This window comes from Gymnoscopelus microlampas (assembly GCF_963454915.1).
Source record: "Gymnoscopelus microlampas genome assembly, chromosome: 9".
Taxonomy (NCBI): Eukaryota; Metazoa; Chordata; class Actinopteri; order Myctophiformes; family Myctophidae; genus Gymnoscopelus; species Gymnoscopelus microlampas.
The window spans coordinates 8,893,043-9,015,305 of NC_139946.1; the positions used below are offsets into that span (position 1 = coordinate 8,893,043).

The 122,263-nt window shown below is 41.1% G+C and overlaps 7 protein-coding genes across 15 annotated transcripts in view; 5 read left to right on the forward strand and 2 right to left on the reverse strand.

Moving 5' to 3' along the window:
* cep350 (centrosomal protein 350) overlaps positions 1–11,786 on the reverse strand; it is a 46,306-nt gene extending 34,520 nt beyond the window's left edge. For 4 of the 6 annotated variants that reach the window (XM_084065663.1, XM_084065664.1, XM_084065666.1 and 1 more), the window contains exons 1-9: positions 11,430–11,786; positions 8,048–8,136; positions 7,812–7,855; positions 7,513–7,624; positions 7,176–7,344; positions 4,962–5,578; positions 4,671–4,784; positions 2,926–3,057; positions 130–246 (exon numbers count right to left, since the gene is read on the reverse strand). In XM_084065663.1, coding sequence (XP_083921789.1) covers positions 130–246; positions 2,926–3,057; positions 4,671–4,784; positions 4,962–5,578; positions 7,176–7,344; positions 7,513–7,624; positions 7,812–7,855; positions 8,048–8,123 — 1,381 coding nt within the window. In that variant the 5' untranslated portion in view covers positions 8,124–8,136; positions 11,430–11,786. The remainder of the gene's footprint in view (positions 1–129; positions 247–2,925; positions 3,058–4,670; positions 4,785–4,961; positions 5,579–7,175; positions 7,345–7,512; positions 7,625–7,811; positions 7,856–8,047; positions 8,137–11,429) is intronic. The other 2 variants (XM_084065662.1, XM_084065665.1) reach the window with 2 other exon arrangements.
* A 1,622-nt stretch (positions 11,787–13,408) lies between these two features.
* LOC311051382 (uncharacterized protein) lies at positions 13,409–20,189 on the forward strand (the record flags this gene model as incomplete). Its single annotated transcript, XM_084065946.1, has 10 exons — positions 13,409–13,456; positions 14,734–14,859; positions 15,043–15,384; positions 16,524–16,724; positions 17,264–17,422; positions 17,525–17,770; positions 18,318–18,458; positions 18,613–18,723; positions 19,153–19,219; positions 19,258–20,189. The coding sequence occupies 10 exons, from the start codon at positions 13,409–13,411 to the stop codon at positions 20,187–20,189; spliced, it is 2,373 nt and encodes a 790-aa protein (XP_083922072.1).
* A 20,530-nt stretch (positions 20,190–40,719) lies between these two features.
* Positions 40,720–46,772, forward strand: LOC311051383 (uncharacterized protein; the record flags this gene model as incomplete). The annotated part of the gene is made up of 10 exons (XM_084065947.1): positions 40,720–40,896; positions 41,954–42,079; positions 42,263–42,604; positions 43,112–43,312; positions 43,852–44,010; positions 44,113–44,358; positions 44,906–45,046; positions 45,196–45,306; positions 45,736–45,802; positions 45,841–46,772. 10 exons carry the CDS (start codon positions 40,720–40,722, stop codon positions 46,770–46,772), a joined length of 2,502 nt encoding a protein of 833 aa, XP_083922073.1.
* An 8,695-nt stretch (positions 46,773–55,467) lies between these two features.
* Positions 55,468–64,191, forward strand: LOC311051786 (fizzy-related protein homolog). 2 transcript variants are annotated; one of them, XM_084066429.1, is made up of 14 exons: positions 55,468–55,612; positions 57,328–57,438; positions 57,601–57,732; positions 57,936–57,999; positions 58,152–58,282; positions 59,026–59,108; positions 59,260–59,443; positions 59,632–59,697; positions 59,790–59,892; positions 60,556–60,740; positions 61,343–61,576; positions 62,634–62,738; positions 63,261–63,353; positions 63,462–64,191. In XM_084066429.1, exons 2-14 carry the CDS (start codon positions 57,370–57,372, stop codon positions 63,501–63,503), a joined length of 1,491 nt encoding a protein of 496 aa, XP_083922555.1. In that variant the 5' UTR covers positions 55,468–55,612; positions 57,328–57,369; the 3' UTR covers positions 63,504–64,191. The 2 variants fall into 2 exon arrangements, with proteins under 2 accessions (XP_083922555.1, XP_083922556.1); XM_084066430.1 differs by having other exon boundaries at positions 55,601–55,612; positions 57,363–57,438.
* A 1,039-nt stretch (positions 64,192–65,230) lies between these two features.
* Positions 65,231–74,022, forward strand: haus5 (HAUS augmin-like complex, subunit 5). The gene is made up of 20 exons (XM_084065868.1): positions 65,231–65,338; positions 65,971–66,069; positions 66,467–66,529; positions 66,625–66,657; positions 66,946–66,970; positions 67,266–67,398; positions 67,916–68,075; positions 68,663–68,759; positions 69,428–69,519; positions 70,078–70,132; positions 70,229–70,356; positions 70,701–70,782; positions 71,029–71,183; positions 71,403–71,565; positions 71,911–71,991; positions 72,102–72,247; positions 72,387–72,483; positions 72,793–72,931; positions 73,134–73,266; positions 73,553–74,022. Exons 2-20 carry the CDS (start codon positions 65,972–65,974, stop codon positions 73,653–73,655), a joined length of 1,983 nt encoding a protein of 660 aa, XP_083921994.1. The 5' UTR covers positions 65,231–65,338; position 65,971; the 3' UTR covers positions 73,656–74,022.
* Positions 74,023–75,541: 1,519 nt separating this feature from the next.
* On the forward strand, positions 75,542–97,997 carry sin3b (SIN3 transcription regulator family member B). Of its 3 annotated transcripts, none has more exons than XM_084065673.1 (19): positions 75,542–76,085; positions 77,435–77,541; positions 77,937–78,090; positions 78,388–78,753; positions 82,356–82,511; positions 82,885–83,013; positions 83,205–83,294; positions 83,424–83,542; positions 84,026–84,239; positions 84,420–84,536; positions 84,688–84,926; positions 86,942–87,125; positions 88,683–89,559; positions 90,819–90,988; positions 91,642–91,815; positions 94,147–94,239; positions 94,681–94,775; positions 95,175–95,373; positions 96,713–97,997. In XM_084065673.1, exons 1-19 carry the CDS (start codon positions 75,972–75,974, stop codon positions 96,947–96,949), a joined length of 3,834 nt encoding a protein of 1,277 aa, XP_083921799.1. In that variant the 5' UTR covers positions 75,542–75,971; the 3' UTR covers positions 96,950–97,997. The 3 variants fall into 3 exon arrangements, with proteins under 3 accessions (XP_083921799.1, XP_083921800.1, XP_083921801.1); XM_084065675.1 differs by lacking the exon at positions 75,542–76,085 and adding an exon at positions 76,226–76,330; XM_084065674.1 differs by lacking the exon at positions 83,205–83,294.
* Positions 97,998–109,985: 11,988 nt separating this feature from the next.
* Positions 109,986–115,363, reverse strand: rx1 (retinal homeobox gene 1; the record flags this gene model as incomplete). The annotated part of the gene is made up of 3 exons (XM_084067551.1): positions 109,986–110,486; positions 111,950–112,203; positions 115,048–115,363. The coding sequence occupies 3 exons, from the start codon at positions 115,361–115,363 to the stop codon at positions 109,986–109,988; spliced, it is 1,071 nt and encodes a 356-aa protein (XP_083923677.1).
* Positions 115,364–122,263: the final 6,900 nt, after the last annotated feature.

The following is a 122,263-nucleotide window of genomic DNA, read 5'->3' on the forward strand; positions in this document are numbered from 1 at the left end:
CCTAGACGAATAACGTATGTACAGTATAAGTACTGGAGCTGCCATCAGTGAAAAAGATAAACGTGGTAACATAAGACAGGGGTGTAGTAGCGTGTATAGAGATGTGAGCGTGTAGGTCTCCAGGCCCACCTGTCTTACTCAGTCTGTCAGCTGGCTGAGGCTGATCCTTACTGGGCAGCCTGGGAGCTGGACCCAGCACCATCTTCACCAACTTCTGGCCCTCCCGCCACGACGAAGGGCCAATCACTGTGGGAACACAGAGAGTACATACCGTCATGGTAATTAACACCCCTATAGTTTAATAACGCACTGGTGTTTCAAAGGCCATATACTGTACAGTACGTGCGTGCGTGCGTGCGTCAACTGAGAGGACATATAGCCCTGTGTCAGCAAATATGGTTACACTTAAATAACACGCATGCACATGCAAAAACACACACCTCAAACATGCATAATGAATACAGGCAAGAAATACAGGGAAATAATACAACAGATAAAAGAAAATGGGGAACGCAGACTACGCACACTGGTGAAAATAAGCTCCGCTGTTTTATTGCGTTCCAATGTTTTTGCATGAAATAAAACAGTGGACCTTATTGTCTTTTATGTACTGTTGTTTGTCCTGCACCTGGCCATCTGGATGTGCATACACTATCCTTTTTATGCAAATAATACAATAGGCCTCTTTGGATTCAATAAACCTAATAGAGCCGTTTAACTGCAGGAAATCTGTACTGTCCTTGAAAAGACAAGCAGACCAACATTATAATTGAGTTTAATAAATCACTCAAACGAGGATCAACTTTGGTAGCTGAAGGAAACGGTAAGAAGGGGGAAAAAAAGACAGCAACGCACTGACATCTGCAATGAACACATACGATAGGACAGCGATATCTTTGAATGCAAATTCATCTAATTCTGCCTTTCAAATTCATTTGACCTTCCAATCACCACCGCTGCAACTTGTGTGCACTGCAGCACCATGCACACCAGAGTAAAGCAGTAGCCGGTAATGAAGCTGCACAGCTACAACCCAAGCAGCTGTTTGTGTCGGGAGGAAGAGCCAACACGGGGCTGAACTTGATCACAGATTTTGGAGGGCTATTTATACTTCTTGCTAGGAGCATAGACTAGACCAGGCCGAGAGAGGGAGGGAGTAAAACGTGTTTGTTGGCTAGAAAACAGGATATAGCACTGAAACATGGAACAAATGGAAGCAAAAAAAAAAAAAAAGTAGATGCAGGACAGAGAAGGAATGATTATATAAGTATTTGAGCGACTGATTTTATATTTTGTAGGTTTTTGTAATGGCACTTTTATTTCTGTAATGCTCACAACTTAGGCTTGGTAACAGGCCCCGTCCGACATGTCCATTGCGTTATGGCATATAGTGATGAATGTTTACGGTGCTGTGTTTGTCCTGACAACACAAGAGATGTCTCTCTTGCATTGTTTGAGATAAAGCTCTGAATCTCGACTAAGTGAGAGCATGCATGCGTGTGTGCGAAAGAGAGCAACAGAGAGAGGGGAAAGTGTCTATATGCTTATGTGTGTGTGCACAAGTATGTGTGTGTGCACAAGTATGTGTCTGGCATGTGTGCGTTGAGGGACATCTCTTTGAGTGTACCAGGGTCAGTATTCTCAGCTGTCAGGGCTCCACTACAACCAGGTTAAAGCAGCAAGCAGTTGCCATTCTACATTCCACTATAAGGCTGCCTCTATTCTGCCAGTCACAATCAGCATGTCAAACATACTGGACGTTTATCCTTGGAGAAACACGACCTGAGCTGCCGGCGGTGGTTCTGGTTCAGGTATTGGAACCCTCACGGCGCGTTATGGTACAATGGAGTGGATGGACAGCTACCGCCGTGTTGACAGGGGTTCCCTATTGAATGTGACAACAAAACGGAACTAGAAAATGTGCTCAGTACAGCACAGACCTCCACCAAGGGGAAAGTTTGTCTTTAAAAGGTGTTGTGGTGCTTCTGGAATCATGTCCCCCTTGGCCAATACAACTTCACGATTCACTGAGCATGCAGTGAAGCGCTCCATTCAAAGCAGTGAGCTGGCCGCAGTGTTTGATCGTAGATAGTACTGTACCTTTAAATGCAAACTGGATTTATCTCCCCTACCCAAATGAAGACACTTGACTGCTGCATCGACTAACTGTTACAGCATGACAAATTCTGAGTACAGCCCAAAACCCGACTTATTTTGGAGATGAGTGTAAACTACTCCTCTTTGTATTTTATTTATAAATGGGTTGGGTAGGCTGGATGGAAACGTTATTTATCATCCAGCTCTGCTATCAGTTTGTGTCTCCCCTGGAGTGAGATTCTTGGTGTTAATGGATGGACATCAGGCTGTGAAATTGCCGACATGCCACCAGCCAAACGATGATTGCATCGAGAGAGAGAGATAGAGAGAGAGAAAGAGCAAAAGTGTTACTGAGTGAGGTGAGATAAGGGGGGGTGAAGGCTGCAGCATAGTCCGACTTCCGCAGGTCAATAAGAACACAACGATGTCATAAGAACTTGGTCAGTGCCTTGGCAGCGTTTGGTTCGGCAGTTCTTACACCTACAAGATGTTTACTAGCCGAACATCACGAGAGATTGGTCAGACACTCATGCATGCACTCATGGAGAAAGGTTGTCTTAAGATATGAACTTCTATAATCCCTCTCTGAGAAACTACAAACACAACCAGATGGCAATGAATTAATGGAACCAGAAACAGTGAAATCTCCAAGACAAATGATGTCAATGCACGTTGGACGCTGCTGTAAACAAACAGCGAAGATCTTAGGTAAAATCACCATTCAACAGTGTATACAGAAAGAAATTCTGCGTTGTTTGCAGTATGCTGCAGGCTTAACGGGGACAATGAAAGAGGATGATACAAATAAAATAAAAGGGGAAATTCTACCTTGTTTGGTGTCTGGGTCTGAGACAGGAGCAGCTTTATGGACCTTCCTGACAGGTTTCGGAGGCCTTCTCTCTTTGGACGCATCTTCTGGCCTCTGGTCCCTCTGCTGCTGTTGCCTGGATCTGGTACTCTCTGTACACAAAACAAAACCAACAACACACGCACACACAGGAAATGAGCCACAGGGTGCAGTAGAAGAAACTTAGACCAATGGATGACAAATACGTTTTTTTATATACAGTAGCGCGTTTATAAACAGCTTAAATTAACCGACAGCAATTGGATAAGACACATAAGCTTTGTGTGATGTGTAGGAAGAGTACCGGTAAATGCTAACGCAACAACTGGCATGTTCAACTCTTGAATAAGAAACTCTGCCAATAGATTTACACTGCAGCATTTGTTTGCACAGTTGGCTGATGTACAGAATACTGTCAGTAAATAATATTAGTTTAATGGGTACAATTATCAATTTTGGCAAAAACTATTTAAACAATTAAAGTAAAATAATAACAATTATATATTGTTGTTATAATTATCACACACACACACACACACTTAAATTCGTGGCAAAGTTTTTCATTCTCATTAGTCATAACTGAATCCCATTCCTGACCGATCATCTGATTCTACAATACTTATTTATATCAAGTATGAGTAAGGATGGTGGGAGAAATCAGCCAACAGCAAAGTCCGGGAGCTTACAGAGATCCAAGTGGGATAACACAAGGACAGAGAACATTCTAGGAAAATGAGATCCCTGTGCGTATGTGAAAGACACCAGTGCTGCTGCTATGCCGTGGTTGTGGCAACATGCCTGGAAACTGTGCTGCAGAGAAACCCTAACCACACACACACATAATGCCCTAGCGTTCTGGACATAACGTCTCCCGAGTTATAGGGGCTTGGAACTCAGGCTTCTGTCTGGAAGTGTTTCCATTCAATCCTTTTAATTTTGAAAACCAAAACAGTGCACATCTTTACAAACACAAGATGTCATTTTCAATCCTGTAAGATGCTTCTTTAGTGTAGTTTGAAAATCCCTGCCAGAATCCCAGGCTAGGCGACAGAGCAGGGAAAAGAATGCATATAAGAGTCTGGATATTTACATCGCAGAACCTGACATGTTAGTTAAACTTTATGTCTAATGAAAAGAAAAACAGTGCAGTCTACTGTTTATCTTCTATGAGCTCAAATAGGGTTTGTTCTGCTCTAGGACTGTACTCTAAATTAACCACTACATGATGTCACACAATGGATCCTCAGCAGGCCTGTTTAGTATGTAGAAAGAAGATTAAGTGTGTAAGACACCACTTAAACATCATTTCATATACTCTCTTGGAGTAATATCCAGATGTATCCATATTATCTCTCTATCTCACACACACACACACACACACACACACACACACACACACACACACACACACACACACACACACACACACACCTCTCCATTGACTGCCTTCAACTATAGCTGCACAAGTGCACATAAACACAGATATGGAGGCTATGCTGGAAGAGCAGGAACATGCAACTGACAAGATTCGAACTGCCTGTTTGAACAGCAGTTGAAACTGCATTCATATGCATATGCACACACCACAACATAAACTAACAAAAAAAAGGCCCAGCTCCTTATTTCCACTTATCGGCATGCAACACCGTCGTATGACGAAGTATGAATCTGGATTATGCTTAAATGGGGTCTATGAGCCTAACAACTGTGTGTACTGCAGGCTCACCAGCAAGCTGTCGTGACAGGTCCCTATAGATTTCCCTGCTGAGGTTGTGGAACTCCTCCTCCTTCCACACTTTCCCATCAGGAGTCCGAAGCTTCGTCTCGCTGCAGTTGAAACCTGATAGAAGAGATGAGGGAGAGTTACACTGCACTGTAAGTCACTGTAAGAATATTTTACATTGACTGCACTGTGTAACTATCAACTAACATTGCTCAAGTAAGTTATTCACATGCGTTACATTCATAAAGGTCACACACCAAAACGCAAATGTGCTGAATACAATAGCAAAACTACCTTTATATATGGGCGCGGGTGGTGCGGCTGCCACTTTGCGTACTGTCGCTGTGGGCATAGTGGTGGTGCCTCCCATAGCTCCCTGTATAGGCTGATCCAGAGAGCTCAGCAGCCGGTCTCTCCCGGCAGCCTCTTCCAGGTGTTCCCTCTGCTTGCGGATACGCTCCTTCAGCTTCTCCAGTTTATCATCGGGCTGGCGTCGACGCAGGTTCTCCAGCCGCTGGGAGGCTGAACCAGGGCTGGAGGAGGCCGAGCCCTCCCCCACAGCGTGGTCTACGACGGGGGGGCCTGGAGTTACAGACGTGGCCGACGCCTGGCTGTTCGTGCAATGTGTGAGGTGTGCTTTAGGCGTGCCGTCCTCGCCGGCTCTCCCCCCGGTGGTATGCGACGGGGCCACAGTCCTCAAAGCGTCCAGGGCCGGCCGGTCGTTGAGGTAGCGAACCTCGGTGCTCTCCAGAGCCGAGGAGTGTGTGCTGTCCAGGTCCCTGTCCGTCTGTCTGTCCCTGGTGTCTCTCTGGTAGACCAGCTGACTGAGGGAGGGATCCGAGGCTGGGTAGGACTGCTGGCTGTAGGGGGGCTCCGGCTGGGAGGGGGGAAGCGGTGGAGGGGTGGCTTCCCTAGAGGATGAACCAAATCACACACACAGTAAAGTATTTCAATCTGAGCGTGTACAAATGGATATGTGGACGATATATCCAGGGGACACGTGCATCTGTCACTTTTCTGAATGATCCAAACTTGTGTTGAATCTCAATCTTTATATTACAATAAACTGATTTTAAATATCAAATATTACCCCATTTCACACAGAGCTTTTCTGTACGAGAACAAGGTGATGGGCATCCGAAAAACGTGTGTTTTATTTTATTTCCAGCCACTGGACTTGCACAGCTGTGGTCACAGAGAGTTTTTTATTTTTTGTGTCTTCTAAAAGCCATGTTTCTGTTAATGGCTGCAATTATAGAGAAGTTGTGGTTCATGACTTCTTTGATGGTTCAATTTTCGGTTTCTAGTCTTTATGCTGCATTATATAATTAGCTTTTGCCACGCAATTATGGCAGTGATTTCACCAATATTACCAGCATGAATACTTTCATGAAACCAACAGAAAAATGGTTTGTTGATAGATGTAACTCGAAATCTGATTGCATTACTGATACACTAACTGCATACGTGCATGCATACCATCAACAAAACCAAATACAAAAAATGACAAATGATCTAAACTAAAGCACATTCCATTTTTTTGTGTGTGTGGATATCACATTCCATTCTTTTTTTGTGTGTGGATATCACATATAATCATTTTGGTATCGTTTTGTTTCGTAATCAATTCTGTGGAGAAGCAATAAGTATAGACATGCACACAAAGGTGACCAGTGTTATCACAATCTAAAGAGCTCAACTACAGCTATATAGGTTAATGGTATTGCTTGTTAAAAAATGTCAGTCTTGTGGTTATATATTTGTAAACAGTGGTGCAAGGTATGGCGTCATCACTACATTACTGAGAAAGCCATGGACAACAAGGAATATTTGGAGCAATTAATATAAAAAATTAAAATGTATAAATCATATACATGCAGCAATAGATATTAAAACCATCTAAAACAATAATGTTATACCAAATGTTTTTAATACATTTGCCCTTTTGAGTAATAGGCCTAAGGGAATACTTGTGTCGAAGGCTTTGCAATGATCCTTGAGTAAAACACAGCTAAACCACTTAGGCAAAAATGTTCAGAAATGCTTGAAAACAGAAAGCAATAGCCATTCTATAAACTCACAACGTATTGCGGTGCAAAGCATTGTGAGCTTATAGATCAGCTATTTTCACTGTGCAATACGATCGTACAATGAAAAATAGGGCTTAAGTGGTTAAACCTCTTATTGCAGAGGCACGTAAGCTATTCAAGTGGGGGGGTGTCAAGAGCATATGTTCTGTGAATAGACGTGTTGTGTACTAAAGAACCTCAGGGCCAGACTGTTATTTGTCTAAAAGAGCTCTTCTGGCTGTAGGAAGTCTAAAAAGAAAAAGATAGCCAATTGACACAATAATTCAAAGGGGAAAAACATCCAGCAGTGAAATTATCTGTAATTTATATAAATTCAGTTTCTTCCTGACAAAGCACAAACACTACTTGACGTGACAGATCTAAGACTGCAAACAGAGGTAGGCGATGGATGGTCCACGGCAGGGCCTCAGTGTTTTACCTGTAGGAGGCCAGCGGCTCTCTGAACTCCACACTGTTGTTTCTGCAGACATTGCTGTCCTGGGTGGTGTTTCTCAGTGGGCTGCGAGAACTGCTCTTTTCTGGGCTCTGGTGTCCTCGCCCCCTCCATTTGGATGACCCTCCTCCCACATCATCCATTTGTCGCCCATCTGAAGTAGGAGTATGGTTGTTTTAATCTCACGATGAGAAACTCAAAATATATGCAAATGTAAAAAATGCTTTCTGTATAGTGTACATGTCCAATGCTTGAGCTTTAGCTAAAACATTATACAATATCTCATTCTGTATTTTCTGGTTTTAAATTAAGGTACTCTTACCTCTGCGTCTGACCTTCCTGGAGGCTGAGGAACTCTTCTTGTGGTCCATAACAGAGGCTAGGAAAACCCCTGTTCCTGGAGCTGCCTCAAGCCGGTTCTCGATGTGCCGCAACTGGAAGGAGGGTTAAAAATCAGGCTATGAACGAGGAGTACGGAGAGCGATCACCTAATCGTCATCTCAAGAGATTTGTTTCAAACGGAACATCCTTTCTCCCCCAAAAATGGCTATTCACCGTAGGAAGCTGACTAATATAACAAAGAAAACCTTAGGAAGCAAAGCATCTCTCTAATGTACTTACAGCAGCTTTGGAGTGAGCCAGGCCTTTCCATGGAGCTGTATGATCTGGGAAAGAAACGACACAAACAAATAAATGAGGATGTGAGTTAGGGAACTTCTTTCTACGACAACTTCCCCCTGAATCAACTAATTCTAATATAATCTGTTTAATACTTTTAATATGATAATGTGTTGGGTGGACACTAGGAGAAGTACTACGCAAAAGAATGAGAAGAACAGAGTAGATGTCCCATGCACCTCTGACATTGTCCAGGCTAGAAGGCTGCTGAGAAGAGCTGTTGAGAGATACCTCAGCCGTCTTGCTGCTCCTCATCTCTCCTGCTCACCTGCACAGGGTCACACAGCAGACATGTCACACAACCTCCAACAGTAGCCGCCCTTGGGATCCACTGTCATGCTTTATTCCACAAAATGGTGGAAGAAAGGATTACCAAACAGGCAAAAGTCCAAAATATGAAAAAGAGAGAAAGGAAGCCACTGTATAATGCACAAATGCAAAATAGTAATTACAATGTATTAATAACCAGTTTAGCCAGAAAAGCCACACAGACTTTACAGAGTTTCCAGATAAAATAACAAGGGCTATGTACATGCAAACCACTTAGCAATATGTGTGAAAGCCCTTGAGAGTAGGTCTGGGCTATATAGATTTTTTTACCAAATACCTCAATATCTTATCGGGAGGATAATACCATATTGTGACGATAATATTTCTCTCATATTTTTTCCCCAAACATTTTCAGAAATAGCAGATCTACAAGATCACAATGCATTGTGATACGACAGTTTGAATCCCATAAATGTGAAGTATGTCAAGAACCCATAGCCCAGGGGTTGACAGTAAGGTCTCAAAGGCACTTGCCTATCGGGCAAGTACAGGTCATGCCCATTTGCCCAAAAGTAAATCGGCCATTATAAAATGATAGGTATAATTTGCGCTTGTAGAACAATTGAATGTTGAATCCAATCGATAACTGCAGAGTGGGGAAAAACCTGAATGAGTGCAACTGCTAGTTGTAAAAAGGTAGCATTGTTCTTCATAAATAGCCAATAATAGTTCATGTAGATGGAACGCACTTGCCCGTCAGGCAACCTGAAAGCAAACTTCACTTGCCCGAACGTTTTATTTACTTGCCACGGGCAGTCGGGCAACCGTTAGTGCCAACCCCTGCCATAGCCTACATGACAAGTTGGCATTTTGCATAATTCTGAACTGACTAGAAGCTGAATAAATAATTCATCTTAAATGTCAGGCTGCTGACGGTAGGCAGATATCCTGCCATTTAAAACCGGTTCAGCAGCAGCAAATTCCTCTGAAGATTTCCATGTGGGAAGATGAGCAGGAGAGGAGTCAGACACATGCCAAGCATGTGATGTTTACCTAAGATACCGGTCAGGTTAGACCTACCTACCCTGGTCTTTGATGATGCAACCAGAACCTCAAGAGTCATGAAACAATGGGGTTGATTTTGTTCTGACTGGTGCATTTGCCTCTTGAGACAAGCAGTGTGTCAATTTTTCTCACCTTGCTTTTTTAGGTATTTTATCTGCGTTTTCGGGGGAAATACAGGGATTGCTCAGACAGCTCATATTTCACACTCCAGTCATTCCTTTCCACGTCATGCCGGCTGGCTCATAACAAACGTATGACGCAGGTGATCATGTCAAGCCAACAGTTAAGAGAAGAATTAGAACCATTCTGCCCCGAGTTAGAGGAACTTCTGAAAAGCCCCACTATCAACATCCAGACCCACACTGACTCTTGATTGTATTGGACATCCATTATACCAGAGCTGGCATTATCGTAGCCCCATATAGTACCTCTCCCTCCGCTATGTAGCTCCGAGATGAGGTCCTATATCGTTCTCTGCCGTTCGGCTGAAAAATGTCCGCACATTTGCCACTTTACATGTTTCTTACCCCTTTCTGCACATCGTATCCAAAAAGTAAAGGTATTCTGAAATGATCACAGATGTTTGAAATTTTAACTCACCATAAAATCTAACAAACGAGTTGAAAAAAGTGTTTAAATCGCTTCTCTCCTGAGCCGGTTCAATAATATTATGCATTAGAAGATGCAATTCAACATTTGACCAGTAGGGTAATCAGTAATGTTATCTCTATGGGCGCAACTCTTGCGCAATGTCTTAAAAACATGTAACCGGCGGAGGAGAGAGGCGAATAAAGTGCTTTTTTCAACTCGTTTGTTAGATTTTATGGTGAGTTAAAATTTCAAACATCTGTGATCATTTCAGAACACCTTTACTTTTTGGATACGATGTGCAGAAAGGGGTAAGAAACATGTAAAGTGGCAAATGTGCGGACATTTTTCAGCCGAACGGCAGAGAACGATATGGAACCTCATCTCGGAGCTATACAGCGGAGGGTGAGGTTCCGATTGGAGCTAGCATTATCGATGACCTTCCGCACTCAAAGTCAGTTGTGTAAAGTAACTAAGTACATTTACTCTAGTACTGTACTTAAGTACAATTTTGAGATATTTTTACTTTACTGGAGTATTTCCCATTTTCTATACTTAATCTCCACTACATCTCAGAGGCAAATATTGAACTTTTACTCCACTACAATTATCTGAAAACTTTAGTTACTATGCAGATATAAATGATTATATTATAAAACATATATTAACCACTTTAGCCCTATTTCATACATACAAGCTCACAATCGCAACGCGTTGGGAGCTTGTAGATCTGCTATTTTCAAACATTTTAGTATTTTAACTTTTGATACTTCAAGTCTATTTTGATGCCAATACTTTTGTACTTTTACTCAACATTTTGAATACAGGCCTTTTACTTGTAACAGAGTATTTCTACATTGCAATATTGATACTTTTACTAAAAGTAAAAAATGTGAGTACTTTTTCCACCACTGCTCAAGTGTAAAATCACACATCCCGTTTGGACTGTTAGATCACTTCCAAGCAACAAGAAACTGTCATCTGACCAACAGGAAAAGCTGACGCTAGCTATTTTATGATAGGAGGGGGACGGTAACTTTATACATGGAAACAAAAACATATATACATTTAACAAAACGCCTTAGTTGAAAAGTGGTTTCGGTCACATTACTAAGTCAACAGTTATTTGTTTCATTATAACACAGAGGAGAACAAAACACCCATTTGAGTAGCTATAGCAACGCTAGCAGACAATCTTAATGTTACCCTCCAGTCGTCGGCTTGGAGTTACATTATTACTGCTTTATAATCGCCAACAAACCGCATTGAAACAGTAAAGACTGTAAATAATGTCTCTTTCAGATAACAGACAGACCCATTTCCTGACATGAACTTACAGTTAAGTTTTACCGGTGTAACATACATAAGTGATTATGGATGATGCACCCGACTCCGCTGTATTAAGTTAGACGATCATTTAGCTGCTATGTGTATGATGTATAACATAAATACGTTCCAAGTGCTATAGCCACGTAATCGGCCCTTAAACTAAACTTTATTTCGTCAGATTGTCGCATTGTACTGAAGGGAGTAGTCCCACTCCCAGCCACTCGCTAGCCAACACGAACATTAGCTGCCTCAGTATTGTTAGATCCAACTTCAAACGATTGATGTTAAATAAATACAACACAACGTTACCTTTTAGGCCAACGATCCGATCTCCTTTAATTGTCCATAATCAACACGACGCCTTCATGATGAGGAAAACCAAACTTCGTTGGACTACTTTATACCCCCCACTGTCTTTGTATAGGTCTTACTGCTAACTTAGCAGGCTAATGTTACCGAGCTAATGTGTTAGTATACAGATGAGCTACTTTGTTAGCAACCTGCACTGATCATTGTGCGTTTAGTGGAGTCTTGATCGTCCTCCTGGCAACAGATCAGTCCTCCTGGTCAGACAGGGAAGCTACCCGCCTCTAAGGTGCCCTTTTCCCGGGTTACAATGTTGATGTTTCAAGAGCGATCGGTTGACTATCCATCCACCATTGACAAAACCATAGGAAAACTGTCTGATGATATGCGGAAATATCGCGATTGCACTCTACATCGGCGTTGCCATATTTGTGAGAGAAATAAGCAACCAGGTCTATGAAAAGAAGCCCAAAGTAGCTTATAATAAGCGGACATGGCAACGCTGGCGGAAGTATCGCGATTGCACTCTACATAAGGTACTTTGTTTTGCCTTTAAATATAACCTTTTTCGATTGCGTTTAAATCTAACAATTTAATTTGAAAATTGTCACAATGAAATAATACAAAAAAGAAACACTATACAATTATATAATAATATTCACGAATACCCACTCATTGTGCTAAATTTGTTCTAACGTCAATTTTGATGATCTTTGATCTAGCTCTTTTAACACATTTGTATACTTTAATAATTTGACGTATGCTCATTTATTATACACTATGTTACTATGTTATAATTAGTAACCCTACTCATGTTAATGAAGAGGAAGTGAAATAAACTGATATCATGATTACAGGCAAAAACCTACCACCAGTAACGTTGGGTTGCACTCATGTTGAGAAAGAGCGCCCCCTGCTGTGCAGTGGACCATCCAACCCACCTACTAGGAATCCCGATCTCAGGAGGTGGGTTGCTGGGATTACGTATTTTTGTTATCTATTCTCAGTGGTGGAAAGTAATTAAGTAGATTTACTCAAGTACTGCACTTAGGTACAATTTTGAGGTATTTTTTTTACTTTAGTCGAGTATTTCCAATTTTCAATCAATTCAATCAGTGCTTCAATACTTTTACTTCTACTCCTCTACATCTCAGAGGCAACTTGTCTCTCTGTGGGTCTGTCTGGATAAAATGCCCATATATGGACATGCCTGACGCAAGGTTAGGGTTCAACCGGGTTCAACACGTTGGATGAGGTGTGGGCGTGTCCACGGCCAGGTCCCTCTGAACAGTGGTGGAAAAAGTACTCAAATGTTTTACTCAAGTAAAAGTATCAATACCGCAATTAATAAATAATCTGTTACAAGTGAAAGTCCGGTAATCAATAGTTATCATTATATAATAATATGATCTTTTTTAATCATAAAGTTGCCAAAAACTCATTTCAATTTAGTATTTTTATAATATTAATTTAATATAATATAAATTCTTGTTTGTATTTTATTTTTGACCTTTAAACCTACTGTATTGTGTGTATAACATTGTTAAATAAAGTTAAAACCTCTAAAATGCCACGGTTTTCCCGTGTGCGGGAAAGTTGCTGATCTACAAGCTCATGACATTACGTTGACGCTGCCCTTTGTGAGCTTGTAGATTGGCTATTTTCCCCACAAGCTACGCTCACCTTCGAATGACGCAATGTGCATCCTTCAACAACCAATGAGCGGCGTGCATTCCGCGGGCGGCCGGCCAATAGGAGGAGGCGCGCGCGTTTGTGAACGTTAATATTGGGAAGCAACGGCTAAACCGTCAGTCGGTGTTTACTGTCACAACGGAGAGCATTCGACTCGCTACTGCTGTAGTTTAGTTAAGACTTACGGTTAACTGTCTGTTTGACTCGCTACTGCAGTAGTTACTAACTTTTTACTTCGGTGAATTGTTGTTATCACTTGTTATTACACATTATTACATTATCATCACAACATGGAAAACGCTGTTTTCTTCGTGTCCAAGGGGGAACCCAGCGATGCGGTGAGTAAACTGATTTTTTTTTAAAGCTAGAGTTAGCTTGTTGTAACGTTCTCCCGGGCCGTTAGCATGGCAGGTTTAACAGATATTAAAGCTGACAAGGCGTCGGTTCGGCGAGCGACGACAGCGAGGCTCCATCCATCCTGTTCGTGCCCGGTTTAACGTCAACAAGATGGAGCTTCGCTGTCGTCGCTCGCCGAACCGACGCTTTGCCAGCTTTGATATCTGTTCTGGTCGGCAAGCGAGTCTTTTTGGTGTGGTTTTGCTTGTGCATTTTTTTAACCTGAAAACGTTGTGAATCCTTTAAACCTTAAGTGCATTTTTCACGTTGCTTTTTAGCTAACGAGTTTGTAACGGTTTCTGTTTTTGAATGTTACTGAACAGTTATGAAAAACAACTACAGTTAAGCTTGTTCTCCCGTTAGGCTAAACGTTAGCCATGGTTCACATGACGCTTGTATGACAGTCATGTTTCAGGGCTAGCTAAACGTTAACGTTATGGTGTTGGTGTCGCTCGCCGAACTTATCTTCCAAGCTTATAACCGACGCTTTGTCAGCTTGAAGATCTGTTCTCTGCTGGTCGACAAGCGATGTGCATTGAGTTTCAGTCTTTTGTTTTGTGGTGTTTCTGGCTTATTTAACGTTATTTGGTTGTGTCTGTGCTGTTTTGGTTGCTGTTTGGTGATGTGTGCTGGTTCAACGGCTTTAAAACGTTGGTTGTTGAGAGAATTTTGAATGTTGTGAACGTTGGTGAAGTGTTTTGAACCTTCTAAACGTAAAGTATAGTTTGATCGTTGCTTTTTAACTAAATTCAGAATTGAACGGTTTTATCGTATCTTCGGTGAGTTCAGCGTTATGGTGAGTAAAATGTGAAAAATAACTAGAGTTAAGCCTGTTATTCTCCCGTTAGGCTAAACGTTATGGTGTTGGTGTCGCTCGCAGAACTGATCTTCCAAGCTTATAACGGACGCTTTGTCAGCTTGAATGTCTGTTTTGGTTGCTGTTTGCTGGTTCAACGGCTTTTACACGTTGGTTGTTGAGTGACTTTTGAATGTTGTGAACGTTGGTGAAGTGTGTTTCTTTTTAACTAAACACGTTGTTTTTAATGTCTGTTCTGGTCGGCAAGCGACATGAATTGAGATCGAGTCTTTTTTCTCTTTTGGGTGTTCATTTGATCCAGTTTTGGTTGTGCATTTGTTTTTGATTAATCTTTTAAACCTCAAGTGCATTTTTAACATCGCTTTTTGTAACGTTTTTTGTTTCTGTTTTTGAATGTTACAGTTTCAACAGTGGATGAACGTGCAGAACCCAGCTGCATACATGGGGAAGAGGAAGACCAACGGTGCTCCAAAGAGAGCTGCTCTTGGAGACCTTTCCAACTTTGCCAACAAGGCTTCTTACACCAAGGTAATATTTAAACTCCTGATTCTCAACCTTTACAATTTCACAGTCCCCAATTTGATACTTTTTTTCCAGATCCCTACACTGAAATCCTTTTGTTAATTTAAACTGACTGTTAATTTAGACAATGACGTTGTTTACATTTAATTTGTATACCTCTAATGTAAGGTTCCCTTTGTACACTCTCAGTTCAAGACAGTACAACAGGACAAGGCCCTGGATGCTGTCTACACAAGAATCCTACAGAGGATCCCTGATGTACCATTGGTGAACGTGGACCACATCAGAAATGTGGACCTCTGCAGAGGCCTCCCGAGAGTCGCAGACAAGGTCAGGGAGAGAACGGTGGCTGGGCACTGTGGCAGACACCTCAAACTGATGGCCAACAAACTGACACAAGGCACAGCTAGGAGGGTAGAGAGGCGCACCACCTATGTAGACACACTGCAGCGTGGCAGCAGAGCTAACAACACTGCAGAGCTCCTGATGGGGGATAGGAAGTTGTGGAGAGCATCCATCCTGGAATCCCGAGTAAGTTTTTGCTAGTCTGCACAGTAGCATTGCATATCATCGTTGTTGGGTGGAAACATTCTCTCCATATTTCAACTTTTTATGTTTTTATATAAATGAATACCCTACGTTGTCGTGTCATTCAAAAGTAGCTACTCGACTAGTCACGACACGTTGTGAGCATGTAGATTTGCTATTTTTGAAGATAGTCAAATCCATTTAGCCCTGAGGAAGATTTTCTTTTTTTAAACGGCCTCTAAATGCTAACCTTCTGAAAAACCTCAATTCTTTATTGAGTTTTTTTTTTTTTTTTTAAACCTAAAACTAAAATAATGTTGCTATATACATAGCAACATCTGAAATGACAGATGCTTCCCCAGATTGAAAGGTATAACAGTGTATAGGCTTTCCAAGTCTAAATAGGTTAAGTGCGTGTGGGGTTTTATACATTTTGAACCAATGACCAGTATTCAGCGGCGGACTGGCCATTTGGCGTACCGGGCAAATGCCCGGTGGGCCGCTGGGCCAGTGGGCCACTGGGCCAAAAAAAAAAAAAAAAAAAAAAAAAGTTTTTTTTTTTTTTTTTTTTTTTGAAAAATATATTTTGAAAAATGTTTTAGGGTTATTACGGTCATATCCGAGTTGCGCGGCCCAATTATTAGTTACGTCGTTAATGTTTGGGCTGGGATGCTTTCCAGCAGGCGCCTCAGTGCGGCCGCAGAGTTCATGTGCAGGGCTGGGCTGGCTCAGTGAAACGCCCCCGCACGCCCCCCCCCCCCCCCCCGTTGACAAAATGGGGGGGGGGGGGGGGGCGGTGGGCCGGTCCGGACCAAAATGCCAGGGCTGAATTTTGGTCCCAGTCCGGCCCTGCCAGTATTAACAAGAGCTTGTGACTAAATAATAACTACATTGCATTGGAATTGGTTCTTTTTTCCATTTCCTCAAAAGTAACAGTTATGGACATTCATGGTTTCCACCCGACAGTGACGATGTACACTCATACACTCAGAGTTACTGAGTTCCATTTGGACCCCTGGTGGTCTCTGGACCCGATATTCAGAACCATTGATTTAAACTATGTACAAGAAACAAATTACCTACAGTTTGACTTCAAAGAAGAATGTGTTTTGAATGTATTTGTATTCTTTTCTCCTTCTCAGAGGACTGGAGTTGCCAGAGTTCAGGCACCTCCTCAAGTGTCTCCCTCCACTGGTCCAGAACAAGCTGCAGATGTTTCCATGAAGGAGGCCTTCCCTGACCCGCTCCTCACAGTAGAGGACATTGATGCAGGAGACTCACAGATGTCCCTCCTATGTTCTGAATATGTCAAAGACATATATGCACATCTAATGGATCTAGAGGTATGTGATGCCAGAGGCATGTTTTCTTTACTACATGATGTGACTAGGGTTGTCATACAATCATCACTTTACTTGACGATTAATTGTCATACAAATAATTGTGAATAACGATTTAATTATGTTTTTCCATTGAACATTGGAACATAAAAATGTAATTTCTATTTGGCTTTTAGGCCATGTAAACAAAAAATGCACTGGGCAGATTTGACAAATAACTTAAATATGCAAAGAAATGACTGACAAGTACCTCTACCAATGATTAAAAGAAATAATGTGCTATGGCCATAATAGGCCACATTTCGTAATTTTATACTGAAAATGTGTAAAATAAATGTAAAACAATACCCAATCTACAAGCTTACAACGCGGTGCGACGCATTGTGAGCTTGTAGACCTATTTACACTATTTTTGAACATTTTTGAACATGAAAGATATTATGGCGATAATGCAAAATAATTGCGATTATGTAATAATTGTGACAGGCCTAGATGTGACCTGGTGTCATGCAGCAATGTAATGAAGTCTTTTGTCTTTACAGGTAAAGCAGGCTGTGCGACCTGGGTTCTTGAAGGGCTACGACATAACGGCACAGATGCGAGCTAAGCTAATCGACTGGCTGATCCAGGTTCATTTAAGTTTGTATCTGCGGCAGGAGACACTCTATCTCACAGTTGCCATCTTGGATCGTTTTCTGCAAGTAAGGGCAACTTACAAATGAGTTTGCCATTTGATCTGCTCTTGTCTTTCTTTCTTTTCTTTTCCTTTCCTTTTTCTAATGAGCTGTTGTGATGTATTACAGGTTCGGTCAGTTTCACCAAAGAAGCTCCAGCTTGTTGGTGTCACTGCCATGCTGGTGGCCTCAAAGTACGAGGAGTTGAGACAAGTAGGTGCCCCAGGGATCCAGGACTTTGCCGACATCACAGACAACGCCTTCACAACCACTCAGATTAAACAGATGGAGCGTGTAATGCTGAGGTACCTCAACTATGAGCTGGGGTTTCCGCTGCCCTTGCACTTCCTCAGGAGAGCATCCAAGGCTGCAAACGTGAGTCACTGTTCACATGGTTCACTAACTAACATACAAGGTGTAGTGATCAGACTTGACTCTCTGCACCAAGGCTTTGTCCAGACTGCAGGTAAAATCTGATCTTTAGGACTGACTGTCAACACTGTTATTTGCAAGTGGTTAGTTTGGATTTGTGTATAAAATAGCAGATCTACATGGCACAATTTGACATGTAAGCTTGTGGATCGTCTATTTCCCACGAGCTCCAAGGTCGTTCGCAGTGTCAGTGTTCAGACTGAAACACACATTTAGAAAACAGATTTGAATGACATTTCAATCCACCTAGGAATGTGGTTCAACTCTGATTAGATTTCAATGAGGTTTTATGCTGTTCAGACTTGATGAAACAACTCTGATTTCCAATCTGGTTTGGACAATTATCAGATTTGGGCTGACGGTGTGAACATAGTCTAAAAATGAACATAGGTGGTGACTGGTCAAATGGTGGTTAAAATAAAGCATGTAGAAGGGTATTTTGAATTGTATATGCAAGCAGGCTTTTAATAGTGTTGTTTGTTTGTTCTAGTGTACTGTGGAGAGACACATGCTGGCCATGTATCTCATGGAGTTGACACTCCTCGACTACGACATGGTTCACTACCGGCCCTCTGAGATTGCTGCTGCTTCACTGTGCCTCTCTCAGCTGCTGCAGGGTGGCCTGCCATGGGTGAGTTCTATAGAATCAATGTACTGTATATGTTGGCTTATTAGTACAAATGGCTAGCTTTACATTTTGTCTTTGATTCTAGTTTTTGTTCCCCCTCCAGAGCAGTATTGCACCTCATATGATGATCCTAATGATTGTTTTTCATGTGTTGCAGACTCCTACAGAGCGGCATTACACCAGGTATGACGAGGCTCACCTGAAGCCAATAATGCAGCACCTGGCAAAGAATGTTGTTCTTTGCGACGAGGGGGAAACAAAGTTCCAAGTGAGTGGGCAAACAAAAGTATTCAGAAGTTGATGGAGTAAGATGTGGATGTTTGAATAGATGAATACTAATGCTAAGTTATTTAGAAGTTATTTAGACAGATGCTAGGTTCATGTGTTTATCTGGCATCCTATAGTTTCAATGTACAGATTATTTACGTTTTGATATTATATTATTCAGACTGATGCTAGGTTCTTAGTTTTCCTATGATCCTAGATTACTGAGACACTACACTGTCTCTCTGCATGTGATGTGTTGTACAGTATGTGTTTACCTTGGCTTAGTGTTTGCATAGATGAATAGTGAATACTAATATAAATGTTCCCTCTCCACTAGGGTTAGGGTTAGTATAATGTAGTATAATATAATGGAGTGAGATAGGGATGTTTACATATATTAAAACTAATGCTAGTTTTCCCTCTCCACTAGGCCGTCAAGACTAAGTTTGCTGAGAGCAAGCTGCTGAACGTCACTCTGCTTTCTGAGCTGCAGTCCTGTATTGTGAAGAGCCTGGCTGCTCCCCTGCTGTAACAGTGTTAACACGGCTAGCACACGCCTCAATCATGAGGCTCAGCCCAGCCAGCATGCATAAGCTTTATGAACTAATGGTGATGGCCTTCAAGTATCAGATCTTCCTTTGTCCAAGGCCCAAAGACTTGCTGCTCATTTCTTACAACCACATAGACATCATCAGGGAGTTTGTTAAAGACACTCCCATGGTTTTGAACCAAGTGGACGAGACCCATCGGAAGATCATTGAGGTGTACACACCTTTACCTGAAGCTGAATTCCAACTTCTAAGGCAAACACTGCTCATATTCTTTCAAGACATGCATGTTCGCGTGTCACATTTCCTCAGGCATAAAATACAGAATCCCAATGGACGCTTTGCCCTGTCAACTTCAGGTCCAGTGCCCCATAGGATGGAAGTCCCAGGACTAATCAGGACGTTTGATAGTAAGGGGAAAGAAGTGAAGCGAAGCCTGTTCCCCACAGGAGGCAGCTACACGAGCCCCATCAGAGAGGGTTCTTTTGAACTACATGGCAACAGAGTTATTGGACTTGGAACAAACATGTACTCTGCGACATATCTGGAAGAGACACACACATCTAAGACTAAGAGCCCTTCCAACAAGACAGATGACACCCCTAACCTGCTGGCCAAAGAAGAGCTCAACTTTTTGGCACGTTTGATGGGAGGCATGAATGCTGGAAATGTGCAAAGTGCTGAGACAGGCTTTCGTATAAACCTGTTTCCTACTGGAGAAGAAGTGGGAGCGTTGAATGGACGTGATGAGCCCCTATATGAAGTCATAAATATCCAAGCCATGCAGGATGAGCAGGCCACCACTGAGCTGGCTCAAATTGCTGGAGAGTTTTCAGACCAGGGAGTGCTGCAAGAGGAGGTCACTACCAGCAACAAAGGAGATGACCTGTTGGCCATGATGGACAACATGGAACCCTGATTCTAGTGTTTGTTTGTCTGGTTTCTTTTTCTCATGATCATGGTCGTTCATGTCCACTGTGAAGAGGATGAGTCTGACTGGGACTGTCAGACACACTCCATGTTCATTTCCACTGTACAGAGAGATTGATCCCACAGTCTTCTATCTCAGATAACATATTAAAATATTTCACAATGAAAAAAAAAAAAAAAAAAAATGTGTCAGAAGACCCATGCTTATATATTCCATAAGCAATGCTGTTGTTGTTTTTACTTATCTTTATTTTTATTCCCCCATTGTTTTGTTTTTTGTTTTGTTGACTATTTATCAAGTTATGACAGACTACGACTTGGGTCAATTCTATCACTCTGAGTTATATATATATATATATATACATAAATCGATAACAGTTTTGATAATAACTGTTAGGAATCAATAATCCCTAACAGTTTTGTTTTTGAGAGTGTGTGTGTGTGTGTGTGCATATATATTACTGTTATAGTGTGTGTGTGTGTGTGTGTGTGTGTGTAAATATGTAAATATTTATGTGTAAATGTTTGTACAGTATAGATCCATGTAAATATTTATATAATAAAATGATCCGTTTGAACCATGAGAATTGTTGGTTCTAATCTCTTTTCAGTAGTGTGGTAATGGTTATGTTGAAAATTAAAAGAAAGTTGTGGCACTAGGTATAATTCACACGCCCATGAAACCACCCGGTTTACTAATGTACTTTTTTCATTTGTATAAGAAATTAATTGAATAGACAAGTGGTTCCTCTTGGTGTGCCTTGGGATTGTTTGACACACACATTATTTCAAATATACAGTATAATATACAACTATATATCTTTTTATAATTATTTTGTGCGCACCCATTTCCCAATACAGAGGCAAATTATATACCCACAAAGAATATTTTAACCACTTTCAACCTGGCCTCCTTATTAAGGCATTTCTTTATATGCTCTATATAAGCTATATGATATTTTTTCCCAGACAAAAGATCTACAATTTCATATTGTGCCATACTGAGCTTGTAGATCGGCTATTTTTGCTATGAATACAGGTGTGCCTTGAGATTTTGACTTGTCTGTTGGTGTTGTGTTGGGCACAAAAAGTGTGAAAAGCTTTGGAATAGACAGCAGTGGGGAACCAAATTTGTGGTAAACTGTCTATACCACTGTACTGTATAGTAGTAGGCTAACACTGGTTCTCAACGTTGGGTTCTGAGCCCACCAGGGTTCCAATAAATGAACCCTTACTAAAGTGCATGAATGGAATGTATAGATTGGGGTCCCAGAGATAACAAACTGTATCAATGGGGGTCTGCGGCCAAATGCATATAAAACTGGAGGTCCTTGAAATGAAAAAGGTTGAGAATCAGTGGTGGTTGAACTCACACTCCTCCAAGGATGGATGCAGCTCTGTTGAGCATGTAGCAGCACTAAATTAAAACTGACAGAAACCTTGAAAGACCAAATATTGGCATAGATATACTTTCAGGATTTCAAGGGCCTTAATAGAATATCTGCCATAATCTGCAATAAACCCCATTGGTTTTAGTGCAAAGTTTGAAGGCAAGACACCAGACTGCTCCTCAGGGGAATTTAGGTGTCTTAATGACCACATTCAGTGTACAGTTCCTTTATCTTTTCACCAAAACCATTCCTAAATGTAAACATTTTCTTATGTGGGCAATCCCATGTGTAGTGGTAGTACACTGCCACCTGGTGTCCAAAATACACCACCTTGTAGTTACAATAACTATTATCATAACAAACAGTACAGAAGTCAGTGCTACTGTACATGTTGATGTTAGTTACAAAGCTTAATATTTGTATCTAATTCCTGTTCTTCAAATCTCACTGAATGATCGGAAAGAGTGTTTTCTTTTGAATAATACAAAAATACATTGAAAAACACAATTTTCAAATCAAGTTGTTAGAAAGATGACATCATGATCATCAGTAGATCATGCCTCTATATTTGTACATATCTCCTAAATATTCCTTCAACAAATCCTGAACATAAATCATCAGTTTTGACACTTGCTTTTCACTGCAAATTTTGACCAGTACAACGATGACTCCTCTATTCAGATGCTTCATCTTGTGTGGGTCTAAAAGTAAAAGACGCAAATTCCATCACAAAGGGGTCACTAAATGTTACTGCTGCAATGGCGCCCTGGTACAACTTCTACTGCAAATACAGAGTACATAAATGGCCTCAATATTATTTAGATTCATTAAGTGACATGTTGAGAAAAAACACAGAATCCAACCGTGTGCACAAAGGAGATTAAATGTCTAAAAAAGCATGCTGAAGGTGCTTCTAGGATCAGGAGGAATGCAGGCTTAAAAAGAACAGATCCGAGCACACATGTTGGCATTTTAACTCCATATCCTCTCCTCCACTTTTTTGAGTGCTCGGATCTCCTCTTTGACATGTTAAGTTATTGTTTGTAAAAGTTCACACCATCAGACAAACTCACTTAAGCCAAACATGGTTGAGGAAAGCAAGGTTCAGAGTCATATCAGCGATCTGGTTTTGAACAAACAGCCTCCAAAGCAACACTTGCAGACTAAAAATAATTGTCACTGATAAATCGATCAACTCTTGATAACCTTGGGAAGTTTTCTACCTAATGTATGTGATTACAAAATGCAGATTGTAGGAGCATTTGACTCTTGAGCCCTGTTCCAGGTCCAGGACATGGAATCTTTGCCCATGTTGTTCTGCAAACAGCTTCAATCTCCACTGGAACCTGAAGGACATCTCTTAGTTGTGATGATTGTAGACTTATGAATAAATTGTAGAAAAGTGAGTCTTGCCTTCCTGTGCATCTCTCTAGTGTCTCTTACCCTCCCTCTCAGGCAATTTGCTAAATCAAATGTGTGCATGTGTTTGTATTTAGGTGCCAAAATATAAGAGTGTGTCAAAGATGATGTGATAAGATGTGTCAAATGTATAAAATAATACAAATGCCAAAATGAACACCTGAGTTGCCATTAGATTTTTTTTAATTATTCAGTGAAACAATGAGGACTATGAAAGTAAAGAATTCAACAATATTATGTGAGCCTCCACAAAGGTAGATTCAATAGTTTTATAAAAATCAAAGACAACTGAAATCAATTATGTACAGGTTACATTTATGTATTTACATAAATACCTATCTTCTATACTAAAGGGTTTGTTTCTAACTATTTACAATGTACAGCATATTGTTATTCTTATTAAGAATATAATTATGTCAACCTTAAAACTATTTACAATTTACAGCATGGAGTTCATATTATATATTCATATTAACATGGTATGGAGGAAGAGGGGAGAAAAGAGGAAAAAATAAATCATTAAACCTTCTTCACCACTTCAGAAACATATCATCACTATCACCATTGTGTTTTCTGTTATGACTACCATCATTATCATCATCATCTGAATGTTTAAAGCCTCCTGACACTCTTCTTGCTCTGAGCGCTTCCTGGAAGGAGTCTGTCCTTTTTGCTTCAACCGGCGGATCTGCTGTCGCACTCTCTGGACGGGTGGAGTTCACACAGGCAGTCTGTGCAGAACAGGAAGCTGCAGTCAGCTCTGCTGCACATGCCCTCCTTCTTTTACAGAGTGACACCTTGCTGGATGCTGGCATCGCGGACACGACACTCCATCAGACGTGATGGAGCAGGGTTTTGGCTACCTGGTTCAAAGGCAAAGACATTGAATACCTTTTAAAAACACGAGAAGATAATAACAGCTTAGCTATAATGACAACTGTTTCAAGCATGAACATTTGGGAATTTCCCTTCTTTCTTAAGTGTAGTGTGTGTGTGTGTGTGTGTGTGTGTGTGTGTGTGTGTGTGTGTGTGTGTGTGTGTGTGTGTGTGTGTGTGTGTGTGTGTGTGTGTGTGTGTGTGTGTATATATATATATATATATATATATATATATATATATATATTTTTTTTTTTTTATCAATAGCATAATCATTTATAATTTATCAATAGCAAAAACGTATACAGTGAGACCTACTACTCAGATTTAGGGTCAATCATGTACTGTAGTATGTCCCAGTGTTCCCAAGTTCAGAGGGCAAAAAGGTTGAACAGTTTATTTTGGCATATCATTAAACAACTATTCATTACTATATTTTCCTACCAGACAGAAGGCAATGTGTGTACTGTAGGTCAGTGGTTCCCAAACTGTGGGTCGGGACCCCCCAGTTTTCTCACAAAACAATAAACAAACCAACATACAGTATAAGTGTTAGTGTATACAGGGTGTCTGCACATTTCTAAAGTTACAATTTAATTACTTTTATGACTTTTTCTTTCTACGAGCGTGTAGATCGACTATTTTCACAATAGTTATCTGTGGAACTGAGTCAAACTAAATGTAATGACTACAATTTCAAGTGCTTGTTGGGGTTGGTGGTCCCCAGTTCAAATGTAATTATTTTAGGGGGGCCTGGCAATGGTAACCATTGCTGTAGGTTACAGCTCATTGGGCCCGATTCATGAACCGTACTTACGAACAAATTTGTTCTTAGACCCACTTAAGAAGTTTTTTAAGAGATTTTGGCATTCACAAATGTTTTCTTAGCTGTGATTTGTTCTCAAGTTAAGAAGAAATCTACGCATACTAGAGAGCACTCTTAGGGTGGCCTTTGAGTTCTTAAGTGTGATATGTTTGTGCAAAAATAATTAATTCTCGAAGTTTCTTCAATTCTACAGTTGTATAATATAGGATTTAAATTACAATAATATTTTTATCATATCTTTAGAGCAAAAAAGGTTCTCAAAGGTGTGGTCTGGGGACCCCCAGGGGTCCTAGTGGATGAAGGTGGAGAACCCTGCACACATCGGGATTAAGGCCAAAGCTGCTCTTGGAAACCTGTCCAAGTCGCTCGCTACACAGCAGCTCCACACCGTCTATGGTATTAATGTCAATTGGAAGAAATTAACCAAACGGACCAAGTCTAAATCTTCCAACAAGGTGAGTGACTGGAACACAGTTGTCGTTTACTTAAATGTGTCATTTTGTCACGTCGTGTTAGGGGACCAGAGCTAACATTGACGTTGTGTCAGACTCTGAATCAACGGATCCAACGGTTATGTTGGGTTGGATAACATTAGCATATGGGTTTGTTTAGCAACTGGGGTTAATTTGTTAGCATGTCATTTTTACTCGACGTTTGCATTACAAACTGTGAGTAAGACTAGTTGCTGAACAATGATGATCACAGCATACTCTTTTTTTTATGTTGAGTTTTTAAGAAATCTGCCAAAGTGGACCACTAGTACTGCTGGTTTTCTATCCTATCAGGAGGACCCATGTAGTAGTAGGGTACTGCTGGTTTTGAGCCAAACTACCAGAGTTTGCTACCAGGACCTCTAGTACTGCTGGTTTTCTATCCTATCAGGAACCTTACTACTATATTATATAATGTAGTAGGCTATATAGAATATACTATCCTTATCCTATCATATTTTTAAAGGCACATGGACTGTTTTGGTAAAAACAAAATGTGAATCTCCACATTAATAGGACTTGTTTTGTAAAATGACACCCACTGACATCCAGAGGAGGGATACTTAGCCCAACTGTCTATCCATTTGATTAAAAAAGAAAACATTTACACCTTGTGACCTGACAGCCTCTGCAAAGGAAAGTCTAACCTTCACAGAGAACATTTCACTGCATAGTCTAAAACCTCTCGAATCTTAGAGAACTCCAAGCACACTCACTCATCCCAGATTAAAGATCACATGTTAGAGAGGGCTTGAGATCAATGCACATTCAATCAATGTGATTGATTATATAATTTGTCCATTTGTCTTGTGAATGTATTTTTCCTCGCTTAGGTGAAGGTTTTTGGACAACCACTGGAGAGCCTGCCTCAGTACAATACTGAACATGGAGCCGTACCAAGGTAAGTGGAGACATCTTGTTTAACCCATTTAGACCGGGAAAGTATCTGTGTCATTGTAGAATTCTTTGGCTATTCAAAAGTAGCAGAAAATGTGTGCAAAATCGTGAAAATGTATGCAAATGAATATATTTTTTTAAAAGCGAACATTTGTGAAATACGTTGTTCCAACTTCCAGGGACCACCAGAAGCAAAGATTTTAGTTAAAAAAAAGTGTTTAAAAATATATATATATTCAAAGATTTGCACAAATGTTCAAGCAGATCTACAAGCTCGTAGCGCGGCACTGAGTGAGCTTGTATATCTGCTATTTTTTAATAGCCCAAAGTATAAAATAATGGTTATAGCAAAAAATCTAAAATGACACAGATGCGTTCCCGGTTATCTGTGTCTCTCTGGCGCTGCGTGAGGTAGCTGCCTGTTCCAGCAGCTCCGTGTTTTAGCATGTTTTAGCGTGTTTTTAGCGTGTTTTTATTGTTTTACTGTCTAGTTTTAGCTTTGGTGTAAGCAGTATAGTTGTAGTTGTCTCGTTTGTGTTATGTGTTTGTTAGTTTGTGGACACTTTTACACATAATGACCAATTCGGGGACCGCATACACAAGGGACCAGCTGGTTGCCCTGAGAAAACCTTACCTGCTATACCAACGGAGGAAGCTGGACCTACCAGCCGAACTCAGGCGAAGATCTCGGGGCTGCAGAGCGGGGGTGAGGCGACGAGCAAACAGACAGCGTTTCAAACCGTGTCTGCCGTCCATTGTCATGGGGAATGTCAGGTCACTCAAGGCACCGGGAAGGATGGACGAGCTGGCGGAGCTGGCTAAATCCCACTCGGAATACCGTGAGTGTAGCCTGATGATCTTCACAGAGACATGGTTGCATGAACTTGTACCGGACTCTGTGGTGTCCGTAAATGGATTCCTCACTGTGAGATCGGACCGTGACACAAAGCTGTGCCGAAAGAGTACAGGCGGCGGGCTCGCGGTGATGATCAACAACAAGTGGTGTAATCCTGGGCACATCACAGTAAAGGAGCGAATCTGGAACCCGAACATTGAACTGATGATCATAAGTATGCGCCCCTACTATTTGCCACGTGAATACTCCCATGTTCTCGTGTTTGTTGTTTACATCCAGCCCACAGCGAATGCGGAAGTCGCGTGTGACGTCATTCACTCCGCTATCGCGAGATCTCAGACAGAGCATCCCAGTGCATTCATTGCAGTGTCAGGGGACTTCAACCATGTATCACTCTCAAGGACCCTGCCCACCTTCTATCAGTTTGTGAGCTGCAGTACTAGAGAGAACAGGACACTGGATCTATTCTATGCAAATGTTAAGGATGCATACAACTGTTCAGCACTGCCAAAGCTGGGTGGATCGGACCACAACCTGGTTCACCTCACATCCCATTATAAGCCCATGGTGAAACAACTGCCAGTGACCACTAGGACAGTGAGAAAGTGGACACCGGAGGCCAATGAGGTACTGAAGGGACGTTTTGAGGCTACAGACTGGGGAGTGTTCTACGATTCATACAGTGAGGACATTGATGGATTAACAGACTGTATTACGGACTATATACAATCCTGTGTGGATGATGTGGTACCCGCCAAAACTGTACGTTGTTTTTCAAATAACAAGCCCTGGGTCACTGGAGACTTGAAGGGCCTTCTCAACCAAAAGAAGAGAGCCTTTAAGGCTGGTGACAGGGCGAAATTGAAGCGGGTGCAAGCGGAGTTGAAAAAGAGGATCAGTGAGGCAAAATACACCTACAAGAGGAAGGTAGAGGAGAGACTGGCACAGAATAATGTGCGGGAGGTATGGAAGGGTCTTAAGAACATGTCCGGCCACAAGCAATCCACCGGCCGATCAGTGGAGGGCAACCTGGATAAAGCCAATGAATTCAATCTGTTTTTCAACAGGTTTGATATAAGTGGGCCCCAGGCCAACCCCCCCCTTAACCCTCCAGCTCATACCCCAGCACAACCCATGCTGCCACTCCCCCCCCTCGTCTCCTCCTCCATCACCACCCCACCATGCAGGACTGACTGTGACCTCTGAGCAGGTGAAGAAGGAACTGGAGAGGCTACACCAGGGCAAGTCTGCAGGGCCGGACGGCATCAGTCCCAGGGTGCTGAGGACGTGTGCAGAACAGCTGGCCCTAACCCTAACCCTCGCTGAGACTGAGGAAGGTGCCGGAGCGGTGGAAAACATCCTGCATTGTTCCAGTACCTAAAGGAGTGCGGCCTAGTACTCTTAATGACTACAGGCCAGTGGTACTGACCTCTCACGTCATGAAGACCTTCGAGAGACTAGTTCTGCAGCACCTACGGCCTCTGGTGAGTGACTCCCTGGACCCTCTACAGTTCGCTTACCGTGCCAAGGTTGGAGTGGAGGATGCCATCATTTGTATGCTGCAGAAGGCGTACTCTCACATGGAGAAGAAGGGGAGCACGGTGAGGATCATGTTCTTCGACTTCTCCAGTGCGTTCAACACCATCCAGCCACCGCTGCTTGCTGAGAAGCTTACATCGTTGCAGGTGGACCACAACATGGTGGCCTGGATTACAAACTATCTCACCCTGAGGCCACAATATGTCCGGCTCCAAGGCTGCCAGTCCCGGGTGGAAATGGGTAGCACTGGAGTTCCTCAGGGAACAGTCCTGTCACCCTTCCTGTTTACTATCTACACTTCCGACTTCAGCTTCAGATCTGGAACATGCCATCTCCAGAAGTTCTCAGATGACTCCTCTATTGTGGGTTGCATCACTGAGGACAATGACATGGAGTACAGAGGTGTGGTGGAGAACTTCACCAAATGGGCTGAACATAACCACCTACAGCTAAACACAAAGAAGACAAAAGAGCTGGTGATTGACGCTAGACGGAGCAAGAGGAGGACCCCAGTACCCATCACCATCCAGGGGGAAGAGGTGGAGATCGTCGACTCCTACAAATTCCTGGGCGTTCACCTGAACAAGGACCTGGACTGGAGGAACAATACTGAGGCTGTCTACAAAAAGGGACAGAGCAGACTGTACCTCCTGAGGCGGCTCAAATCCTTCAATGTGTGTAGTAGGCTATTGTCTATGTTTTATAATTCCGTCGTAGCCAGCATTCTATTTTATGCAGTGGTATGCTGGGGTGGGGGCATCAAGGCTGGGGAGCTAAACAGGCTCAACAAGATCATTAAGAAGGCCAGCTCTGTGGTTGGCCTCCGCATGGAAGGGCTGCAGTCAGTCGCAGAGAGGAGGATTAGGGACAAACTAAATTCCATCTTGGCAAATCCCTCCCATCCACTCTATGGCGAGCTGCAGGATAGGGTGAGCACCTTCAGCCAAAGGCTCACTCTCCCCCCTAACATGCACACTGAGCGGTATAGACTCTCATTCATGCCAACTGCCATCAGACTCTACAATGAGCAATGACTCTGACTATGAACTCTCCCTAAATGCACCCTGGTCTATGTTGTGTCCATCTGTTTCGTTGTGTTTTTTTGTCTGTTGTTTACTGTTATTGTTACACTGTGCTGCTGTGACACCTCAATTTCCCCTTGGGGATATTAAAGTATTTCTCATCTCATCTCATCTCATCGTCTTAAAAAGGCAGCAAATGATAACAGTTAATGTTGTATTTCTTTGCTAATTTTCTTTCATGTGTGTGCTTTTTCAGGTTTCTTGTTGATGCCTGCACCATTCTATTGGAGCACGTAGACACAGAGGGTCTGTTCAGAAAGGCGAGTTCCATTGCTGCTCGGAAAGCACTCAGGGTAAGTGATGGGTTACGTTGACCTTGCTTTCATTTGGCGACCTAATCTTTGCTTAAAAAGCCTAAAAGCCAAACAGCTTCTTTTTTTTTTTGCAAAATATGTTTATTGCTTTTTAATGACATACAAAATACAAAAATATAAACAAACAAGAAATAATAAGACAAAAATACAGCTCAGATACAACATTCATACAAAGATAAAAAAGTTAAGCAAGAACATGATCAAAGGACACATCTCCCGGCCAACAAAAGTCTCCCAACAAGGAAAGACACCATTCAAAATGATTTAAGATGCATGAAAACACCAGTCACCAGTGGCACAAGGACATTAGCCAGGACAAAATGCTGGCCTACAAGAAGGAAGCGCAAAAATTTTTATGACAAGTAAAATTCCATTATCGTGACAGCCCTGCCCCACTGACACTGTTGAAGTATAAATAAACACAACTGGTTTGCATTGTTTCATCAGGTCAAGCTAGATGCAGGCGAGCAGTGTCTGTCCGCGGCAAATCCGCATCTTGTGGCCGACTTGGTGAAGCAGTTCTTCAGGGAGCTGCCAGAAGCCGTCTTGCCCACAAAGATGCAAGAAGCCTTCCTGAAAGCCCAGCAGCTGACCAGCCAGGCAGACCGCACCGCCGCCACATTGCTGCTGTCTTGCCTACTGCCTGACAGAAACCTCAGCGTACTGAGCTACTTGTTTGACTTCCTCCACAGTGTGTCCAAGAGGTAAGTGTGTTGTCCAGCTTTTTAAATGAATGCATTGTTTTATTTCATGGCTTAATCTTATGGATAGAAAATGTAATATTAAACACATAAAAAATGATTATGTCCACACATTCCAGCTCCATAATATGTATTTGAATCTTTATTTGATGATGTTTCGTCTGTCTGACCTTCAAGAACAGACTGTTTTCTGATCTTGAAGAAGGAGGGCAGATCAAATAAAGACGAATGTATATAGAACTGAACTCATTCTTACATGACTAGGCCTGTCTTATCGCCTAATTGCAATTATTTGAGATAATGTATGATAGAGATAATGAACCCTCTCAGTCAAATGAGACTGCTGTCTGCCATGATGCTCAACAAGATGATGCCCTGTCTGAATGCCTCTGTCTGAAGGATTACCAAACACTTGCTGAACAATCCTCAGTAGAAACTAGTGCTACAGGACAACTCTCAGTGCATGACGATGTTTCATCAGAGAATCAACTCATTACGAGCACCAGGATACAGGGAGAGTGGGTACTGAAACATTGTGGGCACCTTAATGTTAAATTGGCCTTTTTTTGCTAAATGTTAAAATAAAGATTTTGGAAAATGGTCTGAAGTGATGTAAAGTATAGAGGATCTGAACATGCTTCAACATTTGACATTTAAGGCCTAATACTTCTATAATTGCAAAAAAAAACTGTGACCAGCCAATCACATGGGCAAAAACCAGAAGACTTTAGGTCTGATAATGATGTACCGTGCATGTTCAAATCATGTATACTTCACATTACTTTCAGACCATTTTCCAAATTCTTCATTTTTTACATTTTGGAAAAAGATAGTCAATTTAACATTGAGGTGCCCACAATGTTTAGATGCCCACTCTTCCGGTTACCCTTCTTCATGCTCGTCTTGACTGATTTACAGTCATATAAATCAGTCCATTTATTTTTTCTTATAAATATCTTTATTTCGTATCACGTATCACATTTTTTCTTTTTCTCCCCTTCCCCATCCCTCCCCCACATATTGTTATTGCTGTCATATTTTCCTTTCCAAAAAGAAATCAGTCCATTTCTAATCAGTTGTATGTATATATTGTTGTGTGTATATTGTTGTGTATATATATATTATCTATTATTGTATTGTTGTATATAGTTTTCTCTTTCATTAAATATAGAACTAATATTTTGGAGTCATAGTGAATGTATTCACATTAATATATCCCAACATAATTAATATATTATAAGATACAAGCAATCACTGTGCTGTTATTTTAGTAGTGCAAGTATTAACTAGGGTCTACCAGCCTTAACTTCTTGGATTAAAAACATCAAGTTATGATTCACTGTAGTACCACAAGTGAGAAATGCATGTTATGATATGAAGGTTTCAGCATAATAGTCTACATTTATTAGAGGTGACAGACAAGTTAATTAATTTAATTTAATTTAATTTAATTTAATTTAAATTTAATATGAGACAGCTGGAATTAAATGTTTCACTTTCATTGCATCATAGTAGCCAACTTACTGTATGTCATGGACTGGCCTCACAATACTCTGACATTACATGTACCAACGATCAGAAGAGCTAATTGTTGCCATCTTGAGTTTTATTTAAGTTTTTTATTATTTATCTAGATTGTTTTAATAGATTTGGGTCCAGATACCATTGTTTTTCTCTCCTCCCACTCAACACTCTGAGGCTTTGCAAAGACTATGTCATATGTCCAAATGTTAAATGTAAGTTTGTTAACACATAATTAACTTACCAAGTATTAAGAATAAATAAGGCAAGAAAACCTTATCATGGTGTGGTGTCGTTGGTCAGAACACTGTGTGTCTGTGTTCAACAACTTTCCACATCCAGTCTAGGAGACTTTAAGTTAACTCAGCAGCCATATTGTACAGAAATAGGGCCTTTTCCTTCACAGGTGTTACCGATACAATTGAGGAGGACTCTGTCCCATTCTGGTCAAACAGAGTCAGGGTGCTGATATTGTGCATGTTGGCTCACTGGAAACACTCTGCTACATCGGTTAACTTGGTCTCAAAAGTGTGGTCCAGGGACCTCATGGTTCCTGAGGGGGTTACAAATGGCCTCTTACGGGTCCATTTGGTTCCATTTGTACACTCTCAGAGTTATGGGGGTCCTATCATGTTAGTATCATGACCAGTGCCATGGTCACTCAGTATCATGTCTGTGTCTAGCCTGGAAACCAGACGAATCTGAAATTGCAAAAATAAGAATTGCCCTCTGTCGATTTGGTCTGGCACCGCTCAGTTGGGACTGGATTTCACTCCCTCTGGCAAATATTGTAGTTTTACTCCACTACAATTATTTGAAAACTTGAGTTACTTTGAAGATTTTGAATAGTATTACAAAACAGCACTACCATCGCAGTAATGACGTCATAGCTGACTGACATAGACTGGCCCCAAACTACTGTCCAGTACCCAGACAGACATGCATACTCACACATTAGTGTATGTTTCACATAGCCTGCTATTGTATGTTTGTACTGCATATTTTCACATAAATAGTTAGCAGGGGGCATCAGTGCTATATACAATAGCAGTAGGCCTATATGTGTGATTTCTATTTATGTTGTGAGTAATAATAATGGATGACAGATGTATTGTATGTCTTTGGAAACCTTTTAAGCACACGTTTAGATTATTTATCATTATGACCACCAGGCGGCAGTGTTGGTTAGGCCACTTTCTTCCACAAGCTGTCTTTGCTTGATATTTATATTCCTTCACAGTCAACACAACTTCACATTCTATCTCTTTCTTAATAAACCATCTTAACACTTCAGTTATTCGGATGTCAAAGGGAGTATATGGTAGTCAGCTGACACTGACATCAATCTTGACCTTCACACTTCTGCTTCAAAACCTCACATTAACATATTAATTTAATTTGTAACATGTAGTCTATTCCACTAGTCTACTATTTCACTCCCATGGAGGCAGTATGGTTAATAGTTGTTTTGTGTCATCAGTCAAACCTCAAGCCTGAAATAAAACCTTTCTAAATCTCAGACAGATATTTTCTACACTTGATATCGCCAATCTTCAGTTACAGAAATGAACAGCTTTGCATAGCTTATATTTCAACACTAAAGCCAAAGAGAAGAAAATAAAGAGATGAAGCTTGATATATGATTATCATATAAAATGCATTATTTATTACACAAGCTAGAACAAACTTAAACTGCTACTTAAAAACATAGGTAAAAAAATACAACTAAACTTAACAAACTTACTCTACAACTGTTATGTTATTTTAAAGAAAACATTGATGTATAAAACAATAAAACACTTAATGTAAGAAATAAAAGCTCAAACCATAGTCAATGTACAATATAACAATATTATTTACATAAATGTTCAAACAAAAATATTTAATAATACTCAATTTGCAAAACAATACTACTATTTACAAACAAAAGATCATGAAAGCATTTTCTGTACAAGATAACATGACTATACTGTTGAAAGCATTACTGTAAAATAAAACTACTCAAAGGAAAGGGTAACTGGTTGTCTAAGACTAGGACCCATCTCGCAGTGGTGTCCGATAAGAGCTTAACTGAAATATCTAACCCTAAAAATGTAAAGGTATTGCAAAATGTCTAATTGAAATGTAGTGGAGTGAAAGTTAAGTGCTGGCAAATAAAAACTAAAACAAAAAAATGTTCTTGAGTACACTACTCAAGTAAAATAGTCCTTTGGTACTGTCCATCAATGCCAGTGTGGCTGAAAAGTCCTGAGGTTCGTAGAAACGGTAGGTAGTTGGAGATTCTGGAGGCACATTCTGGAGGCTACCTTCACCGTTGGCCGGGTCCAGGTCTCTTGGTGGCGGATCTGGCGATGCGTGATGGTCTCTGTGCATGGAGAAGAAACACAGGTGTTAGTATCAATGTCCAGCCCTTTCTCGAATGCAATACTTAAATATCTTGCTAATCAAAACCACAAGAATAAAGCATACATAGAGTAAGCATACATCGCCATAACTAAGATAGTTACTAGTTACATATTATGTATTCAAACAATATAAGTCACAAAATAAATAGATAATTATTAATTTGATAACTGCAACACAACATTTATTTCACAACATTGTATCCTTGTTTTTATTAATTTTCATTTCATCAAGGTGGGAGCTTACCAATATGTACATATTGTACATAAGACTTGTGCAGATACAAGATACAATACCCAACTATGATACTCATGGCTATCACATAATGATTTGGGGGGAGTTCAAATTAAGCTCTTTTTGGTGCTTGTATACGTCAGTAAGCTATATATAAAAAATAAAAACAAGGACAATATTTTGCTATTTAAACTTGAGTTGTAGTGAATAACAAATTAGAACATTTGGTGATTTACACATTGTTTGAATAAATAATTTGTGCACAATATAACTAGTAACTATGTCACTTAAGGTGACGTTACTATATGAACTTTTGCCAACCCACCTTCCTCCGGATCATCCTGCGGTTGGTGGGAGCATCGATGACGATGCACCTCCTTCTGCTGGAGATGTAATCTTCATCGATCTGTTGGAGAAAATGTAGTGATTTGTAACTTGAGCTGATTTGCTTCATAAATTAAACTAAATAAACTTCAGACAGTTTTAAGTGGAGGTAAATGTACACGCATGCCACATCACTGGTCAATCGCTTTAATTCAACAGGCAACACTGTTTTTAACTATTTCACAATTACAGACAAACTCATGGATGCTCTTTTCCATGTCTCTGCTTGCCGCTTAACCACATGAAACTAAATTCAGAAACAAATAGCGTGTGGGGCAACTGGGCAAGCATTCGGCAAAAATAGAAATTGTACATGCTCACAACGCATCGTGTTGGGAACTTGTAGATTGGCTATTTTTGGCAAAGAGATTTAGTGCAGAGGGGAAAAAAGGAGCGGGGGGGGGGGGGGAGTACAGACCCCTAACTCCAGTCAACAACGTACGGTTGGTTAAATGTTTGTTGGGTGTGAGCTTAGCCTTGTTTAGCTCAACTCTTGGACTTGAGATCAAGAACCAACTCCAATCAATAGTAAGGAAATGCAACCTTAAAGGGATAGTTTACCCAAAAAATGACTTATTTTCTATCAATTACACACCCCATGAAGCCTTGAATTCATGAAGATGTTTTTGTTTTTGTCGCATTGCTAAGCGAATCATTTGATGACTGGCGGAAAGATGCTAATGTCTCGGTAGTTGACACTTTGAGTCTCCTAAATCTCCACGAATTCAAGTCTCCATGGGGTGTGTTATTAATAGAAAGAAAGTGATTTTGGGGGTGAACTATAATCCCTTTAATTTTATTCAAAGATGGATGACTGGTCTAACTAGACTAAACCATGTAACTGATGTATTTATCAATGAATTAATTACTCTATTGTAGAGATCTGTAGTAAAGGTGTACTTACCAGAAGGTGGTGTCTGGCTAGTGGCCTCTTGCCTCTGCAGGCTACTCCTTGGCCGCAGTCTCCTTCACAGTCTCCTCTTCCTTTGCAAATCCCTTCTGGCCTGGTGTTGTTGCCTGTGTTCTGAGAGCTGTGTTTCTGCCGTAGGAAGCTTTGCATGCTCCTGCAAAAAGTGTGAGATGGGAATAAGCAGAGTAAGAATCTCCCGTCAATAAACAACAAGGTCACATAAATAAGAATGCAGAGAGAACAATGTAGTGCCTCAAAGAAACTAGGATTCCAGGTAAACAATGAACCTAGCATCTGTGTATACCAAGGGTTCCCAAACCTTTCAGGCCACGACCCCCCCAAAATAATCATATTTGAACAACCCACCCCACCCTGACAAGCACTTGGAATTGTAGGCACTATACATTTAGTTTGACTAGGTTCCACAGATAAACATTATGAAAATAGCCGAACTATAAGCTCACAACGCCTTGCAGTGCGAGGCGTTGTGAGCTTGTAGATCGGCTATTTTCACAATGTTTGCCTCTTTCTTACATAAAACTTGACAATTTGGTATTAGAAAGGTCTTAAACGTCATTAAATAGAAACGTGCAGAAACCCTGTATACACTTATACTGCATGTTGGTTTGTTAACTGTTGAGTGAGAAAACAATGTTGCACATTAAGATAATCGGGGTCCCGACCCCCAGTTTGGTAACCACTGGTCTATACAACATGCTATAGTATCTAGATAACATTCTTAAACATTTGTGGTCAAGAAAAACAAATGTATTGAAATAAAATAACAAAACCATAAGAACAAGTGACCAAAATGTATCTACATACTTGAACCAACCAGATCCAGTTCCTTGCTTCTTCTTGGCAACGGTAACCCTCTTCCTGGTGGTGACCTGTTGGGGAGGAGAAACAGAGGAGTCAGTTTCCGTGTCTGAATCGTCGGTCAAACACGGAAACCAACTCACCTGTGGCTGAGTGGGTGCTTCTCCCGGTGAGGCATCCTTCACTGGCACCCTCCTCAGTATCGCCCTGGGATTCTGGTCGTCGACCACGGTGCACGTCCAGTTGTATGGAGCGTCCTGTGTGAGGAAATGCATACATTGGTAACTTGAGCTAATTTCTTTCAGTAAATGTAACTGCAGGAAATTGTTTTTAAATAATAGCGTTTTTTGTTTAATGTTTCTTTCTACAGACAAACTCGTGGATGCTTTCTTCAAGTCTCTGCTTATAGACTTGTAGACAGTCTACAAGCTCAAACTCACTGTGAGCTTGTAAGTCGGCTATTTTTTAATGTACAAAATATAGAATAGGGTTAATGTATACATTTTGTAATAATCTAAATCTACAAAGTAGCAACTAAAATGTAATAATTGTAGTAGAGTAAATATTATTTGGCTGTGAAACATGGTGGAGTAGAAGTATTCAAAAATGGACATACTCAAGTAAAGTAAAAAAGATTCCTCTAAATTGTGCTCAAGTACAGTAGCCTACTTGAATAAATGTACTTAGTTACTTTCCACCACTGGTAGTAAGGATGTACTTACTTGAAGGCACTCGGTCCGAACCCTCTTCAGAACCACCCTGGTGTTCTGGGGGTTGTTGGGGTCCTGGATCAGGACAGAAGTCCAGGTGAAGCTGGCAGCTGCAGCATTCTGTGGGAGAAAATGTAGAAATGTGTAAATTAAGCTAATTTCCTTCATACATTGAAGTGCAAGAAATAGAAGGCCATTGCATATATTGTCTCTGTCGGGTGGAAACCTCTAAAACTGATACTTGTTTGAGTATTAGAATTCAAAAGTATCAAAAATAGCAGACCGACAAGCTTGATTGCAGATCTGCTATTTTAGATACTTCTGTGTAATGATCGAGTAGGGTATTAATTTACAAAAAAACACAAAAAAATGGAATATGGAGATGAGGTTTCTGCCCAACAGCAACTATATATATGTTTTAAACAATTGATTTGAAAAATTGATAAATGAAACTTAGCCAGGAGCCACTGCTCCTTAACGTGGAAAAGGTTCAGGCATCTCATACGGACGCTTCCTCTCTCCCTAGGGTGCTCCTATGGGAACGTCCCACTGGGAGGAGGCCGAGAACCAGATATCCCCACGCTGGCCTTGGAACGCCTTAGGAAACCCCAGGATGAAGTGGCTAATGTTGCTAGTAGGGAAAGGAATGTCTGGAACTCTCTGCTGCTGGAGCTGTTGCCCCCTCAACCAGACTCCAGATAAGTGGTTGAAGATGTATGGATGGAAGATAATACAGTTATTTATTTCATATTTACACAGTAAAATCCTCAGTGTTCATTTAGTGAATGATTATACTGTTTATGGTCCCCAGCACAATATAGTATCAGTTTAACCACTTTAACCCTATATACATTACATCAGCTTATTAAAATAGCCGATGTACAAGCTCACAATGTGTCACGGTGCAACGCGTGGTGAGCATGTAGATCAACTATTTTAACAACACAAATCTTGTATGGGGAATTGGGGATCCCTCCTTGTCACAAAAGATTTTCAGATGGGGGGTCCATAGCCAAAGACATTAATTTGGGGGACGTTGACAAAAAGAAAGTTTGAGAAGCACTGATTTAAACAGTAACATCCTCAGTGTTAAATGGCCGTTTGTAAGTAACTCTGAGAGTCAGCGAATATAACCGTTAACATTTGGGTACATAATATTTGAACCACTATTTGGCTAAATGTGTACAATATCAGAGTTACATTAACACCGAGTAATATAGGCCTATGGAACGAACAGCAACTCGTTTGAAAGATGCAGGACAATATAAAACGACTCCCATTATTACAATGTACATGAAGGCATTTAGCAGATGCTCATAATGTATCCACGGGCACAGCGACTCGAAAAAAGTGCAAAGTAAATTAATCCTATAGTCCAGTGGTTCTCAAAGTGGGGTCCGGGGACACCCAGGGCCAGGGGTCCTTGAGGGAGATCCAGGGGGTCCCCAGCTAAATGATAGATAGTAACCAAATGAACCCTTAAGGTTCTGTAACCTCAGACAGTGTACAAATTGAACCAAATGGACCCTAACGGCTCCATTTGTACACTCTCAGAGTTAAATTAACATTGATTTTACAATATAAATTGGGATCCCAGAGATATAAATGTCATTACATGGGGTCCGTCCGTATAGGACCGTAGCCTAATGATGCATTTCAAACTGGGGGTCCTTGAAACTAAAACGGTTGAGAATCACTGCTAGAGCCGTAAAAAAAACTTCTCTTATGGGGGCTCCCTGGCACATCTTTTCAAATGGGGGTCCGCACGCTAATAAGTGTGAATTTGGGGGTCCTTCCTTGACATGAAAAAGTTTGAGAACCACTGGTAGCCAACATACGACATCGAACGAAAACATGCTAACTAGGCTAACTAACGTTAAATTAGCCTTTACCAGATAGGGACTCTAAACAAACCGTCTTAAACGACGTGCTCTAAAGAACATTATAACACATTCACAGCCTCCATATTGTATTAATAAAAATGTTAACATACCGTCTCCATGGTCTCAAGTAACGTCGTTGGTGTTGAAGTGAAGAAGAAGTTAGAAGTTAGTAGTCAGTCAACTGTCTGCTTGTGTCAGAAGGTCTCTCTCAACAAACGTCCAGTTCTCAGAGAAGATGTGACTGACTGATGGATGAACGTTAGAGCATCACGAGATCATCTCAGGCACCTGCTGTCATACGTCACAGTCACAGCTGAAGACCCGCTGTGATTGGCCAGTCAAAACGGTAACCGCCCTCTCACGTGCCGCGAGAACCAAGTAGTAACGGCTGCATTAGCTTCTCGCGAGAACAGACGAGAGAAGATCTACAAACTCGCAATGCGTCGCACCTGCAACCCGCTGTGAGTTTGTAGATCTGCCGTTGACGCAATGTTTATTTTCAAAATGCAAGCTCTGACGTTTCCCATAATGCACAGAGCGGTACTTATCAACTGATGTCACATCAATGACCGAATTATATTCATAAAGTTGCCAAAAACTCATTTCAATTTAGTATTTTTATAATATTAATTTAATATAATATAAATTCTTGTTTGTATTTTATTTTTGACGTTTAAACCTACTGTATTGTGTGTATAACATTGTTAAATACAGTTAAAACCTCTAAAATGCCTAAAATGGTTTTCCCGTGTGCGGGTGGGTAGCTGATCTACAAGCTCATGACATGATGCTGATGCTGCGCTTTGTGAGCTTGTAGATTGGCTATTTTCCCCACACGCTACGCTCAACTGCGAATGACGCATTGTGCATCCTTCAACAACCAATGAGCGGCGTGCATTCCGCGGGCGGGCGGCCAATAGGAGGAGGCGCGGGCGTTTGAGAGCGTTAATATGGGAAGCAACGGCGGCAAAGCGTCAGTCGGTGTTTACTGTCACAACGGAGAGCATTCGACTCGCTACTGCTGTAGTTTAGTTAAGACTTACGGTTAACTGTCTGTTTGACTCGCTACTGTAGTAGTTACTAACTTTTTACTAAGGTGAATTGTTGTTATCACTTGTTATCACACATTATTACATTATCATCACAACATGGAAAACGCTGTTTTCGTCGTGTCCAAGGGGGAACCCAGCGATGCGGTGAGTAAAACTGTTTTTTTTTTTAAACTAGAGTTAGCTTGTTGTAACGTTCTCCCGGGCCGTTAGCATGGCAGGTTTAACAGACATTAAAGCTGACAAGGCGTCGGTTCGGTTCGGCGAGCGACGACAGCGAGGCTCCATCCATCCTGTTCGTGCCCGGTTTAACGTCAACAAGATGGAGCTTCGCTGTCGTCGCTCGCCGAACCGACGCTTTGCCAGCTTTAATATCTGTTCTGGTCGGCAAGCGAGTCTTTTTGGTGTCGTTTGTGGTTTTGCTTGTGCATTTTTTTAACCTGAAAACGTTGTGAATCCTTTAAACCTTAAGTGCATTTTTCCCGTTGCTTTTTAGCTAACGAGTTTGTAACGGTTTCTGTTTTTGAATGTTACTGAACAGTTATGAAAAACAACTACAGTTAAGCTTGTTCTCCCGTTAGGCTAAACGTTAGCCTAGCCATGGTTCACGTGACGCTTGTATGACAGTCATGTTTCAGGGCTAGCTAAACGTTAACGTTATGGTGTTGGTGTCGCTCGCCGAACTTATCTTCCAAGCTTATAACCGACGCTTTGTCAGCTTGAAGATCTGTTCTCTGCTGGTCGACAAGCGATGTGCATTGAGTTTCAGTCTTTTGTTTTGTGGTGTTTCTGGCTTATTTAACGTTATTTGGTTGTGTCTGTGCTGTTTTGGTTGCTGTTTGGTGATGTTTGCTGGTTCAACGGCTTTAAAACGTTGGTTGTTGAGAGAATTTTGAATGTTGTGAACGTTGGTGAAGTGTTTTGAACCTTCTAAACGTAAAGTATAGTTTGATCGTTGCTTTTTAACTAAATTCAGAATTGAACGGTTTTATCGTATCTTCGGTGAGTTCAGCGTTATGGTGAGTAAAATGTGAAAAATAACTAGAGTTAAGCCTGTTATTCTCCCGTTAGGCTAAACGTTGACGTTATGGTGTTGGTGTCGCTCGCAGAACTGATCTTCCAAGCTTATAACGGACGCTTTGTCAGCTTGAATGTCTGTTTTGGTTGCTGTTTGCTGGTTCAACGGCTTTTACACGTTGGTTGTTGAGTGACTTTTGAATGTTGTGAACGTTGGTGAAGTGTGTTTCTTTTTAACTAAACACGTTGTTTTTAATGTCTGTTCTGGTCGGCAAGCGACATGAATTGAGATCGAGTCTTTTTCTCTTTTGGGTGTTCATTTGATCCAGTTTTGGTTGTGCATTTGTTTTTGATGAATCTTTTAAACCTCAAGTGCATTTTTAACATCGCTTTTTGTAACGTTTTTTTGTTTCTGTTTTTGAATGTTACAGTTTCAACAGTGGATGAACGTGCAGAACCCAGCTGCATACATGGGGAAGAGGAAGACCAACGGTGCTCCAAAGAGAGCTGCTCTTGGAGACCTTTCCAACTTTGCCAACAAGGCTTCTAACACCAAGGTAATATTTAAACTCCTGATTCTCAACCTTTACAATTTCACAGTCCCCAATTTGATACTTTTTTTCCAGATCCCTACACTGAAATCCTTTTGTTAATTTAAACTGACTGTTAATTTAGACAATGACGTTGTTTACATTTAATTTGTATACCTCTAATGTAAGGTTCCCTTTGTACACTCTCAGTTCAAGACAGTACAACAGGACAAGGCCCTGGATGCTGTCTACACAAGAATCCTACAGAGGATCCCTGATGTACCATTGGTGAACGTGGACCACATCAGAAATGTGGACCTCTGCAGAGGCCTCCCGAGAGTCGCAGACAAGGTCAGGGAGAGAACGGTGGCTGGGCACTGTGGCAGACACCTGAAACTGATGGCCAGCAAACTGACACAAGGCACAGCTAGGAGGGTAGAGAGGCGCACCACCTATGTAGACACACTGCAGCGTGGCAGCAGAGCTAACAACACTGCAGAGCTCCTGATGGGGGATAGGAAGGTGTGGAGAGCATCTATCCTGGAATCCCGAGTAAGTTTTTGCTAGTCTGCACAGTAGCATTGCATATCATCGTTGTTGGGTGGAAACATTCTCTCCATATTTCAACTCCTACGTTGTCGTGTCATTCAAAAGTAGCTACTCGACTAGTCACGACACGTTGTGAGCATGTAGATTTGCTATTTTTGAAGATAGTCAAATCCATTTAGCCCTGAGGAAGATTTTCTTTTTTTAAACGGCCTCTAAATGCTAACCTTCTGAAAAACCTCAATTCTTTATTGAGTTTTTTTTTTAATTAAAAAAAAACCTAAAACTAAAATAATGTTGCTATATACATAGCAACATCTGAAATGACAGATGCTTCCCCAGATTGAAAGGTATAACAGTGTATAGGCTTTCCAAGTCTAAATAGGTTAAGTGCGTGTGGGGTTTTATACATTTTGAACCAATGACCAGTATTAACAAGAAACAAATTACCTACAGTTTGACTTCAAAGAAGAATGTGTTTTGAATGTATTTGTATTCTTTTCTCCTTCTCAGAGGACTGGAGTTGCCAGAGTTCAGGCACCTCCTCAAGTGTCTCCCTCCACTGGTCCAGAACAAGCTGCAGATGTTTCCATGAAGGAGGCCTTCCCTGACCCGCTCCTCACAGTAGAGGACATTGATGCAGGAGACTCACAGATGTCCCTCCTATGTTCTGAATATGTCAAAGACATATATGCACATCTAATGGATCTAGAGGTATGTGATGCCAGAGGCATGTTTTCTTTACTACATGATGTGACTAGGGTTGTCATACAATCATCACTTTACTTGACGATTAATTGTCATACAAATAATTGTGAATAACGATTTAATTATGTTTTTCCATTGAACATTGGAACATAAAAATGTAATTTCTATTTGGCTTTTAGGCCATGTAAACAAAAAATGCACTGGGCAGATTTGACAAATAACTTAAATATGCAAAGAAATGACTGACAAGTACCTCTACCAATGATTAAAATAAATAATGTGCTATGGCCATAATAGGCCACATTTCGTAATTTTATACTGAAAATGTGTAAAATAAATGTAAAACAATACCCAATCTACAAGCTTACAACGCGGTGCGACGCATTGTGAGCTTGTAGACCTATTTACACTATTTTTGAACATTTTTGAACATGAAAGATATTATGGCGATAATGCAAAATAATTGCGATTATGTAATAATTGTGACAGGCCTAGATGTGACCTGGTGTCATGCAGCAATGTAATGAAGTCTTTTGTCTTTACAGGTAAAGCAGGCTGTGCGACCTGGGTTCTTGAAGGGCTACGACATAACGGCACAGATGCGAGCTAAGCTAATCGACTGGCTGATCCAGGTTCATTTAAGTTTGTATCTGCGGCAGGAGACACTCTATCTCACAGTTGCCATCTTGGATCGTTTTCTGCAAGTAAGGGCAACTTACAAATGAGTTTGCCATTTGATCTGCTCTTGTCTTTCTTTCTTTTCTTTTCCTTTCCTTTTTCTAATGAGCTGTTGTGATGTATTACAGGTTCGGTCAGTTTCACCAAAGAAGCTCCAGCTTGTTGGTGTCACTGCCATGCTGGTGGCCTCAAAGTACGAGGAGTTGAGACAAATAGGTGCCCCAGGGATCCAGGACTTTGCCGACATCACAGACAACGCCTTCACAACCACTCAGATTAAACAGATGGAGCGTGTAATGCTGAGGTACCTCAACTATGAGCTGGGGTTTCCGCTGCCCTTGCACTTCCTCAGGAGAGCATCCAAGGCTGCAAACGTGAGTCACTGTTCACATGGTTCACTAACTAACATACAAGGTGTAGTGATCAGACTTGACTCTCTGCACCAAGGCTTTGTCCAGACTGCAGGCAAAATCTGATCTTTAGGACTGACTGTCAACACTGTTATTTGCAAGTGGTTAGTTTGGATTTGTGTATAAAATAGCAGATCTACATGGCACAATTTGACATGTAAGCTTGTGGATCGTCTATTTCCCACGAGCTCCAAGGTCGTTTGCAGTGTCAGTGTTCAGACTGAAACACACATTTAGAAAACAGATTTGAATGACATTTCAATCCACCTAGGAATGTGGTTCAACTCTGATTAGATTTCCATGAGGTTTTATGCTGTTCAGACTTGATGAAACAACTCTGATTTCCAATCTGGTTTGGACAATTATCAGATTTGGGCTGACGGTGTGAACATAGTCTAAAAATGAACATAGGTGGTGACTGGTCAAATGGTGGTTAAAATAAAGCATGTAGAAGGGTATTTTGAATTGTATATGCAAGCAGGCTTTTAATAGTGTTGTTTGTTTGTTCTAGTGTACTGTGGAGAGACACATGCTGGCCATGTATCTCATGGAGTTGACACTCCTCGACTACGACATGGTTCACTACCGGCCCTCTGAGATTGCTGCTGCTTCACTGTGCCTCTCTCAGCTGCTGCAGGGTGGCCTGCCATGGGTGAGTTCTATAGAATCAATGTATATGTTGGCTTATTAGTACAAATGGCTAGCTTTACATTTTGTCTTTGATTCTAGTTTTTGTTCCCCCTCCAGAGCAGTATTGCACCTCATATGATGATCCTAATGATTGTTTTTCATGTGTTGCAGACGCCTACAGAGCGGCATTACACCAGGTATGACGAGGCTCACCTGAAGCCAATAATGCAGCACCTGGCAAAGAATGTTGTTCTTTGCGACGAGGGGGAAACAAAGTTCCAGGTGAGTGGGCAAACAAAAGTATTCAGAAGTTGATGGAGTAAGATGTGGATGTTTGAATAGATGAATACTAATGCTAAGTTATTTAGAAGTTATTTAGACAGATGCTAGGTTCATGTGTTTATCTGGCATCCTATAGTTTCAATGTACAGATTATTTACGTTTTGATATTATATTATTCAGACTGATGCTAGGTTCTTAGTTTTCCTATGATCCTAGATTACTGAGACACTACACTGTCTCTCTGCATGTGATGTGTTGTACAGTATGTGTTTACCTTGGCTTAGTGTTTGCATAGATGAATAGTGAATACTAATATAAATGTTCCCTCTCCACTAGGGTTAGGGTTAGTATAATGTAGTATAATATAATGGAGTGAGATAGGGATGTTTACATATATTAAAACTAATGCTAGTTTTCCCTCTCCACTAGGCCGTCAAGACTAAGTTTGCTGAGAGCAAGCTGCTGAACGTCACTCTGCTTTCTGAGCTGCAGTCCTGTATTGTGAAGAGCCTGGCTGCTCCCCTGCTGTAACAGTGTTAACACGGCTAGCACACGCCTCAATCATGAGGCTCAGCCCAGCCAGCATGGATAAGCTTTATGAACTAATGGTGATGGCCTTCAAGTATCAGATCTTCCTTTGTCCAAGGCCCAAAGACTTGCTGCTCATTTCTTACAACCACATAGACATCATCAGGGAGTTTGTTAAAGACACTCCCATGGTTTTGAACCAAGTGGACGAGACCCATCGGAAGATCATTGAGGTGTACACACCTTTACCTGAAGCTGAATTCCAACTTCTAAGGCAAACACTGCTCATATTCTTTCAAGACATGCATGTTCGCGTGTCACATTTCCTCAGGCATAAAATACAGAATCCCAATGGACGCTTTGCCCTGTCAACTTCAGGTCCAGTGCCCCATAGGATGGAAGTCCCAGGACTAATCAGGACGTTTGATAGTAAGGGGAAAGAAGTGAAGCGAAGCCTGTTCCCCACAGGAGGCAGCTACACGAGCCCCATCAGAGAGGGTTCTTTTGAACTACATGGCAACAGAGTTATTGGACTTGGAACAAACATGTACTCTGCGACATATCCGGAAGAGACACACACATCTAAGACTAAGAGCCCTTCCAACAAGACAGATGACACCCCTAACCTGCTGGCCAAAGAAGAGCTCAACTTTTTGGCACGTTTGATGGGAGGCATGAATGCTGGAAATGTGCAAAGTGCTGAGACAGGCTTTCGTATAAACCTGTTTCCTACTGGAGAGGAAGTGGGAGCGTTGAATGGACGTGATGAGCCCCTATATGAAGTCATAAATATCCAAGCCATGCAGGATGAGCAGGCCACCACTGAGCTGGCTCGAATTGCTGGAGAGTTTTCAGACCAGGGAGTGCTGCAAGAGGAGGTCACTACCAGCAACAAAGGAGATGACCTGTTGGCCATGATGGACAACATGGAACCCTGATTCTAGTGTTTGTTTGTCTGGTTTCTTTTTCTCATGATCATGGTCGTTCATGTCCACTGTGAAGAGGATGAGTCTGACTGGGACTGTCAGTCACACTCCATGTTCATTTCCACTGTACAGAGAGATTGATCCCACAGTCTTCTATCTCAGATAACATATTAAAATATTTCACAATGAAAAAAAAAAAATGTGTCAGAAGACCCATGCTTATATATTCCATAAGCAATGCTGTTGTTGTTTTTACTTATCTTTATTTTTATTCCCCCATTGTTTTGTTTTTTGTTTTGTTGACTATTTATCAAGTTATGACAGACTACGACTTGGGTCAATTCTATCACTCTGAGTTATATATATATATATAAATCGATAACAGTTTTGATAATAACTGTTAGGAATCAATAATCCCTAACAGTTTTGTTTTTGAGAGTGTGTGTGTGTGTGTGTGTGTGTGTGTGTAAATGTTTGTACAGTATAGATCCATGTAAATATTTATATAATAAAATGATCCGTTTGAACCATGAGAATTGTTGGTTCTAATCTCTTTTCAGTAGTGTGGTAATGGTTATGTTGAAAATTAAAAGAAAGTTGTGGCACTAGGTATAATTCACACGCCCATGAAACCACCCGGTTTACTAATGTACTTTTTTCATTTGTATAAGAAATTAATTGAATAGACAAGTGGTTCCTCTTGGTGTGCCTTGGGATTGTTTGACACACACATTATTTCAAATATACAGTATAATATACAACTATATCTTTTTTTATAATTATTTTGTGCGCACCCATTTCCCAATACAGAGGCAAATTATATACCCACAAAGAATATTTTAACCACTTTCAACCTGGCCTCCTTATTAAGGCATTTCTTTATATGCTCTATATAAGCTATATGATATTTTTTCCCAGACGAAAGATCTACAATTTCATATTGTGCCATACTGAGCTTGTAGATCGGCTATTTTTGCTATGAATACAGGTGTGCCTTGAGATTTTGACTTGTCTGTTGGTGTTGTGTTGGGCACAAAAAGTGTGAAAAGCTTTGGAATAGACAGCAGTGGGGAACCAAATTTGTGGTAAACTGTCTATACCACTGTACTGTATAGTAGTAGGCTAACACTGGTTCTCAACGTTGGGTTCTGAGCCCACCAGGGTTCCAATAAATGAACCCTTACTAAAGTGCATGAATGGAATGTATAGATTGGGGTCCCAGAGATGACAAACTGTATCAATGGGGGCCTGCGGCCAAATGCATATAAAACTGGAGGTCCTTGAAATGAAAAAGGTTGAGAATCAGTGGTGGTTGAACTCACACTCCTCCAAGGATGGATGCAGCTCTGTTGAGCATGTAGCAGCACTAAATTAAAACTGACAGAAACCTTGAAAGACCAAATATTGGCATAGATATACTTTCAGGATTTCAAGGGCCTTAATAGAATATCTGCCATAATCTGCAAGAAACCCCATTGGTTTTAGTGCAAAGTTTGAAGGCAAGACACCAGACTGCTCCTCAGGGGAATTTAGGTGTCTTAATGACCACATTCAGTGTACAGTTCCTTTATCTTTTCACCAAAACCATTCCTAAATAACAGTACAGAAGTCAGTGCTACTGTACATGTTGATGTTAGTTACAAAGCTTAATATTTGTATCTAATTCCTGTTCTTCAAATCTCACTGAATGATCGGAAAGAGTGTTTTCTTTTGAATAATACAAAAATACATTGAAAAACACAATTTTCAAATCAAGTTGTTAGAAAGATGACATCATGATCATCAGTAGATCATGCCTCTATATTTGTACATATCTCCTAAATATTCCTTCAACAAATCCTGAACATAAATCATCAGTTTTGACACTTGCTTTTCACTGCAAATTTTGACCAGTACAACGATGACTCCTCTATTCAGATGCTTCATCTTGTGTGGGTCTAAAAGTAAAAGACGCAAATTCCATCACAAAGGGGTCACTAAATGTTACTGCTGCAATGGCGCCCTGGTACAACTTCTACTGCAAATACAGAGTACATAAATGGCCTCAATATTATTTAGATTCATTAAGTGACATGTTGAGAAAAAACACAGAATCCAACCGTGTGCACAAAGGAGATTAAATGTCTAAAAAAGCATGCTGAAGGTGCTTCTAGGATCAGGAGGAATGCAGGCTTAAAAAGAACAGATCCGAGCACACATGTTGGCATTTTAACTCCATATCCTCTCCTCCACTTTTTTGAGTGCTCGGATCTCCTCTTTGACATGTTAAGTTATTGTTTGTAAAAGTTCACACCATCAGACAAACTCACTTAAGCCAAACATGGTTGAGGAAAGCAAGGTTCAGAGTCATATCAGCGATCTGGTTTTGAACAAACAGCCTCCAAAGCAACACTTGCAGACTAAAAATAATTGTCACTGATAAATCGATCAACTCTTGATAACCTTGGGAAGTTTTCTACCTAATGTATGTGATTACAAAATGCAGATTGTAGGAGCATTTGACTCTTGAGCCCTGTTCCAGGTCCAGGACATGGAATATTTGCCCATGTTGTTCTGCAAACAGCTTCAATCTCCACTGGAACCTGAAGGACATCTCTTAGTTGTGATGATTGTAGACTTATGAATACATTGTAGAAAAGTGAGTCTTGCCTTCCTGTGCATCTCTCTAGTGTCTCTTACCCTCCCTCTCAGGCAATTTGCTAAATCAAATGTGTGCATGTGTGAACACCTGAGTTGCCATTAGATTTTTTTTAATTATTCAGTGAAACAATGAGGACTATGAAAGTAAAGAATTCAACAATATTATGTGAGCCTCCACAAAGGTAGATTCAATAGTTTTATAAAAATCAGAGAGACAACTGAAATCAATTATGTACAGGCTACATTTATGTATTTACATAAATACCTATCTTCTATACTAAAGGGTTTGTTTCTAACTATTTACAATGTACAGCATATTGTTATTCTTATTAAGAATATAATTATGTCAACCTTAAAACTATTTACAATTTACAGCATGGAGTTCATATTATATATTCATATTAACATGGTATGGTATTTGTGTGTGTGGGTGGGGGGGGGGGGGGGGGGGCTGAGCTGCACAGATGTGGAGTAAAGGATCTGTGGGGAGAGGGGAGATTGAGAGGAGAGGAAGAGGGGAGAAAAGAGGAAAAAATAAATCATTAAACCTTCTTCACCACTTCAGAAACATATCATCACTATCACCATTGTGTTTTCTGTTATGATTACCATCATTATCATCATCATCTGAATGTTTAAAGCCTCCTGACACTCTTCTTGCTCTGAGCGCTTCCTGGAAGGAGTCTGTCCTTTTTGCTTCAACCGGCGGATCTGCTGTCGCACTCTCTGGACGGGTGGAGTTCACACAGGCAGTCTGTGCAGAACAGGAAGCTGCAGTCAGCTCTGCTGCACATGCCCTCCTTCTTTTACAGAGTGACACCTTGCTGGATGCTGGCATCGCGGACACGACACTCCATCAGACGTGATGGAGCAGGGTTTTGGCTACCTGGTTCAAAGGCAAAGACATTGAATACCTTTTAAAAACACGAGAAGATAATATCAGCTTAGCTATAATGACAACTGTTTCAAGCATGAACATTTGGGAATTTCCCTGTAGTGTGTGTGTGTGTGTGTGTGTGTGTGTGTGTGTGTGTGTGTGTGTGTGTGTGTGTGTGTGTGTGTGTGTGTGTGTGTGTGTGTGTGTGTGTGTGTGTGTGTGTGTGTGTGTGTTTGTGTGTTTGTGTATATTATATATATATATATATATATATATATATATTTATCAATAGCATAATCATTTATAATTTATCAATAGCAAAAACGTATACAGTGAGACCTACTACTCAGATTTAGGGTCAATCATGTACTGTAGTATGTCCCAGTTTTCCCAAGTTCAGAGGGCAAAAAGGTTGAACAGTTAAGACATATTTTGGCATATCATTAAACAACTATTCATTACTATATTTTCCTACCAGACAGAAGGCAATGTGTGTACTGTAGGTCAGTGGTACCCAAAACCCAGTGAGAACATGGACACCACAGAACAACGCCTCAAGCTGCAGACAGCAGTCATCCAGTGCTACATAGAGAACTCTCAGGACTTTGGTAAGACTCTATACGTCACAGTTCATTTCTAATCTATGCCATCAATTTAGACAACAGAATGACAGTTAACCACTTAAACCCTATACTTCATTGACCAGGGTACCCCAGGGATCTGTACTTGGCCGCCTCCTTTTTTCCCTCTACACCAAATCTCGTCACAAAAAATAGCTGATCTACAAGCTCACAGTTGTGAGCTTGTAGATCGGCTGTTTGATTAATATGTGTCGATCAACTAATCAATGACCTTTTGTGCTGGTTTGTGTAATAGGTGTGTTACCACTGTTCCTCATGAAGAAAGTTCCAGCCGCGTTGGGCAGTGAGGCCAGCAATCTGTTGCCAGCTCAAGACGTAAGTGTGGTTGCCTGAAAAACATTCACATTTCTGATAAAGAAATGATATGTAATGTCACCTGTAATCTAACAAGTCATGACACATTTACTTTCTCAATCCTAATTGTTTAGATTTTACAATGTTATAAAATTCTAAATGAAAGAATGTAATATATTTGACACCAGATGGACTTAACTGAGCTTGCCTACTTAGGTTGCATGAGCTGTTAGGGTTTATTTTTGGCATCTATATCCTTTATTTAGAGTGGAAAGTGTAAGGAGACAGAACATCTCTTACAGAGAGAGGAGAGAACCCCAGAGCAGAGAGAGGAGAGAACTTGCAAGAAGAGACTTGTGAGAATTGCAAGTTGGATTCAAGCTCGAATCCTTGGGATTCACAAAGCATGCTCTAGCTGTGTGAGCCACCAGGTACTGATGCACAGAATTAACATGATATTGCACTTGTATAACATCTGCAGGGCTCTTTTTACACAACTAACACGACTAACAAAAGTGTAATCTCTGGATCTATTGTACTTACTAGAATCCTTCATCTTTCATTTGTCATTTTTATGCCATTCAGGAGATTGCCCATTCTGCTCACCCTTGGTCTGAACAGTATGAGCAGTGGCTCCAGTTTCAGCGCCAACAAGACTAAGACTTCAGCCCGGCGTAAGGGAAGCAAGTCCAAGAGTGAGTATCCATAAAAAACTCAATCGACTATTCCACATTTTCCACATATTTTGAAGATAAAAAACATTTCACATCGCGGCACGTTGTGACCTTGTAGATCGGCTATTTTCAAATAGCCAATGTATTAGATTTAAAGTGGTTGAACAGATTTTTATGCTATATTAACAAGTTTTTCTGGGGATCCCCTGGAAGCCCCTTAAGGACCCCTTTGAGAACCACTGAATTAGAGGTTCAACATAATGCTGCAAATGATCCTAGACTGACCCTACTGTCCCACTCATCTCTGTAGGCTCAAATAATTCAGTACGTCTGAATTCTCCGGACCTCATGGAGCGGCGAGACGTCCGATGGAGCCCAGGAATTCAGCGGAGGATCCTCCAGAGCATCTACTACTCCTCTGAGCCTGCCATCATAGGGTCCAAGCCTCCGTTGGGGGTCAGCCTTCCTTCCCAAAACGCTGTGCTGTGCCTCCAGAGCAGCGAGGCCTCCATCACCGAAGTGCACCCCCGGAACGGTCCGACTCTTCTTGACTGCTGGTGACCTGCGAGCTGTCACACAGGACCACAACGGCCGCTGTAGGGAGGAAACATACCAAACCCTCTGAGACTGTATTAATGCCGCCAGAGACTCCTATACAGTACAGTTCAGTCTGTAGACACCGAGACGTCTGCTGTCTCTACACGACAGAGGCAAATACCAAAACATCACATTTGGCCAGATTGAAATTCCCAGTTGTACCCTTTGCATATGGACAGTGCACTATTCGACATGGGCGCATTTTGCAGTACGTTTACAAATGCTGATGAATCCTCCCTCTGCGCTGTTGTTGTCAGCAGCCATAATGATAATAACTCTGTAGCCGGACAGACGGGGGATGAGATTGAGAATGTGAACAGCAGCAGACTGATCGATGCCTTGGATATCCAGAGTCCTGCTCACTTCATACTGGCGTCTCGGTCAGGCCAGTCCACTCCATGCAGGCCGGGCCCGGAACTCGCCGATGACCTTGCCACGCCTTCTCCTCTGAACCCTCTCAGTCAAATGAGACTGCTGTCTGCCATGATGCCCAACAAGATGATGCCCTGTCTGAAGAGTCCAGACAAGTATGAAGAAGGGTAACCGGGAGAGTGGGCATCTAAACATTGTGGGCACCTTAATCTTAAATTGGCAGTTCTTTGCTAAATGTAAAAATATAAAGAATTTGGAAAAATAGTCTTAAGTAATGTAAAGTATAGAGGATCTGAACATGCTTGAACATTTGACATTTAAGGCCTAATATTTCTATAATTGCAACAAACCTGTGACCAGCCAATCACATGGGCAAAAACCAGAAGAATTTAGGTCTGATAATGATGTACCGTGCATGTTCAAATCATGTTTACTTCACATTACTTTCAGACCATTTTCCAAATTCTTTATTTTTCACATTTTGGAAAAAGATAGTCAATTTAACATTGAGGTGCCCACAATGTTTAGATGCCCACTCTCCCGGTTACCCTTCTTCATGCTCGTCTGGACTTATTTACAGTCATATAAATCAGCCTATTTCTAATCAGTTTGTTTATGTATATCTTGTTGTGTATATATTGTTGTGTGTGAATATATATTATGTATTATTGTATTGTTGTATATAGTTTTCTCTTTCATTAAATATAGAACTAAAATGTTGGAGTCATTGTGAATGTATTCACATTAATACATCCCATTATAATTAATATAGATCTAAGATACAAGCAATCAGTGTGCTTTTATTTTAGTAGTGCAAGTATTAACTAGGGTCTTCCAGCCTTTACTTCTTGGATTAAAAACATCAAGTTTTTAAACCACTGTACTACCAGAGGAGTGCATGTTATATTATGATATGAAGGTTTCAGTATAATAATTACATTTATTAGAGGTTTTATTTCAGACTGGAACTATTTATATATGATCTCTGGTAACCTTGAGGTCATGGACCAGCTCTGCATTGCATTTTCTCCATCACTCTCCGCTATAATCACGTATAAGTTTCCAAAATTACATTTCTGTTCTAATAGAGAACAGGAACAGCCATAATGCTTGCTGTAAGATGCATGTACAACAAGACAAGCAGACAGATTGGGTAGCAGGTAAGTAGGTGGGTAAGCACTGCATATATATATGTTTTATTATCCAGCTTTTAATAACATTATGATTATGCATGCACTTCATGGTATCACAACACCTCCAAGGCCTTAAAAACAAGGCTCCAAACATCCCAAAACAAACTTGTAAGGCTACTTCTTGGCCTCAATTACAAAACCCATCTAACCCATGCCCATTTTGCTAGGATTGGATGGCTTAGGGTTGAGGACAGAGTACAGCAACTTGCTATGGGCCTGGTCTTCAAGATACACCACAACATTGGGATCCCCCTGTATTTGTCAAAATACTTCCAAAATGTTAATCAAGTCCATGATCATAACACCAGAGGCAGCTCCACAAACCATGTTCAACCCAGATTTGGCACAACAAAGGGAATGAACTCGTTCTCATGCTATTCATCTAAAATGTGGAATGCCCTACCAAAAGGAGTAAAGGAGTGTAAAACCCTACTCACTTTCAAAAATTCCCTAAAGATACACCTTCAGGAGGCTGCAATTCAAAAATGGCCCCTGTCCAAGTCCTAACCTACCCCATGTCCTAACCTAACCTACCCCCTCCCCCCCTCTCTCTTTCTTCTTTTGTACATATTTTTCACCCTTCATACCAGTAACCTGTAAACTGATTGTATGACATTCTGTATAGTAGTGTGTATATCTGTCTGTCTCTTATATGTCATCATGATTTGTGTGCATGGGGATCTCATCTTAAACAAGCTAAGTGCTTAATGAGCTATCCAGTTTAGTAGACCTTGTATTGCGAATTTGTACTTCCATGTACTGTTATGTACTGTCATGTACTGTTCTCATGTCTTACTAAATAAAGTACATCAATCAATCAATCAACCAACAGTTTCCCTTCCAGCAGGTTACTAAAAATATAGCCTACTAAAACCCCCTTGTTCCCTTGGCAACAAAGTGGCATTTCCTTGTTTTGATTTGAAAAGTTCACATGACGTTCTCAAAGAATTTCCCACAATGCACACTGTCATTTTGTCAATAAGGAGCCAGCAGCGTTGCCATGTCCGCTTATTATAACCTACTTTGGGCTGTAAAGTCACTTGCAAATATTGCTAGTTAAGGGTTGCGTTTTTTTTTGGCTTGTTTCTTAAGTGTAGTTGCTTATTTTGGCTTGTTTCCTAATGTTGTTAAAACCAGTGGTTCTCAAACATTTTCATGTTAAGGACCCCCAAATTAATATTTATGTACGTGCCAGGGACCCCCCCATTCAAGATTGTTAAAACGTTTAAAAAATATTCAAGATTTTCAAGATATATATATTTTTTAAAGATCTACAAGCTCACAAGAGCTTGTAGATCGGCTATTTTCAATTAGCAAGGGCTATAGCCCTTGCTATAGCCCTTGACTTCTTTTTGGCTTGTTTTCATAGACCTGGTTGCTTGTTTCTCTCGCAATACCTGGCAACACTGGCAACCAGCCCCTCAGCTAAGCTACTACGTTATCTCTAGATAGTGATTAAACACGCAGTTTTTTGTCATATCTACATTTTCTAGCTAGTCTGGGGACAGTTTATTGTCTGGTGTTGGTCGGTGGTTATACTGGGTGCCGTCCTGCTTGTTTGGAGGTATGTAGTAACAGTAGTATGCAGATAGTGTCTGTACCAAACATATTAGCAAGTTGGCTAATGTTAGTAGGGTTGACACAGGGCCAGGCTATCAGCAACATTATCTACTTTACTGGCATTTTTACCATGACCAGTGGTGGAAAGTAACTAAGTACATGTACTCAAGTATGTTGAGGTATTTGTTTTACTTTATTGGAGTATTTCCAATTGTCAATACTTTTACTTCGATCCATTGCATCTCAGAGGCAAATGTTGTACTTTTACTCCATTACAATTACTGGACAACTTTAGTTAGTTACTTTGTACATTTTACATATTATTGCAAAACATGCATTAACCACTTCAGCCCTATATTAGCCTTAGATCAAGGCTATCGTAGATGTATTTTTTCGATTTTGACATTTATATCTACGAGAGTCTTAGCGACCCCCCCCCCCCCCCAGTAAAGCCCGTTTTTCTCCGTAAATGTACAAAGAAATACAGAAAAAATATATGTAAGGTACTTAGCCGCTTGCCCCAAATGTTAACTAGCGGTCCGGAGTCTTTGTGCAATGTATTAGTCCGTATTTTTCAATAAAGAAGTGTTTTAATCCCGTCTGTGGCCGATTCTGTAGGAATCCTAACGGGCATTAGTGACGGGGCGCATCCGGTGAAACCCGGAATTACACTTAATGTAAACAGGAAGTAAACGAGGGGGAAAAATGGCGTTCGGCCACAGACGGGATTAAAACGCATATATATTGAAAAATATTGACTAATGCATTGCACAAAGACCCCGGACCGCTTGATAACATTTGGGGCAACCGGGTAAGCACGTTATATTTGGCATTTGAACATGTACGGAGAAGTACGGGCTTTACTGGTGAAAGTCCAGGGCACTATGGGGGGGGGGGCATTTATCAATGTCAAAATTGATAAATGGTACTGTAAGCCTATATCCGTACTTGCTGTTCTCCCTGCATCATGCAACATGTTGGGGTTAAAGTTAACCTAAAGCAAAGTCAAACAGACAACACACGTGTCTGTAATGAACTCAACATTGTTGTTTTGTTTAGTTCTTTGCATCAAATCAACATTCTTGTGTTCTTGTGCAACTTAGATGCTATAAGGCTTTCTGGCATCTAAATTGCAATACCAACGTGCCCTTGACACTGACAGCCCATTCATTGAAACAGAAAAGTCCTATCTGATTGTATAACAACTTTAACTCACCAAGATTGCATCTGTACATGAAGCTTGGGTTATTGTCTTTCTGTCTGTCAAGTATTTTCTTCATAAAAATCGACCGCAGACATGTTATGAAAGTAAGTCATAACTTATGACCTACCTGTCTGTCAATATATTTCGTGCAAGAGATTATTTTCCCAAGTGTTTAAGTTTCTGGTCCTGGTACCACCTGTACATAACATAATTCAGGAGGCAGCAGTCGTTGCGTTATCGAAAACGAGTGCTTCCAAACTTGAACACTAAATAATCACCTGCACAGAATTTATTGACAGAAAGTGTCTAATAACATATCTATGGTGGAGTTTTATGAAACAAAAACTTGACAGATACAAAGAGGATAACCCATGCTTTCCGTACGGCTGCAATATTGGTGAGTTTAACGTTGTTTTTAATTTGATCAGATCGGTTTCAGTGAATGGGCTGTCAAGGGTTGGTATTGCATCTTCGTTGCCAGATAGCACTATAACATCAAAGTTGCTTCCGGCTAGCTAACACCATCCCAGCCTGTGGCTGTGTGATCCAGACACAGCATGGATCCAGAGTATGAACGGCGCCTCCTTCGACAGATCAACATTCATAATGACAACTCAAGTCCGATTGTGAGTCCTAGTTTACTGTTCCACTCAAATGCCTTCTCATGTTGCTGTTGTCTAAAGGAATGCTTTTCACTGAAGTATTATAGTGACTAATATTGAGCTCATCGATTGACTAATAATAATAAGAGAGAATAGTTTAACAGCCTGTGCCTTTCTATGACGCAGAAAATGACCGATGTGGTGCGTGGTGGTCTCACACCAACTAGCTCCCCCCTGTCATCCCCAAGTAAACACGGAGACAGGTTCATCCCAGCAAGAGCAGGAGCCAACTGGAATATCAACTTCCACAGAATCAATGTATGAACATGTTACAAATGAATTAATGGGTAGATGTGTGTCTGAGAGAGCAGCATTATGTGAATGGAATGTTGAACGGAAGATCAAGCTGTCCTCCTAACCTGTATCACCTTGGTGCTTACATTTGTTGCAGTATTATTGTTTTGTTTGGAACAAGCCTCCTATCGCCAGACTTTAACGTTGTCTTTGTGATTTTCAAATAGGAAAATGAGAAGTCACCAAGTCAAAATAGAAAAACAAAGGATGCATCTTCTGATAATAGCAAAGGTGAATAACGGTTTCAAAATGAATAACATTAACAAGTAGATTGAAACTAACACCTTGTCTCCTGTCCACTGAACAGATCCTGGGGACCAACTTTTGGGATTGTATTCTATGTAATTTCATTGTATTCATTTATCAAATTACTTTGTGTGCAGCGGATGGGCTGGCCTACTCAGCTTTGCTGAAGAATGAGCTGCTGGGAGCAGGCATAGAGAAGGTGCAGGACCCACAGACAGAGGACAGACGGCTGCAACCCTCCACCCCTGAAAGGAGGAGTCTTTTTCATGTAAAAACCATAGCAGATGTCATACCAGACGTAGATACTGTACTTTGTCAGAGAATACTCTATAGGGGGACAAAATTGTCATTTTAATTAACTGATCTCTGCTCTTAAATAGGCGATACTTTGTGCTTGAATAGTTTAGCTACTTCTGCCCCATCATTTTAAGGTTATTTTAATGAAGCTTCGCTCAGAGAGTAGCCTCTAGTTTGAGGGCACTAAACTGGTGCACTCGAACAACAAGCTCGGAGGCACTAACAAAATACTCCATCAGCACTAAAATTCCCAAGTATAGTGAATCTAAGCTAACACTACTGATGTGGGTGTGTTGGCAATATTCATCTGATATGTTCCATATCTAATATTACATTATTTGATTGATGTTTTTATTGACAGAAATGCATTATATACATTACATTATACAACTACAATTAGATGGGGTGCACTGGGGGATAATACAATGGGTAAACAACACGCTATTTAACAGGGGTGGCTCATCCAGTTTGTGCACAGAGACCTTGTGAGCCGCAAAGACCCAAATTTGAATCTGACTCCTGGTCTTGTCACACTTGTTGCTCCTCTCTGCCCTTGGTTTCCTGTCTCTCTACAACACTTCTATGTAGGAAAAACAAAGCATAAAAATACGAAAAGAATAACTTAAAAAAGAAAGAAAAGGATATGCTTTAAAAGCCAGTGTTCTTGTCGTTCTTTTCATATGTCATTGGTCTATACTTTTGTATTATTTGCAGTACTCCCTCAGTGCCAAGAGGTCCTCACCAGACGATGGAAACAGCATCTCTCCCTACTCTTTATCACCTGTCAGTAGTAAAAGGTACAAAATAAGACAATGGATTGCTCACATTTAATTTAGAATGATGTTAAAACCACTTGATGTAGTTGACAGAGTAAACAAGTGTGATAATTCTTCACTTTGACATGTGGAAGGAGGCAAGGTTTCATGACATCTGCCCTCTCTCATTTAGTCAAAAATTGCTGCGTTCGCCAAGGAAACCAACCCGTAAGATCTCAAAGATTCCCTTTAAGGTTCTGGATGCTCCTGAACTGCAGGATGACTTCTACCTCAATTTGGTCGACTGGTCCTCTCTTAATGTGCTCAGTGTTGGCCTGGGCACTTGTGTCTACCTCTGGAGTGCCTGCACCAGCCAGGTATGGCTTGTGTACATGCATGTGTGTGCGCGTAATGTGTTTGTGTCTGTACCAAGATGTGTTTTAGTATAATACGACAATGTGCTGTCGAACAATGGGATATACGTACATTTATTTGAGGCGGTCTTTATTTTTGAGAGGCCAATAAGGCCTTAGAGAACCTCTTACTTTTCTGGCCTTTTCCTCAGGTAACAAGGTTGTGTGACTTATCAGTGGAGGGAGACTCGGTCACGTCAGTTGGCTGGTCAGAAAGGGTGAGTACTGATCCTGTGTCCTGTCTTCAGGTCTACAACTGTATTAAAGTACATGATTTGATTTGGGTTGTGCTATCTATGTATGTCTCTAGGGTAACCTGGTGGCAGTGGGAACTCATAAAGGATATGTACAGATTTGGGATGCTGGTGCTGGGAAGAAACTCTTTGCCCTGGAAGGCCACACAGCCAGAGTCGGTGAGAAAGTTTGCAGTACTAAAACATTTGACATGGCCAACATTTTAAATATATTTTTTACAGAAATGCACACTTCTCTTTTTCCTCTCTCTCATTACAACACACACTCTCTCTCTATCTCTCTCTCTCCCTCTCTCTCTCTCTGCCCAACCCTCTCTCTCAGTGTGAACTCAGCACAGGGATGAGTAGTGTGTGTGCCACTTTGATGTTAAATATGACAGAGACCACTTGTACAGCCAATTTCAGATGAACATTTCATGTATAGACACTATCACTTCTTACTATTCAACGAATTGCCCACAAATCTGCATAAGTATAACGCTCAGCCAGGCGTTGACCCAGCCTTGTCAGCAGGAGTCAGCAGGAGTCGGGTAGGAGTCAGCAGGAGTCAGGAGGAGTTAGGAGGAGTCGGAAGGAGTCAGGAGGGAGCGGCTGGCTGTCAGGTAGAAAAGGGGAGTCTGTCATTTTTCACGCTTATGCTGCAGGCTCTCTGCCTAAAGGTGCTCTATACCACCAAGATGGTTGGCGTGGGAAAGTGTGTGTGTGTGGGGGGGGGTGAGATAGATTAGATTTTTTGTTTGCAATTGCGATTTATGCCTGTGTTTTATTCTATGTTGTATCGCTATGTTATTAAATAAAGCAAACTTGTGTATCCGTCTGCAGGAGCGCTGGCGTGGAATGCAGACCAGTTGTCCTCAGGCAGCCGTGATCGTATGATTCTTCAGAGAGACGTGCGGACCCCTCCGCTACAGTCGGAAAGGCGGTTGCAGGGACACCGACAGGAAGTGTGCGGCCTGAAGTGGAGCACTGATCACCAGCTGCTTGCCTCGGGAGGGAACGACAATAAGGTAGAGTCATTGGTTGAAAGGGATTTCCCTGTTATTTAATTGTGTTCAGTGGTGAGGAAAAGAGTTAAGCTCATCATATTATCACTATCATAGAGGGAAATTACATGACATTTGTTGCACGGCTGGGTGATATATGGAAAAAATAAAATAGTACAATATTTTTGATCAAATACCTTGATATCGACATTGTGACAATATTATCATATTTGTGACAATAACAATTTTCTTTTTAATTTTAAAAGGAAATAGCCGATCTACAAGCCTGCAACACATAGTGAGCTTGTAGCTCGGCAATATTATTATATAATTATTATATATATTCTTTTATAATGAATAAGTCTAATTTTTAGTGATTAAAACCAGGAAAAGACAACACTTATGCCATATCATACATTAATGAACGTTCTTCAATACATGAACGTGAATTCAATCAACTGAACATAATCTCATGTAAACCTGCCGGATTTAGCTAGAAGCTAATTTCCATCCGTAGTCCCCACACATAAAAACACCATAGTAACAACATGACAACATATCTAGTCTCATCACAATATCGATATAATCAATATAATAACACCTGTATGTGCCCTTAACCATCTCAGTTACTGGTTTGGAACCACTCTGCACTGAGTCCAGTGCAAACGTATATGGACCACCTGGCTGCTGTGAAGGCCATTGCCTGGTCGCCACACCAGCATGGCCTGCTGGCGTCTGGGGGCGGCACCGCCGACCGCTGCATTCGCTTCTGGAACACCCTAACCTCACAGCCACTGCAGTGTATGGACACAGGCTCACAGGTCTGCAACTTGGCCTGGTCCAAGCATGCTAATGAGCTGGTGAGTGGCTTCACAAGCATCACATCTTGAGGGGGTTTCAGAGGTTTTCTAACAAAATGAGCATAAGCACTCATGTCCCATTTCATTTTTCTATTCAAAAATAGCCCATCTACAAACTTACAGAGCGTCGCTGTGAGTGTGTAGATTTTTGAATAATGTTTGACTTGATTTTTGAATAATGTTGACAAATATTGACAGATATTGACAAATCTTCTCTTTTGGGGTTTGCTGGCACAAAATCTTTTTAAATGATTAAAAAATACATATACATTTGGGGGTCCTTGAAGATCCGAGAACCGAACCGGGTCGGGCCAAAATATTGACTTGTCCTTGAGACATGCATGGTAATTACGCTCCTAAATCCATATTGTCTGTTCTCGCTTATTAAATGAGCCCCGTTTAACATTAACAGCTGATTGAAACGCAGCCAATCTCAAGCACACTGCACTGCTGCTTTTTAGCGAGGTGAAATGCAAACAAAAGCCACAGGGAAGATGCAAGTTTGAACGTCATCTGTGTGGAGCATGTTTATGGACATAATCTGCGGAGACGGGCAGTATAAAGTCAGCAAAAATGTTCTCTGTCTGTCTGCAACACAGAGCAGAACGCACAGGACGCTCGTCTGTGATTACTTTGTTGGGGCGGGGGGAGCAGGAGGTGACTTACACACATGGCTAATCTGAATCCCACAGTGATTTTAGCATTAAATGAGCTCCGGGTCCAGTATGGGTCTAGAGACCAGGTCGGAACGGGTCTAATTATTATTAATATCCTCTGTTCGTTTCGGACCGGTTACAGTTTCGGGTCGGGTCCACTTATCCACGGGTCCGTTTCGAACCGGGTCCAGTAATTTAGAATGTTTTTTTCGGGTCCGTCCGTGCCAGCCCAATTATCCACAGTCAGTTTCGGTTCGGATCCCATTTTTTTCCCCCGTGCTACCCTCTAGTTTGAACACAGTGAGCATGATTCTTCGTATTGGGGACAAAATGATTATCATAATCATGCAGTCCCTGTTGACAAAGGCTGACACTGTCTCTAACACACTTTCTTTTTCAAGGTGAGCACCCATGGCTACTCTCAGAACCAGATCCTAGTGTGGAAATATCCAGCCCTCACTCAGGTGGCCAAGCTCACGGGACACTCCTACAGAGTTCTCTACTTGGTCAGTGTTTTCATATTTATGTGTCTGGGTGTGAGTCTGTTTATTTGTCTCTTGCGTAACCCATTAAGACCAGGAAAGCATCTTAGATTTTAGCTATATATATAGCACATTGGTTGGCTATTCAAAAATAGCAGATCTACAAGCGCATAGCACGGTACGAAAATTCTGAACATTTGAATATATTCTTTTAAAGCGAACACTTTTAACTCAAATCTTTGCTTCTGGGTGTCCCTCAAACAAAATATATAGAGATGGGGGTCGGCGGCCAAATACATCATTTTGGGGGTCCATGACATGAAAAGGTTTGAGCACCACTGATATAGCAAGTTGTTCAGAAAACAGTTTTACAAGGATTTAGAAGACATTACTAGAATCAGCCTCATGTCTTAATGGGTGAAAGGAAATGCTACCTGGGCACTGGGCAGAGTGCAGAGTGCATGTCATATTGTGCACTCCTTGATTTTCACACTACTCCAGCAGTTTGCAGCATCATAAATTAAACGGCATATATCCTTTCTTCAGGCTATGTCCCCTGATGGCGAGGCGATCGTCACAGGGGCGGGAGATGAGACGTTACGTTTCTGGAATGTGTTCAGCAAAACACGATCGACCAAGGTAAGAATGCTAGTTGATAATGATGGGTAGTTGGAGAAAACTTGTAATAAAAAAGTCATCAATTAATCACGTTTTTCCCAATGTTTTTTCTTTTTTCTTTTTCCCCAGGAGTCTGTGTCAGTTTTAAATCTCTTTACCAGGATAAGGTAATTGAGTAACTAAAATGCTCTGTTGTTGACGGACACAGTAAATCCCAACATTAGCTTGGACATTCATCGTGATGGTGCTAAAGACGGGCAATCCATGCAATCTCTTGAAACGTTTTACAGAGAATAATGAGCAATGACAGTAATGTTTACTTTTACTTGCTTACAGCTGAAATGGTTGAGGAATTCTTTGATATGCGTGTACCTTCAAAATGAATGTATTATTTTCTACATTTATTTTTAAATGTATGTATGGGTTGATTTTCATGTGTTTTGATGTTGTACTATAAGAAATCCATAAGCCTTACTTACAATATATTATACTTACTGTATGCCATTTACATTACTGTGTGGAGTTTGAAATGTGGAGCCAGTGTTACTATAGTTTGTGTTATTCTCAGGTCTAAGTTATTTGCAACATTTATAACATGATCAAACTGAGGCAAGATCAATGTGATAGACAGTTATTAATAATCATAAGTTTTGTGGCAGCAAAACACTAAATCAAAGAAAATGCCATACATGCCATGTTTTCCTAACTAGAATTACTTATTGGGATGTACTAGCACTGTAACCATCAGGAGACTACACTGAGTGTAGGGTGGCTGAAACATTGCAAGAGTCTAATGCTGTGCATCTAGACATCTTCACAGCCTACATGGTTGATTCTGTGTAGTGAACAAATAAATAAAAAGTGATGTAACTGAAGAACCAGCAGTTGTTCAGGTGATTTATGTGTCCTGTTTGGCAATGTTACTCTGGCTCACCCTCTAGTGGTTGGTTTCATGATCATCAAAGTGCATTGAATTTAAAAGTGAAGTGATTCCATTGCCATCCAGAACTATTACTGATTAGAGTTTCTGCAGTTTGGTTTAATATATATATGTTATTGCTAGAAATGATAAACATTGCCCCTATGTATTGTCACAAACTGGCTCACGAGAAAGGGAGACACAGGCATAATTGAAGGAGTAATAGAATATAAATCAATGTATAATAAAACAACCAAAATATCAGTCAATGTAGATGAGATCAGTGTGTGGGTGTGAGTTTAAGTGCAACTTGCATTACTAAGGTAAGGCCTTTTGAAACAAAAACAACCTGGGGAGAAGAGGAGATGGAATGAAGGAAGGCAGGGGTATTTATACCCTGGATACACTGGGCCCAGGTATGTCCCATTCCCCCTGACAATCCCTCCAGTACCACCCTGCCCTCGCCAGCCAGCCCCAGCAGCAACCACAACAGTCGGTGCGAGAGGGTTTTGTAGGTTACAGTTCATGACCATCAATAGTTCAGTCAGAGTCCATAGGCAAGTCTGTATAAAATAATAATTCTGGAGCAGGTTTAAAGGTTATACTGGAGTATGGTGAAAAATGTACACGGGTAGCCAGTCAGTCGGTACGTATTTGATCACCTTTTCTGAAGAGAACAAGACTAGGAAGTCGAGCAGACTGGACATTTTAGGAGTTCAATAGCTCCAGAAGGTAGACATCTAGCAGACTGGACATTGTAGGAGTTCAATAGCTCCAGAAGTTAGAAATCTAGCAGACTGGACATTGTAGAAGTTCAATAGCTCCAGAAGGTAGAAATCTAGCAGAGTGGACATTGTAGGAGTTCAATAGCTCCAGAAGTTAGAAATCTAGCAGCGTGGACATTGTAGGAGTTCAATAGCTCCAGCAGGTGGCAGTAATGCAATGTTATGGAGGATCCCTCTTAAAACAGCGGAAACAGCTGACCGGACATTGAGAGGAGCGGGAAGTTGAAAATTTGACAAGCTACACTTTGAGCTACAACACCCAGTTATTTACGTATACCTCCATAGTCCATAGCTACACCAAGGTAACGTAAACTCCCTTTACTTGAGAATAAAAAGAGCCACAACATTCGTACAAGCAACAAATTAAGCAAGTCCCTATTGTATTAGTCAGTAATTAAACTGCTGTCATACTGTATGTAGTACACAAGTAGCCAGATAGCTAGCAGTGTTGTGTTGCCATGTCGGCTTATTATAAGCGACTTTGGGCTTCTTTTTTCTGTTAAGTTGCTTGTAAATCTTAGGTGCGGGTTGCCGTTTTTGGGGGTTTGTTTCTAAAGTGTACTTGCTTATTTAAGCAATTATATTATTTAAACCTGGTTTATTTTCATTTTCTACAAGCTCACAACGCGTCGCATCGCGAGCTTGTTGATCTGCATAATAGGTTTGAAGTAGCCCTGAAACATGACTGTCATACAAGCGTCATGTGAACCATGGCTAGGTTTGAAGTGCCCATGTGGCCTGAAGTTGCTTCTTTTGGGCTTGTTTTCCTAGACCCGGTTGCTTATTTCTCTCTCACGAAATATGGCAACACTGCCACTGAGCACTGAGCTAACGTTAGACAGCTCCTGTCCGAGAACACATTGTTGTTCATGCGAGGCCTTTTCACGAGTAAATGATGTAAAGCTCATCGATTGTGTGTTTTGTTGTTGTCCAGAATGGGGGACGGAAACATTGTGCGTGAGTTGAAGAGATGGGCGACAGAGGAGTTCAACCTGACTCCCCAGTCTCTCCCAGATGACAGCTATCTGAAAACGTAGGTGTTTATTCCAGTTATTGCTGGAAAAGTTCAGTGGTTAATGTATGTTTTGTAATAATAATTCAAATCTACAAAGTAGCTAGTAACTAAAGTTTTCAAATAATTATAATGGAGTAAAAAGTACAATATTTGCCTCAGAGATGTAGTGGAGTTGAAGTACAAGTATTGAAAATTGGGAATACTTCAGTAAAGTAAAAAATACCTCGAAGTTGTACTTAAGTACAGTACTTGAGTAAATGTACTTAGTTTACTTTCCACCACTGGTTTATTCCTGTCTGTCCATATATCAACTCATTCAGTCATCAGAACAAATCCTATTTTTTCCACCGTAATATGTATACATATATGTATACATATATATGTATATATGTATACTGTTCTTTATTTGTTTTAGGTTGTGCGTAGGCAAAGGATCATCGATATGGAAATATGTTATCCAACATGTATTTCAACAGCGGTGAGTCTTCCTCTACATAGCACCGCTCAAACTGAGATTAGGTTTAAGTGGTCTTGCCTTGTGATAACCCTCAGCCTGTGTTTCTGATCTTGCAGGAAAGTCAGGATCATACGGGGTAACCTTCAGTGGTATCCTTTTTTTATGGTTTCACAAAGTTCTTGTTTGAAAGGTCGAGCTTGATGTGAAAAAATCTCCTGTTTTAATGTTTTGTAAACATGTTTTCACTTGCACCTTATAGTTTGTTTGGCACTGTAAAACATGAACACAAATGTCATGTGAAAAATAATGTTTTTAAACTGGATTATTTCCTTGCCAGTGTGCAGATTCACCTTGTATCTATGTACCTAGTCTATATGTGCTATTTTTTAACTGCAAAATGTTTCTGTGTAGCTATTTCCTTCACATTGTGATCTCAGGTACAAAGGGGTGCAAGCCAAGGAGGTAGAATTTGTTCTTTTTTACTACACAATTAGACATTCGATATACATTAGACTCACTAAGAAATAGTCAATAGATTCCTCAGAATAACCAGTTTAGAGCAGACATAGGTCAGGTCATGTGATAAGCCTGCTGACAGCAGGTCATGTTGGACATGTATTTGTACTGATGAATACATTCTAAATGATCACGGTAATAATAAGTGAACTGTGTAGAATAATATCTAGGCATCATGACATGATAACCTTACCGGATGATATTGTGCATTCTATCTCCCCTGCATTTTGTTCATCCTCAGTTGAAGCAGGCTGAAGGCCAAAGTGAGGCCGTGAAGCGGAGAGAACTCCAGGAGCAGATAGAACACCTTAGAGCTGAGATCAATCACCTGGACACTCAGATCAGTGGGGCAGAGGACCAACTGGCCTCAGATGGTTAGGTTATCCCTACACACATCTTCTCCACTGTTTTTCCACAGACTGATAAAGCAGGAATCTTCAACAGGGGGTCCTCATAGTTACTATAGGTGGGGCCGCCAAATCTTTGTGTGATATGATATTTTTTACATTAACCACTAGCATCCCATTTCTGAGGAGAACTTTAGCCAAAAATAGCAGATCTAATGCCTCGCCAGGCGTTGTGAGATTTGTAGATTGTGAGAGCTTGTAGATCGGCTATTTTTGGCAAAGAGATATAGGTGTAGAGGGGGGGAAAAAAGAGCAGACCAAGTTAAAAAAAAGTTTATATATAAAATAGTTTAATCTGCAACACACATTCTATTCAATATAGAGGGGGTCCCTGCTTCGTCTCTCTCTCAGCTACGGGGTCCTTGGCCTGAAAACGCTGAAGACCCCTGTGTTAAAGCATTAAAGGACACGTTCTTCTACATTTCACATAAATGTGTTTTGTCATGCCTATCGTCTGTGTTTTCTACTTCTCTCTGATGAACAGAGCAGTCCATCAGTCGTACCTGGGCCCAGGTTGAAGACGGCCAGCGCAGAGAGGTGTTGCTACAGGCCTTCAGGCAGCACTGCTCTGTGGGCCATCAGGCTCTGCGCGAAGACACATGCAAAATCAGGAGACAATGCCAGAATGTCGAACAACTGGCGAGGTAAGGGAGAGACACGCATGCACGCGCGACATTCGAATCATGTAGCAGTTTTAGTCTGCAATGCACTGACAAACTGTAAGAATTGCAGTGGTGTAAAGTAACTAAGTACATTTACTCAAGTACTGTACTTAAGTACAATTTTGAGGTATTTTTACTTTACTGGAGTATTTCCAATTTCCATTACTTTTACTTCTACTCCACTGCATCTCAGAGGCAAATATTGTACTTTTACTCCGCTACAATTATTTGAGAAGTTTAGTTACTGGTTACTTTGCAGATTATTATTATTACAATATAAAACATACATTAACCACTTCGGCTATTTGAAAATAGCCGATCTACAAGCTCACAACGTGTCGCATCGCGACGCGTTGTGAGCTTCTAGATCTGCTATTTTCAAACATTTTAGTACTTTTACTTTTGGTGCTTTAAGTACATTTTGATACCAATACTTTTGCACTTTAACTCAAGTACATTTTGAATTCCGGACTCTTACTTGTAACAGAGTACTTCTGCATTGCATATTGATACTTTTACTTAAGTCAAAATATGAGTACTTTTTCCACCACTGATGTCTTGCACTGCAGGAAGGCAGAGGTCGACGTCTTGTTTGGGAATGAACCTTCCAGCAGCAGTGGTGGAGTCCAACCCAACTTCACCACGGCAACAGAGCCTCAGATCCTGGTAAATGCTCCCTATCTATCTCTATTACCAAGACATTAATAGACAGGGTTTTTTATTTTATAAAGTTTTTTTGCAACATGGGCCCTATTTTCCCTCTTGTTTTTTATTATGCTGATTAGTTAAGATGAAAGGTTTGTCACGTCTTACACTGTAGGTATTCAGGTAGGTATTCACTGTAGGTATTCAGGTATATACCGAAGACATCGCTCTGTGCTGCTGACAAATGCAATCTGTAAAGCCTACATCATGTTACCTTTATAAAGCATTTAAAACACATCTTTTAAAATGTGTATATCCAAATAATTGTCTTGTATTTTATACTTTTTTGCCATGCTAAGTAAACGTGACTAATCAAGAACAGTTTACAAAATGTCTACTCTTGACTGTGTGTGAATCATAGCAGTCATCATAGCAGCAGTGCAGTAAGGAAGGAAAAAGGATACAGGTATGGGTAGTTAACAAGTGCAGAGATGTAGTAGCACTATTATAACAAAAAGGGGAACAAAATAATGTGAAAGACACTAAGACCTTATAAGGACGTTACATCTGATCTGGCCTGATCTGGATTTGGTGGCTCTGTTATGGTGTGAGATGCATTTTCCCGGCAAGTGCCCCAAACTAAATCTATTGGAATTTTCAAACAAGTTGTTGTGGTGTTTCTGCAACAGCGTGAGGTGAGGGACCTGTGTGACGAGCGAGTCCTATTCTTCCAGTCTTTACAAGAGAGCGAACAGAAGACCGGTCCTTCTGCTGCCTCACAGTAAGGATGCAGTGCATGTAGCTCGTCACTGATCATAACGGTACCTTTTTTTTTTGTTTCAAGGAACAATTCACCTTTTTTCATTGGCATCTTTATTTATTGGTCATCAATAATGCTCACTATAGAACGGTACAATTAAATGGCTCAACTGGCCAATGACAGCATCGGCAGGGATTTCAAACTAGATTTAATTTTATTATTGATGCAACAGCTGTGGCTATACTATTGCTGTACTATTTTAACTACTATTCAACACGCCAGGAAGAGAAGGGCTGTAACAGCCTATCTCTTCCTGGCTGGGACAGCCTTTCTCTGTTGGAATAGTAGTTACTATTAGCTTGACATCATCTGCCGGGATCGCAGATGATGTCAGGTAAATCGGCAGGCACATTTTCTAGCTATCCACAGCCTGCCTCTGAGACATAGCACTAAACAAAAATAGAATTGTCTAAAAGTGAGAAAAAGGGCCAAGATGTGGATGAGATTTAAAAAAGATGAAGTGTTCCGTTCCTTACCTTTTTGCTTTTTAATCCTTTACCACCTCTGTCTCTTTCTCAGCATGACCCGTGAACAACAAGCTGCCATGTTTAAATATTGGTTAAGTGCTGTGGAGGTTGGTACCATTTAATGGCATTTATATGATAGCTGCTGTGGTCAGTTTGATTTTCACATCATATCAATGTGTTGATGTTGTCTGTCTCATCATCAGGAACTGCTATGTGGCTATCCTCCAAACCAAATCCTTTCAGCCTTGCAGTATTTAGCTTTTAGACAACAGAGGGACCTGGAGGAGAAACTAACCTCTATGGATGTGACTCAGGATGTGACAGCATTACGGTATGATTAACTCCAATGTATTTATGGCCATCTTGTTTCTAGGAGGAATAGGAACTCGTATGTGGGCATATGAGTTGTGATTTAGCATGTGTAGAATTTTTCTTTAAAAAAACCCCACAAGTAATCCTATGACCCAAATAATAATTACTAAACCAATGGGTACGTTTCCAGATTTTCTTATTGTGACCTTTTAGGAATACCGTTCAATCTTAATGGAAATTGCCACTGTTTACTGCTTTTTTTTTAAATGTACTGCTTGTTTTGTCATCCTCATTTCACCCCACCTCATCCCTAAGAGGGTCATAATTTTCAAGCAAGTATTTATTCAATTGTGTTTATTGCAGGTTTCGCTATGAGAGCAATCACTTACTGGACATCAGCAGAGAAGAGGAAAAGGAGCTACCACCTGTGAAGCATCTAATGCAGGTATTATACACACACACACACACACACACACACACACACACACACACACACACACACGCACGCTTTAGTTAAAGGTAATTGGGATTAGAAGCAACCAGTGCTGAAGTGCTTCACATGTAATAAAACACAATTGTAAAATATGATATACAAATGTTCAATATTATAGATGTAAACTATGAAAGACTGCATTCATGTGTTCCCCATAATTGTAAGTGATGATGTTATTATGTGTTTGTGCCGTTCCAGTCTGCGTGGGAGGTGGTGGAGCAGAGTCTTGTGGAGTTGAACCAGACCCGCTCCAGGGTCCAGCAGCTCCAAAGTGAGCTGCAGGCCCGCAAGGAGGACTCTATGCAGGAGGTGTCTTTGATGGGGAATGACCTCCACAACGATACTTTGGCTTTGTAAGTAAACTCTGGGTCCTTTTTTGTCTTGCATCTCTTTTTGTCCATTCTCAAAGTTTGGATCACTTCACTCTTTGTTGGACCCTAACTTGTTTGCAATAAAGCTGTTTGTTCAAGTCCTTCTAGACTTACTGTATGTACATGGTCCATGCAATTGATGTTTTTTGTTTTTTTTACCACGTCTTTTCTGTGATTCCCATTTCCCTGCATTCCTTCCAGATCAGTGTTAGAGCTGGAACTTAAGTGTGTGATGCAGGCAGCAGCGAGAGACCATATTAGAGAACAGTGTCTCCATCTTAATCAGGAAGCTAAAAGCCAGCAGCAGGCACTTCGGAACCTCCACAACCAATGGCAGAGCATCCTGGACTTTAGACAGCTTGTGGTAAGGTTGAATGGGTAACCTTTCAGCAAACTTATTTAAAGCATGTCTGTTTTTTAATTTTTTCAACCTGGGCTTTATTTTCCTAGTCATGCTGATATGTTACAATAAATATTTCATTACGTATTTCAACATTGAGTGTCACATACATGAATACAAAAATCATACTGATGACCATTATAGAAACAACTCAGAAAATAAGGCCCAGGTTGAAAAACAAGATATTTGAGGATGTACCATTTTCTGACATTTTATAAACACAAAACAAACAACATTTAATCGCTTATCCTTTCTGTCATTCCATCTACATCTGTATTAGTAACATTTTGTTGTTTTGTTTTTCTGTAGGATGTCAGGCAGGAGCAGATCAGGGGCCTTATTAAAGGGAATTCCTCAGCCAAGACTGAGCTGACCCGTCTGCACAGAGAGGTGTGGATGTCCTCTATTGTATTGTTTTTGTACTACAGTGAATGGAAGTTTGAACACTTCATGTCACAATGCTTTTTTTTTTTTTTTACAATTACTGTCTCTGTATTCAGTTAGTGCAGTTTGTCCAGGGAAAGCTGGTGCCGCAATTCGGAGAAGTCATCACAGCAACAAACCACCTACGAAACTGGGTTTCCCAGGAGGCCAGACATTTTGGAACAGTTTCACTTTTGGCTCTGGACCGTAGAACTGTTGAAGGGTAAGAGAGAGTTTCATGCATCTGGTTGTTAAACTGGTGTACTCTGGTTAAGCTATCTCAACAGATCAATCAACAGAAATGACTACATTTGTATTTTTTCCATTTAGTTGGGTAACAAAGTTTGTCTCTATTATTTCAGAGCGCAAAGAATACCAGCATCATGGCTGTCCATCCATCGTTTACAGTCTTCTTGCTTCCACAGCTTGTGTCAAAGCCTGGCTTTTCCACTGTACAGGGTAAGTAAGCCTTTGCATATTGTAAAAGCATCTTACCCTAACAAAATTGAAATTACATTATATTTCTTACATTTTCTGGCAATTGGGGTAAGACAACATAAATTAAGCAAGTTCGCTACACAGATAGATTAGTCTTAATTTATTGTTTTACAAAGGATGCTATTATTTTGCTTTTCAGCGGCCTCTGTTGAGCATCTAATTGTACAAATCCACTGTGTAATTGTGTGGATTTGGTCTTGGTCCTGTGAGCCTCAATGTATCTAAAATATGCTCTTCTACTGCTTGTCTCACTCCCTATCCCTCCTACAGGCTCCAGAGGAATTGTACTCCCAGACTCGCTCCCAGCTTCTTGAATTGTGTTTTCTCCGTCACCTGCTGCAGCTCCATACCGCCACTTTGCAGAAAGTACAGCAGCAGGGAGAGCTGCTACATGAACCTGACCAGCAAGGTAAAACGAGGAAGATCATCAGAAACATTCAGCTTCATTTTTCTTAAAGGGGTCTGAAACGGGCCTCGTATTGAGAGCTGGTTGCTGTGCATAAGTTGCATTGAATACTATGGAAGAATAAGCATGTTTGGTGTTATAATATAATCGGTCTATGTATGTAACAACAGAACTCTCTCATCCCCTTCTTTGTTGTGCTTCGAAGCCTTTCTGTCCAGAGTTGCAGAGGAGGATCAGAAGCTTCTTAAGTCTCTGATACCAAGAGTCAGACAGCTCTCCAAGCATGGTGCACAGGGTCTGTCTTATGGCAAACAAGTCCAAATTGCAGTCTCTCACTGGTGAGTCAATAATATTTTTATAAAACCCAAAGTTTTAGTAGATGACTTAAAGGAATGCAGATAAATTAACTTACTGTGAACCACTTGCAACTGGTTGAATAACACTGACTTTGTATTGTAATTTGCATTACCTATTCTCAGCATTTGTAATACATTTCCAGTCAACATGCAGCAAGAGACTCCTGACTTATTTATTTTTTACAATATAGTTGTCATTTTTGTGATCTTGCCCATTAATAACAGTCTTTGTTATTTCCCCCATGTGTGTATGTGTTCCAATTTACAGGTGGAATCAACCAGCCCAGAATGCCCTGCCTGAGATCAATAAAGGAGGACTGACTTTTCAGCAGTGGTTACAGAGGTGGAAACAAGCTGCCAAGACTTCATAATAAACTACATACTGTTAATAGAGACTCAGAAGAGGGTGTCCTGGAAGTTGCAGAGCTATGAATTGTATTACTCAATAGGTGGTCAGAACAAGAATAACCAGATTGCATTAGTTATAAACACATACATATCCCATGGGAGGGGTATTGATTGTTACTTTATTAACAGTTTACAGTAACATGGGTATTTATGCTTTTGCATGCTTTGTTTAAATTACTTTACTTACCTTACTTACTGTATATATATTTGTTTTAACCATAGGGGTATCATCTACCCTATTTTATACTGTATGTACTTGTACAATGTAATTAATGCACAAGACAATTGTAATGCAATTTACCCAACATTTTTATTTTTAAATAAAACGTTTTAAATCAATTGTCATTTTCCTTCCGTGAAATGCACTGAACGAATAGAAAATCATGTACAAGATGCAGGTATATCTTGACTTGTACATGCTGGATGTCTCATGTAGGCTCACAGTAAAAGTGGGTGATCACAATAAAAGAAGAGGAAATTACCTACTTGGGTTGCATTTTAGAAGGAAATCTTACCAGAGAGAAAATGGCAACAAAAGTAATCAAAAAAGTCAACCAAAGAACAAGATTTTTGTACAGGGTCTCCTCTGGTCAGTAAGAATACATCGAGGACTCTTAACAGGAGCACTCATCCAATGTCACTTCGACTACACATGCACCTCATGGTACCATAGCACCACAAAGGTCTTAAAAACAAGGCTCCAGACATCCCTAAATAAACTGGTCAGGCTACTGCTTGGCCTCACATCTACAACTCATTCAACCCCTGCTCATTTTTCTAGGGTGGGATGGCCCAGGGTAGAGGACAGAGTACAGCAACTTGCAATGGACCTTGGTCTACAAGATACACTACACCACAAAGACATCCATGTACCTGTCAAAAACATGCTTTTATAACTACAGTTACAAAAACATGTGAATCCTTACTGTCCTTCAAACTGCTCTAAAAGAACAGCACAGGTGGCTGCAATTCGGAACTGGCCCAAGTCAAAGTCCACCCCCCCTGATGTTTTCTGCAGAGTAGTATATAATTGTCTGTCTGTCAATTTGTTAATATATTCACAATCATTTTAACCATATTTTATACTTTGGCTATTCAAACTCATTGTAGATCTGCTATTTATTTATTTTTAATCCCTGGCTGGCACAAAATATTTTTGAGATGGGGGTCCGCAGCCAAATGTATATCATTTTGGGGGTCCTTGACATGAAAAAGTTTGAGAACCACTGACTGAACTAAAGCCTAGGTTACGAAGACGTTTGTAGCCATTGCACTACACTACACACATAATATACAGTAGGTTGTTTCTTTGTAGCATTGGTGGGGGTGTTGAATAATCTGAATGTCTTGTGAAGTCGACTCCGCCTTTCTATGCGGCTGCGCACTTGAGTCAGTGTTGCCAGGTCTGCTTATTATAAGCGACCTTTGGGGTTGTTTTTCTGTAAGGTTGCTTGTAAATATCTTTTGGGGCTTGTTTCTAAAGTGTAGTTGCTTATTTTTTTCTAAAGTGTAGTTACTTATTTTCTCAAACATTTTCAAGTCAAGGACCCCCAAATTAATATGTATTTGTCTGCGGACCCCCCCACCAGATTTTTTTTAAATGCTATACAGGTTTTGTGTTGTTAAAATGTTTCAAAAATATTCTACATTTTCACTTTTTTCCCCACGATTTTTTGTGAGCTTGTAGATTGGCTATTTTCAAATAGCCGATGTATATAGTATTAAAAGTGCTCAAGTGCTAAAAGTCGCTTGTTTTGGGCTTGTTTTCATAGACCTGGTTGCTTGTTTCTCTCGCAAAACCTGGCAACGCTGACTTGAGTTTTTCACTCCTACTCTGGCTTCCGGACGCCAAGAGAGGCTGCTGCCGCCGAATTTAAAGAGACAGGCGATACTTTATTTAAAATAACATAATCGGCAACCATTGTCTCAAAAGCTCATTTTCCGAGCATTCGTGTTATCACAGCTACCCCATTACTTGTTCGTTAAAAATACATAATGGCGGGTAATAATTACATTCGCATCGGATAGCAGCTTGGGCTTGTCATTCCGCTCCACTCGGGTGGATTTTCCTTCTTTTTGCATTGAGAAGGACTGGCCAGCTGAAGGGAAGTAACGTTAAACGTTGCTTTGCAAGGCTGGCAACCCCGACCAGGAGGAAGATCTGTCGGATCAGCCAACAAGCAAGAGAGACACCGATCGGAGCTTCGAAGCTTCCTCGTTAAGTTGTGGTAGTGGTGTGTGTGGGCTTCCAAGCCTCGATCCCCGTCGCCCGGGATATAATGGCGAAGATCCAGGCACACACAGGCAACACGAAGCAAATAAACCAAATCCAAGACAAGCCTTACGTTGTAACGCAGAAGCAAGTGCAACAACAGCACTTCCAGAAGCTGAAGGTAAAGACAACGAGAATACGAGAAGAAGGGGAAAGTCGTCCCCTTCCCAGGCAGTCACAACCATTTTGTTCCGTCATCCCATTGCATGAGATTTGGAGGCTTTCCTCCTGTAATGTAAAGTGAAAGGTAACGATCCGGCTATCGTAACGCTTAGTTTAGCTCCCTGGCCTTATTAAAAGTATGTGGTGTCTAGATAGATGGACATGGCGTTTTATACGGTTCGACTCTGATGCGACGTTTCGATAGTAAGTTGGTGGTGGATAGTAAGAGGGAGGAATGTTCCACAACAGTGTCAATAATGAAAGCAGCTCTATAACAACGACCTCGGCTGTTGTTGGAAGTTCCTCCTTGTTCCTTTTTTAAAAATGCTACTTTATACTTTGTCGCATGAGCCGTCCGTTCAGCCCGACGGAAAATAAACGACGTTGTTTTCAACTGGGAAAAAAAGTGTCGACGCGACGCCCGTCGACACTTTTCCCAGTTGAAAATACCGTGTTTTTGGTTGAAAATAACGTCATTTTTCTATCGAGTGATACGGTGGCGCGACGAACTATAAATTAGCCTTTACGCTAATAATACGGTCTCGTCCGGTTGCTCTTGCTTCTTCATTGAAAAAAAGAAAGGAGGAGAGACGAGGAAAAAAAAGCATTCTTTGTTGCATTGTAACGTTATTATTATGTGACAGTGGATGGTTTTCCCCACAGCATCGTAATTATCGCCACGGTTTAGGCGGTGTAGCATCAACAATAGCCAGCTGTAGTGTGTGTGGCTGTTACTATCGTTGTATTTGTGTTATTTGACTTGTGTTACCTGCATAGTTGTGGGTTTTGTCACATCACCGGGTTGTTGGCTAATGTTAGCCAGGGCTACCAATCGCTGCTACCGCAGTCATGGATTAATTGTTACAATGCTTTGTGCGAACAAATTGTCCCGTTTTTCCCTTATTGTGGCAGCGTTGAGGGCTTTTTGACAGCTATCTGGTTGCTAAAGAAGCACGCTGTTAATGTATACACTCAGTTATTTGCATTTATTTATTTATTTGATTCGTATTGTATTTGTTTATATGGCACTTGTCAGTGAAGTCCGCTAACGTTAGCTGTCTAACGTTACGTTTGCCCTTTTTTGCACGGATGGCATTGAGAAAAACCCTGCAGTGCTCATTTTTCGTATGTTTATGTTGTAGGGTATGACTGTTAGTAGTAACACGGGTTGATCACAGCTTTAGACGTGTGGTAGAAAACACACGATCCGTGTTGGATTTGCGTCATGAAGAGTAAGATGTTTCACTATTATTTAGAGATGTTATCTGATGTTGCATTGGATTTGTTTTCCCCTGTGTGTGTGCCCAGGTTGAAGATGCCTTGTCATACCTGGACCAAGTCAAAATACGATTTGGAAATGACCCTGGAATATACAACAAGTTTCTCGACATCATGAAAGAGTTCAAGTCACAGAGGTATAGATATCGCAATTTTCTTTTACACCATTGATTTAGCACTAGCAGAGATGCTTAAAAGAGTGCCATTAGCACTGGTTAAGTTTTACTCATACATTTAAACCACATTATAAAGATCCCTCCATCAATGCGTTGAAAGGTTATTGACTTTAGTGGTCCAGTCTCTTAATTAAATTAATGTTCTAATATCCTCTACAATTGGTCCTTTCTTTAAAAAAGTTTCTCCTTTCTGGGGATCCATTATTTCCATTACAATTCTCCCATGCTTTCACTATTTAGCAAATATTGTCAATAGGAAATTGCACTAAAGTCGTATGATGCTCTTATCCCGCACTGTCACAATTCCTCTGTCAAAACCTGTGCCACTAAAACTATATGTCTGTTCTCTCAAATAGCATTGACACACCAGGAGTTATAAACCGTGTATCACAACTCTTCCATGGGCACCCAGACCTGGTCTTAGGCTTCAATGCCTTCTTACCACCGGGGTATCGAATCGAAATCCCTAAGAATGGAATGGTTTTCCTCCAGTCTCCGTTCTCTACCCAGGTGAGACACTGATTTAACAGATTACAGATTTTACAGAAGCAAAATGTTCAGAGCCAAAGATTGTTTCTATAGCAACATTTGGTGCATCAGACTTGTTCTTCACCACATTCACCCTGTGTTCTGGGTTGTCCCAAAGTGTCCCATAAGTGAGTGCTCTTGAATTCTGTTACATTCAGTTACACTCATCTGTATTGTGTGCAAAGAGAAGTTGTCCCTAGAATATTGTTATCTACTTTCTGTTGACAAATTCAATTCTGGTTATGTACTGTTAAACATCACTCTCTGCATGGTACCCAGGTGTCCCCAGGCCAGCAGGGAAAGAGTCAAGCCCCCCCTGCAGTGGCAGCCACTTCAAGTAGTACCTCATCTAGTCATCCTGAGGCCGGCCCTGCCCCGAGCAGTGAAACTGTGGCGGCGACGTCAGAGACGCTTTCTTCCTCGACCACCACAGGACCTCCTGAACCACCCAGTAGACTTTCCCTTCCCCTCTCTAACAGGGAGAGCCAGAATCAGGCACCCACGTCCTCTGTATCGCCCCCTGCCTCGGAGCCCAGCCCTGTAGAGTTTGACAGTGCTATCAGCTATGTGAACAAGATCAAGAACCGTTTCCTCGACCATCCAGAGATCTATAGAGCCTTCCTGGAGATCCTGCATACATACCAGGTACTATGGAGCTAACGAGCACAGTGTGTTACAGTGCATGAAATGGCTGGTTGCAATTCAACAGGAGCCTGCCAATTATGAAATTGCTTGTTAAGTACTGTGATATTCGACAAGTCATTCCATGCCTCATTGGTTTTGTTCATTGTCCTTATAGTTGTACTATTTCTTTCTCCGCTCATGTTGTCTCAAAGATTGGATTCAGGTTTCTCAGAAAATCAGGCGGAAAAACCTTTGTTATTCCAATCACATTGTGAATCCGGATGAGTTTTCACGGTGCTTGAAAACTTGAGGGTATTCTACTCCCCAAATAATAATTTCTGTATCATTTTCTATAGATTTGATCGGAGATTCATTTTAACAACAACAAAACGACATACTTCCATAAGAAATTCTCAAACTACTCGTGCAGTATAATCCAAGTCAGATTGTATGCTGATCACAGCTATTTTCAGTAAAGTATTGTTAAATAAACAATTCCTGTCAAATTTCATACATGAAGACGACTGCACAATTGGCCGGCTCATTTGTGAATTGAATACCCACATCCGGCTCGTTCATTGGTCAGGAGTACTGCTCAGTCAGCCTTCCAGAGTCCAGACCAATGAACGACAACGTGCTAGAGGCGGGTCTTCAGTTCAATGGACTGATCGGCAGAGGTTTGCCAGATATGGTTTATTAAGCAATATTTTAGTGAAAATGGAAACAATTAGATATCTGAGAATTGGATTATTCTACATGAGTAGTTTGAGAATTTGTTATAGATGTTTTGATGTTAAAAAATGTCAGATCAAAATCCATTGTATCAGAAATGGATACTTCTTTTTCTTTTATTTATTTTTGGGCTTTTTCATGCCTTTATTGATAGGATAGTAGGTTGACAGGAAATGGGGAGAGAGATGGGGAGTGACATGAAGCAAAGGCCGTCGGGATTGGGGCTCGAACCCCAAACCCGCAACGTGCTGTCAGGCTCCTTTGGAGCCTAGGTGCTTGGACCGCTCCAGGCCCGGTCTTTGTACTCTCTGATCTCTGTCAAAACATGCAGGCATATTCCAAGCAAAATTGGATGAATAATTCATGTTAAGGACCACCAAATTGATATGTATTTGGCCACGAACTCCTTCTGATTTTTTTTGTGCAAGGGACCCACATAAGGGACACATCTGGGGTGCCGAGTGGTTAAAGCGCGTACCGCATAGGTTCTGATGCCTGACAGCATGTCCCGGGTTTGATTCCCGAGCCCGGTGGCGGCTTTGCTGCATGTCTTTCCCTGTCTCCCTGTAGATTTTTCAAATGATATCAAAAATAGCAGATCTACAAGCTCACATAGTAGATCGGTTAATTTCAGAGCACAACACCCAAGCGTAAACAAACCGAAAATGACTCGTCTTTTAGTTCTACTGGATCTCTTCTCCACTAGTCCCTCATTTGTTGAACGAAATTGTAAATATATTTAGTCTTAGTTTTAGTCATCACAGCTTAGTTTTTATTTCGTTTTTTTTTTTTTCGTTTTAGTCAGTGAAAAAAGGTAGTCGACCAACATTTTTCTTCATAGTTTTAGTCGACGAAATCAACACTGCGCAGTACTGCATTTAACATGTTACATGTTTCACGTAGATCTGCTATTTTTGAATAGCCAAAGTATAAATAGGGTTAAAGTGGTTAAACCGATATGATTCTATATCTACTAATTTTGCTGGGGTGGGGATCCCCTGGAATCCCCTCAAGGACCCCTGGGAGCCCCCTGACCCCACTTTGAGAACAACTGGAATAATTCATACAAAAATGGTTTTCAAAACAGGATGAGTAATTGATAATACAAATCATCGTTTTTGGGAGGAGTATTTGTTTAACTTTTTTTCCCTTCGGGGATCGGGATTCAAACCTGCATTGCATTCTACGTCCGGGCCTCGTTTTACATTTTTGAAGAATAAACAAAAGACATAGACATGAAGGATTATTATCCAGTATCAAATAACCCATAACCGTCCATTTCTTAGAGGACAAGAGTGTTGTTGAAAGATGTAATAATTTTGTGTAACCATTATTGCAACATATCTGTCATCTTACATTTGAGTTTATCGCAAAAGCCAAACTCTGTTTCCTTATTACTTAAGTACTGACCATGATATTGTTGCTTAAAGCACAAGGACACTTTGGTAGAGGTTTGGGTTGTGTAGTGATCTTATTATGATGTAACTAGTTCAATTGGTGAGATATCTTGCTCTGTTGCGCCGTTGATTAGAAATTGATTATCCAAAAATAGCCTCCTCATTGATTTACATTGTACATTGAAACGGCTCTCAAAGTCACTATTTCAGCACATGAATGAACGCAAACAAAGCTGATTCTGCCAATATATCTGTGGATCCAGTCCGGGTCTTCTTCCTACTACAAATGGGTTAATCAACATGAAGTTGACATTTGTATTTAAAAAAGAATGCCGTACTGGGTTTTGTGGTGACATATATTGGCAGAATCAGCTATGTTTGCATTCATTTATGTGATAAAAGAGTGATTTTGAGAGCTGTTTCACCGTACAATGTAAGTCAATGAGGAGGCTATTTTTGGATTACCAATTTCTAATTAACGATATTTTGCCATTTGGACTAGTTACATCGTGACATAGTAACTACACAACCCAAAACTCTACCAAAGTGTCTTTGTGCTTTAAAGGGCAAGACCACTTAGAGGTTGGGTTGTGCAGTTACCTTGCCATGATGTAATTCCAAAGGTGGACAAGAAATCAAAAATAATTGCTCCATTGATTAGGAATTGATAATTAAAAATATGCTCCTCATTGACTTAGATTACGTTGAAACTGCTCTCAAAGTCACTCTCTTAGCACATAAACACAAACAAAGCTGATTCAGACGATATAGAACATCACAAAACCCAGTACTGCTTGTTTTTTAAATACAAATGTGAACATCCTGTTGATTTTACCATATTTATTACGAAGAAAACCCGTACTGGATCCGCAGATCCGAATATTCAAATAGTAAAATAAAAAACGTAAATAAAAAAGTAAAAACACAACCAAAGTGGTCTTGCCCTTTTAAGTACTGATTTACCATGGTAGTGTTGCTCTAAATTGTCCTATTGTTTGTATTTTAACTACTTACATTTTTAGTTTTGGTTCATTGTACACTTGTATAAGGTGAATTGGTGATACATTTGTTTTACATCTTGGGTGGTGCAGTGGTAAGGTAGCTGCCCACCACCACGGAGTCTGGGGGTTTGAATCCACCCCGGGGAATCCAGCTTTGTTGAGCGTCTATCTATACAAACACAATGGCCCGTGTTAGGGGGAGGGTAGCCGAGCGGGGAGGGTGATATTTGGCACTGCACGAAATCCTACGGTCTGGGGCGGCACCTGTCAGCAGGGTATGTTGAGCGGGAAGAGTAGGACGGAGGCTCCACGTCCTCCTGGTGGGGGCTCCTGACTGGCAGGTGAGTCGGTAGGATATAACGGCAGTGACAACATACAGAAATGTGTGTCTGTGGGGAGGAAATAATTGGCATAACGATTAAATTGGGGAGAAAAGGGGTAAAACTTTTTTATCTTGAGAAAACAACTGTATTACTCTTTCACCACCTTTCAGAAGGAGCAGTTGGAGGTGAAGGAGAGCCGGGGAGGCAGAGGCAGCAGTGGGATGACGGAGGATGAGGTGTTCTCCAAGGTTGCCAGTCTCTTCAAGGGACAGGAAGACCTGCTGGCTGAGTTTGGGCAGTTTTTGCCTGATGCCAAGAGATCGTTGGTCAGTCACTAAATCTTACTAAAACTTAGCTAATGGACCATGATGCGTATTATGCAGTTGTTTCAAAATGCACTACACAAAAAGATGCTGAAAAGAACACAGTAAAGATCAATCAAATTTACTCTAGGTTTCTATAGGACACAAACCCCTTATACATTTCTTAATTTCTAATGATCTTGCTTTTACACTGATTTTATTGTGTTGTATATGGTTAATGTAAAAGTTAAGGAAATGCATATAGATTGTCTTGAAATATGGACACATTTTAAGCAAAAGTAGATTTTATAGCACACATGCTAGTTTGAAATGTGGACCTTGTAAGTGCTTTATGTCATCTGTCTATAAATGGTCTGTGTCCTCTTTCCTCCTGCAGTTCACAGGCAGTTCTCTGACTGGGGGGAAAGAGCAGCTGAAGAGGCCAGATGAAGAAGACATGATGAGCAAACAGAACAAGAAGAGACCCAGGCCCATGCTGCTGCCACATATGACCCCTCTACTTAAGGTACTGTCATTACAGAGCACACTGTGTAGCTAAAAATGAAATCAACGGGATTCATTTGTACGATAATTTATACTATTTTGTGCACTATATTATTGCCTTTTTGATTGGAGAATTTGATCGCCTCATTTGTTATACATATTTCTGTGTTGAAAATAAAGGGATCTAACTGCAGTTGTTTTTTTTTAACTTAGAAAAAGATGAAGTATTCATGCACCAAAGATCAGTCTTTTGCTGCAGTTGGTAAACATGGAGTTTTACGAGAGTTTTCTTTCTTTGATAAGGTAGGTACTTTCTAACCAAGTTGGATGCTACCTTCCCTCATCCTGTAGCCATCTCTTCTCCATAAATGTCATCCTCCTTGTGGTACCTGAAATGCTGATTGTTTCAGTCTCTGTTTTCTTTAAATTAAGGTTCGTCGCCTGTTCAAAAGCCAAGAAGTATATGAGAACTTCCTGCGCTGTATCGCCTTGTTTAACCAGGAAGTTGTTTCTGGAGCTGAGTTGCTGCAGCTAGTCACTCCTTTCCTGGGGTGAGTCGACTGAAAGATGAGATGGCTGGACCGATGGGTCGTATGCAGAGATGGAATTAGTCAATTAAAGGTTCCATGAGCGGAGCTGAATGGATAAATGGATGACTGTTTGGAAGGATGCTGTGGTTCAAGGGACTATTAACAGTATAGTTGGCGACGCTCACATTTAGGCACATAAAATGTGCATAATAGATATTACTGCAGGGAAGAGCTGCAGGGAACTGTTAAGCGTTCTGATGTATCATAAATATAAATCAATCTTTTTTTTAATTCCCCAGTTGAGTAGTCCTTACAATTTATCTAAATTAAATACTGATAGATCTATTTAAGTGTGTATAATGATATTTAGCACAGTATGTGGTATTTTTTACAGATGCCCTACTGAGATTTGTCTTATTTATCAGAGATGCTGAAACGTGTGATCAATGTCCATTGTACTTTGCATTCATGTCATTCATCTTCATGTTTTCTTCCTCCTTTCAGGAAGTTTCCGGAACTGTACACACAGTTCAAGTCGTTTTTGGGGGACAAAGAACTCTCTCATGTAGTGTCGGGACTATCAGATCGCTACATGGAGGGGGGAGGGGGCCGGGAGGTGGATTATGCTTCTTGCAAACGTCTGGGGTCCAGCTACAGAGCACTGCCCAAGACCTACCAGCAACCGAAATGCAGCGGACGCACTGCCATCTGCAAGGAGGTAAACCTTTTGTATAGACTCAGCGTATGTGTTTAATTAGTTTTATGAAAGTAATACTAAAGCATGTACTCCATTTTTGAAAAAAAAGTTCCCAGAGATAGTCTCCCCCTATTGACAAATTGTGTACTGTATGTGTGCATACGTGTTTATGTATTTGTGTGTCCGTGCATTTGTACTTAGGTATTGAATGACACCTGGGTGTCCTTCCCCTCGTGGTCAGAGGACTCCACTTTTGTTAGCTCCAAGAAAACCCCCTATGAGGAACAGTTACACCGCTGTGAGGATGAAAGGTTTGAGGTAGGTAGACTAGGTACATCCACACAGTACAAACACTTAAAGTGGTAGCGTCAATAATGTTTGCAAAGCTCAATACAGCTGTTTTTTCCCTTCTTTCTCTTTTCAAGATAATTGATCTTTATGCCTCTGTGTCCATGATTTCTCTCCCCAGCTGGACGTTGTCTTGGAAACCAACTTGGCAACCATCCGGGTTCTCGAGAGTGTCCAGAAGAAACTTTCCCGTCTTTCTCCAGAGGATCAGGACCGATTCCGATTGGATGACTGTTTGGGCGGCACATCTGAGGTCATCCAGCGACGTGCTGTTTACCGTATCTATGGTGACAAGGCCCCAGAGATCATCGAGGGGCTGAAGAGGAGTCCCGCCACCGCTGTGCCTGTGGTGCTCAAAAGGTGAGGTGACTTTTTTTTTTAAACAAATGCTCAAAGAAGAGAACGCACCTCCTATGACGAGATGTCAAGATTGGCATTTCAGCTCCTCTGTTGGCTTCACCGCAGACTCTCCTTTGAAAATTTAATTAGCCGTCCTTTTGAATATTTTTTTGTTTTTGTATGGGCAAAGCATTAACATAATTGTGAATTGCAGTGTATGATTTGGTGGACTGTTTTTCGAAATTAGCCTTTAATTCACAAGGTGGTGTCGGAAGAGAAATTCGCTAAGATGGCTTCCGGGAATTTCATAATAATTTTATTGGGGAGAAAAGTGTTTTGATTTGGAACATCAGCTATTGGCTCTGCATTCTGCCAGCAACGGGGTATTAAATAAAAATATAGAAACGTATATAGGACAGTGTTTGTACAAACGGGGAGATAGCTCACTCGACCACTGCTACGCTTCCTCTGCAATGCCTTTAAACCCTTCCTACGTCCTCCATTCGGCAAATTGGATGTCTCCTCCATTCTGCTCCTGCTCGCCTATAGGCTGAAGCAAACGGTGCCCACCCTGACACTGTATTACAGATCTGTTTTTATCACATGGACTGGGGGATGTTCCATGATGTGTTAGATTGCAACACGTACAGTATGAGTACATGGAAGCAGTCATTGGCTTCACCCGGAAGAAACAAACACTTTTCTTTTAGCAGTCTTGGTTGTGATTTCTTTGTATTGCCTGAGTATGAGCCTGCAGGTATCCTTCCTTATAAATTTGCCTCAAATGCGACATATTTTGAAACGGCACTCGTATTGCTTTTCTGTTTATTCTGAACGAAAGTCAAGCCAAAATGTGCTAGGGAGAAGTTGAACACGTCTCATATTTGTCAATCAAAACCATTTGTGGTGGCTCTGTGCACTTGTCATCTTCAGCAAGTTGATACTGTGACAAGACTCACAAGAGCTGAGAGCAGCACTGTGAGTGAAAGGCGGGCTTCATGTGGGTAACGGTGTGTGAGACCGTGTAGCTGGATAGATCTATCTATCCTATCGGTACATACTACTACACATTTGTGTGTGTGTGTGTGTGTGTGTGTGTGTGTGTGTGTTTTTAACTAACTTCGTACAACACAATCCTCGCTCAACAAGGCAGTCCAAACAACGACAGGCATGTTGCAACATACTGTCTGCCCCTCCCACCCCCAGAAATAAACACTACTACAGTAAGACATGCTGAGAGGTGTGCTACGCTAACAATGCCATAGATCGAGAGAGCAGAAACAGAAACATCAGCAGGTCTGGGCGTTCCCTGTGACTTATGAGGGTGATGGCGAGAGACTGGTGGTTAAAAAGAAAATAGTGCGTTGTGTCGCATATTCTACACAAGTGTAGGTTACATCAGCTGACATACCACGGTGTGTCAACAAAGGTGCAACGCACATGCTGCAAACCTTCCCTGCAACGGGGTAAAATAAATCACCACAGCGTTTGGTACATTTATTGCAGCAGATATGAGACCCTACTCTGTAGTAAATTCTGAAAAACACAGGCTATGAACCGGCTTAAATTAATTGAGCCTCTTACACTGTTTCTTCATGAGACCATTAAAAACAGAATTGTGCTTATTTATTACAACTACTACTACAATACTACACATTGTTTTTATACAGAGCTGTTTTTGTTTTATGCTGTATGCTATGATCCCAGAAGATGAGTCGGATATAGCTCCATCATTGTTCCAAAGAAAAAGAGGGAAAATTTGTCTGGCATTTCTAAAATTGTACAGTACAAAATCGTGACACCTCTGTATCGTATCAAACCGTGAATTGTGTGAACCGTTACACCGGTACATTTTTTAAATTATTTACCAGAATCTTGTATCTATTGAAGTTTTCAAACAATCAACACATGCATGCTCAGGCATTCACACTCACTCCAGCAGACACCTGATTCAGTTCTCCCAGTCAAGCTGCCTGCCTTGTACGTCGATGATGAGTGTGAAATGTTTACATCCTGCATGGCCCCCTTTTGTACAGGTTGAAAGCCAAGGAGGAGGAGTGGAGGGAAGCCCAGCAGGGTTTCAATAAGATCTGGAGGGAGCAGTATGAGAAGGCCTACCTCAAGTCCCTGGATCACCAGGGAGTGAACTTCAAACAGAATGACATGAAGGCCCTGCGCTCCAAGAGCCTTCTCAATGAGATTGAGAGTGTCTATGATGAGGTAAATATCAAATGTGAGAACATGTGGCCTGTTAAAGGGACGACACACTACGATATTGTCAGTCTTGGTGTTGTCCCAGACAAGTTTTCCATGTTGACTGTTAAACTGTTCTGTTAAATGTAAGCGTCCTGGATAGTGCAGTGTGATAGGGTCAGGAATGGCCACCTACAAGCCGAACCACACTCGTAGGCTACAATGGAGTTCTGGCAGTGTTCAAAATTGTAGCTGCATTGGTGCTACAATGGTCAATGCCAGACCGTTATAACAACAATTACAGTGGAAAGTAAAGGGACTCGATAGTCCAGTGATTGTCAACCTTGTTTAATTTCAAGGATCCCCAATTTGATATGCATTTGGCCAAATGTCATTAGGCATATAAGCTGGAACCCCCTCAAGGACCCCTGGGGGTCCCTGGCCCTCACGTTGAAAACCACTGCACTATATATGTGCAGACAGCTTTGGGAAAAATGTCATAGAGATATTATCAGCTCCCTTTAGGGAATTGTTTTGTTTTGTTTTGTCAAAAGGTAACACATCGCCTCAGCATACGTTGACTGAAGTAGGTCATAGTCACATCACACAATGTGACAGGTAGACTCAATTTAACTTGCACAGTCTGTTGAGGTGGATAATACGTTTACTACCTTTTTCATGTGTGACATGTACTGAATGTATAAGACAGCCAAAAACACACAGTATGCAAGCACCTTTACACAACACCTGCTTTAACAGCTACAGGAAAGACAATCAGAAGATGTTGTGACAGATTAGCATAGTTTTCTGCAATATGTCTTTGCACTTTACATTACCAGTGTTATTTTGATCTGGTGATCTACTGTTGTAGAAATATCCTGCAGGTTTTTTAATGTATTACTTGAACTGAAGGTTTGACCTAGTTTTTCCGCTGCTGGGCAGAACCAATTCCATGTCTGTCCTTAATGCTAATGAATCCCATTCAAAACGCCCAAAATAAATGTTTGTCAGCCGTTTGCATCCCCCATAAAAAAAGTTGAACGTGCAAAAACAGTGTAATTCTCAGATAAAACCCTTTTATAAAATGTTTTTTTATCAACTATTTAAAAAAGGTATGTATCTTTTTAACTCCCCCCAGTTTAGTTGTATGCCAATTCCCCCCCATGTGTAATAGCGCCTGTCACTGTCGATCTCTCCAACATATGGGGTTCTCAGCCGCTACTTTTTACCTGACAGTCAGGAGTTTCATCGGGGGGGGGGGGGGGCACAACTCGTGTGGAGGAACATGCTATCCCTCCCAATTTTCCTTCCTACTAGTGTAGCAACAGAAAACACTGTCAACTGCTGCCTTCCAACTTGCAACCCCGGCCTAGCCGGAGGCGTCATGGAGGGATTGAACAGCAGTAGTGGGCAGATGTACAAGCTCGCGCTGCGAGCTTGTACATCTGCTATTTGTGAAAAAAAAATTTAAATCTTGAAAGAACTACTGGTTTAGAAGGCACTTGTAGAATCAGCCTCAGGTCTTAACTGGTTAATAACATGGTTGTGTGTGTTAACCTTTAGTGATTTATCCCTCTATCCCAGCGGCAGGAGCAGAGCACAGAGGAGGCCGGTGTGGGCCAGCAGGGCCGTAACGGCTCCAGTACGGGGTCCGCCACTGAGCCTCACATGGTGTTCACCTACGAGGACAAGCAGATCCTGGAGGACGCCGCGTCTCTCATCATCTACCACGTCAAGCGTCAGCCTGCCATCCACAAAGACGACAAGGACCACATAAAACGCATCATCCAGCACTTTGTCCCCGACCTGTTCTTCGCTCGCCGCGGTGAGCTCAGCGACACCGAGGAGTGGACAGACGAGGAGGTCGACCCTGAGGAGGGAGGAGAGAGAGGAGGAGGAGCAGCATCATCTTCGTCAGGAGGAGGAAGTAGTAATTCTAATAACACAGCGGGAGCAGGGGCATCCACAGGTGGTCAGTCTCAATCCCAACAACCCCTGGCCCAGTCTCAACCCCAACCGCAGCAGCAGCAGCAGCTGAACGGTGAGTCCAGACGGAGACGCTGCAGCCCTCCTCAGCCTGCAGACACGGAAGCCTCCACCACCTCCAGCAGCACCGTTGGACAGCCGGGGGCCCCTCCGGCGGCTGCTTCAGCAACCACCCCCACCCCTATGGAGACGAGCTCGGTAGCAGCCGGAGAGAAGGTGGACCTGCGCGACCCTGAGGCCGAGCACCAGAAGGAGCTGGACGGTGTCTATAACCTGTTCTTTGTAAACAACAACTGGTATTTCTTCCTGCGACTGCACCAGACGCTTTGCTCACGGCTGCTGCGGGTGTACCGCCAGGCAGAGCGGCAGCTGCTGGAGCACAGGGCCGAGCAGAGCAGGGAGAGGCTGCTATTGGCAGAAGGACGGAGGGACAAGGCCTGTGACCTTGCCATGGAGCTGCGCCTCAAACAGCCTAGTATGTTCAGCAAGTAGCACAGTTATGGTTAAATGATGTCATTCTGAAATGATCAATCAGTCATGATGTTTAGAGCGAGATATTTGAGATATATTATTTTAGATATTTTAGTTGTCAGCAGAGTTGTTTAGTTGTTTAGTTTATCAAGGCAGGAAGGACAATAAAGATGGAAACCATTTTTATTGGGAAGGTACTCTGTTTTCTTATTATAGGATTATTATTATTACATTATGTAATTATTATTTCACTGTCCGTTTCAGGGCTCTAGAGTGCAGCCAAAAATCTATGAAGTATGACTAAACTTTATGGTCACACCAGTGTGACCAATACATTTTATATTGAATCAAACGGGTAATTTCGAACCAAACAGGAAATACAGACCGCCGTGTTGATGCCGTCACACCAAACATATTGAAAAACGCAACACAGACTGCTGGCAGTTACAGTAAAAAATTGTTGGTAGTGTGCACAGTGGAACTCCTTTCTTTTCTCAGTGCACAAAATGTCTGTCTGCGGGTCTGTCTCTCTCCCATTTATGCCAATATACAGTACGTCATCAACACGATTTTAGCAGGTTTTGACGTCATCGATGATCCCTGTATATTCATATTTGATTGATCGGTTTATGGTAGTGGGTACCACACCGCACTGCACAACAGGTACAAATAAGACCTGCATTCCCAACTTGCATCGTTCCCACATTTATAGATAACCCATTGATTGTTATATCTAACGTTATTAATACTGTGGTAGCGGATACCGCACTGGGTACAACCGGTACAGCGAGTACTCTGACAACAGGTACAACAAGTCTTGCATATCTGGGTGGGGTGTGCATTCCCAAATTACATTGTTCCCGACTTTTGTGGTCCCCAAGTAGGTCTATTTTACTTAATGTGTATAAAACTACCAATGTGTGTGAGAGCTGGGGAAAAAAAGTTGAAATATAAAACGTATTATTGTGTTGAAAATCTTTGGGCAATGATGTGCTAGTGCACCTAAATGAAAAAAAGTTAGGCTCACCAGTACAACAAATCTAAAAAGTTAGTCTGGAGCCCTACCTTTTCATGTGTGTATTGTCACAAAAATTGTAAGCTGTCATACAATGGGGTAAATGATTTGGATAAGTGCTGCTGGTATAACATTGAGGTAAACCGTTACCTTCTGCCATGGTATGGCATTAGTGGAGTAGAATGGACTGATAACGATGTGTAAAGACAGGAAATCAAAGTGAATGTTATTTCCCCTGCCTTTTACAGGTGAGGTAGAGCTAGAGGAATACTACCCAGCCTTCCTAGACATGGTGCGCAGCCTGCTGGATGGTAACCTCGAGTCTACACAGTACGAAGACACTCTGCGAGAGATGTTCACCATCCATGCCTACATAGGCTTCACCATCGACAAGCTTATCCACAACATCATTCGACAGGTAGCTCATACGTTACATTTCCCTTCAAACACATAACACACTGGTTGCCAATTCATAACCTGTCTATATCATTTCCACATCTTGTATAATCTCCTTGCAATGGTCTTAAAGTAAAGTACATTTACTCAAGTACTGTACTTAAGTACAATTTTGAGGTACTTTTACTTTACTGGAGTATTTCCACTACATCTCAGAGGCAAATATTGTACTTTTACTCCACTACAATTATTTGAAAACTTTAGTTACTTTGCAGATATAAATTATTACGTATATTATAAAACATACATTAACCGCTTCAGCCCTATTTTATACGTAGGCTATTTGAAAATAGCCGATCTACAAGCTCACAACGCGTCGCATCGCGACATGTTTTGAGGATGTAGATCGGTTATTTAAAAAAAAAATCTTTTTTACTTTATTTTACAGTTTTTATATTTTCAAACATTTTAGTACTATTACTTTTGGTACTTTAAGTATATTTTGATGCCAATACTTTTGTACTTTTCCTCAAGTAACATTTTGAACGCAGGCCTTTTACTTGTAGCAGAGAATTTCTGCAGTATTGATACTTTTACTTGAAGTAAAACATTTGAGTACTTTTCCCACCACTGTCTCCCTTGCTTTCTCCAACCTCTCCCCTAATCTCTCTGTAGCTGCAGCACCTGGTCAGTGATGAGGTGTGCCTACAGGTGGCTGACCTGTACCTGGCTGAAAGGAAGAGGGGGGCAGCGGGCGGCAACCTGTCTTCTCAGTGTGTCAGGGCAGCCTGGGAGACCAGCTACCAATGGAAAGGAGAGAGGGTCATGGCTGAGGAGAACTGCTTCAAGGTGAGCATGCAAAGGCTGTCCAGTTTTCCCCAGCATTACTTTGGCCCTGTGGCCCCCTACGGATGCCAAATTGCCAATGGATAGCTGGCTAACCGCAAAGATTTATTTCATGATGATAAATATATGTTCTGCATTTTGTTGACTGTCATTTTGGTAATTAATGGGTGAACTGTTATTATTTTGAACACACTCGGTAAGTCACAATAACGTAGGAAAAAACTAAAATAACTTTCCTGTTAATTTTCAATGGCAGCACTGATATTATGAGGGTGAACTTATGTTTTTTGTCTTTATGTTGAGAGAATTTCAGTTAAGCTTAATCTTAGGGACTTTTTAGCGGCTGTGTCCACAGAAAGCATTTTTTTTTAGCTGGCTGCCATGCAATTCTATGGTAAAGACCCGCTGAAGCTCTCTTCCCAGCACCACGCCTTGCGCTTCAGCACGCTCAGCGTTTTGTGGCAGAGCGCCCTGGGGGCTTCAAGCAGAAAATAGTTCAACTTTTGGAGGGTAGTGCAACTCATCAATATCACTTTTGATCAACCTGGATGTGTCTGACAACCCGGTCATTTATGACCTGACTTTGAATCGTTACCACAACCATGAGATGTCCATGTTTACCCCATTATTTCAGCTAGGCTACTTGTGCTAATAACGTTGCGGGCATACATAAACACACACCCTTAGTAAGACACACTCTGGACATGATGGCAGGGTGCTTTGAGTAGTCCTCCCTCAATGGACACGGCTCCTTAAACAGCTTCTAAAGATTCTTTTGAAAATGTTGCTGAATCAGGCCCCAGAACTCTTTTCTTGAACAACTTGTAGTGTCAACCAAAAATGAATACTGTAGACCAGTTGTCATCAAGTATATTTGACTTGGGGGGCTTCCCTTCTCTCTTCTTCTTTCATCTCATTCTCTCACACTTCTCTCTCGCTCTTGCCCTTTCATCTCTCTCTTCCTCTTCCATACCCCATCTCTCTCTCATCCACATCACAGAATGTCCTGCCTTAACAATGAATCGGGTCAAACATGTCTTTTCCCTGTCAAAATCTATATTGCTGTCCAAGACATTTGTTCAGCTGTGCTGACATACACAATCTCACACTCTGTCATTGAAATGTCTGTGTCTCCTTTGATCAACATTGGCATAGTGTGAGTTCTTTCACTTAAGTGAAGGTGTCCACTATCTGGCCAGTTATTTCAGTACAACTCACATAGGCAGGGGTTGACACTAAGGTCTCAAAGGCACTTTCCCTTTGGGCAAGTACAGGTCATGTTCACTTGCCCAAAAATACATAGTTTACCGGGGGGGACGCTACCGCATATGTGCATACATACACATTTGTGATTGTTCTAACTGCTGTAAGTATTGTCTATAATCTTTATCTCAAAATCACACTTTAATCACATAAAACAAATGCAAACAAAGTAGATTCTGTTAACATAAACAAATGAGGCCTGCTATAATATATCTAATATCTCTGCTGCACCAAGCTTGAAGCTACAGCGCGCACAGACAGCCAAGACGAGGCAGACACACACGCAGCAGGGTCAGGACACGGCCACGAACACTCGCTCACCTACACGAACAAATATTAGCCACCCGGACATAACTTATATCTATGGGAAACACTGAGCTTCCTAGAGTCAAGAACTGCACCACTGTAATCATAACTGATATAAAACAAAAATATTTTCCACTCATTTCATATTGTTTTTCTCAGATCTTTCACATTAGATATATCTTTTGTGCATGAGCCTATTTGGCTCGAAGGGATGTTTCTTTTTCTTTTTTACATTTACGTGAAGAGATCAAGACATTATTTGTCCTAATTTGGCTGGATGACTGTCAAAACCTTTATAAACTTTATAAAAACATGCATTGTTTAAATCTCCAGAATGCTTGAAGGACCACTGCATCATCTTATTATTGGTCCTCACTTAGGCTCATAAGATGGCACCATTTCTATTTACTCCTGTCTCAGAGGAGGGCTGTGGACAGTTCAGAAACCTGCCTACCAGTGACATCATCAGTGGTCATTTCAAACAAGATTTCAAACTTTTATTTAAATTTTCTATTAATGGGGTCACATCTTGGAATCCCCCATCCATCGATGATGTCATTGGTAGGCAGGTTTCTGAACTGTCGACCAATGAGAGATTGAATACTTAGGACCCCAATGGAAACAAGACGGCAAGGACTTTTTGAGTGTTATCCTTTTAAACAATGTGTTTGACTGTACTCGTGCTGTTTTACATTTCTGTCTAATAAAATATTCAATCAATCTTGTTTGCTTGAGGTTTACTTTTGTTGTCATCTATGTTAACAGGTGATGTTTATCCAGAACAAGGGTCATGTGACCCTGACCATCGAGCTCCTGGACACTGAGGAGGCCCAGGCTGATGACCCACTAGATGTACAGGTAAAATACATTTGAAATATTGATTTAAGTCCACATAAACAGAAGAAGAAGAATACCTTGTACAAAGGACATAAACACTGCCAGTGCAGTCAGATAATGGGACAGCCAGTTACAAAGTGCATATAAGGCAGAACATTGTTACATACAATAATGTTGGCATACTTGTCAAACACAGCAGACAACAATCATGGGTAAAGGAAACAACGCCTCCTCCAAATTGAGCGGCTTCCTATAATAGCTGATATTGAGCAGTACCTTGCTAGTTGTTTGGCCCTCCTTTTGGAGAGGCCGGCCATTTGAAGGCCCCTCACAACCAACTTGTGCACGTGCCGTAGGCTACCGTGTGTATGTGTCTGCTACCACACACACACACACCATTGAAAAGGTTCCCTTCACTGTAAATGTTTATTGCATCATAAAGTGTTGTTTTCGCTACCTTAGTGCCTGTCCAGCTACATGGAGCAGTTTGTCGGGACAGAGTCCAGTCTGTGCTCTCAGGCAGATGGCTACTTCTTCAAACCCGTTTTCCTGCCCAGGTAAGAAGGAGTTAAACATTTATGTAGGACAGTGAGGTGTAATTTTTAACTACAACTACACTGAGATTATAGCTACTGCTGTTTGCTTATTCGCCTAATTTTGTGTGCATGTCATTCTTGGGAATACAAATTACTCCTCTGAAATTAAGTTGTTACTAACAAGCCTGCTATCCTCACATTATTGCTCATACCTTAGGTCTCCCTTTTATCTTATCCTGTAAGAACAATAAGTACAATACATTTGTATACACATATGTGCCATGTGAATGACACATTAAGCATATATACAGTATACAATTCATTATTCATTGTTCTGTTATTCTCAACAAAAAAAAACATTTCTAGAAGTACATAAGCAGTTTGTTTGGATCAACAGTCTCAATTGTTGCTTTCATTCAGGAATCTACGGCGTTTCCGTCGCTGGCAGGTACGGCAGGTGGAGGCCATGCGCTGCAGGAGAGAGTGGCACCGTCAGCTGGGCGTAGAGAGTGCTGGCAGCCTGGACTGTCGCTTTAAACTCAACACCCACAAGATGGTGTTTGTCATGAACTCTGAGGACTACATGTACCGCCGAGGAGCCCTTGTAAAGGCCAGAAAGGTGGGAATTGTATATATATATATAATATTTTCAAATATAAATTAACCCTTGCGATAGGGTGACCACCCGTCCCGAAATTCGCGGGACAGTCCCGAAATTGGACCCTCTGTCCCACGTCCCGCACAAGCAGAGCAATGTCCCGAAAATCAAAGATATGAAAAAAAAAAAAAGAAATATTTTTTTTTGATAATAAATCGGTAAAATAAGCCCAGAACCGCGGGAAAATTTCGCGCGCACGGTGGGTCCTCATGCACACGCCCGCGATGTCCCGCGAAACGGGTTCATCTGTCCCTCAATGGGCCTGTTTAAAGGTGGTCCCTACCCTACCTTGCGACCCCAATGAAAATGTAAAATGTTGCTACGGCTCACTGATCATGTTAAAGTATAAACAAAATATAATTTAAAACTGAAGATGGAAGTTTTTGTTTTTTGTTGCTTTAATATGGTACCAAATATAAGGTAGAGGAGTAAAATCTTTCAGAACGCAAACAAGGCAATGCGCAGTGATGGAGGTTGGCACTTTTGCCATCGCTTCATAAAGTTGTCATACAGACAATACTTGTAAGACTGTCAACAATAAGAAGAAAAAGAACGCTGTAAAAACATGTATTTGCCCTATTGCTAATGCAATCCTTATTGGTTTTTGTTTTTCACAAATATCTAATGTCGGTGCAAACCAACACAGTAAATTTAACATGTTCCACAAATAATTGACAGACGACAACGTTTCAGTTTGTGTGTAAGTGATAATAAACATGACATGAGCGCATATTTCTTTTAGTGTGTGCAATATTTTCTGATGGAAAAAAATGGGCTTGGTGCGCAAAGGGCTTTATCCTTTAACCACTTAAACGCCAGCATCCATATTGTGGGGAAGGCTTTTGCAGAAAATAGCCGGTCGACAAGCTCACAACGCTGTTGATCGGCTATTCTCAGCCAAAGCTTTCCCCACTACAGGAACCAGAAAATACACTTGTATAGAGCCCTGAGGGTCAACCATATGGGGTTTAAGTGGTTAAAGTAGGATTTAGAGCAGCCATTCCCAACTACTATGGGTTCTAAAGGGTAAACTGTTAATTTCCATTACAGCTTTTGGATATAATTTTTAGTTGTTCATAATGAATTGGGTGTCTTTGTATGGAGAATTCTCAACCCCTGGCTATGGTTCTAGCCAAATGAGCAAACTACTGTCCACTGTTTTATCTTTCTGTACATTTGGCTAATGGATTAGAATCTCATGTCCCTTCCTCTGTCTCTCCCTTACCACAGTCATGTCCCTTCTTCTGTCTCTCCCTTACCACAGTCTCATGTCCCTTCTTCTGTCTCTCCCTTACCACAGTCACAACACAGAGTGGCCGCGAACCAGCACGAGCGCTTTGACAAGTGGCACCAGGGATGGTTGGCCAATCACGTGACCGCGTCAGCCGAGCGCTCGGTCCAGGATTGGCTAATGGGCGAAGAGGAAGAAGACATGATCCCCTGCAAGACCACCTGTTTGTCCACCGAGGTCAAAGGACAAACAGTCAACAGATACCAAGTTCATTACAGCAGTAGCAAACCACCTGTCTCACCTTAGAGGATGGAGAGAGATGGACATATACACATGGATAAATGCATGGACATACATTCTTACACTACATAATATACAGTCTAAGGCTGCAGTCCCAATTCTCTACCCACCTCCACAACGCAGTCACTCATTCACCCCCGTCGTGGTCTGCACATGATCCAGTCCACTGTGTGGCCTGTCGGTGAATGAGTGCACAGTAAGAAGGAGAGCTGTGGGGAACGGGGCTAAGAGAGACAGTGTGCCTGAACTTGAGTGAACCTGGCCCTAATTGATATATTGGGGCTGTGATGGGTTTGATGTGGCACCCAGGAGCTATTCATCAATCCTCAGCACTACATCATCATCCTCGCTTCTCTGGTGGCAATCAGCACTGCAAGCTGATCAGACTGATGGACAGACACACAGTTGGTCAGTTGGGAGATTATTAAATCATGTTTGTTTGAGAAATGTGAATGTCTCTTTTCTTTTTTTAAAGCCCATTGTAGTTTTTAGCTTCTAAAGCCAGAGAGCCTTTTGCCTGTTGGTTGGTTTGTGTGTTTATACAGAGAGGTATGATAAATGTGTGTATGTATGTGTCTGCTCTCTTCATTTTGTCTTTTTGTATGCACAGTACAGACTCTACAACTGTAGTAATTACATTACAGTATGTGCATATATACAATGGTGATTATGTATTTTATATATGCATTTACATGAGTATGTTGAATGATGCATCTGAAGATCATGGTTCTTTACAGTGTTTGCTGTCAGCCAATTCTTGATGTTTTCATATTGTTTGTCATTTTATTTTCTTCATTTGTCATCATAGCTAATCTAAAACTAGCACCAGGGTGATGCAAAGTCCTCACAATTAATTAAGATTGGTTTAATATTATAAAGCATCACCTAAAGCATCTGAATCATGTTCATGATTTCACCAAATCTTTACTTTGGATCGTTGTCTTTTTTTGCATACTGACATTGAAAATAAAAGCAAAATATCAGTGTTAAAAAAAAAAAAAAGAATGTATAACATTTATCCTGTATCAGTTATCATGAAATAAACAACATAGTTGTGACCTTCTTAAATCCTGTCCCTTGTTTTTTCCCCCCTTTTATCATTTATAGACCAGTATATATTCCCTCTTATATTCCCTCTTTTATCAATTCTAGACCAATGCATCTATATTCTCATGATATGAAGTTCATATCAAGTTCATATTATGAACAGGGTTCCATTATGGAATTTGATATGAGTAATATCCAGGTCTAGATAAGTATGGGGGGTGGACTAAAATATATTGTATTCATTGACATTTTTATTTTCAAGATTTACAAATGGATTGGGGGTGCTTACACAGGCAACTAATTGGAACTGGCAGGATGTGGGGCTAGCTCTGGTCCATAATGTTAGAAAACTCCTAATGCTATGGACTAGAGTTAGGGTGTGGGTGGGAACTTTCATAGGAACTGCTTTGAGAGATAGTCCGCATCTGAAATCACATACAAACATACTATTTAGTTTAGTGTGCCTTAGTGTAGACCTGTGGTCTACAGGTAAACACATGATCTACAGGCTGTAGATCATATGTCACACTAAACAAAAATGGTGCTAAATAGTGCTAAAAGGGGTTCTTTGAATCGTGATTATGTTCTACTAGACTCTGGGTTCTGGCCACTACGCTACCCTCACACCTACGTGGCACCGCCGATCCAACCAATATGTCTGAGTCTGTGCTCAGGAATGTGTCAAAAACAAAAGAAATCTCCATGAATTCAAGGCTTCATGGAGTGTGTAATTGATAGAAAATAAGTAACTTTTGGGTGAACTATTCTTTTAAGTGTCTTGTTCAGGGACGCTTTGACACATTGCTAAGGCCTGGGATCAAACCTGGATTTAATGGCTTGCCAGGCAGGCTCTCTAACCATTCAGCTATGGCCACATCATCAGTAGAGATTCTTAAGCAGTTCTACTCTGTAACAGTAAAGGAATTTCAGGTGAAACCAGCAAAATGAGGAATAATAATAAAAAACTGTCTTGCTAATAAAGCGTCATGTCTCTCATTTTTTACAATGTATTTGATGTTACCTTTATATTATTTAATACGTTATGCATTTCATCCTCTATATATTGTCCAGCAACCTTTATGATAAAGGCGAAAAAAGACAGTAGATTTGTAAGTGCCAGTTTGCTCAGGAGCCGAGAGTCCTGTGCTGGGATTCAATCTCATGAACATGTCGTCCGAAGTCAAGAGCTCTACCGACTGAGCTATGGATAGAACACCACATATGAAGCAGAAGTCAGCCTGAACTTCCACCCTCGCCAGGGTCAAAAACTTTATATTTGAAATTCGAACGTTGAACAGTGGCTGTTATTGTCACTTTGGAAACATTTGGTGGCTATAGAGTTTTCAACTAGTTTCTCAAACAGTGTTGTAATTTAAATAGTTTAGAAACATTTTAAAAACACAAATCTTGTATGGGGGTCCACATCCACGGCCAAATACATTCATTCGGGGGTCCTTGACATAAAACAATGCATTCATTTTTTTCAGCCAGCAGGTGTGGCAACAACATGAGTGAGACCACTTGAGACGACGTCGGTATGACGTTCCACCGTAACCATCAAAAAGACATCCATCCATACAACAACGCCAACACGCCGTTCATACGACGTCTATACGACGTCCAGGTCAGACGTCAGTACTTGAACGGGCCCTTCTGACCTGGACGTCGTGTAGACGTCGTAGGCACGGCGTATCGGCGTTGTATAAAGATGTCTGTTGTTTTTTGGGTTTTTGGTGGTTTCTGAGGTCTGACCTGGACGTCGTGTAGACGTCGTATGAACGGCGTGTCGGCGTTGTTGTATGGATGTCTTTTTGATGGTTACGGTGGAACGTCACATCGACGTCGTCTGACTCGGACGTCAGTGTTGCCATATTTTGTGACAGAAATAAGCAACCAGGTCTAGGAAAACAAGACCACAATTATAAGCAACCTACCTGCATATGCATCGCCTATTATCTACAAGCTCACACAAAGCGTCGCTTGTAGATCTGCTATTTTCAAACACTCTTGCAATAGAATGTGCAATATAATATTGAACTTTTTACTTTGACCAAAAATAAATATTCGCCGGGACCAAGATTCAAACCCACAAACCTCTGATTGAAGAACTTCAGCTTTTCTCTTGCGCCACCAGGCATTTCTAATGTTACTGGCCTACCACGTATTTGGCTGGCCTTACTCATAAAGAGATCCTGAGTCCGCCACTGTAATAGTCTATAGAGATCACATCAAAGCAGAGTAAAGAGAGAGACAGCAAATAGCTCAGCTTGTTAAGACGCTGTCTAAATGAACCAGACGATGCGAGTTCAAACCCCACTCAACTCTTTAACCTGGGGCTTTCATTTGCAGGCTGACTTCCAGAAGAACAACCATTGCTCAGTGACTCACAGCAGATGTCTCCAAGTATTGTTGAAACATTCTGTTGTATGTTAGCCTTCAGTTAGTAAAGTTGAATACTTCAGCATTTAATTATTAAATGCGCCATGCATGCAATGTTGAGATTACATGGAATCCATCTATTTATATATCTGCAGTACCGTCCAGGGGGGTCCCGGGGGGTCGCCGTTACCCCCGCGTCGATAAGGGGTGTCTTTTTGGGACGAGCGTTCGATAAGCAAACTCAGAATCAGGCTAACAACTAGCCATGATTAACAGGCTGCACGCGATGAAGCTGCGAAATGCTATCAGTCAAAGATGGTTAGTTCGGCAAGATACGCAATCTCCGGTTTACTTCCCGTTTCTGCGCGATTCTTCCATTGGAATCAATGCACTCCAACTTGCTTCCTGTCTCCTAAAAAGGCGTCCACCTACATCGCATCATTTAACCATCTTTGACTGATAGCATTACGCAGCTTCAGCGCGTGCAGCCTGTTAATCATGGCTAGTTGTTAGCCTGATTCTGAGTTTGCTTATCGAACGCTCGTCCCAAAAACACACCCCTTATCGACGCGGGTAACGGCGACCCCCAGCGTGGTCAAGAGCCCCCCCCCGGGACAAAATCTCCTGTTATCGGACGGTCTGAGGTTGGCAGGTATGACTAGTGCTTTGCACTCTGTAGCCAAAGCATCCCTGGATATTGCAATAGAATGTGCAATATAATATTGAACTTTTTACTTTGACCAAAAATAAATATTCGCCGGGACCAAGATTCAAACGCACAAACTTCTGATTGAAGAACTTCAGCTTTTCTCTTGCGCCACCAGGCATTTCTGATGTTACAGACGTTTGAAGTTAACACCTTTCACCTTTGTGAATGATTGAATCTGCAAATACATCCACTCGTGATCAGGATTCATTATGAGGGTTCAATTTTGGAATCCCTTGAAAACCAGATGCTGCATGATCTGAAGGGGCTTACCCTCCAGTGAAATTTCAAAATAAATTAAAATATGCCACAAGTGATATTTAGTTCATTGTTTAAAAACCATCTGTTGGAAAATATTTACTCTGCACCCAAGAGCAGCTAAAACCAGCAACCATCATAAGCATTTTTTTGTTTTGTTTTTTCATCAGGGACCGGTATAAATGTATAAAGCAATAAGCCACTAGAGGTCACTGTTTACCGTAGACTTTGCAATGGCTGAGAGGCATAGTGTGGCGCGACCATAGTTATAAGACCCTAACCCACATATAACTGATCATCCCACAAAAAAATGTATAAACACATTGTAAATATAAATATAAATATACATTTTTTTCAGGCAATTCACACAGTAAACACGTTCTCCCAGGGGTTTCAGCAACTTTATTAATTTGATAATAAAAAAAAGAGCAGGAACATTACAACAAAAACATTGTTAACATCATATTCAAGCCAAACAGAACACAGCTGATCATGTGTATTGACCATTAATTGATGTCAGTATACTCAATACTGGCAGTGACACTGAGTCACAATCTGAAATAGACCTGAAGTAGATTCAGAATCAGGGGAATATGGTGAAAACTGAGTCCAGATCTTGATGAATGTTAGGGACCAAAAAAAAAAGTCACTACAAAGTACTACCAATCAACTCTAAATTGCCTGAAACGTACTCCTAACAGGTTTTTGGGGGGACGATTTTGGCCTCCACACTTAGTGATTTTTTTGGATTTAACTTTCATTTCGGTAGTGACAAACTTTCGTTTCGGTAGTGACACAATGGTGACATTTTTTTTTACTAAGTCCAGAGCTCGATGAATGTTAGGGACCAAAAAAGTCACTACAAAGTACTACCAATCAACTCTAAATTGCCTGAAACGTACTCCTAACAGGTTTTTGGGGGGACGATTTTGGCCTCCACACTTAGTGAGCTTTTCGGATTTAACTTTCGTTTCGGTAGTGACAAACTTTCGTTTCGGTAGTGACACAATGGTGAAAAGAAAATGTACAAAGTCCAGAGCTCGATGAATGTTAGGGACCAAAAAAAAAAGTCACTACAAAGTACTACCAATCAACTCTAAATTGCCTGAAACGTACTCCTAACAGGTTTTTGCAGGGACGATTTTGGCCTCCACACTTAGTGATTTTTTCGGATTTAACTTTCGTTTCGGTAGTGACAAACTTTCGTTTCGGTAGTGACACAATCATAGAATCACAATCAGAATCAGAATCAGAATCACTTTCTCATCAAAGTAAGTTTGGAAAATGCAGGCTAAAAGGCAGGCTCTATTAGCTCAAATGTAGATGTTTCAGCAGTTGTGCAGAGACCAGGGTTCAAATCCGGGGTAGAAGAGGTAAGTTACATAGTGCAGCTTTAACTTGGTTTGTATTATTATGTTTTATTATAATTACTTAATTTCATATTACTGTATGCTTATTTTTCTAATTGTTGCTTTCATTTCTCCTTTTCAGTGAAATCCTGCCAACTACATCACATGGCCTGGAGTTGATGCAGAAAGAAGTGTAGCTTGTTGTCTCTTTCAGTTCCTACTTTGACATGGGTATAGTATATGAAGTCATACAATACAATGTCATAAAAAGTTATACAATACTGTAGTAAAAAAAACAGTACTGTAGTTAAGAAAGAATACAATTTCACAAGACTTTGTTCTTGTTAGCCTAAATTGTTCACAGCGTCAGCGCATGTGTTTTTGTATTTAATTAAGTGGTGTTTATTGAAATAAATATATGAAGTGGAAGTGATTGGTTTCTTCATGCCATAAGATAAGCATACTGTGGTATTTTCTCGAACTTAATTCAACTAATCAAAGAGGAGCTGTAGTCATGATTCAGCACTGTTTGAGAAACTAGTTGGAAACTTTATAGGCACCATTTTCTGTATTAAGTCCAAAGTGATGGAAAGTACTAAGTAGGCCTACAAGTGCAATTGTGAGATTTACAGGAGTATTGTCAATACTTCTACTTCTACTCCATTACATCTCAAAGGCAAATATTGTACATTTACTCAGTGGTGGAAGGGTTACTCAAATGTTTAAAAATCTTTCAAAAATAGCAGATCTACAAGCTCACAACGTGTCGCAAGTGAATTGCTGAGTAATGGTGTACTGGTCTAATACTCAGTATTTTTCTTGTCAATGCTATGGGCATAACCCATAGCATTGACAAGATAGTGGATACTGGTGCGGCCGTGCAGCATCAGGAAAAGATTCGCTTATTTTGAATTTCTTTCTGTCCAGTTTAGCTACCTTTAGCTAGGACAGAGTTCTTTCAGACCCCACCTTTACCTCTCAGGAAACAGGGGAACGATGTGGTCTGCATGGCAAAAGGTAACCGGAAGGCTTGCCCTTAAACATGCTCGCCACCAGTTTAGGAGCAGACCGTTTGAATTTGCAGATTCAGCTGCTAAACTGAATCTGTCTTGAGAGATTAATATCCATCAAACCCCGGGCTGACTTTGCCATCTTATAGTGGAAAAAGTTGCCTGATAATATCAGACTATATAGTAAGCAGTCCACTCAGTGGAGTGGGCGGGGTCTAGGCTAGTGCTAAAGGTGTGTAGAAGGCTCACAAGGCAAGCCTCTTTTCACCTGGCAGCAATGGATTACACCTGGAGGGCATAATGTGCAGAGGTTCAAGCTATCTCCCTCCAGATCCCTTCCTGTAATGCTCTCTTTGCTAGATTCCCCAAAAAAAGATTGCAGGAAGTCTGCGTCTGGGTCTAGACTTGGTCTAAATGGATTGAAATACATGGTTTCCTTGTCAAGTCTGGTGTTTTATTTTCCTTTTGTAATAGTTGTACAGTACTGTTGATAGGTATTTATATCGTTCTGTTTTGTATTGTATTGTAATTGTTTTGTTCTGCCCCCCCCACTATTTATTGATAAGGGCGTGCAGCTCCTGAGATTTGGCCACTTAAAGGCAGGCATAAGACCTCCCTGTCTTTGGTTAGTGTGTGTGTGTGTGTGTGTGTGTGTGTGTGTGTGTGTGTGTGTGTGTGTGTGTGTGTGTGTGTGTGTGTCGGTGTGTGTGTGTGTGTGTGTGTGTGTGTGTGTGTGTGTGTGTGTGTGTGTGTGTGTGTGTGTGTGTGTGTTTGTGTGCGTGCGTGCGCGCGTGTGTGTGTGTGTGTGTGTGTGCGTTTTTTCTTTGGATTTACAATGCTTTCAGTTAATTACACATTAATTACACCATAGCAAGACCACACAGTAAAATCTCCAGTGTTAATTTAACTCTGAGAGTATACAAATGTGAAATTAACACTCTCTGAATACCAGGTATGTTTGACAAGATATATTATACTATACAAGAGTGCAGGGGAGAGTTTCTAGAGTTTCTCTGTGTTCTTTCTTACTTCAATCTTAGTCTCTCTCTCTCTCTCTCTCTCTCTCTCTCTCTCTCTCTCTCTCTCTCTCCCCCTCTCTCTCTCTCTCTCTCTCTCTCTCACACACCCACCCACCCAACCCCCCCCCCCCCCCCCCCCCCCACACACACACACACACACACACACACACACACACACACACACACACGAACAGTGGCGCCAGCCAGCAAATCCCCCTCTCACACCCCCCCACTCACTGACCTCCAATTATGTCATGCGAAAAAGCTGTGTCCCATTGAAAAGCTCTCTTAATCAAAACCAATTAATTCCGCTCTTTTCCCTTATTATCCTCAGAAAGGAACGCGTCTTTCCATTAAGACTGTTAACTCCAGCCGTGGCCCTTTCAGATCCACTGGGCTGAGGGAGCGAAATAATAGATCACACAATTAATCAATTAGTCGTTAGGAACTTAATTGTTCTTAATGAAGACAATAACCATGGAGTTGTAGTGAGTTAGAGGTTCTCTCTGAATCATTTGTCTTTGCTTTAGTGGGTATTCAGCTGGTCAGCAACCTGTGGCTTTGAGTTCTGCTACCTTTCTTTCTCATGTGAGGCAATTGTGTTCTGGTTAGTCTACTTATTGAATAGATGATGACTGCAGACCTTTATTCAACATCTAAGTCATTCTATAATAATTTAGCAGCTTTTCACTTTTTGAAATGATTTGAGTAATAATCCTGACATTTTTGAGAAGGCCTTGAGATACTAATCTCCAATGTCCCTGGGTGCCAGGTCTGTAGGATTAACTCCTGTTCCTGTCTCTTACCACCAGCTGTAAGAGAACACACCAAGCCATTGCATGCCATATTTTCATCCATGGTTGAAGGCAAAGTAGCATGTGGACAAGATTGATTTTCTCAACAATCCAGATGTCCGAACTAGATTAGGTTTTGTTTTGGAAGAACACATATGTAATAGTGCGCCAGAAATGTTGTTCCAGTCAACAGTTGAGCAGTTGAACCAATGGCAGTAGTAATTCATGCCCCTAACTTACACACATGGTTTTGCTTTGGTATTATTCAATATTTGAAGAGATTAGAAATATGTCTTTTAAATGTTCAGTCAGTTTATCAGCAAAATAGTATGTTTCTATAAAAAAGTATGTTGGTCTAACTCTAGTATGACTTATTCTCAAAACAAAAGGAGATTTTGCACAGTAGAGCAAAACTTCTCAACAAAACATTTTTCCCCTGTTGATCTGCTGCTCTTTTTCCCATGCTTTTTCTTTGTACCTCTTACTCCGACTCAACGCATGCCTACCCCGGCCCCTGGCTGTGGCCAGGGACCCATCCTAGTACTGGCCGAGCTGTGCCAAGCTGTACAGCAGCAGTCACAAAATGTATTTTTAGGCCCGGCCCAGCTCAGCTCAGCCTGGCCCAGTCCAGCTCGGGCACTAATCCCCAGGCTGTCAGGGGACCCTGCTCTGAACTCATCCTGCAACGCAGGAAAATGCTCTAATTGGGGGATTTTCTACATCATTAATTCTGATGAGCAGCCATTCTGCCCCTCCTCTCTCTGCCTCTCACACTCCTATTTCTCTCTCCACTGCTACTCTACATCCTTTCTTCTCTCGCTCTCTCTTCCTCTCCCACACTTTTCCTTATTAATCCCTCTCATCTCTGTTTTCCCCCTCTCCCATTTTCATCTCCTCACTCTCTCATCTTACTTACATGTTATGTCTTACTTTCTCTCTCATTACTTTCATCGTTCGTCGTTCTTCCTCCCATCGTCTGTAGCCAATGAAAGTGTATTTTTCTCTTTCATCTTATCTAACACACTGTGCTATTTGTTACTAGTAATTCTACCATCATGTTGCACCATCTTTCCACACAGCATGTGTAGAAAAAAAACAATCATGACTACAATGCCTCCCTGTTAGATTCTCTGCTCTACCCATATGGCCCCATGTAGTGCGGTCCATCCAGGCCTCCATCTGTCCAAGAAAGTGGTTCACATGCTGAGGAGACCAGCTAGCACAGCGGCACCACCGGCCTTTCTGTGAACATGTGCTGCAGCGGCCGTGCCTGCCTGCCTGCCTGGGGGCAATTAAGGAGCTGGGCCCTGTGGTCAGAGGCCCCCCTGGGAAGCCCTGATTGATTGGAGTCTCATCTTCCTAACAGGCTGGCACCCTGCCACCAGCCATGGAACTGGGAGAGAGGAAAGGGAGGGGTAGAGTGCGAGAAAGAGTGCTTACATCAAGGCCAGAAAGAAATGGGGAACTAGCGAGAAAAGTGTCCCTGCCCATGTATGTCAGATGACAACGATTCAGTCAGGACTGCAAACTCAGTCCCTATTTTCCGTTGCAGTCTAAAAACTCATCACTTCAGACTCCACCTCACCTCCTAGCACTCACCTCATCCTTTAGCTCTATTCTTTTCTTCTATCCCTTCTTCTTGCATATCTTTTGATAGATGCTTATATATGTTGGTCCATGTTCACATATATTTTGTTATAGATAGACATTATTTTTGCTTGACCACAAACGCTAGAATGATATTTAGATAGCATGTTGTCATAGACAGATGCTACGTTCATTCTTTACCTGGTACCCCAGTTTCCTTGAGGCACTAAGTTGTTGTCTCTGCACTCTACTTATGTGACCATTTACCGTGTCATTTGTTGACTATGGTTCATGCTCTTGCACTTGTAAGTCACTCTAGATAAGAGCACCCGCTAAATGCCTATCTATAATAATAGTACATTCTATAATGTACTCTGTAAAATCCTTACAGGTCCATTTGTACTACACTCTCTGAGTTGCGAATGGATAAATTAACACTGTGGATTTGACTGCGTAGTAACCTTGTGTTTCATTTTATTCGTTGGGTTAAAAACTATTCTGCAGGAATGAGTGTGGAGGCCACGGAGGAAAATCCAGTGTTAATTTAACTCTGAAAGTATAAAACTTGATGCTGTCAGAGTTAAATTAATACTCAGGATTTTATTGTGCAAAATGTTAAATGTGGAAGGTAGTAAGGAGGATAAGGAGATAATTCTTCTATTAAACTAGATGTGTTTATTTTCAGTATTCATTTTTCCAGAATGTGGGCATCATGGTTCTGATAACAATTTTGATAAAAGTAAACAATGGCAGAACTAGGACATAATAAACAAAATGGCTGTACAGGAAAAATAAAACAAAGTGAATCCTGTACAATTCACATTTAAAATAAAAAATGCTTCAAGTGCATTTCTGCCCATTATCTATAACCTTTGGCTTATTCTTGGTCCAAAATCACATTTATAAACAACACCTTTGTGCAGCATTATTATTTGTACAGTTTGAGGTCCTTCAGGGTTTAATTTAAAAACGTTGTTGAGCGCATATAACTAAATAACAGGAGCTAAGAGTGAACCTTTGCATGATATTCAAATGAAACAGTAGAATGACATTGACAGTACAGAGAAAAAATAATTTCCTTTCCTCAAAAATAAAATAAAAAAGAATGCTGGAATTGCACTTTTTTGATGAAGGAATCCACCTCCATGGTTAATCAAATGGATTGCAGTATACCATCCTGTTTGAACACATTCAATTCTAATCTATCAGCAGATGCTGTGTATTGATAAGATGTATTGATGAAAACGTTTGTCTGACTCTCCTTTTCAATATCAAAAGAGGGTTATTGTTACTTTTCTTTATAGTTGACACTCCTACTTAGAACTTAACAACAGACTCCACAACAGACCCTAAATTGCCAACACTGTGCCACAGACGACCTGACAGCCCATGTCTCCTTGCTTTTGACACAGAGTGGAAAAAGGCATCTGCAACAAAGATGGTTACAAGGGCCTATTTAGTGCAGCCTGTGACCGTTTCCCCTCTTTAAACTTTAGACAAAGAGGACAGGCTTGGATCAATTGTGCTGAACAAAGACTAAACTATAGGGGGTGACACATTAGACAGGACTCCTTCTGCTGCCCTGCACGTAACCACAGCTACCCAACACTGAGCTGCTAGCAGGTCTTCTACTCTCACAGTCGCTGAAGCAAAAAGAAAAAAGTAACTTCACTCACTAGCCTCTTTCTTCCTGTCCCTACAATTCCATGTGACAAAAGTAAGTCCCTGGTAATGAAGCCCTGTTCAATACCGGCTACTTGTCATACATTGTATAAAATATAAGCATCTCATCATGAACAGTCCATTGGTTTATACAATGGAGTAAAGATTGTCTTTTATCAAAATTATGCTGGTGAATTCAGCCATATTCCAGTTGTGTGTTCACAGTCAAACCCATGATAGGCAGCAACCAGGCTTACTGGTCCTCAGCTAAGAACTTAAATCAGGATGAATTCTAAAGTAACAGCTCATCTGTCTGTGAAGTAGAGAATGGGTACTGTAGCCCATTCTACAATTATGTATGAAAACAGGAGATTATGAGCAAGTATATGATAATTATAGATCAACAGATAAGCAAGATTGCATTTACTCAGAGACGGACTTCATCCCTCATTTAAAAAGCTGCTGTCATGTGAAAGTAAGATCAGCCCCTCATCACAAAATACTTGGAGCTACTGATTAGCTGACCCATGAAAGTGGGACAATTGGATTAATTAGTAAGATCGCAAACTTAAGGAAGAAAATTGAATGACTGAACACTTAAATGTGTGATCATCATTGGGTGATAGAGAAAGAAAAAACTATTACAACAACAATACTTAAAATAAGATTTCACTTTAAAACATGATTTCGTTTTTTTTACAGAAGTCAGCATAGCATTCAAATTTTTAAATTGCAAACAAAAAAATTACTTCTTCAAAAGTAAAATAATAGGAACAGAAAACAAAACTAGATCAAAAGGAATGCTTGTTTTAGGGTATTGTGATATTGCGATAATTTGAAGTTTGATATGAAAAATCTGTGGCCATCAATGGAACACAGGAGTTTATACCTTATATATGTGTGTGTTTTGATAGCAGCCAAGGCATCAATAAATATCTTTTGACCACAAGATTGCTAATTAGCACAAACACCATTAGGAATTTAACCAGGCTGTTGACTCAATCTGTTAACTTGCTGTCTTCAGTGAAAAGGTATTTGTAGAAAAACAAAACATGTATCCTTTCTCCAGTGTTCTCCAGGTTTGTTTAACCTCCATTTCCTTTATGTGCTGTAGAATAGGGACTTGTTGCATTTGCAGGAATCATCTACGTCATCCGATAGAATGAGAATGCAACACAACTTGAACATCTCCCTTTGTCATTGTTTCTCACACGGGTGGCCAGGATGGTAGTCACATAGGGTGCCATGTCTTGTCCATAGACTGAAGGTGTTCCTTGGCTTTCATCCTCAGTACAGCAATACTGGAGCTGCGTTGGTCCACATCCTCCAAAGGGTATTTCTCAGGAAAAGGAGCTGAACACTGGTATGGAGGAGGAGCCATACTCTGCATCCCCTGGGTCATGGAGGGATGAGGGTGAGGATGAGGATGAGAATGAGGATGAGGAGGATGGGTAGGATGAGGAGAGGAGGTTAGGAAGCTGTGGCTGGGGTAGCTGGGCTGGAGGCCCTGGGCTGGTCCCATGAAGCCAGGGATACTGTGGACTGGCGTAGCACTGGACAGAGGAGACGTCAGCCAGGGATCCAGAGGAAGGGAGTTGGTCATTGGTCCTACATTAGTGTGCACAGGTGGTGGCCGGTTGAAGGAAAGCATTGGGGAGTCATGGAGCTTCATGCTACTGGCATCCATCTTCTCTTGGCGACGCCATTTAGCTCTGCGGTTCTGGAACCACACCTAGATAATAAAACAAATAAGTTAATTATTAGCGGTGAGCTTGTCATTTTGTTCCCCTGAAAGGGCCTGTCCTATTTCAAAGCTGTGCCCTCCCACTACTTTACTATGCATCACAAGGTTTGCTATCGTAATTGTCTTGAATAATCTCACAGCCTGAATAGTGAGAAAACCAGGCCGGTGGCTTGGAATCTGTTGTCCTTGAGGGTATGCAATAATCTGGAAAATTAATACATTCACTTAACCTTATGTAAACTGTGAAATAGCATGATCATTGGCCTTTCCTGCCAAAAGACAGTAGGATATCACAGAATAAGGAGAACTTCTGCTCCAGCCTGCCCATTGCTGATAGCAATCAGATTAACGCTAGCTTCTTAAGAGCTGTGGACAAACTATTAGCATAGTCATCACAAGTGAAGCAGAAAGAGAAAAATATGAATGGTCGTAGAGTGCTACAGTTTGTATTCCTAAAACCCGGAAGTGAGTTTGCAATGGGTTCCCCCACCAAACGCTTTTTCGAAGTATTTCCAAACTAAGGTCTGTGGTTAACATAAACAGAGGCTTGTATTGTTCACACACACAAATGAATAACTCGATCACGATTTTTTTGTTTTTTTTTGTTTAATTTAACCTTTTTGTTGTTGCCAATTAACGTTGATTTCCCCCCTTTTTTTCCTCCCAATTCCTCCCACTGCTTGCCACTGCTGTTATCAGCCTGATCGCCAGAGAATTAGTATACATTGCACGGATTTGTGCACGTCATTCCGTGCATAGTCGCCTAGAAACCCCCAAATTCCGTGCATATGTACGGGGAGTCCCACGGTGGGCGTAACCAGTCGCAACCCGGAAAAACCAGGAAGTAGAGCAGTCCCCACAACAAAATTTACGATTCTGTGCCTATCGGTACGTAACTCAAACGGCGCTGAGTAGGCTCAAGGGAATGTCGCAATCTTCAGGACGGCAACTCGCTCGCTTTAGCTCGCTCGGTGGTCCTTCACACGGCGACAATTCCCTTGAGACTGCGCGCCTCCGAAATGGTTTAGTCACAATGGGGGAGATGCGAGGCGGCTATGCACGGAATTTGTGGTTTTCCAGTAGTCTATGCACGGATTTTGAGAAACGTTGAAAAACGTTCAATGAGAACGTTTCCTCTGGCGATCGGGTTGGCTGTTATACCCCACTGGCTCACCTGTCAGTGAGAAACCCCCACCGGGAGGACTTAGCACCTCCGTCCTGCTCCTCCCGTTCAACATTCCCTGTTGACAGGTGCCACCCCAGTCCGGAGGAGTACGTGCAGTGAATGATCGCCCACCCCACCCGGCTTCCCTCCCCTGAACACATGCCAATTGGGTTGGCATACGAAAATACATCATCCCTGTGGCTCTCTATTCAGAGTCCAACAGAGAATACAATAAAGGCTTAGGCTCACATGAGGAAATGGCTTCTGATGCCAAGGTCTAGCCTACCTGAACCCGGACCTCCGGGAGGTTAACCTTCATAGCTAACTCTTCGCGGCTATACACGTCGGGGTAGTGGGACTTCTCAAAGGCACGCTCCAGCTCATGAAGCTGGTAGGTGGTGAAGGTGGTTCGGTTGCGTCTGTGCTTCTTCTTCGGCTGATCGTCCTTGCATGGCTCTGGGGACTTGCCTTCATCGCTGTCTATACTCTTTGTCAGTTCACTTAGGTCCCCATCACACTTGTTTGTGAATAGGCCCACTTCTGTCCAACATACAAGGAGGGAAAGAGAGAGAGAGAGATCAATCAATGTATTGTGTCCATTTGGCTTTTTGCTTTTTGTCCTGAACTTATTGTTGTATGGCTAGATGACATCTGTGAGAAAACACACATTTTAGAACATAAACAAAAGGCAGCACAAAAGTGAAATGAACTCTTGCATTGACCTACAGTAATGTAACGACCACTTTCCAGTAGAGCACACATTTGTTTGACACCTGCAACAATAGACTCCTGTAAGGTCACTGAAGCAAGCAGTCCCCTCCAATTTAATCTGAAGCTTGAAAACACCCCTACTCTCACTTTGAGCGGTTGTTAATATCATTTTGCAACTGCAAATACAGTATAAGCAGTCCTCAGAAAGAGGACCTCAGGGAGATGGTTTGTGTTACTCAAACTGTAAATTACATTACATACTTTACCTAGATGTAGTGAGTATTAAAAGCAATACCATACTCTGATAATATGTCCTTAGTATAGTTTTATTCAATATGATTATTATTCATTCAATGCCTATAATATATTAACCTTTTCTTGCTAGTGTATTATGTTTTTCTGAACATTTATTGTAGCACACACTGTGACGGGCCATATTGTGCTCCGGCCTTGAAGGGTTTCACGGCAGGCTTATATACTTTAAATCCTTGAAGGCACAGGTGCAACCTGATAATTCCTCCTTGCCTTCCTCGTATTCCTAATCTACCTATAGGCTAACAAGCTAATGTATGTGAGTATTACTTGAAGCTGCAAAGAAATAGGCCTACAGAAAACCTTTGGGAAAGTCCTTAACACTGTCAGACCGTTGGGTGAATTAGCCTTTGCCTAACTAGCAAGTAATTTAATTAATTTAAGTACAAAGATGATGATTAGATCACACCAGTATGTGTCTCTGTCATGATCAGACTCAATTAGTGCAAATGACATGGTGTCAGGCTCTCAGACACAGAAAGGCAAGCTAAACTTACTATGAAATATACTCCCATGTGATTATATAAGGTTCCTGGCAAATTACACTCATCTGGCATCTGATATACTTTTTGAGGATTACATAAAGTATTGGAAACTACAGTTTGGCCAAGTTTTGACCATGACTTTGGATTTCATAACTTTTATATGGGTGAGGCAGTGAAGGATACAATGCTACGTCAAGAGACGTCTCACCAGCATTTAAAATAGAAAACATTTAGGAATGAACGTTACTTAGTTATTCTAATGTATTATATCATTTATTATTATAAATCATTTTAGGCCATTTGACCTCATACAGAGGGTATGTCGACTCATTGGGATCCAAACTTTGACAAGGGTTGTCAACACATGATGCCATTGCCAAGGACTCCAATATTTCATGTTCGACTCATTGCTTCAGTGAAACTGGGGACAGAGTGTGTCCATGCGTCCATGTGTGCACATGGAGGAGAAGGAGGGGTGCAAGTCTTTCAATTACCAAACATGAGCAGAAGCTAGGGCAGAGGAGGATTTTGGGGGTTCATTTATCTACCTCTCATTAAGCAACTATGACAAAGCCTAGGCTTTCACAATGGCAGAGGTCAGGCCCGGTTCAGTGACCAGCTCTCTGCCTGTCAGCCCGTCACATCCACCGATCTGAAGGCTGCCACTGTTCACTGGCCAGCACCGGTTCTCAATACGGGGGAAGTGGGGTGGGGTGTAGGGGACATGAGTGACGCCATGCGCAAGGTAGTGTCCATTCAGGGAGAACAGGCCTGACTTAACAGCATAGACATCTACAAAAGAGAAATGACGTATGTGGTGATTTATGTTGACTCAACACAACATGCTTCTTGGATGCAGTGACTGGATCCTGAATGACTTTTTTTGCCAATAAGTGTGTAAATAAGGGATTGTTACAGGGCTTTTTCTAACTACAGATTACACAATTAGAATTAGATATGGAGAATGGAATGGAATGGAAGAATGATAACAGTTATAACACCACAATAAATCTAAGTTGCAGTGAAGAGAATACAAGGATATGGGATTGGGACTGAGGACATAACCCCCCATGCACATCTTGTTCTATGATTTATCTCTCAATCTCAGCCAACAGTTCATAGTAAACTGATGTTTAACCACATGAACGTCCTTATTCTGGGCAGTTCAGAATTGGCAAACATTCGGTGAAAATAGCAGATCTACAAGTACAACAGGCTTGTTCAAGGGCTTGCAGATTGACTATTGTCAGCAAAGAGATTTTGTGTGGAGGGACACAATGAGGGGGACCAAGGATAGACTCCTGGTGGACAAAGTATATAGGAGTTAAGTGGTTATTAAGGCTCTAATCATGGAAACAGTATAGCCTATTGTATTTTCTGCAGACTGCTGCAGACCGGTGATAGAAATATGTTATGATTAAGGTGTGCACCATCTTAAAAGCTCCAAACTAACCACTTCATTCAGTATCAGCATCATTTACTGCCTTTGAAGTTGAGAATGTAAGATAATGACTGGACCCTGAGGAAGACTATTGTCGAAACGTTGGTTTCCTGTACCTTTTAATAAAGTTTTGCATCATGGCTAAGAGTTGTGCGGCCTCATCCTTCTCAACATTATTACCTGCCGTGGTCAGCACCTCATCAACACAGGTGTGCGCTCCCTCCTTTGTGTTTGCCCAAGAATTTAAGATAAGAAATGTTATGAAAGGTTATATAATAACCACGCCTGTGAGATCTGCATGCACCGTAACGTCTTTTTTGAGGGGCAAACGAGTGATGCCATGTGTTAATGTCACATGCACCTGGATGGATTCACGGTTAGTGATCAAGTATTTATTCATTACTAACACCACTGAGAGTCTGGCCGATGACATACCATGATATGGTGGCTGCTGCTCTGAGCTGCCGTCTCTCAAAGAGGAAAGGTGGCCACCATACGAGGCGTTAGATGAGGGCTCCTGCTGCTTTCCAGGCTCTCCCAGGCTGTCCATGCCCACGCCCACCTTGTGGGGCCGCGGATCGTCCGGCGAACTGAGCAGGGGTTCCTGGTCTTTACTGAAACCCAGAATGACATCAATGCTGTGGACGCGGCCCCCTGAAGCTGCCCCCCCACCTTTCCCCAATTCGTGGAAGTTGCTGGGCGAGAGGCAGCTGTCGTCCACCATGTTCATGGTATCCAGTGATAAATGCATTATGAGCGTCTGGGCACCCTGCAGCCTGTCCTAAAGCAGGGGAAGTGTTCAAGTGAGGGAGAAGGGGTACAAGAGGAGGTCAGAGAACTTTGTAGATGGCAATCTGATGATTCCTCTGTAAACTACATGCTGTACAGTGTGTTCAGCACATAGTTGTCATTGTCCCAAGGTGGGACAATGTTGGGTCTCTGCTCTACATGTAAAGTGTCTTGAGACAACTTGTTGTTATTTGACTGAATAAAATTGAATTGAATTTATACAGGAACAGAAAATCTCACAGTAGTTTGAGACTTTGTAAATCCAGTCTATACAGGGAAAAATCTCCCCTTTTCAACGACCCAAGACAATGGCAGAAAGAGATAATTACACAATTGATAAGCTATGATGACTATTGATAGACCATTGCTTAGGCTATCATTAAAAACCAACAATTCACATGGCACAGATTGCTGTAAGTATTCTTTATGGTTATCAAACAGTAAGAATAGTCACCTTTCTATATAATTTCAGCATTAAAACATTGCTGGAAAAGTACTGATTTTAAACTCTATATACTGTACTTAGTTGACCGGGGTCCCCTAAGGCCTCTAAACTTGGTACGCTCCTTTTTTCTCTCTACACCAAATTGCTTCACTGAAAATAGGCAACATGATGTGTTGTGAGCTTGTAGATCTGCTATTTTTGCCGAATGTTCACCCCAGAATAGGGATGCTAGGGTTCATAGGGTTATAAACAGCAAAACTTTTTTGGGAGAAGGGATTTTCAGCCCCTGCTAAATGTATATTACTCTCAACAGACATGTTCAATGAAGTAAAACCAGATTAATGAACCAGCTTCTTATTATAATATATAACTAGATAGCATATGGAGAGCAATACATCAAATCAACAAGTTATCTAAGTTTCTCATTAAATATAACCTTGAGTAAGATTTGACTGTAACAGTTAATTGTTTCATATGTACACAGGCCAACAAGAGCAAAACTAAAATGTTGTATAGCTATAATGTATTGTAAAATAATGTTTTACTATTAAATATAAACTAAATATTATCCAAATGAAAAGATGTGCAGCAAAATGTACCACAGAATGTCCAAAAACAACATAATAAACATGGTAGCAATAAGGCCCTGCGATGCTTGACAGGTTGAGTAACTGACATGGGACAAAACTTTATTTAATTTCACATGCAGCATCATGAAGGACGTTTCATTTGCCTTCACTATCATTAACTATTATAAACTAAATAAAGGCAATAAGTAACGGAGCCTACCTCTACAGAATGAATGAGTTGAGCTGTTGAAGTTGCTGATGCCAGTATTCCACCTGTTCCTCTCAGCAGATTGCTCTGTAACTGCTGTTGTACAGTAACCCGTGCACCCGCCCCGATCCTCTATGTGCACCGATTGCACCCGCTCAGACGGCTTTGCTCACCATGCATGTCTCTAAATCATTTCTTGACGCAATGATGGATCAATCTGCATAGAAAGAAACTTTTATATAAGTGCACAATAACCCAGACAAATGCAAACACACTTTGCCAGTATAGGTTCACATGCCACACACACAGAGCGACAGTAGGAAGAAGAGGAAGAAGAAGAAGTAGTGAGTGGGACAGAGAGAGAGGGGGAGAGAGAGAGAGAGAGAGAGAGAGAGAGAGAGAGAGAGAGAGAGAGAGAGAGAGAGAGAGAGAGAGAGAGAGAGAGAGAGACGCAGACAAGACTGGGGAATGGAAGGAAAATGAAGGGATTAGCAGAGGTTTATTAATTGGAATCCTTCCCCTTTAAGAATGATTGGCAGTTGTTTTCTGGTCAAGTAATTGTTTTAAATGTGGGTTTTCACTCACACCCACAGGAGGAGGCCCAGGCTAATGAAGCCTCGACAAAACTTTCTTTCAATTATTTATTGTTTTAGAGACAAAAGCACCACTGAAAGTTTTCACTAATCCCCCCCCATCATTCATGTGAGGACAATACAATCATGAAAAGCAGGAACTATGTGGAGATAGCCACAAGTTAGGACCTAAAGCAGGACCCGACAGGCTGCCTTAATGTTTCAAGTGGCAATATGGTTTATATAAATAAATTACAAAAGACTTTTACAGCTTAATTTTCATAGCCATGAAAAAATATCCCAAAACAAGGTTCAGGTATTGTTTTTAACTTTCCAAGTAATATTTGGAGTTGACTACAACTCAATAAATCTTTAAATTTAGACACATTGGGGTGGGTCACGTTTTGCCATTTCTGGCAGTACCGTTGCAAATGAACTACGTAAAAACTTTGTTCATCTTAATTTCAAAGATCTGAACTTCAACCCTATTCTGGTCACGTCATATAAGGAAAACATTCGGTGAAAATAGCAGCTCTACAATCTCATAATGCGTCGGAACTCGATGTGGTTATGGATCCTTTTAACTTTTAACCTGTAATAACATCACCCGACTCTAGCTTTGACTGTATTTTATTATAGACATTGTCAGTTATGATCCTTGATTTTAATCAGAATCCAATTTAAACAGTATAAACCGTGCAACAGCAGTTTTTGGCAGTTTGGGATAACATCATGCATGTTCACAGTGTTATATGGTGGAGCAGAGTAATGTCAGCTGGGAGCTTACAGTCGGTGAAGGCCATAGACTAAGGTTCATCCTGGCTTAGTGAGGTAAATGACACAGAGATCAAGCATGTCTCTAATTATGCTGAAGCGATTTCCTCTGACCTCAATAAAAATCTAAAGATAAAGTTAAAGAAAGACAGATTGTGTTAAAGACAGCAGGTTGATTCAGTTTTGGTCTTTAAAAAAAATGAACAAAATGTCAGAGGTACTGTAATTTTTACCGGGTTCATTTAATACCGTTATAGTGTTTTTTTTCTCCTTCTGTGATTCTCTCTCTATTTTGTATAGGCCTAAACTGATCTCATGGGTTAGATTATGCAGCTATTCATGGTGAACTATGGTAATGAGGCTGTCAGTCTGCTTGTTTGCCTGTGTATGTCACTCTATCCACAGATTTGTCCACCAGAGGGAGTTGTGGTTCAACTATGCACAAATCTAGTTATTTATTATGTTCAAAATCTACTCCCTATAATTTTCCATTTTCCCTGCAAGACTGTGACACATCTGTCTGTCTGTCTGTCTGTCTATCTGTCTGTGTACACAGTATACATGTATATGCCATCTGACATATGGTGCAAAGGTCCAGGTGTTGATCTGGCAATGCACACCTCTGTGTCATCCTGAGAACAGCATTATTTCACAGAAATTATTTTCTAAATACATTCAGGGTCACATGAGTAAATGTAAGCGCCTCACTACTTGTAATGGTCAGGACACAATCTGGTGTGGCTGCCAAGCAGACAATCCACTGAAGTCAAGTCAAATTTGTGTGTTTAAAATGTTAGAAATGGACCCAAACAACTTACAGGTTCACTTGATAGTTTGGTATTAATATTTTAAAATATACCAACATACAGCAGGTACACAAGCTTTAAAAGACAACATACAATGCAAGCAGGAAAATAAATGATAGACTTTGATAGATGCTAACACCCTGGGCTGTACTACATACTGCAACAAACCAAGGAGACACTATTTCAACAGCTTTCATTTATCAATTGACACACACACACACACACACACACACACACACACACACACACACACACACACACACACACACACACACACACACACACACACACACACACACACACACACACACACACACACACACACACACACACACACACACACACACACACACACACAGGCAAACTCAGGGCCTCAGAGCGGCACGCACATGTGCCTTTTGGGGCCCATTAAAACAGAGCAAAAGATGATCATGAAATAAATATAATGTACTGTACAAACTGTAGTCAATTTTACTTGACTGTAAAATGACTCTCACTGCCAACAGGCTTACAAGGTGATCATAGCGTTAGGGTATCAATATCCTCTCCTGATTTTGTTAATACATTTTTGTACTTCTACTGTTGTTTCGCCATTATCCTAATTGAGTATAAATTGGTTAAGAAGGAACAGTTCAGTTATCAAGCTGCTTAGTTTTATCAGATGACAATTTAAGTCCCCCTGATCCTATTAGAGACAAAAGCAGCTAACGCGTAAATGCGCTGTGTCAGCTTACTGAGGCAGGTGGGGAGGGGTGGGGTAAAAAGAGAGAGAGCAATCAGCAATGGTAAGAAAAGTAGAGAGAGCTAGAGACAGTGATGGGGGAGGGGAGCACACTAAAATCGGTGGTGTTATTTTAACTCTGAGAGTATGGGTACATGTTTACACTTTCAGAGTTAAATGAATACTCAAAGGTTTTTGTGTGGGCGGAATGGCAGGGTGAAATATTGTGAGATGAAGAAAGAATATTCATGTGATCCTCTTCTCACTCTCTCTTTCTCACACACAAGTGTGCACACAAAGGCAGACAGATCACTGCAGTCTCTCTCATGATTTAAATTCCATTAAACACAATTATTGTGTGAATGTTGTGATTTCTAGATGAACTGCTGTATCATGTACATAACATACTGAATAGATAAACTATTGTCCCATCACTGAAATGGTTGAACATATGCACATATACTGTACTGTCCGTGTTGTTGTTGTACTGTGCAAGCACCCCCTCCTGACTAATAATAAATAACTACTCTAAAGGCATGTTTAGGGACAGCTCTATAACTGTGTACTAAGAAATAATTACATGAATAACCTACAATGACGTTGGGCAGGGCAGGGAAGATTTTATTCCATGAGCACTGGTAAACAACTACTTAGATCAGTTAACATGGCTTAAAGTATTCTTCACAATCTTATTGTTACAATACTGGTGGTTGTTACCATAATTTAAGCCTCACTGAATCCCTCAAGAGTAGGTAAACAAAATCAATACTGTACTCTGTGTTTAGGGGACTGTCTATAGTCGGTCAAACGTGACATAATCCTATGTAAACCAGACCTGTTTACCATGACCATATGATAAAGTGCTGAATCTGATTTAACCCATTAAGACCTGAGGCCGATTCTACGAATGCCTTCTAAATCAATAGTTCTCACACTTTCCAGCATGGCATTTATATTGAATTTGACAATTACTATTCTATTATGTTCTATTCAAGGTCACTGGTTTTACCAAAATGGATCTCTAAAGCCGTCTTTAAACAGAGCAGACTGTGCTTATTAGTGGAGCAGAGCTGGGTCTGATTAGCCAGAGAAAAGGTGGGTTAAAGTAAGCCAGGTCTGACCCACCTCACCACATTGGAGAAAAGCTGGAGGCCGACCGGTATTTGTTCCGTCAGTGTTGATTGCTGAAGCCAGATTATTGGCTGTTGGCCAACAGAGCAACATGATCCTATTTTGCTATCAACAACAATATTGGCTTCAAACAGCATTATCCGTGACATACAGTATTTAGTCTGGTCTTTGGTCTGACTCAAGCAGCCACTCTGGCCAGGATGCACTAGTACTACTGTATTTCCACACCAAGCTACTACCGCTTTGTGTAAAAAACAACGATGGCCGAAAAGCAACTACATTGTTTCATGAGGTATTCATGAGGTTCACTGGAGGATTTTAAAGTACTTGATTCTAGTCTCAGTTTGTAGTTGTGTTCCTTTTTCTCCAAATAATTTTAAACTTTTTAAGAGACTTACAGTTGAGTGGGACTGTAGCGATTGTCTTTTGGATTTGAAGAAGTTAAATAAATGTGTCTAAATATTTACAGATGAACAGCACAAAGAAGCACACTTGAAAAAGACCGAGAGGGTCGAAACGTCGTATCATCAGCTGTTTTGTTTGAATAAAACCTGGAGCGCAAAAGTGAGTTGCGAGCCCTATCTTTGTCTCATTATTACTGTTTTTACAGTTTAAAGTTGTTCTGTGCAAATTTCCAAAAAACGACTTTTAGCAGCCTCTGCTGGTCATTACCGTCACTGCAGGCCGTTCGTTTATCCTCTGTTACCCAGAATTCCATTCGTTTTCACCGGAAGACGGAAGTGTTTCAAAAAGCGTTCTTTTAATTGTTTTATACGATCTGTGGATCGTTTCTCTTAGCCAGTGGAGCTTTAGTTACCGTGAGCTGTGTTTTCTTTTTCTGTTTTTTTTCGTTCTTCAAATCATACAATCTCTTAAAATCAGCGTGAGTTTCCTTTTGTTATTAGCGCGGTAGTTCCTGGCCAAACAGGAAACCGGCGCGGTAGTTCCTGGCCAAACAGGAACCCGGTGGATTTCCGCTTCCATTTTCCGGCCAGACGACGTCATTTTCGAGGGAACGTCATGCTCGACAGCGTTCAATAGAAAATATATAAATAAAAGGCTTTCGGGGGTGAAATTCATGGAGTGGGTGTTGTGAAACATTTGCCACTCACAAAAGATATACAATATAACTTTAGTTTTACTGAAAACGTTACCTAGTATTACTTTAAGCTCAGCACCAAAAGAACGGAGGATATTCAGTGTAACGATAGTTCATGTAGACACGGAAGGCAGAATGTTTATAAATTTCATTCATACTCCCCGGACCCCCCCCATTCGCTAACAAGCTATTCAGTTGTACTCCTTTAAGTCTCACGTTCAAACTCTTGTCATTCTCATTCGCTACAAGCTAACTCATTCACGCCCCCATATACCCACAGTGCAACTCTGGCGGTCCATTTAAGCAGCCCCAGTTCTCTGTTCATTCTACGTGCTTAGCTGTCAGTGCCGGTTGTTCAGCTGTCAGTGTCAAAACTCCTCCACCTCCCCGGCCTCCTCCCTGGCATCTGGTGTTGGCAGGATAGTTCTGTAGATGGCGTCGTACTATGGTGATGGTTGTACATTAAGGGTTTAATGTTGGTCATGTTATAACTGTTGTGTTATAACTGTTGTGTGATGTTATAATTGTATTACGCTC

Coding starts and splice junctions, on each gene's coding strand:
- LOC311051786 (XM_084066429.1), top strand. CDS start 57,370: ATGGATCCAGAGTATGAACGGCGCCTCCTTCGACAGATCAACATTCAT. Junction 59,444..59,631: donor GGAGTGCCTGCACCAGCCAG/GTATGGCTTGTG, acceptor CCTTTTCCTCAG/GTAACAAGGTTGTGTGACTT. Junction 62,739..63,260: donor CCTACAGAGTTCTCTACTTG/GTCAGTGTTTTC, acceptor TCCTTTCTTCAG/GCTATGTCCCCTGATGGCGA.
- haus5 (XM_084065868.1), top strand. CDS start 65,972: ATGGGGGACGGAAACATTGTGCGTGAGTTGAAGAGATGGGCGACAGAG. Junction 66,658..66,945: donor ATACGGGGTAACCTTCAGTG/GTATCCTTTTTT, acceptor TTGTGATCTCAG/GTACAAAGGGGTGCAAGCCA. Junction 68,760..69,427: donor CAACAGAGCCTCAGATCCTG/GTAAATGCTCCC, acceptor TTTCTGCAACAG/CGTGAGGTGAGGGACCTGTG.
- sin3b (XM_084065673.1), top strand. CDS start 75,972: ATGGCGAAGATCCAGGCACACACAGGCAACACGAAGCAAATAAACCAA. Junction 76,086..77,434: donor AGCACTTCCAGAAGCTGAAG/GTAAAGACAACG, acceptor GTGTGTGCCCAG/GTTGAAGATGCCTTGTCATA. Junction 90,989..91,641: donor TCCACAACATCATTCGACAG/GTAGCTCATACG, acceptor ATCTCTCTGTAG/CTGCAGCACCTGGTCAGTGA.